This window comes from Pygocentrus nattereri, chromosome 18 (assembly GCF_015220715.1).
Source record: "Pygocentrus nattereri isolate fPygNat1 chromosome 18, fPygNat1.pri, whole genome shotgun sequence".
In the NCBI taxonomy this organism is placed as follows: Eukaryota; Metazoa; Chordata; class Actinopteri; order Characiformes; family Serrasalmidae; genus Pygocentrus; species Pygocentrus nattereri.
This window is the reverse complement of record NC_051228.1, coordinates 26251115-26395293: the sequence shown is the minus strand read 5'-3', so window position 1 is coordinate 26395293 and position 144179 is coordinate 26251115. Positions and strand designations below refer to the sequence as shown.

Sequence of the window (144179 nt, the reverse complement as noted above, 5' to 3'; positions counted from 1 at the left end):
TAAATATGTTAGAACTACAAATAAACTCTGAATAAATGAACTTCTTCTGTTGATTCTTTTTTTTGCCTTTCAAATAGGTCGACACTTCTCAAAATAACTTCATGACTAATGCTTTGTCTAGACCCACATTACATAAATCATTTTTACGTAAATTACATAAATTAATTTTGTCCTGTGTTGTTAAATATTAGCATATCAAATTTAATCAAAAGACTGTTATGTGGGGTGGAACTGCTACTCTATGCTCAACCCTCCTCCTTTATCCGGGCTTGGGACCGGCAAAGTGACCTTAAAAGAGACACTTTGACAAAGTTACTTAGTTTTTTTTTCTTTTCTTTTCTTTTCTTTTCTTTCTTTCAATTTTTAAATATTTTTCAAATTTATATTTACATCCCGCTCTGTAAATAGGGGGCTGGGTCAGCAGCGGCTTTGGGCATGCGCAGTTCATTTGCAGTGTGGCCGTGAAGCGGTGTGGCTCTGCTCTGACTGTGAGACCGAGCACTGTGAGTGCTGTGGGACGGGGCTCACGGCAGCACCCGCTGCTCGCTGAGGACAGTAACTGAAGAACATGTGTGTTCACCTCAGCCTCCAAAAGTCTCCAATAACACCATAAAACGTCACTAGATTTGTCGCTTGTCGATTTAAAAAAAATATATGGCAAAATAATAGCCAAAGAAAGCATTTCGTTTAGTTTTCTTTCTTATTTTGGAGTCACCCACCGCTATGTTACCATTATCAAGATTACATATAAAACCCCAAAAGACACGTGTAGGTCCACTGGTCATTTTGGATAGTGAATAAAATGGCTCTGCCTGTGTTGTACACATCTTGATCCCTGGTTTCCATCACCACCACCACTGTGTTGTGGAAATGAGCCACACTTAATGTCACCAAATTCTCTGCTTAAATGACTTCACTGCACATGAATTCAATGTTCATAAATTCTATTCTACAGTTTTTGCAATGCCTCATGTACCCCACATTGCTTTGCATTGTAACTACTATATACATTATAACAATCACTGCATTACATCTGCATGTTTTGTTCACAAATTATATGATGTACCGAGCTGATAAGTAGGATGTAGACTCATCTGCATACAGTATGTGATTTGAAATAATACAATTGTTACTGTTGTTTAGCTGTTATGTAAGAATGAACAATTGGTTGTGTAGGAATGATCTCCTTGTCCATTCTTGCAGAACTAGAAACAAATCTTCAGTTTACAAAAGCCATCGACTGTGCAACTGAGACTATTTACATTTTTCTGAGACACCACATCTGTGCCTGTTCAATCAGATGAGAAAGTATTACTAAACATTCCTCCTGAAGGTTGGACAATACAGGATCCAGATTTTCTTCTCCATCTACATCTCATTGTAGAAAATAGCTACAGTGACTTGACACTTTTCTAAAAGCAGGCTAAGTGTGAGTGAACACTATCTGCTCTCTATTGTGATTCTCAGGTTTGCAGTCACTGTTCCTTATAAGTACAACACCATGAAAAATTCACCATGAGGTTATTGCTGAAAAGGATATGAAATTTTAAAGATGGTTGTCAGACGAAGGTATAAAAAGCTCCCTGGGTGAAGGAAGCGCTCTATTTATATAGTCGAGCGCTCAGGAGACAATGTTAGCAGCATTACTGGAGTAACTCAGCATTGCAATGCACGTCAACAAAGATCACGCCATCACATGATTCTTATTACACTTATATATTCCATATGTTTCATATTACTTCAGTTTGAGAGTATCTGTCATAAAATTGATTTGTGGCATTTACACCCAGGTCTCTGTCTTGCAACTCAATTATATTAGTGTTATAAATACACTGTTAAAAATGAGAAGTCAGCTCTACTCAACAGTTGCTGATATAGCAACTGTTTACATGGCTTTTCTTGGATTGACTCAACTTGAGAAAACAAGAGTTCACAGTGAAACTTTTTCTTCTTTTTTCATTCTGCAGCTCAGATAAGTTTGTTTTTTTTATACTCAATTTCCCCTCTAGCCAGGACTTTTTCCATCACACAGTCTTAGTAGATATTTTTTTTTTCACTTGGTTATGTACTTATACATGGCTATGGCATTGCTGGGGCTCAAATGGCATTGCTGGGGCTCACAATCTCCTGTTGGTATGACAGCTTAGTCCACTGCACTACACAGGAACACGTAAAGTAACTCATATTTTTGGTCTATTAATGTTTAATACACTGGAGAAAATATTTATTGTTTGCAGAGTAGCATAGTCTCATCTGGTGAAACTGTCTAGTAATTCATCCCAACATCAGGAGATTACGAGTTTGAATCCCAGCAATACCATATCTGTATATATCTAGAAGGCCAAGAGAAAAAGATGCCAGACAGGACTATAAGTGTGCCAACAAGCAGGGAAATTAAGTTAGAAAACGCAAATCCACTTTTGTTAATCTAACTGAGATGCAGACCTAAAAACAGTGACTTAACTAAGACATTTGAGTTGGATGAACTCAAAGTTGAGGAAACTCAAGAAAAGCCATGTAATCAGTTCCTGTATAATTTTAAGCTGAGCAGACCTCTCAGGCCCCTTATGCCACTATAATGTCATTTCATTAAGTAGTGTATGTATCTTGTGAAAACACACATAAAATGTTCATGCATTGAAATGCTTTCAAATAAAGTATTATTAATTATTAAGTATTATTATTATATATATATATATATATATATATATATATATATATATATATATATATATATATATATATATATATATATATATATATATATATATAAATACACTATATTTAGTAAAAAAAATTACTGGTTAATTAAATTAAGTAAAAAGTCAATTTAACAGGGTGGCACGGCGGTGTCCAAAAACGTGCAGTCAGGCCATTTGGACATGTTAAATTGCCCCTAGTTGTGAATGTGTGAGTGACTGTCTGTGTCTGTCTGTCTGCCCTGCAATGGACTGGGGACCTGTCCAGGGTGTATCCTGCCTTTCGCCCAATGACAGCTGGGATAGGCTCCAGCACCCCCCGCAACCCAGAAGGAGAAGCGGCTTAGAAGATGTGTGTGCGTGTACGTTTAACAGCACATTTATATGAGAACCTTGTTGTTAGAGCATTGAATTTCCTCCTGAATGCATGTGTAGTAATCACAAGTGAAATGAGCTATTAAATTGAAATTCTCAGTGAATTTGTTGAACAAGTTTATCCATTTCTTAATTCTGACATGCTGTATCTACTACTGTAACAGGAATGAATCCATAAAGGCATATTTAAGTAACTATCGGTCTGAAATATAATAATGGCCAAAGTAGTTATAGCTAAATTATAGCCATTCCGTCTTAATGTACAGCATTCATGCTGCATCAAGTTTTCATATGAATGGTTCCTCTTGCAGTGCAGGCTGATAAGCTGATTTTATATAGCTTGTATTGAGTAAGCAGCCACAGTGCCAATCCAGTCATCAGATGTAAATATTTAACTTTATATATACTACTCACAAAAAGTTAGATATATTTGGCTTTCGGGTGAAATTTATGGAAAACGTACAAAGTTCACGCTACAGTGATATTATATCATGAAAGTAGGGCGTTTAAGTAGAAGCATGCAGTGGTGATTTCCTCCTCTCAAACAATTTATTGAAACAAAAGCCAACAACAGTGGTGGGTATACCCCAACAAAAAATCTCAATGTCTCAATAACGTCATGTGCCCCTGAGCATCAATTACAGCTCGACAGCGACGTCTCATGCTGTTCACAAGTCGACTTATTGTCTGCTGAGGCCCTCAGGTCATTGAGGTTCTAGGGTTTTCTATGGGATTCAGGTCTGGAGAAAGTGCAGGTGACTCCATTTGAGGTACCCCAGTCTCCAGCAGCCGTTCCCTAATGATGTGACCTCGATGAGCTGGAGCATTGTGGTCCATAAAGATTAAATTAGGCCTGTGTTATTCATGCAGAGGCACAAAAACTGGATTAACGGTGTTATTCAGTAGTATGGGCTCGTTGCTGTACCATTCACAAAGTGCAGGGCAGTTCTGTATTGACTAGACACACCTGCCCACACTGTAACTCCACCACCACCATCTTGCCATTAAGCTCCTTGTTAGAGAACAGCAAGTTGTGCAAAAAGTACTGAAGCATTGAACAGCTGGACATGTGCATTCAAAAGTTTAGAGAAGGTCACATTAAGTTCACCTGTAAAGGTTAGAGTGCATTTTAGGTTCATCCTGAAATTTCACCCGAAAACCAAATATCCCTGACTTTTTGTGAGCAGTCGGAAGAAAACTTTGTATCTCTATTTTTGTCATTTTTCAGTTTTTGACATAATGTGAAAATGCATTTTGGCCTTTACATTGTCTGTAAATTTCAGGATGAATGGACCAAAAGAAACACCCCAAAATGATTTGGAAAAAAAGTCTGGTACCATTAACTTGCATTGAAAATAAAGTGGGTTTTTTCCTTTTCCTGTAAAGTTACCATTTTGGAGATACAAGGTTTTCTTCCGACAACAGCGATATATAGGGTTCTGAGGGGGGCTGCAGGAAGCTGACTTGAGGGGCTGGATTTGGTAGTTTGAGACCAGTTTTTAAAGTTTCAAAAAACAACATAGTGTAAAGAAGGTATATCATTTACAGACATTTGCTAAAATGTTCATACCAACAACCATTTTTAACCTTCATTGTTTAGACTGTACCTATACGTTGATTGAAATGTAGCAGGTGGATTTACACTGTGACTTGCAATCCTCATGAAGCGTTTAACAGAAGGCAGCCAGACTAGGCCTAAAGCAAGCCACAGGCTCATGAGTATGTGTGCGTGTGAATATCTAGAGATGCCATTGCTGCTTAATATAATCTGCAACATCTCAGACGTGGCGGAAATCATAACACTGAATGTACATTAGTATTCTGTGCAGCACATGTTTGGTCTATATGTCAGGTGCTGTGTTTCTGTGCATTTGCGTCTGTCAGATGCTATTCTCTCGCCTGCCGGGGTTACTGGGGTCAGTGCACACACACATAAACACACACGATAAGCTTTGATTTGGAGATGAGGATTGTATGCAAAGGTAAAGATCAGCTTAGCAATGCTAACATTAGATGTACCACTGATTGAGATAGGAGGTTTTGTCAGAGAATTTCTTGTTGTACTGCCACTCAGCAATATCTTCCATGTGCTCGGTGATATGTGCAAAAATGTAATTTGTACAGTGAGGAGCTTTAAGGGTTTTCTAGGCATTCAGAAACTGGCTAATCATTTCAGTTTCAGAGACAGAAACATTGCTGTCATTTAAATCAAGGTAAATCAAGGTAAATCAATATCAAGGTAGATACAGCTAAACTAACTTTCCTATAGGTTAGGACTTCAGGAGCTGAACTGAAGGCCTTACACATTAGAGTATCAACTAAGATGATTAAAACTGACAGTGGACTCAAGCCTGTTTTGAATTGCATTTGGTGATTGGTCCTACATATGTCACTGAATGCGAAAACAAGCTGTAGTCTAGCCAGGTTTAGTCAGTTGTTAGAAAACGAAAACAGCAGCAGCTAAAAGAAGGTAACATTTCATGTAAAATACATGTAATATATGTTTACAGCTTCAAATCAAACATCATTGCTGACAAAAAAATGCATCTCAGTTTTTTGTTTTGAATTTTACTTTGCTATGTCATTTAAAAATGGCAGCTGTCCATACATTGTGTGAAAGTTACACAATGGATAGACCAATAATGCTGCAAAATGATTTGGAATGAAACCTCTTTATACTAACTTATTTGGAAAGCTAAGAAAAAAAATTGCATTGTTTACATTGCTTCCATGTTGTTCTTTAGATGATATGCAATGTCTTTCGCAAGCTTGACGGGTCCATGAATAACATGGAACTGCTAAATGCACTTGTTATTGCTTAATGCTCAGATACTATTTGAAGTCCCATAGGAGAGCTAGGAGAAATTAGCATTATTGCACAGTCACAGCTCACCAGTGAAGTTGTAAATGGGTAATCCTTTTTATAAAGCCTCCACTCATAGGACTTTCTTATAAAGCATTATGTACTATCCAAACCTGTTTGATGTAGGAAAATAGAAAGGTGCTGGTGAGTTTTCATTGGTTTTTAAATAATATAATGTATGTTCTTCTAGTTTCCAAAATAAACAGAAATTCTTGCATGAACTTTTTTAGCCATGTAGCGCCCCCATTCAGCAAAGACTTGCTCGTGCACATTTTCCCTCTGGCATTTTACGATCATGCTTTTGCTATAACGGGAAAAATAGGAAGTGGCCTTGCTCTTGTTACAATGGTGAGAAAATGCAGAACAGATATTACATTCTCTAACCATATTTTCTCTCACGTCACACCATATCTGAGAACTCGGTTCAAGTGCCCATAGTGTAGTATGTTCAGCATCTCTAGGTAAACCAATCATACCAGATTTTCCATTGTCTGATGCAGTCAGCCTACAAATAAATAAATGTAAGGCAGATTGTATTTTCTTTCCATTCTAAAACACAACACTGTGTTGGAGGACTTGAGTCAAGTGCTCATAACAAAATATGTTCAGTGTGTTCCTCTTTACATAGAGTAGCTGCATAAAGTGGAAGCCGGTTTTTAACATTGTAGAGGAAACAAAAGCGTGTTTATTGTAGTGAATGATTCAACATGACAGATGTTCATCGGTTAATTTTTTCCCATCTAACAAGTGCTACAGGCAGTGGCCTCTCAAGCCAAAGTACGAGTATTTCTGCTCATGACGAACGACAATTATACATAAAAACACACCACAGCACTCATGTCCATCTCGACAGTCATTTCTCTTTGGTGAAAGAAGCATGTGCCCCCTCTCCCCCCACCATCGTATGCCCTTTCTGTGGTACACTCAAACACCTCTCCAGTGTAATTGGACCACAGTTGAGTCCACTATTCCAGTGCTCGTATTTGGCTCAGGCGCTTCGGTTTGCGACCAATTTCCCCCCAGCCCAGCAGTGTGTATAATAGGTGTCAGTTAGGAATCGGGAGGAGGGGGGTTATTTGCTTGATCGTCACGTCCAGTTTGCTTGCTGTCAAAGTGCCCCCCCACCCCACCCGCCTTCAGCTGCTGGCACAATTGTATCTCCCTGGCTAGCACTGTCAGTCAAGTGCCACAGGCAGATGGTGAGGAATGGACAGAGAGAAAAAGCGAAGGCGGACAGTCCTTTTTCAGGCTGCTGTGGCCAAGCCTGTAGCTCTGCTGACCCTGACACCACACACACACTGCCTCATAGTATGGAGGGCAAACGGAGACAGACAGCGCTATGGACTCTATTCATCCACACACACAGTGATGTGGCAAAGAAATGAAGACCCCAACTGACTCCTACTGATCTCCAAATGCTGCAATTAAGCAGTTTGAAAAACAAGGGCTGGAAAACATCCAATACTTACTCTCGGTATAACTGACTTGTCTTATATTAGTTATAAGACTATGTAAAATGTGCACATTCCAGCCAAAATAAATGAATTAACCATTACCAATATTGACCAGAGTGAGTGGCCCCATTTTGTGAAGTTTAAGTGCCATATATACAACCTCATTTCAAAAAAAGTTGGGACGCTGTGCAAAATGTAAATAAAAACAAATTTCAATGATGTGCAAATCATTTAAACACGTTATTTCATTACAAAATACTACTAAGACAACATGTCAAATGTTGAAACTGAGAAATTTTAATGCCCATTTTGCATTTCATGCCAACACATTCCAAAAACAAAAGGCTGATCCAGTTTATATATATAAACACACAGGACAAGGGGGTTGTCACATGAGGAAAACAAGGTAAAAGCTAATGTTAGCAATGTAGCTACCTGGCTATCCAGATACCTTACTTTAACCTTACATCAGTTTGTCTTCTTTCGCTGAAAAGGTAAAAACATCGCCTCTGGTGTCCATTACGCTGAATAAAAATAAAATTGCTGTTTTGCTCACAGTTTTGTACAATGACTTAGGAAACAGTTTCGCTAATGGTAGCTTGCTTGTATTAATCATTCCTATAGATCAGTATCTAGGCTAGTGGGCAGGATTGACTGACACCTCAAAGATTCCCAGTGTTGAACAGGAGCAGTGAGAAAACAATATAAAACTATTTAAGTTTTAACCCTCAGTGTCAGCTTACAGTGCAGGGGTGCAACGATTATTCGACTTAGTCGACTAAAACCAACGGCCAAATTAGTTGGCAACTAATTTAGTAGTCGTTTAGCTGGTGACGTCATTAACTAGTTAACATCAGCGCGATGGCAACCTCAAGAACAAAATCCTCAAAAGTGCGGGAGCCAGACTTATAAAAGAACGTTGTCAGTTGTGCTGCTGGTAAAGCCGACCTCAGCTCGCACGGGAGCCCATCCTCCATGCTGGAGTATCTGAAGAGGAAACACGGCTCACTGGATGAAGAACATTCACCTCGGTAGCTAAGATACGCCGTGTCCCAAAACGCATAAAGGCTCACTAAATAGTGTGTAAAAATAGCGCATATGACATTAGTAGTGCACTCATTAGTTTGTGAAGTACAGACGTGTGTGGTTTGGGCCGCGGCGATAGTTGTGCTAGCGAGCTGGTTAACCACGCTAGCTAATGCTAATGTTAACCTCCGTCTACTTCATGCTGTGAGCTGAGCTGGGACATTTTCTATTTCGAAATGTTGTTCTCTGGAATCGTTAATGGAGCTGGAACAGAGAAACAGAGAACTGTTGTTCACAGCGACGCTGTTTACGTTCCAGGTAACGCTTACAGTGTAAACACTGCGTCGTCGCTTAACGCCGAGGCCGCCGGTGCGTTTGGCTCCACTCGCTAACACTTTAAAGACACGGCTCTCCGTGAACACACAGGGCAGCTGGATAAAGGGTTACCGAGGAAATGAAGCGCTTAGTTTTATTTTATTGCTGCTACTTTGCACATCCTTGGTTATAAATTGTGACAGGAAAGTATATTGGAGGTTTATTTATTTATTTATTTTCGTATGAGCAGGAAAGTTCATTAAAACAGTGAACTCTTGAATGGTATTTATCTGTATAGTCTTTATTGTTAACTTGCAAATGCATAAAACAACCCGAAGCTACACTTAAAAGCTAATAGCTACATAAAAGTTATTTGGTAATGTAGCGCTTCATAATGCGAATAATCGATTATTCGTTTCCGTAATCGATCAGTTATTCGACTGTTACAGTGTTCACTGCTCAGTTTTTATGTCAAAAGAGTCGAGATTCATTTTACATGATAAAATGAAACTGGCTCTTTTAAGTTATGGGCTGATGTAAATAAATGAGCTTCATTGGCTGCTTTTATGCTCATTTGAACAAGAAAAGAAAAACGCTACAGGCTGTAGGCTGAGGCTCCTTTTAAGATCAGTATCCAGGTAAATGCTCTGCCTGTCTCTCCTGCCAAGCTTAGCTATGTACGTACCCAGAACGCTTAGTCATTATTGATATTTATTATATTAATGTCTTTCTCTCTGGTATGCTAATGTAAAAACATGCATTAGTTGTTTACTGTAAGTGAGATCACACTTGAATTCACATGTATTCATCATTTCCACACTAAGTAAATAAATGGCATCAGTACAGTTCTGTTTTCCAGTTTGCGTACTTTTGACAAAAATTGTCAGCGTAATATATTTGAACTAATTTTTTTACATTGCCACAGTTAAGTATCGAGCTAATCACTGCTTCACTGTTTTTCTGTGCACTGCTTGCTGTTTATTCAGTTGCGAATCGGGAACCGTGAGGCTGTTTTTCTACTGCATCTTTTTAACATTCTTATAACACGGCTGAAGAATCCTTACAGAAATGAAGAGGATTCATTGCGCACACACACAGAACACATGAAACATGAAATGAGTATTTACTGCGGTCTTCATCTGTTACTGTTTGCTCACTTATTTCCTGGTGAGTCACTTGCAGCATAGTGGACTTCAGCAGAATAAGGAGGAACATTAAAGTCTTTATGAAGTAAATTCTTTATCATTTAATGAAGTTGCTGGATTACCTTAATTCTGACAGGTGCAGGCCAGACAGGCATTCTCACATTCAACTCTTAGAAAGGACTGTGGCCTGAAGCGAGACACATGCCAACACACATTTTCAGCAAAGTGTCTGATATTTTAAAGTTGTAGTTTGGCGCAAATATATATGAATTTACACACAACGTAAAGAGCATCAGGCATTTTCAAATTATGTCAAAAAACAATAAAACGACAAAAATAGAGATATGAGGATGGATGGATGGATGGATATATAATATATATAATATATATATATATATATATATATATTGTGTGTGTGTGTGTGTATATATATGTATATATATATATATATATATATATATATATATATATATATATATATATATATATATATATGGGGGCAGTTGTGGGCTGGAGGTCAGAGAACCAGCCTCGTGACCGGAAGGTAGCTGGTTCGATCCACAGAGCCGACAGCGCATGACTGAGGTGTCCTTGAGCAAGACACTTAACCCCCAACTGCTCCCCGGGCGCTGCGGATTGGGCTGCCCACCGCTCTAGGCAAGTGTGCTCACTAGTGTGTATGTGGTGTTTCACTTCACGGATGGGTTAAATGCAGAGAATTTCCCCATTTTGGGACTAATAAGGGTCACCTATATGTATATGTGTGTGTGTGTGTGTATATATATATAATGCCGCATTTTTTCATTGTTCCAGACATTTCGACACATTTTTGGTCGGTTTCAGCTTCTAATGGAGATCACATTAGTAATAAATAATTTACATGTATTCTCTCATGATTCTCTCATTCCTGCTCTTAAGTCAATGACCTTCCTCCCCAAAGTGAACAACTATCATCAGATTAAGGTGTAAATCCAAAATTATTAATTTATTTATTAGCTTTTTTTTTTTTGCCCACTCAAATATTTAACACAAAATGCCACCCAGGGATGTCAGCAGTAGTTCACACATACCACCACTTGTCCACTTGGGTGGGAATGATAGATTTTGTCACCAACTATCACCTACATGAGCCCCACATCAAAGCATCTATTCCTGACATGCACTGACACTGTCTTTTTCCAGGTGCTAACAAGAAAAGAATGACTTTGAACTCCTCCCTTTTCAGTACCCGAAATATTTTGGACATTTCAATTTTGATTCCAGTGCATTAGGAAGACACAAATGTATTGCGGAGTTGAACACCGGCGCTGACAATTTAATTCAGTCATAACGTGTAGAGAAGCCCAAGCTCGCTTAACAAAGACTTGATGAAGTCCACCAGTGAAAGTGTGGAAGATTATGAAGATATAGCCACTCCCCTCGCTTGCTTTCTCCCATTAATGCATTCAAATTGACTTCTCTCTCATATGGGCTTCTCTCCCCGGTACTAAAATAAATAAAACAATGTTATCTCCATCCAGTCCACTTCCAAGTGCATGAAATCTTCAATGGGCTGTAGTGATTTGCATTGCATTTGCATTCTGTGCTGTTAACTTTATTAAGATGTTTCTTGCAAAGATAAAAATCTACTGCGAGACCAGCTCAGCACTTATTTTCCACTCATTATCTTTTTGACAATCCCACAAATTTCCATTCCTTAGATCTATAATTATCTCCAGACTGCTAGGCCTGAGAATGTAGGCATGTACGCAATTGTGCACCGAGGCAGAATTCATTGTTAACAACTGCTAATATCATCACTGGCTATCTCTCTGAGTGTTTAGCAATAGAGAAAAACATCAAAATCTCATAGCCTCACTGTAATGAGAGGGAGGAGGTGGGAATGGGGGAGGCCTGGGAGGGTTTTATTACATTTTGTTGCCGACATCACCTGGACTGTTATGTTGTTGTTCTCATCTCTCAGTTTTGAGGATGAACATTTCATTAAAGACCAAAACGATACTAGAATGACAAGATTAGTGCCTAACAAACTTCAGTCATTCTCATAGGGAGCTTAGTTTTTTTTTACCAGTCAATCACAATGTCATCAGTGAGGAGTGATAAACACTTGCGAAACAACTAATCAGGCTAAGAGAATGCAGCATTGAACAAAAGAAAATTCATCAGGTTTAGAAATAATTTTGTGTGATTATAAGTTAAGTTTGCTCTGATATGGTATTTTATTTTGTTTCTGATTTTGATCTAGTTTTGATCAGGTTGTGGTCAAGTTTAGGTCAGGTAGAATACTGTCAGGTTACAAATCAAACAGAATTTTGTCAGGTTCTGGTAGAATTTTCAAGCCACAGTCAGATTCAGAAGGAATTTTATCATGTTTTAATCAAGTTCAGACAGGATTTAGCAAGTTCTGATCAAATTCTGATGGGTCACAGCTGGGTTCAGACAGGTGTTGACAGGTTCAGAAGGAATACTGTCAGGGAAACCCTGAGTTTGGGTTACATTTAAGTTCAGAAAGAATTTTTTCAGGCTACAGTTGAGTTCAGATGGATGTTCGTTAGGCTACATCTAAGTTCAGACAGAATTTTGAGAAGATACAGATAGTTTCAGACAGAATATTGTCTGGCAACAGTCGGATTCAGACAGAATTGTGTTAGGCTACAGTTGAGTTTTGGGGTCAGATGGACTTTGGTTGGGTTTAGACCGATTTTTTTTCAGGCTGCAGTCGGGATTCAGGCAGCATTTTGTCAGAATAAAGTCAGGTTCAAAAGGATATCTGTCAGGCTACAGTCGGGTTCAAACAGAATTCGCTCAGTCACTGGGCAGTTCAGTTGGCACAGTTATAGACAGAATTTTGTTGGGGCACCGTCTGGTTCAGACAGAATTTTTGTCAGGTTACAGTCAGGTTTGAGCTCAAGACTGGGTGCTCTGGTTCAGACTTCAGGCAGAATGTGACTATATTTGGGTTGAGGTCAAAATCTCAGGCCTAAGTAAAGCTTTTGTTTGCATATCATAAAATACCTCGCTGTCACAGCTGTCACTGTTTTGTTTACACGCCTTAACAGAGGCAATTAAGAGCTTCAGCCTGCAAATCCTATCATTCCCACAATTCCTTTTTTTCAGCGTCGATTAATAAAGCAGCCCGATTAACTTTGTGTGGGTAAACACACTTTGTAACCTACACTTACAGCTCTCTGACGGATCAATAATTCATTGGAGGCGATGATTCTTTCATGAGACTCGCTGCACATTATTCATGCTGCGCCGTGAAAAGTAGGACACATATAGAGCTCGGCGCCGGTGCCAGGCGGAGATGGCGGGAAAACTCAGGCGTTAATAGGTGAAGTGTGTGAATGGTGGGTGTGTCTGTGCCTGTATGAGTGTGTTTTGGGGAGGTGGCGTGTTGTGGTGTTGAAATCTGACAGACGTCTGAATTAGCATGTTAGTAAGTTTCTGGTCGATGGGCTGAGACTTATCTAGCGGCTCTGGAGGAGTCATGATGGGCCTGAATTTCGAGTGCAGGCACAGAGAAGAGGAAAGGAAGGTTTCTGCTGGGAAATGAAGACATCTTCCAGTGCTAAATAAGTGTTCAGCCAGCAGTTTTCCTCGCTTGGTCTTTAGCTCAAGGGCAGAGTGTGTTCTGGAAGGTAACAGCTCACACAATGTGCTGTGAGAAGCGAATCTTGGAGGAGAGTTCAGCTGCAGTGTGTATGCGTGAGTGTGTCTGTGTGTGTGTGAGCGAGGGAGAGAGGCTGGAAATGATGTCTTCAGGCTTTAACAAGTGTCAGAAACCATCTGGTTGCAGAGTTCAGGGTAAGCCCATGGAAGACTGTGAGCTGTGGAGAGGTTGTTAATTAAAAAACGTGGAACAGAGAAGACCGTGGCCAGGGCAAACTTTAATGTCCTCTCTAAGTCTACCAGATTCAGAGGTTGTAACACTGGGAGAGTCTCATGAAAAGCACTTTTCGCTTGACATTCTGCTCATTTCACAGCAGAGCATGTAAATGTAGAGGTAGACCCTCGTGGTCTGAATTACAATGACCAAACACAATAACAATGCTTGCGAATATACTGGCCAGAATGTGCATCTTGGGATCTCTGTAGGGAAAAGGGATAAAATAATGGCCTGCTCAGTTTTGACAGTGACATACTACAGTGGCCCATGTTATGTATGATCAACAGCGAGCCGTCTGACAAGGCACTGAAGCCTTGGGCAGGAATTAATGGAGAGGATGATTGCTTATGCTGCTGGGTTAGGTTAGGATACACTGGGAGATTCAGTTCTCCATGGAGCAGGCACTGAAAGCTTGCTGCACTATATGTGTGACCAAAAATTAGTATGTGATTTGGGATGAACAGACAATAAACACAAACGAATATATATACGAATAGAAGACGAGGTTCCGTGCAGGTTTCTCCGAAGGATTCTGTGCTAATGAACAACTGGCAACTTAAGAATTTTTTTAGCGTCAGAGGAAAAGCAGAAAACATATTCAACCCAAAGTGGCATGAAAACCTCAACAGCTGTGTATAATTTCACATATTCAGTATGTAGTGTGTCCATTCTTTGCCTTGTTATAGTTTCAATTCTTCCAGGAATCTGCAGAGATATTTTCTCAGAAGCAGTCTTAGAAGCTTGTTGAATTTTCCGCTTCTCACAATCCAAATAATCGCAAACACATTCAATGATGTTGAGGTCTGGACCTCTTATTTTTTGTCTTACTTTTTCTTTGTTCTCACAGTGTGACGATAGACAGAAACACCTGTGGATTTTTAAAATGTAGTTGTATTTTAGTATTTTATTTACAATTTAAAATACACACAGATATTTTGTTTATGATTTAAAATACACACAAATAAACAAAACACTTAATATACAGTACAGAGAGGCAAAGAAAAACAAAACTAATAGCCTTTTATACATGCTTCACCTAAATAATATAATAAAATATAAATATTGTACAATATTATGGAGTATACAGTGTAAAAGACAAAACACTAAGGAAAAAACATCAAATAGCCTAAATACTGGCATAACACATAAAACAAAAACATATGAATGTGTAAACTTTGTGTGTTTTGTGTATATGCACAAGGGTGTCTGTAAAGAAATATATATATATATATATATGTCAATTTAATGAAATGAAATGAATAGATGCAGTCTTTTAAAGATCTTTTGCAACATTTTAAAGAAGAACAGTTTTTGCCAAATGGGAAACCTATTCCATATTTTAGTGCCCCTAAATCTTATTCTAAATTAACCCCTACACATGAGAAATTTAGGAGGATGAAGATGTAAGGATTGATGAGTTAAATGTGGATGAACCTCTGAATTTGCTGTTAAAAGCAGTTTTTAAACTGCTCAGAAATATTCCCTTCACTTAAACATATCTTACAACAGAAACACCTATTTGAAAAGTATTAATATCATCAGTGGTACGAATCTGAAGTTTTGGAATTAAATTAAGATGACACAGTAAAGAAGTAATAAACAACTTGCAGCTTGCTGTTTTTTTTTGCATCCGAGCCACAACACAGTGCATCCTTGTGTGCATCTCATCACTCATCAGTCCTTAACCAGCATTAAATGGCAATTTTTTTTTTTATTTCTGTGAAATTAAATTGCCAAGATGTAAGTTCAGAGTGCTTTGATGATGTGTTGGAATGCGCCGATCTAGAGAAATTGACAAAGAATTGTTACAGAGGTGGTGATGTGACTCAAACATTGTGTGCCTCTAAAAGTTCCCTTACAAGCAACCATTATGAATACACTGCCTGATGCCTGAGACAGTGTTTTACACTAGACTTCACAGAACATTTTGCCCTGTAGCTTTTTTATAAGTGGCAGAGAGTTACATGTAAAGTGTTGTAAGTCAAAATTGTTCTGAAATATATATATATTTGTTCAGATTTCCTGCTATTTTCCACTCTAATCTCTAAAATAATTCAGAACTCTACACCAGCTGGACCAAAGATAAGTTTCCAGAGTAGCATATTAAGCATTGCATTGATTTTGTAGGGAACAGCAGCCTTTCATGGATACCAATGTCAAATTCATACACTAGCTATGTATACAGCATATAGTGTATGTCATCCATGTAACTGTGGAGCATTTCTGTTGCTATATTCCATTCATCAGAAACAAAATTGGAGATATGTGGCTTTTGAACAGCTGTGAAATACTTGGGTGTTATTAAGATCTTGACCATTTCTTAGTTTTACCTAATGCTGTCACTTTATTTACTGGGCTACTGTTTTGTATATCATTACATTTCAAACACAAGTCACTTCAGTCTTCCAGTGAATTAAAAAAATGTGCCGTGGCAAGATTTTCTCCTGTCATTTAAGCCTTTTTCTCTCGTACCTGATGTGCCTGAGCAGTGAGATTTGAGCCACTCGGTTACAGTTGAAATTGTACCATTGATTACTGTGGCCATTATGGCTGGAATCAAGACCTCCGCTCAATGTTTATTATAGGCTTCCTGTAAACGTTTTTATGAAGCTGCTCCATTAGCAGCACAAAAGACACAGTTAAAATAATTAAATATGCTTAAAAGGGTTCTTTGGAGTGATGGAGAAAGTGCTGTAGATGGTTCTATATGGAACCTCTTTGAAGATGTCAAGCTTGTAACAACAGAAGAACCCTTTTTGCTGCTATATAGAACCCTTTTCAGAAAGGTCCTACTATAGCACATTCATGCACAGTCTCCATCAATCTGAAGAACCTTTTCATGATGCTTGAACGGTTTGATCATGCACAGGGTTCTTTGAGTGTTCATGGTTCTATGTAGAACCATCTGCTTTACTAAAGAACCCTGAAGAACCATCTTTTTTAACAGTGTAGACAGCAGAAGCTCTTTTGGTACCTTGAGGAACTGGAAATGGAAGTCAGACGTTACTTCCCGTGTTAATTACTACTTAATTCATTACAAGTTATTCTTTTTTTTTTTTCATGGGTCTTTATTACAGCTTCCATTCTTTCAGGAATCTGCAGGGATATTGTTTCACACCTTCAGGGATATTGTTTCAGTATTACACACTTAAAAGGTTTTCAGGGCTTCTTTATTAAAGGCTGTCATGATTGGCCCCTCCCAGACATCCATGTGCTTGTGTATACTTCCCAGTTGTCCACGTGCTTCCTTGTTTTGAGTTCTTTGTCATGCCCCCTTGTTTTCTTGACTCTGATAGGTTACACCTCTTTACCTCTTGTGGCTTGTTAGCCATCATTATCCTTGTTGTATTTAAGCCCTGTATTTTCCCCTGTGTGGTTGCTGGTCTTTGTATGTATTGTTTGTGCTGATGATATTGTTTGGTAGTGTTTGTTATTGTTTGTTGTTTGTTTACCCTGTATTCAGGGTAGGATGGACAGAAACACCTATGGATTTTTCCAGATCTGAAGTAAGAGTGGAGCTTGATTTTCTCCTCTCTCTCCAAGCTTTAAGTGCTGTTTATCTGATGGAGACAGCGTTGGCGGTCTACCAGGTCTTTGCATGGTTAGAGTGTCATTTTCTCTGTATCTTTAAATAATGTTTTTGAACTCCAGTTTTGTTTATTCACTTATTTTCCTTTGACTTTTCCTTCTTCCTATGCAAGTGGATTATTTTATATCAATTCTCTTTAGAAAAAAAAAAATACATGACTGGGAATGAGATAATTAAGCCTTCACCACAGCGTAATAAGTCATGATTTCATTCCTCTGCCTTACTAAGTCATGGCCACGACTTTATTACCTCATACCTATGGTTTACTAAGTCATGGCCATGCATTAAGATCTCATTTCCACATGTTAATACAGGGTTAATACTCACTATTTTTATTTATACTGGATGACACCAGCCGGTCTCTGTGCCCAAGCCTAGATCCATTTAGAAAGCTTTGTTTGTAAGAGTGTTGATTATAGTTCAAGGTAAAAAATGCTGCCTTCAAGTGGTGGTAAAATGGATGGCTGGACAGAAGTCCATGTAGGGCTGAACAATCAAAAGGACAGAGTGACCTTCTACATCCACAGCAGCGGAACAGTGGAGCATATGTCTCTCTCTCTCTCTCTTGCTCGCTCTCTCATTCTCACACACTCTCTCTCTCTCTCTCTCTCTCTCTCTCACACACACTCACACACACACACACACACACACACACACCATGGAGGGCTTACACAGCAGCAGAAGCGCGGCTGGTCCCGAGGGGGGGCTTGAGCCCAGAGGAAGTGGCAACAGAAACGCGCTCAGCTACTGGCAGGGAAGAGGCATGTTTCACAGGTGGAAAACACAAAAGATAAATTTGTTTGCATGTTGGGAATAAACTGCCGCGGTCCACCGTGTGGTCTATTCTTAGCACCTTTGGACATCTTGCAGGATCCTGTAGGTCTTCTGGATGTGTAATAGTTCATTGTGAAGACCTAGAACGCACACAGCACACCTCATCTATACTGAACATGCTGAGACTGTAATAAACACAACGGAGTCAACGCTTACTGGTCGGCTGATCTTAAAGAGAGCAGACACAAAAAGGTGGTTCTTCAAGGGTTCTTTAGTAAAGAAAATGGTTCTACAATAGAACCATGAACACTCAAAGAACCCTTTGCGTGATTAAAATGTCCTTTGCATTGTGAAATGGTTCTTTAGACAGATGGAGAATGTGCTATAGAGGTATAGAACCCTTTTCATAAAAGTTCTATATAGTACCAAAGGGGTTCTTCTATCATTACAAGCTTGAGATTGTCATAATTGAAGAACCCTTTCTGGCGCGATATAGAATCCTTTTCAAAAAGGTTCTACATAGAAGCATCTGCAGCACATTCTCCATCAATCTGAAGAACCATTTAATCATGCAAAGAACCATTTAATCATGCAAAGGCTTCATTGAGTGTTCGTGTTTCTGTATAGAACTTTTTTTCTTTACAAAGAACACTTAAAGAACCATTTTTAAAAGTGCGCCATAGAAAAACTAACATTGCGTAAAATCAAGTGTAGTGTATTAGGTAAACATTGTTAGCATTTCATATGGTTCATAAGGTCCATTTATGGAAGCTACAAAAAGCAGCCCATGGAATTCATGGTTGTGATGTCACAAACAAGAACAGATCAGCCCCGCCTGAACCGTAAGGAAATTTTGCAAAGAGGCGAAGGAGCGAATCATGTTCAACACCACATCACATATCAATAAACAGATTTGCACTGGTTGTGCTTCATTTTGAAGAAGAAAAAGTTCACCAGGTGATTCTTCCTACTCAACCTAACATTAACTAGTGCCCTGAACACCATAACCAGCACAGAGACACAGCATCATATTTCTACATTACCGTAAACGAATCACCCAGCTACAACAGTGAGGAGTCTGTTTCTCAGGCTTTTTAAGCAAACCTCTATGATAACAATCTCCAGGGCTGTAAACATCTTGATGCATAATTACTGTTTATTTGCTGAATTAGACTCGGAAGAAATATAAAATGTCTGTGTCAAGATAATGGCACGTTTTGCTGAATAATCAGTATTTAAGCTTCAGTGAGGCAAAACTGTTTAGCGCTAAGGGATAAAAAAGATATACAGATCATACGATGCATAAATAAGTTCAGTTACTTTTTTGTACATAAATCCAATGTTGTGGTTGTGAACTCAAATAAGAGGGAAAATGTGTGAAATGGCCCATTTAGGGCTCTGTGGTGATTTTTGGAAATGCAACCTAGACTCACTGTACTACAATAGATTTCTATTCTGTGGATTTTAAGCTGGGCTGGAATGCAACACTCAGCCGGCTTTACTTAGCCACATGATCAACAATGAGACAGTAATCAAGTACATCTACAGTCATTGGGAGCTGGAAACGTATTACATGCTGATGTGACGCTCAACTTGCCATCATCTCCAACCATTAATGCAATTACAAGTGTCTTGTTTGAGAGACAAGATTTTAACATTGTTGCACTGCAACAGTTGAGTGTAGTGTAATATCATATAGAAGCACTCACTATACACAACAGAACACGCTGTGGGGAGGTGGACTGGGGGGAAAGTGTGGGGTTTATTATGATCGAGTTACCATTAGTGCTGTTCCAGGCTGATAGCAATCGTCTCTGTATTACTCTGCACTCAGACGGTCTGATGGCTCCAGAGTGTGTTGATGTGATGAAACAATAACGAACAATTTTCCTCGCATGTTCATAAACTAATTATGGGCTTCAAATGGATACACATGCATGACGATGGGACTGAAAGCCTTGTTTTCCTGTTATTTTGTGCCTGACCACTTACTTTGAGAATGCATATAGATGCAGAGTACATCATTAAAAATAAAGGTCCCTAAATGGTTCATAGTTTGGAAATGTAGCTCTGGGAAAAACTGAATTGCTATAGAACATATCATTGAAAAACATTGTTTTTTGTTTTGTTTTGTTTTTTTGGCGTAAAAGTTTCATTTTAATGTTTGCAACCATATCATTCTCTCCACTGTGTGTACAATCTATACATGGAAACAAAGCTGCAAAAACAGCCTAAGATGAATTCATTGTTTCTGTGATGAAACAATGGGGGGGGTGGGGACAGACGGAAAAAGGCGACAAAACTGGCCTTGTCCCATTCACTACACTGAGTGCACTTTCCTTTTTTTCCCTCAAAATCACACGAACAGGCCCTAAAACACATTTTAACAGATAAATAACAATGAATATGACAAATATGATTGTAAAATTAATAATACTTTGCTCTGTCTTTCAGTTTACACTGATTTTAAGTATTAAAAACATCTGATATTAAATGTGTAACTCAGTTTGTAATTAATAATAAAGCCTTATTTATCTTGCTGTGTATCACAGTTTTAGCACTCAGAATGCAAAAGGACAGAAAATCAATAAAACACATGGCCGCCCTATGCTAATTCTTTATTTTTACTCATAATAACCAGTGGAATGAATCATCATCAACATGGTTTCACTTTCAGCTCAAAGACACTCCAGACTAACAATTTCTGAAAAGGTTTCTGAGGTGCAACTTTTTTTCAAGACATCTATAAGCAAAAAAATCAGGCACTAGGTATATTTTTGATAACAAAATGACCCAAATTAATAAAGATATTACATTTCTGTTGCCATTTACATCAAACAATGACATATCTCTGTAGCCCAGGGTCTCATATGGCATGTGTGGCTGTCTCAGTATAATTGCAATAGTAATTATAATTGATCCCAAAAAAATACCCAAAATTCTGCAGTTCTAGGGGTCAATGTAAATAATGTATCAACAGAACATCTCAAGATATTTACTTCAGTGTATTCAGATACTTCACTACTGCTGCTTCACTGATATGTTGTTGATGTGATACTGATAATAGTTTATTAATCATCTACAAAGGACCACTCCAAATAAAGTGTGACTAAACGTTTTGTGCCCTCTCCTGTAAGTTTACCATGTTGGAGAGTCTTGTTTTTCTTTGAACAGCAATGCTGTTTTCTCTACATTTCCCCCCACTAGAAAGGCCTAACATACCACTTTTCACTCTGCCATACATTGAAGTAATTCTTCTTTTTTTCCCTCTCGCTATAGGACAGGTTCAAGGTTACCTCCTAACGCACCATTTATCATGACTTCCACCCCATTTGAAACTTTAGAGGTCCGGAAGCCCTTGAAAAAGAAAATATACCCTTGCTTTTTGAACTGATCTGTGATGATGTAATGGATGGTTTGAGGCAGAAAGGTAAACTCCCATTCACCCAATCCATAAGACATCACAGATCACAGTCTGCCCAGGCCAGGCGTCCTCAGGCACTTTAGAACACAAAAGCTAAAGTATGCAGAGGGGTGAGGTGAAATCAGAACAGCAATTGCAGACCACCCCCACTCGCTAATGCAGATTCCTTCAGATTCTGAGACTCTTGAGTAAAGAGAACCGTTCACGATTACTAGGAAATTACATAAACACGGTTGTTTGAGATGCAGATTCTAAAGCGGCATTTCTGCTCTAAGATCTTGAATGCAGCCTTTTGTGTTAACTGCTGTGACATTCACTGAACATTAAGGAGGAATCCACCCAAAGTGGCGCCATTACTCAGCACCTGGAGCAACTGGAGCGAGATCAGAAGATCATCATCTCAGCCACACAATGTGCTCTCTGAGAGGGTTTGAGGTTATTTGATACAGATGGATTTTGCATAGAATTTGATCTGATTCTGATCTTGACACAAGTGCATGGACTTGAGTACCATAGCATAGCACATCACTGACATTAATCATGACAGGACTTTTTAATAACCGTGGATCACATAATTAACAGTTCTATTTTGAACATTCTTGCTACTGTGTAAGGTCATTTTTTCATGAATTTCCTCATAGTGGGAGGGGGCAAAAACAGGAAAACTGAAAAACTGTATTTTTGGGTGAAAAAACAGAAGTCCAATTAGTGACATTTTACTTTTCAAACTTTTAACGTGCATTAAGCCTTTTGGTAGATTAAAGTATACCCAAATCTAGTGCATAAGAGCTTCTGCTAAACAGATAATCATAGCTTATTAAGTTTATCGAATGCTATTTTGTCTAATTCACAAAACTGTTGTGATTAGATCAGTAAGAAAACATTGAAGTGAGATGACCAAAGTGTAAACATTATTTAATAAAACACATTTTTGAGATGCAATTTGCACTGAAGAAATTCATAAACTACAATTTTTTTTTCCATCACAATACTTATTGTGGAACATTTATCAATACTGGGGCTCATATCATGGATTCTTTTACCTTCTGGTTATATAACAGATGTAATATGTTAACACTACTGAATTTTCACCATCCAATTTTCCCTTTTACTTTCCAGTCCATATAGTCTATACCCGTAAAGTATGATGCAATTTTATTGGTTTTGTGATGTCACAAACCAGTTCATTTGTTTATATCAGTCAATTAAGCCTAGAGAAATTTAGCCCTGCCTGTTCACACTGAAGTCACAAGGAGTGTTTCAACCCCTTGAAAAGGCAGGATAGTCAATCAGAAGAGAGCTCATTTACATATATTAAAAACCAGCCTGTTTAATTCTAAGAGACAAATAAAGTGTGGTCATGTAAAAATGAGTTAAGGCTCTTTGGTACATAAGCCCTCAAAAATGTAATAACTGGAGGAAAAAGTACAAGTTCAATTCAAGTTTATTTGTATAGCACTTTTTACAACAATGTTGTCACAAAACAGCTATACAGAAGTTTGAAAACATACAGTTATAACTTTTCCCCCAGTGAGCAAGCCAGAGGCGATGGTGGCAAGTAAAAACTCCCTCAGTCTGGAGAAAGAAACCTTGGGAGGAACCAAGACTCACAAGGGGAGACCCATCCTCCTCTGGTCAAACAGTGTTTACAATTTAATAAGCTAAATACCAAATAAAAGCCAAGAGGATCTCTGTTTGAAGACTGGATGGTAAAGCTTTAGAAACTGTACTGGTAGAGGCAGTCTCTGACTGAGGCAGTCTCTGACTGAGGCAGTTTCTAACTGAGGCAGTCTCTGACTGAGGCAGTTTCTGACTGAGTCTTTATGAAAAGTGAGTGAGCTGAAACAGTCCCATCCTATCTCAATGCTGGTACATCTAGATGGCACAGTCATGTAACTGAGAGTGTTGCAGTTGGCACAAATGAACAGGAGTGTGGGTTGGTGATGGTGAGGAGGAGGCCCTGATGGTCAGTCTTCAGCAGGATGAGAGGGCAGTCATTATCTCAGGAAGAGTAAAGAGACCAGATTTGTTCTGCTCAGGAGTGTGACTGTAATAAATATGATTTCCCCCCAGATCTAACTATAACAGCATAAACTAAAAGGAGAGAACCAGAAGGTAACATAGATATGAGAGTACCCTGAGACACTGGGATCCCCCCACTCCAATGTCAATAAACCTGTGTGATCGTGTGAAGTGGTGGGTCAACAGCACCAACATCTCAGTTTACCATAAGCCTCTATGCCCATGAACCCCTGGATCTTCTGCCTTTATCTAAAGGGAAGGCTAATTATCAAAAGCTAAACTAAACAAACATGTTTTCAGTCTAGACTTAAAGGTTGAGACTGTATCAGATCACGAACATTAACTGGGAGATTATTCCAGAATTTGGGGGCTTTGTAAGAAAAAGATCTTACCCCCATTGAAGTCTTCTGAATTTTAGGAACCAGCAGAAATCCAGCATCCTGGGATCTGAGTAAACGAGGCGGTTCATAATGGGAAATAAGATCTTGCAGGTACTCCAGTGAGAGACCATGCAGGGCTTTATACGTCAATAAGAGAATTTTATAGTTAATGCGGAATTTGATAGGAAGCCACTGTAATGCTGATAAAACTGGGCTGATGTGATCAAATTTCCTGGTTTTAGTGAGAAGTCTAGCTGCAGCATTCTGAACTAACTGAAGTTTATTGAGGTTCCTGTTGGAGCATCCTGACAACAATGCATTACAGTAGTCTAGCCTTGAAGTTATAAAGGCATGTACCAATTTTTCAGCGTCATGTAGGGATAACACATTTCTTAACTTTGAAATGTTTCGGAGGTGAAGAAACGCTGTCCTTGTAATATTACCTATGTGTTGATTAAGCGTTAGATCTGATTTAATCTTCACACCAAGATTTTTAGCTACTGAACCAGGTATTACAGAGAAGTCAGCAAGATTTAACATTAAATCTGAGCATTTATTCCGAGCAGCCTTTGGACCAAGAAGGAGAACTTCTGTTTTATCTGGGTTTAAAAGAAGGAAATTCTGCAGCATCCAGTTTCTTATATCTTTTACACAATCTTCTATTTTATTCAATCTGGATAGAATAGAATGTACAAGAATCAGTTCATGGCTCAAGTAGTGTGATGCTATTGTATTATGGGGCCTTTAATGATTGATGAGACTCATAAGAAACGTCACACTAAAAGTGCTCAAACAGACTACTTTGCAACACAAGCTATGGAGCTAAATTTGGCTTCACTCTCTCTAGGGCTAAATTTACCCTCATATTTGTGTATGCAACAGATTTGTGAGTGCAGCCGGATTTTGAAAGAGCCATAACCCGCCTGCACTGCTCTAATCAGCTCTGTGTGAATCTGGGTGGTCACATGGGGGCGACCGCCTTTGATCTTGCGCATGTGCTGGAGGGGTCAACAGCTATTGCTGTCGTCCAGTTTTGCCCTGGTCCAAATGGCAAATCTGGCCAGCAATTGAGGCTTTCACATTTAATAAAGCTGTCAAAGATGACACAACCAACTAACTGTGTGCATGTATGTAACCCCCACCTCCCCCTCTCTCTGTCTCTCTCTCTCTCTCTAGGATGAGAGGGATTATGGAGATGAGGATGGCCATTGTTAGGGACTGGGCGACATTGTCTTTTTCCAACGCTGAGCAGTCTGCGCTTTCCTCCAGCTTGCTATATCTCTCAATGATGAGCTGTCTCACTGGGAGAAATACCTAACAAAGCTGTTCTATAGCCCCAGTCTAAAACAGATGTGGCAGGCTTGTCAGATGGAAAAGCATGATTTTTTTTTTTTTTTTGGACCTCACATTTTTTTTTGTCTCTGCCCTTTGAAGTTTTAATTGCCATCCCCCCGCTGCCAAGTGCAGCAAGTTCCTCTACTGGTGTCGTAAAATTGCCAATTAGGTCGAGGCGAAGTTAATATGTCGTACATTCTGTTTATAATAAATCACGTCTGGAGTTACAATGGAGTTACGATTACGAAGAGCAAATTGTATTTTATATTTGCGTCAAACTGCCTACAGTTTTTAATAATTCTACAGAAGAAAGAAGGATGCTGATGAATCCTCAGGAAAAGCACTGTTTTATCATTAATCAGGAGGATATTCACTACATCAATACTATTCCATTAGTAACTGAGTATTTACCAAGTATTTTGATTATTAATCAGGTGCTCAGATTTCATTCATTTAAATATTTTTTGTCAATATTTTCAAAGCAGTGTAGCATTGAGGATAAAGTTATAAATAATTTAATATCTACAATGCCTCATGTCACAAAGACTATTACAGTATGCAATCACACTCTAACACGTTAAAACATCCACTCTACAGTGTTTTTCTGTTAGTTTTACCATCCAGTTTCTACTTATTTCTACTTTATTTTTTATCCACTTTTTTATTTATTGGCTGAATTCTGCATATTGGAAAACATTTTATCTAAAATGTGCATGTGTTCATTTTTTTCACAAAGAAAATCAACAAAACGTATTTTGGCTTTTGACGTATTGATGAAATTTTGCACACAAATGTAGTTTAGGTTTACAAGTGTTTTCAAACTTTTAAAAAGTTTTTAAAAAACACTACTGTATATATACTGTATATATAAACAATATATATATTGTTTTTAATAATTGAGTATTCAAGTAGTCATGACAGCCCTATACAACAGAATTATTGTCCTATTGTTGAAATTATAATCCATAATTGAACTGGTTTTTGTATGTGGGCTTTTTGTTAAGGATTGTAAATATATATATATATATATATATATATATATATATATTTTTTTTTTTTTTTTTTTTTCAAATTTCCAAATGATGCCATTGCCTTGTTTCCTATGACTCTCTTTTTAACTATGCAGTCCATGTTCCGACACAGATGCCAGACTTTATGGCTGAAGGTTATGTTTGTCTTTCGCGCATCACCCAGCTGCTGGGTTTGACTGTAGCCATCAAGAGAATACACTCAGAGCAACCGTAAATTAACACCTGCTGAAATCTGCCGCGCCGTGCCACTACTCACCTAGAATGAAATGATGCTTACTGTATATTGCATCAGATTCGGAGATGCAGTGCCATTCTGAAATTTTTCACATGGAGAGAAGTTTCTCTGTGTTAATTGTGTGTGTATATAAATGTGATCTCGATGGAAATCTATTTAGGAAAGTGGTGTTGGATTATGTGTTGTTTTGAGATTGATGTGTTAATTACAAAGCTTGCTGTAATTAAGGCCTCACATTGTCTTGGTGCAGCTATTTTCACAGTAGGATCCAAGATGCGTTCTTAGATCTACATCCACTCAGGCACTATTGAATATCCAGATTGCTCAGATACAGCCGGTATCTTTGGAATTTCAAGCAAGTCTACATTCTTGGAGCAAATCCATAATAGACAAATGGACATGTGCATGGTAGCTCTGCAGAGGAAGCAGTGGAGTGGTGCTGGTGGAATTTATGTCACAAATGTGGAACGAAGCAGTGTTAATCCTAGATGGAACATCGTATTAGAAACTGTGTGAAGAACACTTTTAACACCTTAAATGACCAAGACTCACTATTATATTCAATGTCATTACTGTGTGAGAAGCCTTAGCCTGTGTTAAGACTGGAAATTCAGAAATTTAAAGCAAAAAAAAAAAAAAGATGTACATGTGTACATGTAAACCCAGCCTAGTTAGCATGAACAATCATTTATTCATACCTTCACTTTCCCTTAGAGGTTGAGTTATTACTATTATTTTGTTATACTATTACATAATTACACATTTAATGACATAATACTTGACAATGATTTGCATTTATGTTCTGTATAAACAGATTTGAATCTATAATTCCAACTTTTTTCTGTTTGTCAAGAAAAGGCAAAAACATGGCAAAAAGGATAGTAATTATTTCTGTAAAATAATACTGTGATGATAATCACATAACACGGAATAAATTCAGATCATAATAAAATATCTCACAATCACAAATGTGGGGTAGATTGTAAATTTGTAAAATGGATAGTTCCAGTTCCAGTCAAAGCTGTTGTAAAAACCATGATATGCACAAACCTATAGCCACCTCACAACAACTGAACTGTGCATTACTACTACATGTATCATGGCAAGGAAAAAACCCTTGTGCAGTTGTTGTAATACTCTTTCACTCTCATGTTCCTCACATGGACCACCAAGTATATTGATAACGTTTTTTGTTTAATGTGAGGGGCTTGCAACTTATGTTCTTTTTTTTTTTTTTTTGAAAATAACATCTCTGTATTACTGGTCGGTGGTCACATATTACTTTGCAACTTATGTTCTTAACTAGAACTTGGCTGGTCAGCTAGCGAACAGGCTAAATGATAGCAACAATGATATCATTTATATCACAAGCTTGAATTACAGCATTACTTATGATGTAAACTGTAAATTGGTAATATAAAAGCCTAAAAATGTCACTTGACTGTGTTAAAATATGTGTTTCAGTCAGAAGTGTCAAAACCCAGGCTGAATCCCAAACGACTCCCTACTCCCTAAGTAGTGTGCTAGCTATGAATGTTTAAAAATTCTAGCCTCTACAGCCAAATAGTGCCTCATTTATTGAGTATGAATGTGATGGAATGTCCCAAATGACTATTTCTTATCTATATTCTGCACTGTTGGGCTGCAGAATCCAGTATTTAAATCCCAATGTAGTGCACTAAGTAGGGACCAGGGAGCCATTTGAGAATCAGCGCCAGCCTGAGAAGAGGGTGCCCCTGGATTGGTACTAAATAGAGTTTTTGTATCAAACTGTGCTTTTTGATCATATGTTCATTTTTGTATGACAGAAAGTTTTAAAAATTTCATGAAATGACCGCAATATACAGTGATGGGCGACCAAATGTTCTCCTCATTTAACAGTCCATGGTTGCTTAGCAACAATACTATACTCTAAAGGAACTACATTTCCTGGTGGAATACTTGTTTTGGTCATTTATTATTAATAATAACAAATTACTTTCTGAGAAATTATGTACTTTATCATATTTTCTGTTGGATAGGAAGAAAGCAATAAGCCACAGGGACAAGAGTTTTAGGCACTCTGCATCTCTGCAAGTCATATCTTCATTGCAACAATGCCATAAAGGAACTATATGTCTTCGAAGAATATTTGTAAATGGCAATTATTATTAATAATGTTTACCATTTTTTTAATGTAGGTAGCCGTTTTATAAATGCTCTGCTTCTCATAACACCCCTCCTGTGATAAAATCGCAGTAATGCATACCCTCAAGTGGCTTATTGCTTTATTAGATGCTACACTTGAAACAGAACGTTTGCATTTCCGCTTTTGATTTTGCAGGCGGTAAGTTCTAAGGGTTACGTTCACCAAAAGATAATACTAAAGCATATTAAATCAACAAATTAATGAGGTGATTCATGACATCTTTGCCCAAAACAGATGCAAAGTAACATGTGCAAATGTAACAATGCTAAAAGAGAAATATGCTACCCAGTATGACTGGGAGGATTGCAGACAGATTACAACATGAGCACAAGCCAATGCTTCTTTAACACAGTCGGAAGTGGACGGGGAGAGCAGTGTCCGTGTCATGTTTAGCTTCGCAGTGGCAGTTCATCTGCTCCTTGCATGAAGACGAGTGGCCAGATTGGGGTGGCAGACAGGTCGGTGATGAGGAAGCTCCGGCAGCCTGGGGAACATGCAGAGCACGGCAAAGGTCTGCCTGACGACCTGAATGATCAAAAAGAAGAGGAAGAAGCAGAGGGTGGGGGAATGAGAGTGAAGAGAGGGAACCTTTCTGCCAGACCACCACCATCTACACATGCTTCTCTATCCTCATGCTGTCTGCAGCATGAATAAAGTGAATGACAGTCAATGGAAACCACATATAATAATACTCCTCAGATGGTCTGATAGAATTTCTGTGTATATTTTGATGAATCAAAACAATAAATGTAAACAGTTTTGCAATTAGCCTATCTGTGCACAGTTTTGTAGCTGCTGTAAGGCTGGATAAGCTTTGTTTTCTATTTAATTACTGAATAATTTGACAGCTTTACCGATCACTTGCAAAAGTGCAATTTCACCAAGTCCTAATGCTAAGTGGTTGCTAAGGTGTTGCTGTTGTATCCCAGGTGGTGTCTAAGGTGTTGCTAGGTCATTGCAATGGAATTCCAGGTAGTTTCTAAGGTGTTGCTAAGCCACTGCTATGCCATCCTATCCTTTGCTATCATATCCTAGATGGTTGAAAAGATGTTGAAAGGCTATTGGTATCTTGGGTAGTTGCTAAGGTGTAGCTAGGTTATTGCTATGGTGTCCCAGTTGGTTGCTAAGGTGTTGCTAGGCCATTGCCACAAATTGACCACTTTGCTATGGATACCTAGATGGTTGAAAAGATGTTGATAGGCTATTGCTATGCTATCCTGGGTAGTTGCTAAAGTGTTGCTACATATATATATATATATATATATATATAGCCTAACATTTTAGCATATATACGGTTTATATATCGTGCACACATTACTTTCTTTGAAAGTCAAAGCCAATGGACTTTTTTCCAAGTCATTTTTGGCCATTTATTTTGGACCATCCTTCATGAAATTTCCACACAATGTAAAGGCCAACATGAATTTTCAAATTATGTCTAAAACTGAAAATCAACAAAAATGTTGTTTTCCGACAATATATATTCCGACGATATATAAAACCATCCGTTTGATTTGGGCCCGAAGTACAAGTGCAATATTCCCACATAGGCTCAACGATCCTGCACATTTTGGTGGTTATAGCTTGTGATCTGTAACTTTGATCTGTAATAGTGGTATAAAAAGAATAATAAAATGAAGCCAACTTAAATGGAACTCACCCTTGACTACACTCTGAACAAAATCCAGTCCAGTTTCTCATTAGATTGGAGTTTTTCTGTAAAATGGGTCAAACTTTGCAACAGTGGCTATGAAAGACTGCATTTGTGTGCAGAGCATGGATGCATCAATTGCTAACCATGTTACTTCAAGGGTTCAGCGAGGAACGAAGTTGGAAAAACTTAAATAAATGAACTGTAATATGAAATTTTGTCCATATCATACAGACCTAACTCCAACTAGATTCAAAATGGAGTGAGGCAGTGATTTCCCTCAGCAGGCCAAACATAAAGATTAGGTTGCCCCCCTGTGTGACAGAGGATTAAACTCTAATACTGAGCATTACTGTAGAAGAGTCTCTGTAGCACCAGTGCAGGGCCAGTAGTACATGAAACCCAACCACACGTAAGCATGAACATGAAGTAACAGACGGCCACCCTGTTTTAACAACCCCCTCCTCCCCTTTGATTAAGAAGATTTGTGGTTCAGACAGCTGGGCTAGGCAGAGCATGGCCGAAACCAACCTTCCTTAGCATACACCACAGACCACAGTCAGGTAGGGCACTCTTGTCTGCCAATGAACAGGAAATACCTGGACACTACCATCTGAAGACGTCCATAACTAATGACTTTATCAAGTGGCACTTTAATGGAGCACTTAATTAAGAGAGAGGGAAAGCATGCCGAGTATGCAGTTGTGAAACTTACAATGTAATGGCTTATTACCAATGCAAATTAGCCGAACAGCTTTTACTACTCTAAAAAATGTGCAGGTTAGCACTAGAATACACTACTACACACTTTAAAAAGATTGTTCATCAAGGGTTCTTTAGTAAAGCCAACGATTCTATTTAAAACCATGAGTTCCTTATAGAACCATTTCATGCTTAAATGGTTCTTTGCCTGGTGAAATATGTTATGTACATATGTTATGTATGGTTCAAATCTTTTTGAAAGTGGTTCTGTATAGCACCAAAAAGGGTTCTTCTTTTGTTGCGATGAAAAACAACACGTGAACCATTTTTGGTTTGAACCCTCTTTGTTTGATTTGCAAATATATATTTTTAATACCTTCCTTTTCTCAGTAAGGTCTTCTTGAGAGCTACACATCCGTTCAGACTCACAGCGCTGAGTTTGTCTCATAGTGGAAGGATGGACAGCAACATAAACACAAACGTATGTATATATTTTAAAGCAATAAGCCATGAGAGGCCACTGTGGTTGTATCACAGGGAAGGGTGTTCTTAGGCATGATACGAAGCAGAACATTTATAAAACGGCGACCAACATCAAAAAAATAGTAAAAGTAATTAATAATAGACATAAAAAAATATTCCACCAAGAAATGTAGTTACCTTAGAGTATGGCATTGCTGCAATGAATATATGACAACTGTATAATGTGAAACTCCTTACATAGTGCACTACATTGGAATTTAAATACTAGATCATGCAGCTCAAATGGTGTAAAATATAGTTAAAAAATAGTCATCCATACTCAATAAATGCACAATTTTGCTGTAGAGGCTGAACTTAGCACACTATTTAGGTACAGAGCCATTTGGGATTCAGTCTGGGTTTTTATATACACACATATCTCTCTCTCTCTCTCTCTCTCTCTCTCTCTCTATATATATATATATATATATATATATATATATATATATATATATATAAACCCAGACTGAATAAGGGACGGATTCTTGTGTATCTTTATCTAATGTATCTACATACATAATCATCTAAGTTATAGTTTAGCATTAGCACTTGTACATAATCAGCCAGAAACATGAGCTGATGGACAATGAATGATGTCCAGCTTCGTTATCTCTGTCCTGCCCTGCACATGTTGTTTTAAAGACTGGATGTATTAATTAGGGACAAGGCCGGTCTCAGTAACTCCCTTTCAGATTAATGGACGTCTGAGTGATCCTTGGCACAAACCCTTCGTTTTAATGGATCAAGGGACTTAAGTGGGGTCATACACACTTCCTCTAAAGCCTCATTTGACTGGGCGTAGAAAGTTCAGAAATGGTTCTCGATATTTGCTGTGGAAGTAGAACAACGCACCAGTGAGGTCCAAGATGCATGAAGCACTTCTGTTTTGGTGGATTCATCGCTGCGTAAGTTTGCAGACACTCCTTAACCCTGTCAGATCCTGGGTGGTTAAGCCTTCACAACAATCCAATCAGCAAAAGGGATTTTGGCAAATTGGGTTTGATTTCAGTGATTGCTTTGCTAGCACTGTAGAACATACACAATTCATTAAACTGAGAAGTAAAAATGGATAAAAATTACTTCATGAGACTGATTTCCAGTTTAGTGGGCCACAGATGGAGCTGGTTTTTTCACAGCAGCGGGGTGTGGACGACGCCTGAGCTGCAAGGACAGAGCCATTCTTGTGGCAGATCCAATGCAGGTCACATAATCACCATATGTTAGCATTTCATGGTGTTACCTCAGCTACCGCTAACTGAAAGAAGGGCATTAAAAAGAGGCAACTGATCATTTTCATTAACTCAATCTTGCAAATAATGATGCCAAAATAAGCTGTTTGATGTGATGCCACAGGAGATTCACTGTTGATACGCTAAAGAATCTTTCAATATCATGACAGAATCCCTTTTTGTAAATAAGATGTACAAAATGTAAAGAACCTTTTTGAAGTTAAAATAAACAAAATAATTTTTGCTTTCTTTAAAAAATTTCCACAAAGTGTTCTTAGAGCGATGCCAGAGAAGAACCACTTTTTACCAGATAATTATGTTTGAAAAGGACATTTGTGAGTATGAAGAACCTCTTAAGGGTTTAAAGAGCCTTACATATTGATTCTTTATAGTTCATAAAGAACCTTTATATTTACAGATCATTTAAAAGAATGGTTCTCTAAAGAACCCTCCACTATAGGATTCCAAAACCAAACGTGTTTTCTATGGCATTTGACACCTTTATTTTTAGGAATGCACTTCTTGTTCCCTGAAGAACTTTTCAATGTATGGTTCTTTTGGGAACCATTGTTCTAAATGAGATGTGTAACCCATAAATTGACACAGAACCTTTACATTATGTAAAGAGGTTCTTCACATTCACAGATCTTTCAAAGAGCGTTCTGTGCTTATTTATGGGTTCTCCATAGAAGCTTTACATTTACAGAACATTTTGAAGAACAGTTCTCTAAAGAACCATTCACTATAGGATGCCTTAAGGAACCAAAAGTATTTCTTTTATGGCATTTGATGCCTTTATTTTTAAGAATGCACTTTTGGTTCCCTGAAAAACTTTTCAATGGATGGTTCTTTTGAGACCCATTTTTCTGAATGAGATGTGTGAGCATGAAGAAGCTTTTTAAAGTTTAAAAGCATCCACAAAATGTAAAAATTCTATAAAGAACCCATAAATTACCACAGAACCTTTACATTATGCAAAGATGTTCTTCACACTTACAAATCTCATGATTCCATTCTTTATGGAACCAAAGCTGTTTCTTCTCCTCCATCACTTAAAGAACCCTTTGTTACATTTCAAAAAGTGCAAGAACCATTTTTCACTTTTGTGTAGTTGTAAACTGTGATAAACTTGCATATTCCTCCTCTGAAATGTGTAACTGCACAGCGTCTCTCAGAAATCATGAGATAAATATAGTCTCAGATAGAGTTCATGGTAGAGTTTCAAAAGACCCTCAGACTGGGCTTGTTTTTCACGGCTGGTGAAAAGAAGGGCAACAATGAGGACATCAATCAGCATTATTCACCACTGCCACACTGTCAGGCTCTTTATAAAGAAAGAACAGAATCTGGCAATGGCCAGTGACCGGTTGGCTCAAGCTGGTTAATGTTTATGAGTGAGAGAGAGAGAAAATCGCTTTATGGCAGTAAAATGCTTGACAGAATTATTGAAACTGCGTAACCCGCTACCCGAGGGAGTTTACTGTGCCCAAACAGACCTACATACCAGGCCTTTCAGTGGCTGCCTTGTTCTAATGTCTCATTCTAATATGGCAGCGCTAAAATGTAACCTGTTTCTACTGATTCCTTACTTGGGCTTTAAGAGTGTTTAGGTAACTTGAGGGTTTTGGAAAGAGATTAATAGTGAAATAAGAACCAAAGAGGTCAAAGAATGCCACTGAATTCATTTCTGAAGGAAAATATGTATTTATTAAACTTCTTTGGTCTATCACTAATCATCACAATTTATCCATTTCCATAGCAGCTACAACCATGGTCCTCTACTTCTATTGCATAACCTCTCTGGAGGGTGGCATACCAGCGCTAAGCAGACAATTGTGTAAAATAATAGCAGAAAAAATCCTTTCATTTTTTTTTTCTCCTCTTGCACTTTTGACCGAGACCGTTAGGCCATGCTCAGCAGCTTATCAGTAGCGACAGCACAGTTGTAGCTGCCTGCACCAACGCTTCTGTCTGCCCAAGGTGACATGGACCCTGCTGATTTGGGATGTGCTGCGGTTCGTCTTGGGCCGCGGGCCGTGACAAATCCGGTCCATCTTTCCATTATGCTGGGGTCCAGGTCTGTGGACTTTTTTGATATGCCTAAATGCTCCAAGCTTTGAAGCTCAATGGAGGTGGCCTAGACTGACCTGCAAGTGGACTGCTGTACCTTACAGAGTCTTTGAAAAGGAGTGAAGATTCGGTTAGAGTGAAAAAGGGTCCTATATAGAACCAACAAAAGTGTTTCTGACTTGTAACAATAGTACTATATTGATCTATTCTTCATTCTTCTTTAAAGAGACATAGATAATGTTTTCCATCATAGAGAATAAACATTTAACCATGCAAAGAAGCATTGATGCAGGTACCCATTTATGTGTTTAACTGTTAGTTACAACAGTCATTATGTGAAAGTTCTTCATCTTTCAGGAAATATTTCTGAGATGTGCAGATGAAACATATTCTGCATAAGGAGGGGGGCAGTCAAGGAAAAATAAGTGAAAAAAAAAACAGGAGCTTCCAAAACTGGAGTTCAAAAAATTGTTAAAAACATATACAGAGAAAATGCCTATCGCCCATGCAAGACCTGGTAGACCACCAACTGTCACCATCATATAATAAAGCAATAAGCCACAAGAGGCCACGGATTGCGGCGATTTTATTTTCCTGTAAAAAAAATCGCAGTAACACACAACTTCAAGAGGTTTACTGCTTTTATAAAATGATGGCCAACATCCATTTTCTAAGCCGCTTCTCCCTCAGGGTCGCTGGAGCCTATCCCAGTGGTCATCGGGCGGAAGGCAGGATACATCCTGGATAGGTCGCCAGTCCATCACAGGACAGACAGTCACTCACACACTTACACCCAGGGGCAATTTAACATGTCCACTTGGCCTGACTGCATATCTTTGGACTGTGGGAGGAAACCAGATAACCCGGAGGAAAGACACAGGGAAAACATGCAAACTCCACACAGAGAGGACCCGGTCACCTGGACCTGGTCACCCGGCCGGGTAATCGAACCCAGGCCCTCCTCACTGTATAACAATAATTTAAGTTATTAAGTTATTATTAGTTCCTTTTGAATATGGTATTGTAGGAATTAAATCCTGGATCCTGCACCCCAACAGTGGAAAATACAGGAATACTCATATGGGACATTTCACCACATCCATACTCAATAAATGATGCACTGCGCTGTAGAGGCTAGAATTTCTAAACTTTCATAGCTAGCACACTATTTAGGGAATATGGGACTCAGCCTGAGTCTGAAGGAACTTCATTTGAAATGTGTAAGACATTCAAGTGTCAATTTTAGACTTTAATACTGCCGTTTCACAGTAACTCTTACTGTAAGTACTTTCATTCAAGCCTGTGATATTAATGATGAAGCCGTGTGAGTGTATCATGGATTTTACAACGGCTTCGAATGCGGCTCAGCTAATCAGATCTTAGGAACGGAACTATCTGTTTTATAAACAGCACTTAAAACTCGAATGGACTGCCCACCCCTGAGTCCAGACCTCAATATAACTGTATGTGTATGGGATTATGGGGATCCCAGGAAGCGGGAAATGCAACCAACTTCTAAGAGTGAACTTTGGAGGGGTGGAAAAACATCTGCAGGTTTCTTTTGAAAAACAGAAAGCAAGTCTCCAGAAAAGAATGGAAGTTGTAGCAAAGGCAGAGTGGACACATGAAATACTGGAAGATTTGATATTATATTTAGCTGTTTGAGGCTTCTGTGTCATTGTCAGTTAAATATGTTTTTTTCTGTTTTTTTACAGATACTGACAAATTGTGTGCATGTACATTTCTGAAAACAGATATAGAACCTTTGCATAATCTCAAAAAACGTTCTTCACACATCTCATCCACAAACATAGCTCTTTAAAGAATCGTCAGTTGGAAGGTCCACAGTGGTTCCTCTATGGCATTGCTCCAAAGAACCCTTTTGGCAAGGATGTATAGCTGATTTGTGCACATCATCTGCTTTAAATTGAGCAACCTGATTTCAGAGAATCATGCAAAGGAAGCTCCACAGTTCACACGCTAACAGAGAGATGCTCGCACAATGCTTAATTTTTTAGAGCCTGCTCCCTCCCTCCTGTCTCTGCTGATGTCTGAGGACAAAGCCACTGCTGTGATCCTTTAGCTTGTCAGCTTCAAACTCAGGAGTGCAAATGGGAAGAGGCGATTCCTGCTGGCTGGTGTGTTCCTCCTTCAGCGTCTGGTGAATGAGTGCAAGCTTTGAAGAGCGTGGGAGGTGTCGAGAGGGCAAGGCGCGGGAATATGTAGCATCATCACTCAGATGAAAGAGACGGAGCAGCACTGCTCAACTGGAGGCAGAGGCAGAACGTATTTTGCTAAGCACCTTAAGAGCGGCAGCACTGTTTCTAGATTGGTTGTGATTTTTCATGCGTAAGTGTTGTCAGATCAGTGTGGTCAAAGGAAAACATGCACTTCACAATGTTTCCTTGTCAATAAAATGCTTTTCCAACCTTTTATCATTTTTTCTAGGCTCTTATTTCAAAGCCCACACCCCACTTTGACCACTGTATTTCCACAATATGAGCATAAAATTGACTGTGTCATGGACAGATGATATAAATAAACAGATCATTACTTGTAATGATGAACAAACTGTGTCAGTGAGCTATCTCACACCATCTTCTAATAGACCACCACGCAAAATGCCAATGAAGAGGTGACCCACCATGCTGATGATGTAAAAAGATTAAAATAAAAGATTTTTTTAAACGGATGTATGTAAATGGTAAACTCTGTAGGCTGAGTAGATGTTGTGTATCTATGCATATATGATTGTTTTTGTGACATCACAAAAATAATTAATTCAAAATTTATTCAGTTTCCATATATGGCCTTCTATACATGGCCACATATGACTTGGACTAAGGAGTGAACTATATTATAATACAATCAAGCACCCCCCCAATAAAAAAGCTCATTTTGGCTTTCCACGATATGAGCCCTATAAAATCTCCAGCGACCAGTGTGCTAACGGGTATTTGGGGACGAAAAGCCTATAGGCAGCCTAATTAAAGCAACTGGATTAAGATGGTACAGTTGTTAATTCAGTGATATTTCACTACTTCAAACGATTCGCTTTTCTCTAAGGAATATATTGAGGTCTAAAAGCCGCACAACCGCTTCCCCAAAGTCAAAGCAGCAACTTAAACCTGACATGCTTTTCTCCGCCTCCGTCTGACAGCTCGGCACGTTATTTCATATTTTTCCTACCCGTTTCTGAGAAACCCCGCCTCCGGACTCTAGGATTGGTTGGTAGTTCATACTCTCAAGCGTTCCACCAATTGGCGTAAGAGTGAGGACTCTATTAGCCAATCCCACCCTAGGAGGCGGGCTTTCAGGAATACGGGTGGGAAAACAACAACGCGAGCTCTCGAGCTTCCAACCGTCCTGCTAGCCTCTCTACTCAGTCAGCGTCTCCCGCACCGTTCAAATGCGCTATCATTTCCACACAGTTATCGTCAGAAACGCTCATGTCTTCGAAAACACCTCACACGGAAAGGATTCAGTACTGAACCTACATTTCAGTACGCTGGTTTCGACACGAATTTGATACATTTTTCCTCAGCCCTCTTTACGAGTATGGTTTCGCGGAGGAGTTACATCAAAACGGTCTCCATAAAAGTATGGATTTGGGTCTTCAGCTGCGCAGTGTTGGAGACGCTCTGCATTCCCAGCAACGAAGGTGAGAAACACGTTTTGTTTTAAGATAAACGGTGTAAATTTGCTCATATCCGTGGCGAAAGTCTCTCGGAGCGTGTTGCTTGTGGGAGAAACATTTAGTTGGGGAGAAAAGCTGTCTGTCACTTCTGTCTTGTGTAGCGTTACCCGAGCGTTTCTCATTAACATGCTATCGGTGGCACGTTACAGCTAAAATGCTAATACAGTTTTATCTAACGTGTTTTTCATTCACGGCTCTGCTGTTGTGTCTTGTCTCAGCAGGAGTCAGTCAGTCAGTAACAGCGAGTTAGAACAGATACAAATACGCCGTCCTCCTCACCAACTAGCCGAAGAATCACCACAGTGTCAAAAGGGAAAACTTAATCCATCTTATTACCTGTGTCCACTTATGTCACTACGCTTGAACTCCATGTGGCTCTAAATGAGCGCTGACAGGCATTAGTGTCTGGCTTTCTCGCTTATGAGATAACAGGTACCCAGGTAAGTGCTTATCAGGTCTGAGAAACTGTTCAAGTGAGGTAGAAACGGCTGCTTTCTGATAGTACATATTACCTAATGTCACTATCCAGCATGCAGTGGAATCTGTACCAAGCAGTACCAAGAACTGAACTAACACCAATCACTCCCCACAGATGAGCATCGGAAGGGTTCATTCAGCACAGTAGGTGTTCATTCAGCACTGAGGGCTTTGCTTTGCTCACTCTCGCTCTCTGAACATGTGGAGTTTGTGGTGAAATCAGAAGTAGTTACATCATACACTGGTTTGAATGGCTGTACCCCCTTGAAAGGTGGTTCTTTAAGAGTTCTTTAACAAAGGCAGTGGTTATGTAGAGAATGGTGATAATGTAAAGAACGTCCTGTACTTCTTTTAACCATACAAAGTACGTGGTGTATGGTTAAATGATGGAAAACCTGTTATATATGCTGCTTTAAGGGCTCCTTAAAGGGCTCCACTTTCACAGTCACAGAACATTTTTTGCTACTATATAGAGCCTTTTTTGCTGTCAGGACTGTCAGGTGGCTCAGACTTTTAGGTGATGTTTTGCTCCTTCAATCTCAAAAGATTATCAAGATTATAAACCTGTTTGAAAGTCACAACTATAACTATCAAGTTATATTCCAACCTTTTGTACACTTCGAGCATTTGAACCAACAGAGCAAAGCCAATATACTGCCAGACTGGCCTGTGTGTCAGTGCACGTATATTTCTGCATTATACAGTCACCGTCTTCCTTCAAAAATAGCTGACTTTGTGTTAAATATGAAAATGTATGTGTGAAATATGGCCGTCAGCAGTAAACAGGAGTGAAGAATGAGACAAAGGCGAATGCGTTCAGTTCCCAAAGACCTGTTTCTGTCAGCTTGTGCCACACACTGACATCTATGCATCATTTTCGGCATTACACAACTATACAGTAGACTCGTATACGCTCGCTTCTTCAGCTGGGGGCAGTTATGTAGGGCTGCATTTTAAAATCACAAAAGAGCGTCTCAGTTGTTTCACACGAATACGCTCCACGGGACATGTCACCAAGCTTGTGCTCTCATATTATATCATGTTTATTTCTTTTTTGCATAATTTCAAACAACCTGCCCATTTTGCGCAGCTTTCATGATGACCGGATCAATAGAAACAGTCAAAATGATTTAAAATCTGAACACACTAACTTACAGAAGATAAAAGTTGAGAACATCTTTGTCCTTCTCCTGCAAAGTTACCATTTCAGAGATGCAGGTTTTTTTTCTCCCAACAGCTCCTGAAATTCTCCGTAACAATAATTGATGTGGTCCTATTTGTCATTTTGTCAAAGAACGCTTATTCTTATGGAATATGTAAATATTCAAATGAGCGGTTGGAGTCAGCATATGGACGGTGTGTGACAGGTATGTGGAGAGCATGATTGATTGCAGGCTTGACGATGGCACAATGAATGGTGGGCCACGGGGCAGCTGTGTGCCTCCATCGGCGTCCACAAAGGCGCGGCAGATGAGGCGGGATAACGCTTCCCCTGAAAGTCACGCCAGCTTCACCCCTGCAGAATTTTAACAAACTCCCTGAATTCGTGGAGCCGTGACCTCTACTCCGATCTGCCTTGCTAATCTGAATGAGAGCGGACGAGGACGCAACCACAGTTTGCATTTGGACGTTTTAGTCAGACACATTCTTTTGCCATCTTTTCCAAGCAATCCGAACACTTTTTTCTTCTCAAAATACCAGTATGTCAGCTACTTCGCCTTTTGTTTGAATCTTTTTGCCACCGACAAATAGGAATGTGGTGTTTAGGCATGGTTGCATACCCTTCTCTTTGTCTCTTGCAGATTAGCCAGTCACAATAGTGCCTTATTATAATTCACCTCAAGCTAAAAGCACTGACTCCATCCATTTACTTCTTCATATTTGCCGTAGGACGGACATAACCTCCCCAGCGTGATCTAGTTCAGTACTTTAAACTTCTGCTTTTGTCCTAATTAGATCAATGTGATACTCCCCAGGACATATTTCATCTTAAGTAGAACAATGTACACCAATAATGTTACTGTCATTCAAGTGCATCACATCCAAAACCCGGGGCACTTTAAATAGATCACAAAGAGACAGATTTCACACTGCTTTCAAAAGTGCTCCATTAGCCAACGAAGGACTGTTCACCAACTGCCTGTTTTTTGGTCAGAGAAATCAAGCATGCACATGTAATTGTGCAGAAAAGAGGGTCCTCAGCTTTATAGTCACTGTATGTTTGTGTTTGTGAAAAGTATTCTTTAAAAGTTTGATCTGTGGAGTTTTTTCTCGCTTATTCCTGATGACCATCTACTTTTTTTTCACCGTCACTGTAATTTAATAATATTTGCTAAAGGTGGGCATTGTTATTGAGCTGCCTGTGGGTGCTCTGTATTAGTTTCACAGTCACTAAACGGTGCAGCCATGTAACCCCTGATTAAAGTCCAATTCAGTGACGATCAGACAGCGATTCCAAAGGTCATCTAATTAGCGGTGGCCTCAGTCATTTGCAGAATACTCCAGCTGTAGCAAGACCACGGTGGGTAATTTGAATATGTGCACAGGTGAACTGATAATGAAACAGCGCCATTTATCTATGCTTTGGCATTTACTGCATACATACTGCACATTTCCACAGTTCCCTTTTAGAACATTGTAGACAGGAACGTTTCTTCTGTTGTATATTTGCTTGCAAAAAGACAGATCCTGTTCCAGAAAGACTGCATTTCTCTATTCATTTTTATTCTTTTTTAGACAGTGTAATCTTAGACTGCAGCTTAGATTTTTACCCCCTAAACGGCAGATGTATTATTCAGTAGTTCTATTATAAACATTCTGTGAATTAGGGGTGGGATGTGACTATATTCATGATGAATTACAAAACATTGCATCACAGCATGCTTTTCTGAGCATATCGTGGATGCTTAAAGAGCACTGACTGACTGCATGTGTCATTACAAAGAGAGCAAACTGTTTAACTGGATTTCATAGTTATTGTCTTATTTCATTGTTAACTATGGATGTAGATATGAATATAGGTAGTCATGGCTTTGAAGGAATAATGATTAAATAAATAAATAAATGTGGTACTAATGAGTTCCAATGTATCAAACCTCAGAAAAACGAAAAAAATTTGATTTTGTATCATGAAAATATTTTGAAATATCACGTCATTTTATCACCTGTTTGCAGTTATTTCACCAGACCTCAATTATTTTAGCAGGCTGTTATTCTTTTCCTTCTATTCTATTCTATTCTATTCTATTCTATTCTATTCTGTTTGCATTTATATGTTTATATCACAACAAACAGAATGTGAACTGAGTGTTTTTTCATTAGTTGGATTGAGGAAAATACTTGTGTATGAAGAAGGAGAAGACACGTTATGGGTCTTTCAAAAACAACAAAAGTTCTTCTGACTTAGTGTCATAACGCCCTTTGAGGGCAGTGGTGGATAATGTTTGACTAAGATTGGGTTTATATAAGATTTAGTTTTGTCTGAAGTTGAGAACTACTAAGTATCAATGCTAGGGAGTTAGCTAATCAGCTTATTTGGCCACTTTAGGCTTGCACTTTAATAGTGTATAGTGAACAGAAAAGTCAGTTAAATTTTAATGACAGTTATTCATCAACTAAAATTACAGGATTGTGACAGTCCTCACCATGATGCTAAATTCTTGCCATATTGCCGATCTGTATTTAACAACTACTGTGAAACTGATATGAGTGTGAGCCCATGTTTAAGCTTTGTACTGTATGATTTTGACAGGTGTTCATTCATATACACAACGAAGTTTGCACCAGTTTATCATGAATAAGAAATCATGATTTGCAGGATGTGAATCTGTTGTAAATATAAACTGTGTTATATACTCTAAAGCTCTGCAGCAGATTTATGATTGGTCCCTATGTCCTGCTCTCTTGCAGTGAACTTGCTGGACTCGCGGTCTGTAATGGGTGACCTAGGATGGATAGCCTACCCGAAGAACGGGGTGAGTTACACACACTCTCTCGCTGAACACTGCATTAAGACTGGGCTGAGGATAACATCTCAAGGTCTCCCAATTCCCTCGAGTGACCAAAGACAGATTCAAAGTGAAAAATAATAGAACACGCACACATCAGAGAGGGAGAGAGAGAGAAGAGAGCTGTATTGTTCTTAAAGGGACATGACCGAAGAAACTCAGCTCTTTGTTCTAATTTCATAGAGTCACCGTGAATGTAATCATTGCTGAATAATGAGGCACTGCTATACAGAGGATTTAATGCAGTGATAAAACAGTCAGTGTTGTAAAGTGAATGAAATATGAAGCACACTTTAGCAGTATGGATGAGCAATACTGTTGGGATGCTGATTGTATGGGTTTCAGTCACTAAGATCAAAGAAAAGCTACAAATACAAAAATGTGGCCCACTTTTGGCTCCATCAGTGTCTTTTTGGTTAGCAAATAATAGACAAGCTGTAATTGACAGTAAAACAAGTGGTTGTATAGTGTAGTGGTTAACACCTCTGCCTTCTACGCTGTAGACTGGGGTTCAATCCCCCACCAGGCAAGCACCCTACACTATACCAATAAGGGTCCTTGGGCAAGACTCCTAACACCACCTTCGCCTACCTGTGTAAAAATAATCAAACGGTAAGTCGCTCTGGATAAGAGCGTCTGCCAAATGCCGTAAATGTAAATGTAAAACAAAGGACGTCATCATTGCAACACCTGATCATGATGACATCAGTCTGTCCAAGTGTGCCGATACAGTTCATTAACAAAGCATTGCATACAATTATGTATAGGGCCATCTGTCAAAGACCTGTGAGTGTGCCTCTGTGCGTGTTTGTTTTCGTACATGTTCAGGACTGAAACAGTGAAAAAAGGGATAATCAGGGCTACAAGTCCTGTTTTTGTGAAGTGATTTTTACAAAACCTCATTGTTTCAGTCTTTAACACCATTTCTTTTTTGCTTACTGAGATTAAGGTTAGGGTTAGATTTAGGAACAGGCTCAGAAAGTACATACAGTTACTTACATATTGCCACTGTCAGGAGAAAAAAAAACTTATATCCCAAAAAAGTAACTATACAGGAGAAAGGAAACTCTAATGTAAGTTAACGTAACAAGATTTTTGCATCATAAAATTTTGACACAGTTTTAAAAAACTGAAAAACTGAAAGCAAGATGTCCACAAAACAATGGAAGCTGTAATAAAGGCAATCTGGTTGCTGTTGGACCAAAACCTCATATCCCCATTTTCAGTTTTTCACATAATATGAAAATGCTTGCTGCCACCTACATTTGGTGTTAAATTTCATGATGAATAGACCAAAAGAAATGGCCTGAAATTATCTGGAAAAAAGTCTGATTCCACTGACTTACATCAAAAGTAAAGTATTTTTTTTTCCTTCTCCTATAAATTGCCATATTGGAGATACAAGGTTTTGTTCTGGCAGCAGTGATATAATATGTTCCATATTAGTTGTAAGTATAATTAGTTAACTTTTTTTTTCATTGTCTATAATGTCCATCCATCCATCCATCCATCCATCCATCCATCCATTTTCTAAACCGCTTCTCCGTCAGGGTCGATGTCTATAATGTTTAATGTAATAATGTTTTATCGTCGTGATGTCATAAACTATGTCACAGTATGTCACAAGATGCTTTTCTGAGTATATGGTCAATATCATGTGTGCTTAACGAGCATTGAAGAAGTGCATGTCTTATTAAAAAGAGAAAAAAATTAGTCCTGCTTCATTGGATTTAGGGCAGCACAGTCTGTGAAACATTAAGTCATTCATAGTTTTGATAGTATTCTATTTATTCTATTTGATCAAATCTCAGAAATATTATGATACATATTGTTAATTATGAATGTCTTTACGTATCGTGATGTTGTAGGTTTGCTATAGTGCCCAGTCCTAGTTGCATATTTAATACATATGGGGTGTATTATTATTGTTATTATAGCATAAAGGTGCTAACAATTTGTATGGACTATTATTGGCTTACATATATAATACATATGGGACCTACATGTGACCCCACATCCTGATATTGCATTAAAACAAACGTGTGGGTGTGTGTGTTTAATATATCCACTTAAACTCAAAAGAAGTGGCTTTGTGGGATCATGTTCCCTTCAAATTTAGTCACTTCATGCCATGAAAAGCCATTTGCCTTATGTTTAGATCAGCGCCTGTGTTTTCACTCCAAATGGATTTATCACTTCCACGAGCATTGTTTATTGGCTGTGTTGTGTGCCAGTATTGTGTGAACGTTCGCTCCTCATGGCACCTCTCTCTCTGTGTGTAGCGGTACGGTCCCTGCGGGTGCAGAGCAGCCTTTGTTGTGTGTGTGCGCAGCCTGTAGTCGCTGTTGACAGCGTGCTGTCACGGCTCAATTCGGCTTCCTGTTGTGAAGTGCAGGGAGAGGCCCAGCATTGTGTTTACCTGCACCTGCCCTCCACTGCAACAATGCAGCCCCAACAATGTGCTCTCACAGCTCCTAGCACACCTGTTACGCGCACCAATATTCCTCCATTCACATGGGAATACAAACGTTCTTGCGTGATACTCAGCGTGTGATGCATCTGGGGAGACATAAATCTGTGCCAAATAAAGCCAAGGCAGCTTCTTTTCAAGTCACTCTCAGTGGCAACTGAGATGAAGTTGTGCAGTCGTAGTGTTTCCTCGCTCATTGACACGAAAGTCGCTCAGCAGCAAGCGCTCAGTGGGGCTAGGCTGAGAGTTTTAGCCAGAATGAAGAATACGCTGTAGAAGATATTCATCTTAATGGATGAAGGAAAAAGTGCATGAAAGTCTTTGAATGAAGTTTGACCTGCTTGTCGTGAGAGATGAATAGTCTGAGAATCTGGCTTGAACGAAAGAGACAATGTACAATAATCATTTAACTAATATGCTTTAATATATTTAAACATAGGCAATCAGTGCTACACTAGAATAACTACACTATTAATATAAATGCAATATGAAGATTCTGACTAATTTGTCTCTAAATCTACAGTAAAAAAAAACTGATCACAAACACAGAATGTAGCTGATTCAAATGTGTACATCATTTCCACATATTATAGTGTTGATGTAATATATTTTATTCATGTGCAAATGATATTTGAATATTTGAATCAAGTAAATTAGATGTGTCACTTTTTTCAGTGTACCACAAGATGCTAACATATGGCCCGCCTTCTATAGTGAGAGAGCTAACACCAGAGTGTTCAAGCATCTGATGTCGGCACTTAAATATTTTAGTGTCAATTTGTGAATGGATGCTCATCTTCCGCTGTGAGCCTGCCTTTTCTGTGGTATCTGTAATAAAACAAACATTTGATTTTGAATTAAAGACAGCAGTGGCAACAAATTCTAAAGCAGGATGTAAATTGACTTAATTTCTGTATGCACTGACACATTGCTCTAGTGTATAAGTCTCTTCGGTTGACTGCATGATTACAGTGTCTCCGGTATAATTGGGTCAAATGACTGTGTAGCCCAGCAGCTGTTCAGAGAGACAGTCTGGCTCTGTTCTAAGTCTGCATCAGGGGTAGGCAATATGATGATATGTTACTGTTATCATTATGTGATAAATTTAATCAAAATACACTTTTCTTACTACTGACAACTGCATGTGTCATAAAAAGACCGATTATGTACAGCTAGTAAACAGTAATGGTGTATAGTAACTAGGGATGCAGCATGATATCAGAATCATGTTGGAAGATTTCAAACCCATATTTAATGATGTATTTATTGTACTCTGGAAGAAAATAATTCTTAGGAGATATTGAACATTGTTATGTTCTCTGTAGTGCTAATCCAGATGGATCTCATTCCAGTTTCTGCATTTTATAAATATGAATGTATAGGCATTAGTGAAAAAATACCGGAGCTCCCATATTGGTGCATACCTGATAGCAACAGCATAAACTATGTAACAAGCAGCTGATTGAATATTAGTCTATTATGCCATTATCTTATTTCATTCATTTATTTTGATTGTATGCAAAAAAATTATATTTGTGTTTTTTTTATATACCCTGTGTTATTGTGTTAAATCACCCTGCTTAAACTTGACTCTTAACAATGATGGTGCTTCAAGGGATCTTTAGTAAAGACAGTGGTTTTATACAGAACAATGACCACTCAAAGAACCATTGACATGCTTAAATAGTTCTTTACATGGTTAAATAGTCCTTCAGACTGATGGAGAATGTGTTGTATATGGTTCTATATAGAACCTTTTTGTAAATAGTTCTATAAAACACCAAAAAAAACAAGTTTTGCTGTTGTTATAATGTAAAGCGTAACATTAGATGGACTCTTTTTGGTACTATATAGAACCATTTTCAAAAAGGTTCTATATAGAAACAGAATCAGAATCAAGCTTCATTGATTGGCAAGGTATGCTATGCATACAAGGAATTTGGTTTTGGTTGCAGAAGCTCACAGTGCACAGTATCAGACAGATATTCACATATAGGGAATAAGATCAAATAAATCTAAAATATAAAAAGATAAAATAAAATAAAACATGCATTCCTACCATCACTCATTCACACACACACACACACACACACACACACAAACACACAGTCATACCTGTAAACCTTACAATGTGCAATATAGAACCATATACAACACTTTCTTTATCAATCTGAAGAACGATTTCACCATGCAGAGAACATGCATGCAAATGGATCCTTAGGTGTTCTTGCTTCTATATAGAATAAATTCCTTTAATGAGCCAACTTTTGCAGAGTGTTATAAAGACAGTGTCAGGCTGCTTAAGACAATGTTGTAGCTCTTGCGATTTGACTTTCAAATTGTTTTTGATATAAAATATAATAGCCCTTCTTTAGATATTGCACTGTTATATTTTTACTACATCACCCACCATTAGTCTTCATGTTTCTTGGGTCCTTTGCTGACTATTGAGAGATAAACCTTTTGAACATTTCTGTTGGAATAGTTTGTTTTCAGCACTTGCTCTATGCCCCTTTAACCACTGTCAGAGCGTCAGACTGAGCCCAGCTTTGCCAAATCGACCAAGCGATTTACAGCAGCTCAGCTAAATCCGGGCTTTGTGCTGGCCTAGGGCACCTCCGGCTCCAACCACTGTTCTTTTTTTCTTAGTCTAACCAAAGGGGAAAAGACATTTATGTGACCCTCAATAGATGATCCTCTCCATGCCCTGGCTTTAACTGTCTTGGAAAAAGAGACACACACACACGCACACACACACACACACACAGACTCGCTTCTTACAGTTTTGAACCACAGGGAGTCTGTTTCAGCCTTGTTCATCAGTTTTGTGTAGCTCCTCCTGTTTTGAACAGTAGGCCTCAATGACAGAGGTAAGCCAGGTGTCTGAGTAATGGTCATTGGGAAATAGAAGGTAATGACTGGTTATTGGTTCAAAGTCAGTGGGTCGTGTATCCAGGCTTGAGTGCGCTCTCTCTCTCTCAGTCCCCAGCTCTCTCAGTCTCTTTATCTCTCTGCATGGTGCACTGTCTACAGCAATGGAGAAAGGGGGGCAATGCCAACAGAGATTCAAGTGCATGGGTAAATTTGTGCTTCAGGCACACAAGAGCTCACACTGAGAGAACTGAAGTTTTGCTGGGTAAAAAAGCGATTGCAAATAAGCGGGGTGGGCCAGTGGAGGTGAGGGATTTAGAAGGAGCCATAGAGAGTGGCTCAGCGGGAGGCTCTCTAGAAAGGAGGTCTGAGGATTGGGAAGATTCGGGAGAAGAGGATGGTGATGGTTCAAAGACGTTTTTTAAATTGTGCCTGAAGTGCTGGAGTGCCTCTGTGCTTGGCAACTTCACTGAAGACAGATTGGCTGTAAGTGATAGCCATTCCCATGTGAAAGTGTTATAAAGGCTTTTTATGGTTGGACACTACTCATTTCTTCCTGTTAAAAAATTTAAAAATGATGTTGAACAGCTCACTTTGAATGCAATATTTTTGTGATGTTCCAAAAAACAATGCATTTACATACAGTCCTATGCAAAAAATTGGACACATCTGGTCAAATTTTGTTCCTTGACAGAGACACACTTCTACACACATTTTAATGGCAATAAATTTACTTTTTATCTATGTTTATTTGTTAAACTAAACATATTTTGGAACATAAAACAGGGCTTGTGGAAAATATCTGGCACATTTTCTACTGTATTTTTATTTTTTATTTTTCCAATATTTTAAAGTCAGCAAATTAATGGAAATTGTGCATTAAAATATGGTCATATTTAAGTTTTTTTTTTTTTTGCTGTACAGGATATGTTAACTTACTTTCATTTAGAAAATCAAGAAAATATGTCTTCCTACCGGGAGGGGGGGGGGTACTGAAGTGTTTGCGTATGAATGTATAAACGCCTATTTAGAGTACAGTAACCCAACCATTCACTTTGGACTGATAAGTAATGTTTCAGCCCACATTGCTTTTTGAATATGGCAAAATACAGGGCAGCCAATGAGAACAGTGGTCATGTGCATTTTGTGTTTTCCCCGCTTTAACGCTGCATTTGACTCAACTCGGAAGTGGGAAGTTAGAGCTTGGAGCTTGGAATGACCTCATTTGAGCTATAAAGGGAAAAACCTCTGCAGGCCAATGAAAGCGAATATTGTTAGCAAAAAGCTGGCCAACTACCATTAGTGATCATGGTCAACATATAAATTTATCTGCTATGTCTATACGTTGACTGGTCTAAAGCAAATGTCAAAAACACTCAGCTACTAGAGCTGCTCTATATTCCAGCTGTGAGTTTTAAAATGACCTACATTGCCATTCTTTACCAGCATGACAGTACAGTATCATAAAATGACAGTAGCTTAAAATGTATATGAGCTCAGTAATAGCATATCATACTGGTGAGGAATTACATTTCCTCTTTCATGCACCTCAGCACGCCGCTGACTGTATTTAAGCTGTCTTAAGGCCATGCCCAACCTGTTACTTCCTCTACCGCTATATTAACTATAATAGGATTTGTCCCTTCGCTCGCAGCGCTGGGCCAAGGTCACTGGTTCATCCACAGCAGACTAGACTCCTAATTCACTCACCACTTGCTTTCATTTTACACATGAGTCATCTGAGAAAACTGAGAGAACAGCTTTCTTTTGTTTATGCTGGAGTCTCCAGAAGTGAGCTCAGTACACTGTAGTGGTACTGTTTTCTTATGCTTACATACTTCAATGTAAACAAGTTGAGCTTTGTAAAACACTTGGGATGGGAGAACAGCAGTGAATAAAACTATTTAAAAATAATTTAGGATGAAAAATTAAATAGGACAACAACTAAACTGGGTTTAACAACACCAGTCAGTTGCAGTGATGGGTGTTTATTAATGGCTGTGCTTCCAGCATAGAACTAACTGAAACAAAATTTTTGTTATGGTAATAAATAAGTATTATGCACATTTTCTGTACACCCAGCTGACTTTTGCACTATGCATGCATCCATGGGCTGTTTTATTTTTTTCACAAGTTTGTTTCTTTAATTTTCTTTTTGCTAATTTATTCCTTTTTTGTATTGTATGTTATTTATTTTATTTCACAATTTAATGGCTGTACTTACATATATGTTAAATAAAACCAAGAATTGCTTGATATTATTAATGTTTGTTTAGCTGATCACTTTTGAAATTCTGTTCTGGGAAACAAAATTATGTTCTGTAACATTTGTAAAAAGGTTAAAGAATTGAAATTGTAAACTTATGTAAGTGACAGTAAGCATGTAACTCATAGTTTTGTCACTTTACTTAACCAAAAACTTGGCTGACAGCACTAGGTTGTTCTAGAGGGCCACCGATCACATATTTTTATGTCCCATTCTGATTTCTTTACAGCCAAATTGGTTGATTTTTAAATTCAGTGTTCACCCCAGGGCAGCCTGAAATAATACATGGAATGCGCTAGTACATTTCCAGTACTTTCTGTCAATATTAACAACATTATTTGATCTTTAACAGGCCAGACTAGCATTTATAACCATGAAAGAAAAATCAGTTTATGCCCATAAAAAGAAGCAAATAAAGTACTACATTGGCAAAAAGAAGCAACTGGTTATTTGGCATAGGGAGTCATGCATAATTACATTATAAAATTTTGGTCTAGATGCTGTATCAGCAGGTAAATAAAGTATGAATCTACTTACCTGCCTCACATTATTTATATCATAAAACTCAACTCAAATTGACCAAAATCAAAATAATAAATCGGCCGATTCCAATCATGTGGGCCATAACTTTTGCTTCTGAAAAGGTTATGACACATTTTATATTTAAGGTTTTTTTTACCAATATTTTAAACTCAGCAAGTAAAGAGAAATTGTGCATTAAAATGTGTGTTCTCTGTAGAAGATGTATTAACTTTTATTTTTCAGTTAGAAAATCATCAAAATATGGAAATTGATTTTGGGTGTTCAAACCTTTTGCGTATTACTGTATTCCTGAAATGCTCAAACATTCCTTCATACGTTGACGTTTAAATCTAACACAGCTACAAACTGGCATGATAATGTAAAAGCTTTAAAAACAATAACAGAATAACAGAATATAATGTATGTTGTTACATTTTGTTAATCTGGAAAAATTGAGGTGGGAGGGGGAGGTAACAGGTTGCTAGTGACCTGAGGTAAGCTTTTTAAGGGTTAATGGGTGGGCCTGTATCACCCCATGGGTCTCTCACTCCACTCACTCGTCTGCCGACTCACCCGCGCTGTTTACCAGATCATGATCAGGCAGACAGGAGCACATTATGGAAGGATCCCATTCGCTGTGGTTCACTGAGATTTTTATAAGCGTGTTCCACACCCTCACCCCCTCCCAGCCCCTTGTGCTGGATGCATTAACGCAGCCCAGTTGGGCCATCTGAGAGGACTCCTCTGTTTATTAGAGGAATATAATCATTTATGGCTGAATGAGCTTCAAACCCCATAATGTGGACATTTGGTCGGCTGGAATGAAATGGAAATTTGCCGTGAACAGTGGCTGATTATGAAGAGAGGGAGAAAAATGAGAGAGGTGTTACTAATGTGTTTTCTGAACTACACTCAGGGTCCACCATGACAGGAGGAAATGTGGTCAAACTATAACCAGGATAATAGATCATACAGCTCACGCTAGAGCATCCATGAAAAATAGGGAGTGTAGTGTGTAAATATGGCCATTATGGTTTTACCTTAGAGGACGCTTTTGGAAGCTGTAATGGTTTTTCTTATAATTTGAAGACATGTTTTCTTCTTGCAGGTCAAAACAGTGCAGCATATTCGAGTGAACTTAAAACCACAATTGGCTGTCATTAATAAATCTTTTGATTTTTGATTATAGCTGTTTTTTCCTTTAATGTGATTACAAGTGTATTGTATTTGAACTCCTTTTTTATATTGATTTATATTTTCAGCATCATGGTCTTATCATCGCTGTCATATCAAAACAGTCTTTTTTTAATTTAATGTCTAGCTTCCTTTTACATTATACCATTTTATGATGAATGGATTAATAGAAATGGTTCAAAGTTATATGGGGTACAATTAGAGCACATTAACTTTTATATAAGCAGAATTCCATAGTTGTTTCTAAAATTATGCATAATTCAGACTGGTATGGATGTCAAATGCTCCATTCTAGAGAAATTTCCTGCTCCAGGATTGTTCTCTGTGGTGATAAGTACCAGACATCTAAAGTGTTTAATGCCTCCAAAAGCCATATCACAAAAAAAGATATTACATTAAATTGATGCTAATATGCTGCATGATCACTAAGACATTGTTTTATGATAGTTTTGTCCTAAAACATAATTTTTAAAATCCATGTGTGGCAGAGGGCTACATGCAAGACAAAACAGTACCAAAATAAAACTTTTTCTTTCTCTAAGTTTGTAACAGGTTTGAGAACACTGGTCTGCAGTAAACCATTTCACACCAAATCTTTAAAGATTTAAAGAAAGTTTTTTCTTTCTGAAAAGTTATCTTATGACTGCTAATGAAAATCGGCTTAAAAATAATTCGTGTTTCAATTTATTATAGCTATGCTAATATCTTACATTAGTGTTCTCCTCCTGTAAAGTCACCACTTTAGAAATACAAAGTTGTGCGGTAATAGTTATACGCACTGTACAGCAGGTTTGTTTTTATCTCTCTGATGACTAGGCCAATTATGATCATGTTTTTAATTTTTTTCTGATGATATCTATGTTTAGTACCTCCAAACTGATTGCAGAACAGCTCAAGCTCAAATAAATCAACATTACTCATTGCTGCCCTCTAACGGTGTTATAGCATGGCATGTCAAGTAAGAACTTTTAGCGTTTTCATCCATGGCAGGTCTCAATATAGTGTTTCCTGCTTTCTTCTATTTAAATTAATGTAATTAAAATGCGACCAGTTAAAAACTTTTTTCAGGTGATCATGGAATAATTGTGATAGGCCTACTGACAACCATTACTACTTTGTATTGAAAGCAGGACACCTATAGTACCATGTTTAAACCAGGCTGTTTATGATTTTGATCTTTGTGTGAATCATTCTGTTGAGGTACTTTCCACAGTGTACACATTTTTTTTGTTTTTTTTTTTCATTGGCAATGACAGCGCTAGGGATTTTCTCATGCTATCAGTATGAAAAGTTCAGAGCCTTCAGTTCTTTTCATGCAGCTCCTGTAACACACCACCTACAGCAATTAGCTCAGTTAAGACTCAAGGTAAGGCCACAGCTGAGTGAATGTGGTCAGAGAGGTACACAGTGTTATGCCCTGAGGAGAGCGAGTCTGGCAGGAACTGAGCTGGAGAAGCAGAGTCCTTGGGTGGTTGGAACGACTCCCTGTTTGACATATAATGCACTATTTAGCTTGCAAGTAATTCCGTGCATGCTCATGTTTGTAGCCTCGGCTTTGCGAGAGACAAAAATAGTTGTGTACGAATGAATGGATGCTCAGTGCTACAGTTCCACTGCTGTACAGTTCCTTCTGTCATCCAAACTGTACCCTTAGCAAGGCTTTATATGGCACTAAAACAAGTTTCAACAATAGCATAACCCTTTTTGATGCTATAGGACTATTAACAAGGACGCACAGTGTCATTAACCACATTTTCACACAGATGTAGAGTTAAATTCAAGCAAATAACTAAAAAGTCACAAGCAGATTATGCAGATTAGGCTGCGATTCCATCAGCTTTGTGCAAGATAATAAAACTCTTGATGTTACATCTGTAAAAACACCTCTGAGAGGGAGTGAGATAATTAGGATCATAATATATTGCATTTTTTACCAGCAAAATATTTATCCATCTCCAGCAAGCATACAAACTTTTTGAGAAATCTGGCAATTAAATTTGATACTTGCAGATTCCATTTAATCTTTTTCATGAAGTATGCCAAAATATGCTTAAAATACTTTGATGAAAACCTGTGCTTATGAAAGCATTAAAAGCTACTCAAGTGCTAGTAGCACCTCCTTGTGGAGAATTCTTAGCCTGCTTACCGTGAATGAGTAAGTGAGTTATATAAGTCAGGTCCATGAGGTGTAGTCTGTACAACTGATCCTCCATCATGAAGATTATATAGTGTGTATTGCTCTGTACAAACAGACTAAAGACAGAAGTTGAGTGAGTGTCAAATCGGTCTCACCCCTGCAGTAATGTGATACCTGAGTATCACCTAGTATACCTGAACACTGAGGCCCTCTCAGGCCGTTTGGGTGCATTTTGAAGTTCTGCTTTTGTAAAAGCTTTCTTACGACCATCTATACTGTGCAGGTTATAGATAGTTTGTTTTTTCATATCTCTCTGCTGCCTGGTATATTGTTATGAATATTTACAGGTAGAGAGTAGAAAATAAAACAAACAGAGCTAAAAAAAATAATAATGTCAACGACATTATCACGATAGACCAGTAAAGTACATGCATTCTCTCGTATTTATTTACAGGTTGGTTTTATTGTATAACACTTACATAAACCACTGTAGCCTTTTATGATGTACACAAATGCCTATATTCTTTGGGCTATTTAGTTTTAATTAAGTTATTACAAATGAGACTTTCTACAACTTGTAAAGAAAATACAACTTTGCATTATTGATTGACATTTTAACCATTATTCTGATATTTATATAGCTGCATAATTGGTCATTCAGAATGGTTTGATGTGAAGTTCATATGTTTCTCTAGAATGGAGGGCTCAGAATTATTCACAGTGGTGGTGAAGAGTTTAGTGGCTCAAAAGATACCTCAGAAAATTATTACATGAAGCAATTATGAATATGTTGCTTGATGTCTGGTATACTGTTTTACTATAATTTTGAGATTGAGGTTTTGGTTTAAACCAAAACCAAATATTTTCTTAAATATTTTTATGGTGGAAAGGTACATGTCAAATTGTACCCAAAGAAAACATATTTTCTTCAGATTTGTCACTATTTTATCGACATTACGAAGCTCAGAAGACACATGTAAGTTCACTCCCAAGTGCTTTACACAATGATAGCTCTCACAGCTTACACTGCTTAACATGAGACACTATATCAGTTCCTTGTATTCTGACATTGTTTGTGGTTCTGTGCTGCATGCACAATCAAAAACCTATTTTTTTATCCAGATTTTAGATACTGTATTCAAATGCCAGTTTGATGTATTAATAATAATTACTAATGATATCAATATGTGTGAATTACTATGGTAATTCGTTTATTTTTGCATATCTTTTGAACTAATTTCTCTGTTTTTGCTCGTCAGTGGGAAGAGATTGGAGAAGTGGATGAAAACTACGCCCCCATTCACACCTATCAAGTGTGCAAGGTCATGGAGCACAACCAGAACAACTGGCTACAGACGAACTGGATTCTAAATGAAGGTGCCCATAGAGTGTTTGTGGAGCTCAAGTTCACCCTGAGGGACTGTAATAGCCTGCCTGGCGGTCTGGGCACCTGCAAAGAGACTTTTAACGTCTACTACTATGAGTCAAATGACGAGGATGGCAGGAACGTACATGAGAGCCAGTACACCAAAATTGACACCATTGCGGCCGACGAGAGCTTTACAGAGCTGGACCTGGGGGACAGGGTGATGAAGCTGAACACTGAAGTAAGGAATGTGGGGCCTCTCACTAAGAAAGGCTTCTACTTGGCCTTCCAAGACCTGGGCGCCTGCATTGCCCTCGTGTCCGTTCGGGTCTTCTACAAAAAGTGTCCCTTCATTGTGAGGAACCTGGCGCTCTTCCCGGATACTATAACTGGGTCGGATTCCTCACAGCTCCTGGAAGTGTCGGGGACCTGCGTCAACAATTCGGTGGCTGAGGAGCCTCCCAGAATGCATTGCAGTGCAGAGGGGGAATGGCTGGTGCCCATCGGGAGGTGCATGTGCCAGGCAGGCCATGAGGAAGTTAATGGCTCCTGTCAAGGTTGGTGAACATCTTCATTATTATGCAAATGCAGGCGCTGGCAAACGGGGGCCGTGTGTTTGACACGTCTCCTTGAACCGAGCCTATGAAAGTCATGGACACTGATGAGTATGTGAGCCCTTCTGCGTTGGCCTAGGAGTGTGGTGACATTAAACCAACATTCAGAGAATACTGACATACTGGCTTAGTCTTAACCTTGTGTTAAACAATTTACATAGATTATTAAAACCAAAATATTTATATAGGTCATCGGAAAAGGCTAAACAGAGCCAAAACTGGAACAAGGAATGCTAAAAAAAAAAAAAAAAAAAGTGTTTTAACAGAATGTAATCAAAAATAAAAACTAAATGGTGTGAATAGTTTAGGTATTGTAAATTGTTTTTACTAATTAATGATGTTATATTATTTTGGATAGTTTTAGTAGAATATGGGGTTAGAAACAAAACTGTTTATCCTGTTTTACATTTCTGCATCCATCTCTTCAGTTGATAACAAAAACATTATTTTTGATAGGGATAGTTTAGTAATTTAGATGGTGGTTTAATGTGAAATGGTGCATTGTAGAGAATCTTGCTGCTTCTGATTCCTTTACAGTGGTAGCAATAGGATTCAGGGGTAGCGATGTCTGCACAAATTTAGCCATTTACTTATTATTCAAAATGACCAGTGAAACTACATGTGTCCTCTGAGTTTTATATGTTATTATAAATAAAAATAATAATAACAGCAAACTGGAAAAAATGCTACAGTCCTACAAGAGTTTTAACAAATAGGCCAAACTTTTGTCTCAAAATTATCCTAAAAACAATATTTCAGGCATAACCATTTTGGTAAAAACTTTACGTGAGGAAGCTTTTAGAGCTTCAGACATCTGGTTCCTATTACCACCACTGTGAACAATTCTAATTCTAATAGTTCTTCTAATACAGCACATCTGCATACATACAGGGATAGTAGAATAACAAAACCCCCAAACCAGCCACAACCGTATATAAAACTGTACATGACATTTTATATCAAAGTTTAAGGTGAACAAAATAATAACATTAATGGGTTAACCATATTTTATGATAAAGACTTTACTACAGAATGCAAATGGGATCTTGTTCCTATTTTGATGAGAACATTTTTGTTTTGGTTTGTTAACTATTTCTAGTCCCTGTGAATATTGCAAGCTTTCAAGTACAAATTAGAAACTCTGCATGGGTCAGTGGTTTGGAGGCAGTGCTGATGGTCTTGGGGGGAAGTGATGAGACGGCTATCTAACAGCTGGCGGAGGGCGTGATGATTCCCGTGATGAATCATCGACTCTGGACAGCACAATAGTCCAGACCTCACCACAGCCTACTTTGTTTTATGCTGCACTCAGAACTGTGGTGAACAAAAGGCATCACCATTGTTTGTAGTTTTAGCTATAAGGTGACTCCAAATGTTTATCCAGTAGGGATGTAAACGTCTTGAAGAAAACATTTTCCAAGTTCGATGGGAAAGTTTTGACTCGGTTTGAGTCATTATTTTTAGAAAAGCTTGCTGTGTTCCTGGCTTGCCCCTAGACAATTGAGCAAAGATGTCTGCATCCTTCTGTTTTAGAAACATCATCACCGACTTTTGGAGTTTTGCCATTCTATTTTCAGAAGCAGCTGCAATATGCAAAAGATGATGCTTGGTAGCTTTCAGTTTAACTGCAACATATGCAAACATCCTCATTGACCTCTCTGTTGACAGAACAAGCTGAGCGCTACCTTTCCTGTACCGGGGACTTGTCATCGCTGATTGAGACGTAGTCCCTCTGATGTTTGCATCAACTCTTCGTAAACTCTTTTAACCACTGTGTTCTTTATTTGTGGAGTGATTCCCTCGCGAGTTGCCATCACTCCTTGTGTTTTTACAGACGCTTCACATGACAGAAACTTAACTTTGTTTTCCCATGTTTGTGTCTGGTGCGGGTAAATACAGTACATCCTCATTTCGGTTTCTATGGCAACGGGGAGACTTCTCCTCCTCAGTCTTTGACATTCAGAGATAAAAAAATTTTTTACATTTTCCCCCTATGCGAGCTAGTCACAGTGCAAGAGGATGAAAGCGGGGTTTAGAGGTTTTTTTTTTTTTTCAGTTTTTCACAGATGATGAGCGTACTCCTCTTCTCATCTTCCCTTAGATGTGAATGAGACTGCGGAACGTTTTCTTAGGTCAGGAACCGAGGCGTCAAAGGGATAGTCATTTGAGGAGGAAATCCAGTAGCAGCAGCCAAATATCCAGTAGTTCACACTGTGGGATTCTGTCATTTCCCCTCTCTCTTTCTCTTCCGCCTGCGGTTTGATTGGCCGCAGTATTTCATCAGCACCCTTAATTCAGGCTTTTCCTCGAGCCACTCATAGATTATCAGAGCAGCGACTGCTCACTGCACCGTTAGATGACAAAACCAAAGCAATTGACTTCAGTCTGCTACACATCCATTCAGCTATCTCTCTCTCTCTCTCTCTTTCTTCTCATTCTGTGTCTCTCATTCAGTTAGTCTGTCTCTCTCCTTTTCTGTCTCTCTTTCTTTTTTCTCTCAATCTGTCTCTCATTCTGCCAGTCCCTCGCTCTCTCTCTCATTCTGTAAGTCTAACTCTCTATCTTTTTCTCCCTCTCTCTCGCTCTCAGTCCTATTCTGCCAGCACTTAATCATTTATCCTCCAGTGCTAGATCAGGTATGTCTCTTTCTCCTGCGAGCCATGCTAGTGATCAGGCACTCCCCCACTGGAAGCTTTAGGCTATAATGATGGCTGGGACTGAGGGATAGAATGGATGGCAGAGCAGAAGAGAGGAGAGAGGTATGCATGCTCCAGCGGTGGAGGAGGGCAGCGTGTCCCATGAACATTACAGGCCTTTCCTCTCCTCCTCCTTTTCCTCCTCTTCTCCTTTCCGCAGATTGCTCCTTTTGTCTGGCTGAGTCGGCGCTTTGCGATAAGACTTTTTTTTTTTACTTGAGCACAGTGTGATATTTCAGTGTGAATTAATTTCCATTGAGCTGTCCTAGGGGAACGCACTGTTGGCCCTGCACTGGAAGCCTTTTTTTGTTTTTTGTTTTTTTGTGCGGTTGCCCAGGTCGCCCGCAGACAAGGCAGCAATGCGTTGAGAATGCATTTAGTGCTATTGTCTGGGGGACAAGGCCTCCATTCAGCGGGAGAGTGCTACAATCCTGAACTTAATGAGACAAACAAGCAGAAGGTGTATGCACGCTGCCACTCCTTATTCAGGAGGATTGTTGCACGCAATTATAAAATGACTGTAAACATGATGGCAGAATTCACCTGAGATGTTGGGTGAGGAAGCCACAAGCTCTTCTGGGAGATATCCTGAATATATATACTGGCTTGTCACTCGAACAAGGACAATTTAATTAAATGAGGAGAGGAAATCACAGTGATGGGAGTGATGATGAAGAAGGTGACAGTTTAAATTGTGTAGATTCACAGAGGAAAATGGTGACAGTTCTGGGGTGAAGTAAAAGGTGTAAATTCAAAATTCTGCTCCTCCTCTGTCTTGTCTGATTAATAAAACCTGTGTTGTGTTCATGTAAGCTAAATTAGTGTCTGACAACTATGATAGAATGCATTCTGCCTGAAAAAGCATGCACACTATGTACGAAGGTGCCATACAAGCCAGGCATGTAGTTTATGCAGCATATACATGAAGAAATGCAAATTGCATTTCTCTCCCGCATTTATATGCATTTGTTGGAGGACTTTACAAAACATGAGAGGAAGAGTACAGATGTTAATAAGGCGACTACATATAGACCTCTGAAGTGGCATGCTCTCAAAAGGAGATTCGGGTCTGAGCATTTTTCTCTCTGGGGAAAATCAATAGCATTTTTTGAAGATTACTGCTATTGGGCTGTTTGGTAAAGAAAAATGTTTCAAAGTCTTTTCTCATAAAAAAGTCACTGAAGTCTGAGAATTACGAGGTTGTTAAGTAGTTGAAATACAGCTACTGCTATATCCATGTAGCTATATAGATACAAGCAAGCTGACATGCCTGTGCTTTGCACTGACATTGCATGACAGTAAATTTACTATTAAACTTCAACACTTTGAAGTTATAAATTATTTAACAAATTATAAAACGGCACCAGCACTACAGCCAAACAGCTACCATAATTGGCAAAGCTTGATGGCCTGCGCAGGGCTTTTTAGTGAGGTTGCTAGTCCTAATGTTAATTATATGTTAATAATGTTAATTCTGTACTCAGCTGTTTGAATCTTTAATGACTTCAGAATTCAGAGGATCTGTGACATTTAAAGGTAAAATGCATGTATAGTCTTAAAAAAGATGAATCTGTTATTACAAGCTTGACATCGTAACAACGATTTGTGGTGCCATGAAGAACCCTTTTCAGAAAGGTTCTATATAGAACCAAATACAACACATTCTCCATCAAACTGAAGAACACTTACATGATGCCAAGAACCCTTTAATCATGTAAAAGGTTATTTGAGTGTTTATGCTCCTCTACAGAACCATTTTCTGTTCTAAAGTACCCTTAAAGAACCTTCTTTTTTAAGGGTGTAGTACAAAACATGTCAGATTTGGAACATTTGTTTGCAAATGTTGGCAGTTTTTGAGAAACCTGTTCATATTTCCCACTGGGAAAAATTGCTTATACAATGATTTCCTTTTAAGGTTATGGCTACAAAATGATGACTTGGCTTCGGAGGTTTGTTCTGTACAATTTACTATAAATTCATAGCTAGTTTTGCATCAGTTTTCTCTGCCTCTTAAAATGAGGCGTGAATTAAGGTTAATATCTCAAAGACATGCTGCCTTTAACAGTGCAGGACTTGATGATATGCTGAAAGAATATTTACCAAGACAATAACACTTTCAGCAGAATAACACTCTCAGATCTCCTTCAGAGTCTGTCATTGACTTTCTGTGTTGTTTGTTTTCTGAATTAAGTTTTTTTTAGAGCTGGAGTGGAGTTACACCCTGTGGAAAGTTTTGTGGGAACACATTATTATTATACAAATTATTAACACCACTTTCTCACTGAACTTCTTTTTCGATGGCATTTTCACTGTTATCCCAAGCTCGTTGACAGCTCCCCTATTTCACTTCCCCTTTTAAACCCTGCACCTAAAAAGCATGGCATTATTCTTACTCAGTCTTATGCTCAGTTTGGATGGTTAGCTACAGCGAATGTCAGTTTCAGATGTGTTGTGAGCCTACAATACAGCTGCATTAAGGAATGCTTTACGTTGCTCCTTCTCACATACATCTGTCCCTCAGTATACAGTAGCATTATGCCTAAAAAATTAACCTTGTTCACATGGATAGTTGCTATGCTTCTTCTTCTGTGCGCCTGCCTGTTGTGGATGATGTTTTTGCTAGTGTCTGTTGATGAGGATGTGAATTGGCTCTGGCCGAGCGTGCTTTCATCTGGCCTTTCAGGAATATAGGTCACATCTCTTCTGAGTGGTCGACTCTCTGTCCCAGGGGGATATGTTCAACCTTTCTGTTTATGGAGAAACAAACTCTAAGTTTGTCCACAGATGCCATAAATCAGAACATACGTGAAGGTATCTGATCAGAACTGAGTTTTGGGCTGTTTTCAAAGACCCAGTTTGTGTGTTTCTACATTCAGATGAATTTGTTTAATTGATCTGGTTTGGTAGGATGAAATAAATCCCTCAAATGTTTGTAAAAATTAAAAGATAATAATATGATGAAAAGGAAAGAATGTCTCTAATGTTGTCTTACAATTAATGAACAATACAGATATTTTAATATCAGACGTATTACACTGATACATTCTTAAATTTATAGCAATGCAAGTATTTATATTGGTCTATTTACAAACAGAGAAGCTGGCAAATGTAGCACATAGGAAAAATATAGTAATAGCCAGTTTTTATAATAGCAGTTTTACTGAAGTGTCTTTTGACGTAGTTTTCTAGTTGGCAGTAATACAAGACCAAAGTTATTCTGGCATCATAAGAAAAAATCAATATTACAGTAAATGAACATGCAATGGACTACAGTGAACTACAGTGGATATGATGACGAAGCACAAGGCTTGCTATTTAAAAGCCTAGACCTAGAAATGTGTAAAATGCTATGTGCAAATTTAGCCATTAGCCTTTAGCGGACTACATGACTAAAGGGATGAATGTCATTTGCAGGGAATGAAAATGCCAGCCAATGCAGACGGGCAGTGATGGGCTGACCTAAGTGCCAGACTGCACTCTGGCAGGGGTGCATGACAGAGAGAGAGAGACTGAAAGAAAGGGTGAAATGGGTGGAATGGTGCTTGGACTTAAGAGTGGGCAGAATGATGATATTAGTGTAGTGATAGATCAATGCACAGTGCCCTTGTCTGAGTACACCAAGGGATCTTCAATATTTTAAAACAATGAATAAATACATACAGTACAAAAAGGCAAATTTGGACAAATTGTAGAGTATATCAACTGCAAAAAAACAACTGTTTGATTTGTTCACCTGTTCCTTGCAATATTGCCCACCATTGCTTGGAAGCTTGGTGGGGTTCATTGGGGGACATTGGAAAAACACATCGCAAAGAGTTGGATCTGCCGTGATCGCCGCTATTTTCATTCCTGTCAGTTGTTACTGGAGGAAATGTCAAACTCAATCTAGTCCCTCGCCACGCACTTGCACTTGCCAAGGGAAGATGCCACCGAGATGTCAGAAAGCACTCCTACCCTGAGGCATGAGGGAGTGCAGCCTTTTGCTTTATTGTCAGGCGGACAGTCCCGGCACCTTATAAGATAAATCCACTAGTTTCTTAGACTAAAGCTAAACAAAAATCGTAGCACACATCAAAACAGAACTTACCCTGAAACAAGAGCTGTGCAACATTGTTAATATTATTGTACTTTACAATACTAATATTGCAGAAGGCTGCAATATGCAAATGAGATTCTAACCAGTCACTAAATATAAGGTTAAATGGTAAACATGTAGTATCCAAAACCACTGTCTCAATTAAAAGCTGCTTACTATGGATATTAAGGCTAAATAATATCTTATTTGTTAATTGTACTTGCTAAATTAGCTTTCACAATACTGATATCGCAGAATATGCTAATGAGTCTACAACCAGTCACTCATAGTTTTAATGTGTACTGTGAGATTTGTGACCAATATTTTGATGTAAGATGAATCAAGGTATTCATATGATTTAAACTAGAGTTGAGTCCTGTTGATCACTGGTAGTTAATTCAACTGTTGTAATGTAATGTAACTGATTGGCCACTTAGTGTCATTCATACCTACCAGTGGTTACAAAATTCACAGATTCAAGGTCCGATTTCAAAGACCTCTGATCTAAACAAGAACAAACAGGTTTGAGGTTTGAATCAAGCGTTCACAGTTTTTTAGCAAATCAAATCGCAGTGTGTAACGGTTTAATCCCAATTTGTATTTGGTTTGTATCGTGCAGCTCTACCTAACACTGAATGCAGGAAGGATAATCAAGAAATTCAGTGCAGTGACAGGACAGGTAAAGTGTGTCAACACCTAATTTTTCTGTGTGGTGCAGAGAGGATGTGCTTCCTGCTGTAGTCACTGTTTGGTGATTTCACAGAGGCCTGATCTAATCAGGGCCCTGCTGTTGAGTGTTACGAGGTCATTTGTAAGCAGTTGTCGTAGCCTAGCCGTGCGAGGTGTTCACAGCAGTACCAGAGACTGCAGTGCGGAGCTGCAGGTTTTAAAGGGGATCTGCAGGCGCATCACAAACTGAGAGCTTGATCCAGTCATTCTTCTCCACTAGCTTGTCAGCTAGCAGATTAGTCAGCAGAAACAGACGCCTTTTAGCATGACTATGTACAGAATCGTGTCTCTACAGAATTTCAAAACATAGTAAAACTTTGTAGCTCTGAAAGCCTAACCCTATAACCTATACAAATTTTAGCAGGTAGCAAACATCTAAATGAATGAATGCTCACTGCAGTCTGCCTACTTCCATTAACTATTAGCCTTATCATCATGTTTGGTAAACATGTTATTTTAATGTAGCAAGATTTTATTGCTAGTAATTTAGGACCATTTTAATTGGCGTAAGCATCATCAAATGTTTACTTCATGTTAAAACTGACATTTTCAATTTATGTGAAAAGTAAATGAACTGATTACATAATGAAAACTTTTCTGTCTGACTGAACATATTGCCTTCAAAAATCATGCTTTGTTTTTCACCCTCAGGGGTCTAAGGGCAATTTCTTGATTTTTGCATATATGCTTAAATTCATCTTTAAAGGCTCTTGCATAGGACGTGATACCTATATATTATATATCTAAATGTTCTACTTGTCAATCTCAGTTCTACTTGTTTTGGTGCTTGGAATGGGTTTACCAAAGTCTAAGGTTCACAAAAGTAGTAGAATGTATGAATAAAATAGTAGATAAACGTTCTCAATGATAAACAAAATGTTTTCGACATGATGGGTCAGGAAGTGTCCATTGGTCAGTTTCGTGCCAAACATAGATAGACACACAAATTCACCAATTACAGACAAAAAGCAAATAATAGACACAGGAATCTACCTGTTACACACAGTAAGAGGCAGATGGCATGTGTGTCATTTGTTTTATTTGTGAGTCACGTACAGTCTCACAATGTGAAGAAATCAAAAGGTCAGGCTTTATAGATTCAGGATCTTTTTAAACCACATTTCTGCACAGTGTTATCGATACTAATAGAAAGAGATATTAATAGAAACACCAAGAAACATCGAACAGTTAATGTACTATTTATTTTTTCACTCATAAAATGTCATGGGGTGTGATGGGCTAACAATTAATGCAACCTAAAATTGTCATTTTAAAGTCAAAGGCATAAATTTGGATGTGAATTATTCAGGCCATGTCATATGTCCTCATGTAAAAACAGGCTCAACAAAAGGTCCAGCTCAAATAGGTCTTAACTGCCAAATCATCATTATACTGATGATCATGTACATCCTCAGAAGACACAACCTTCACCAAATTTTGACCGAGTTCTCTTTAAATACTCTTTCAATGTGCTCACAAGCCTCAGATTCATCTGCTTGTTGAGGTCTGAAGTACAACTGGTGTTACAAAACATTCTTCTGCACGTTGTGTAAAATTCTACCTTTCTACCAGTGGAGTCTCCAAATCCCCAAATCTTACATACTGTATGTACTCATCCCCAGATCCCCAAATCTTACATACTTTGCTGAGCATTTTATCCTAACGCACTTACAAAAAATTGTCCAAAGTTTTAATTTAATGAAATATCATCTGGCACAATCACTACGAAACCACCATTTTGAGGTTTTATGTTGAAAACAGTTCATTAATGGGACATCATATAGTAGTATTGTAATTTGGGAAAAAAATACCTATTTAAGTACTTCTGTAGCACTGCCAAATATGGATGTCATGTAGTATGACCGCAACAAAAAAATAAAAATTTAATTGCATCTGTCCAATCTATATTAATTACCAATCTATTTTGATTATAAGTGCTATTGATTCTAAATCTTATTGGGATGAACTACTGTTTTGTTTAGCTAGTCAGTTCAGTACATGTTAAATTAGTTTGAATTTGAAAACCTCACATGGTGTGACAAAACTGTGTGATGCATCCAGTGTCTGTGATGGATGTCTTTCATGGTCTATTTTGTGCTTTTAGAATAAAGCTGTGATTCATAAATATATTTATTTTTATTTATGATGGATTAGTTTGGCACAGTTTTTTCCTGCAGTTTGAATTGATATTTTAGGACAGGATTTAGGTTATATTTAGATTTCAGGAGAAAAGGAGAAACTGTACTTGCAATTTCTTAATTTATGTAACAAGTTTTTCTTCTGTAAAGGTACTTGTTCACTTGTATGATGTCAGCGTTTGAATTTAAATGGTGTATCCACTCTTCATGTTATGTAAGGTTTACTCCAGCTGCATGCTGATTAAGGCTGCACCTTGATCTCTTTGCTTGCCTGTTCTGAGCACAATCGACCGCTTCTTGATTAAGTGCCCTCAGAGAAATGGAATAAGTACTTCTGCATTTGATAGCATTGACAACATAAGCTAAGTGTTGTTAGAATAGCTCTCCTGCTTGTGGGGAATTCTCTTATTTTGAGATCTCATACAGCGATATTAACAAGAGGCTCCTAATCAAAGTGTATTGAAGCCAGAAATGCTGAGGCTCAGTGTTTGACGTGAGTTTGAAATGTTAAGCACTGCTGTGCTAGATTTCTTTCTCACTTTTGAGGGTTTTGCTTTGACAATAGCCTAGTGTGTCTCTTGAAGCCTAGGTTTATTAACCACACTGAAAATGTAAAAAATGGCTTTAAAATCACATGATGAGGTACTGTGTATAAATACTTATTTAACTTAATGTAAGTTCATGGAACATATGTAATTTGTGTAGGAATGATGACCACTGTTTTCAGTACAGATGTCAACCTGATTGTTATTTTTTAGTAACCACTTTGGAACAAAAATGTAAGTTGTGTAGTTATGAGAGTGAAAAATTGGAGCATGGACCCACATATAAGTCTCCTTGGATTCAAGAGGCTAATATTTACTTATTGCTTACTTATTTACTAATTGTATGCCAGGCTATTTCAAGTAATTCCTTATATGTCTCATATAATTAACACATAACACTGAATCACAGTTGATCTACTTGTTTTTTGTGGATCATCTGATTTTAACGGCTCTGAGCCATACTATTAAAATTTTGCATTACAGTGTTTTCTAAATATATCATTATATCAGATATTTAAGTTTGCATTAATAAGGTTAATGACCTCGTATCATTAATGTCAAAATGTATACCATTATATAATAAAAAATTAAATAAATAAAACCATTTTAGATTAAACATTAATATTATTATATATTACATATTAATACATATTTTATTTAGGTTACCAGTGGCATATTTTTCAGGCATGTCCCTTCACTTTTCAATAAGAAATATTTTCAACAACCAAACCCAGTAGGTCATTATTTTTATACAAAAATAGTAAAAACAATTATGAACAATATACAGATTAATCTGTGCCAATATTGCTTTCAGTGCTAAATCCACATCTGAATTCCTACAATTGGCCACTTATTTGGCAGCTCTTTGTTGCTCTGATGGCTCTGTTCCATGCTATGGCTAATCTTTAAAGATTGACCAGTCCTTTTCATCTGCTGCTTCGAAGAGAAAGTGGACTAATTCAGATGCATGGTTTGTACATTGTGTTATCTGCACTTATTAATGGCATATTAGTATAACAGTTATGACAGATGTTACCTGAGGAAGAATTTTATCCAGGATACCAGATGAAACTGCACTAATATTATACAGTGTTATAAACATCAAGCGGGCATAAATAAACAATATTTATTTAGCTTTTATGCATTTAGTATGTGTATAATTATCTCCACTCATAGTTTTAGCACTCAGTGCTGAGATGATTCAATGGCAAGGAGAAACTGATGTCTGTCTACTATCATTTAGAGTTGGAAAAATAATTTATACTGAAAGAAAATACAAATAATGTGTAAATAGTGCACAGTGTGTAATGTGCTTCTATGCTTTAATCATTTCCCTATTTTTGCCTGTTTATAACCAGATAAAAAAGTTATGTAGTAAAAAGAAAATGGAAATACTGAGGAGCGTCTGGGCACTGCCCATATTTGACATGGAGACTGTGCTAGAACCCATGTGCTGAGGGTATCAACAGATTTCCAAATAGATGTCATTGATTTAATGGAATTCAGGAAGCAGATTTACCAGGCCAAATATCAGGCTCAGTCCATCCTGCTATTCAAACAATGCGTTGAGGGAAAATAAATAATTCCAGCTCCAACAATGGCAAAGCACAAAAACCAACATTGGGGGCTGCCAATCACACGTTTGCATATTGTCATTTGTATGCATTCATTTTTGGACGAGTTTACACAAGGGAAGTTAAACATAGGAAGAGGACGTTTATCGTTTTGTTGGCCAGATCATTGTACTACTGTTACAAGCATTTGTTTTTGTGCATGCATTCTTGTATTACTGAGGTATTCTTGGAAAAATAGTGGACTAAGCTTATCGCGCTTTCAATTTATTTGGTTAATAATCTGAATTTCTCATAACATGCTCTGTGGCCCATTGACTACAGCTTTCTGTATGCATTTATTGAAAAGCGTCTGTGACGAGACAATTTGCTCATTTTTTCCCCCACTAATTTAGTGTGTTATACAACTAGCTTCCTCTTCTAATTAATAACCAATTGATTTGTCAGAGCATTTACATTGCTCTTTCTTTGGGATCCTCATTCTGAGTGATTGGTTTTTCCATCCTGCTGTGCTTCAGTTCCTATCTGAACTTCATCGTTTCAATTATTGGACATCTCTGCAATCAAAGCATGGTTGAGGGCCTTTTTTAGTAAACACAAAGCCTTATTAATCAATATGTTTCATGCTGAACTGTCCTCTATTAAGGGAGTGCATATTAAGCTTCTTGCTGGCTCGTTAATTGCCAGACTCACCACTGTTTGCTGCATATTAATTAGCTATTAGCCTTTGTGCAGCACATAGAGTTTCTTCTCCGCTATGACATTGGGGAGACATTGTGCCACTGCTAACTGGAGAAGGGGTCAGCCTAGCATCCTAAACCGCCTATCTTGGTCAAGCATAACAAAATCTAATCATATTTCGGGGGCCAGAGCTGAGCACGAAACGATGTGCTAGTGGTTCATGGCACTGGAGGTGCAGGAACGCTGCCTGTGACCTGCTGAATGGGATTATAGCAGCTGATCTCAGGCCAGGGTACAGGCTCTGAATGAGGAGGACTGATAACATTTTGATTCTGTTTAATAGTGAAATAGAAACGAGTATAAATGTAATAGAAATGGGATTGCAGTGTAATGCAAAGTGTGGACTATCAAAGCAGTGAACTGTTCCAAATAATATTATTAAGAACAGTTACTTCTATCCACACAAACAGATTGGTTGAAAAATGTTCCACCCATGTTGTTATAGAAGGAAGAATGTCAAGAATGGCAAGTAGGAAAAATGTTCGCTTCACTTTTACATGAAGTAAAAGGCATGAAAGCAAAAAAGTTACCCAACTGTTTGTTACATGCTTTTGTAGTGTAGTACCAAAAAAAAAAAATACAGCCAAAAAATGTTAATCTTGAAAAAAAATCTTGAAATCTCCCATTAGTAGAAATTAACATTATTGCCAAACAGAAGCTACTAATAAAGTAAAGTTTTAAACATTAAGCACTGTTATATAATGACAGGTACAGCATGTTCATGGTGATTATAATGATATGATGATAATGATAGTGCAGTATGTGCCATTTTCATGGTGGTTTATTACAAGTACTGGTATTTTGCTCAATGTTGTGTTTATATTGGAGCGGCTTCACTGCTCTTGGTAAAGGTCTCAGTGCTCTATGAGTTCTCAGACATCTCAACTCCAGTCATAACAGCTAACAGTCCTCCATGATGATGATTTTTATTTTGACTTTTAATGATTCTTTAATTGCAGATACTCAACATGTTTGCTGCTTTGTTTAATGACATTCAGAACACATTTATTTATTTATTTAGTTTATTTGCAACATTGCAATAATATCATAAACCATGATAACAGATTAGGCAATTGAATGATGTAGAAAGCTAAAAATTAGAAGCTGTACAGAAATGCATATTTACAGTTTCTACATACATTATTTCATTATTATTTTATTGTTGGAATGCAAGTGCTTTTTTCCAAAATAAATTACCCATACTTTTCCAAAACTGATGTATCAAAGCAATATAATGCAAGAAGGAGTCTTTATCGTGAATATCAACTCGGCTGTGATTTGGTCTCTGGCATACTTTCAAACCTCAAATTTGTGCACGTGTAACAAAAGGACAGAAAGAGAAAACAAGCTCAAGCTGCTGGGTTGTGATTTCATGTGTGAGCATCACATAAATAACAGCCTTCCATGGAATAAAAATCATGGTGGTGGAAGAAAAAAAAAAGTGCTATCAGTGATGTTACAACTCCAACCTGCCAGTGAAATTGAAAACAGCCAAACAATATGAGAAAGAGGAGAATGAACACAAATGTACTGTGACATCCTCCACTGGCTGCTTTCGGAGAGGCTCGGGATATTGAGTTACCACCCAGTATGTGTGTGTGACAGATTGAGGAGAACAGTGGACGACAGCCTCACAAAAGGTTGGAGAAGAGAGAAGCTGAGCGGTTGAGGAATGCTTGTGCTGTGTGTGTAAATGTTTGTTTTTGTACATTTTAAGGACAGAAATGGCCCGACTTTATAGTAAAACCAAAGGTCTAACTTACAGCACCAGCGAAATAGTCTTTTTTTAACAAAAGCTGCTTTTTTAACAAAAATGCTTCAGTTGTCTAAAGTCAAGGATGCGACCATTTAAAATATGAATTTAAAACAGAAATGTCCGTGTCTGAAAGTTGATTGGCTGAGCTACATTCAAAGCCATTGTAAAATACTTGATATGAGCAGTCATGAGCATAGACATGAACTGAATTCTGTATTAGTCCCCAGAGATATTAAAAACTGTTTGTATGGATCAGTGTGCTGTACTAATAGGTGAGGTCAAGCATTTGTGTGCTTACAAAGTAATTTTGTTTAAACTGATGGGGACACAAACTATAATATGTTCATGATTGTATGACCAAAAATCAAAGTCGATGAAATGAGTAAAATAAAGAAAGTAATAATAAACAGATTAAAGTAACAATAAACAAAGTAAAAATAAACAGATGGGCTGCTGAAAGTTCTAAATAAAGTTATAAAGTTATATTAACCACTCATTACCAGTGTAATTCTAGATAATTTCTGTTTGTCAGGTTGTCTTGAAATGGAGACACATTTATTTATTTATTTTTTTTATTTGATAGCTATGATATATGCAATATATATAGGGACATGCTTACAAGCCCTCATCATGTAACTGTACACTCAGAAAAAAGGTATGAAACACTCACTGGGGCAGGGCCCCTTTTGTCACTGGGGTGGTACCCTCAAATGAACATTTCAGTACATTTAGTCAGGGAACATAATGGTACCATAATACACTGAAATTATATTTTCTAAGTTGTATTGACTCCATACACCCCGACTCATCTCCAGGCTTTTTATTTTATTGTTCTATTTAAAACATTAGGTTATGAAAAGGTACTTTTCACCTGGGGAAAACTTATTTAAAGTTCACAATTAAACCCTAAAATCACTGCTGTACCTTTGAGGGAACATTTACATTGTTTGTACCTTGATGAATGAAAAATGTACCTGCACAGCACCTTTAGCTCTAACAGTGTATACACATTGTTGTAAATGATTATGTAATGCGGAGCGATGAGGAGATGGATGCATATGCGGAGAAAAACAAGATTTATTACGGGCAAATCCAAAATCAGGGTCTAGGTGGTCCATGGTCAGAGAGCCAACAAAAAGATAACGTGAGACGGGCATAATGAAAATAAACAGATTAAACAAACAACAGGGCAGAAAGATCAAACAACATACAACACATCAAACATCAAACAGTAAACAACATCAAACATACAAACGCAGACCAGGGCAAACACAGGGCTTATATAACAGAGGTAAGATGAGGGACAGGTGGGAAATGGGTGGTAACAATCAGGGGTGGAGTCAGACAACAAGGGGGCTGGACTGAACCAAAACAAACACACATGGAAGTTCGAAAGTAAACGAAAAAGCACATGGAGGAGTGGGAGGAGCCAATCGTGACAGATTATGTAAGTGACATATCGGTAGGATTTTAGTAAAATAAACATTTAAGTTATAGTTTTTCTTTTTATTTCTTATATCTTTTTTAGATAAGTGGTAACAATCTCAGACAGGTTTGTTGGTTAGTTTGCCGGGGGATCTTGATTAAAGGGAAATATACTTATAGAGATAGTTCCACATTATTAAGCAAGTAACAGTTCTCATGCAATATGCAGAGGAAGAAAGATCTTTTGAAGATGAAAAGTGTGAAATGTATTGCAAAAGGCATTAAAACAATTGATATTTTATGAAAACTGAAGATAGATCATTGAACTGTGAAAGAACTGTGAGCAATTCAGAGCACAGAAGAATGCGGTCAGATAAAGGATTATTAAGGAAGGTTTCTGTCAGAAAAATTAATGATATGAAAGGGCATCTATAAAAGTACCTCTGCCGAGCAGGAAACAGGTATTTGAAGCTGCTGGTGTTTCTGGAGTCTCAAGAACCTCTTGATGTAGGATCCTCCACAGGCTAGCAGTTGTGCACAAAGCTCTATTTTGGCCACACCTAAGCAAAGTTCACCAAGAGAAACGTTTGCAATGGGATCAGAAATACATGGACTAATTTTCAGATGGTTTTATTCACCAATGAATGCCATGCTACACTAGGTGATGCAGATCGATGGAGTGCTGAATGGGTGATGAATGGCTGCCCTGCTCCAACAAAACTGTGACATCAGCAAAGAGGTGGCAGAGTGATGATTTGGGCTGGAATATTTGAAAGTGAGATAGTAGGTCCCTTTTGGATCCACGGGGGTGTTAAAATGACCTCTGCAATATTGTCTAACTGACCTTTTTCTGCCATGGTATAAAAATAAGAATAGAACCTTTCAGAATATTTTTTTTCATGCGGGACATGCACCGTCCCCTGCTGTAAAAAAAACACCATTGACTCCTTGGTTGCTATGACCATAAAAGAAGGAAAAGTCATGGTGTGGCACCATCATCCCCTGAACCCAATACTATTGAAAACCTGCAGAGCCATCCTGTGCGTGTCAGTATATCTCAAAACAGCAGGTCTGGGAGGCAATACTGGTGTCCTCAGTTGAAATACAGTCTATACATGGGACAAGGTCAGTGGTTGAGATGTTAAAGATGAACTCCTATAACATGATTTAACTTGTGTTTATTTTTGAAAAAGGATCTGTCCATTCAGGAAATATAACTGGTTTCTGTTTTGGCCCATTATGAATCTTATTATTTCCCATTGAATTGAAGAGAAAGACTGTTTTTTGCAGTATTTTGTGTTCTTTCCAAAGTATCAGTAAAGCCATTGCCACCATCAGTATATCCACTCGTAATAACTTCCACATTGACACATAATTATTGAAGATTGTTCAAGAAAAATAACCAAAAATGGCACGTGCATAATAATATGGAACAAGTTAAAAAGAAATGTATGTTGAGCACACCCTGTATGAGTGTCTGCTTCTCTTCACAACACTTGTTGGGTGATGTACAGCATATTTTCTTATCTGATTCTCTCAGTGGGTTTTGTGTATGATTATTCATTACTGTGATAGCCTGTGTAAGCTTGAGCTGCACATTCAGTGTGTAGGTTTGCAGTCTGGTTTAGTCTGAAGCAGCATGTAGTGGAGCTGAATGACTCACTGTGCAGTAGAGCCGGTTATTGTCAGCAACTTCAATACGAAACTCATCACAACACAGTCGACATGACGCGGTACAACACGACAGCATACCTAAAACATTTTTGGTCATTGTTTACCTTGGTTTTAACGTTTTTATTTTTTTAAGCTTGTCAAGTACAATGATGAATAAATAATGCAGAAGAGCTTCTAAAGACTATATTGTAGGTGTGGTGTACTCTGAGGTGCTGGTCAGAACACAGTGAGACAGAGGACTGTCTTTTCTGTTTCTTGAATCACAAATACAGCAGCCCATGAGGCAGTTGTCAGTTTTTAAGCAAATGTGTATGTGGAAGAGAGTCTGTGGGTGAAAAATAATCACTGAACAGGAAAAATGTTCACCGATGCCTGTCAGAGATCCAACACAGTGCAGTAACATCATCTGTTTAGCACTTCAAACACATAACCAACCACAATGTTAACCGCGAAGCGCTAACTGCAGCAGGCTACAAACTAATATTTTACTACATCTGCGAATTAAATCACATCAGTGAAAGTAAAAAACTAAAACCCTGTTTGGACAGGATTAAATTCATGGCGTCTTGGGATCATTTCCATTTTTACAGGTGCTCCTTCCTAACTGTTTTGTGATGTTGATGTTTTTCTCCCTCCTCCCCTGAGAAAAATTACAGGCTGAATTACCTGCTGTGTTTTAACCCAAACTCGGTTGTCTTCTGGTAAATTTAGTCCTATCCAGATACACTTGTCCATGTCTTTGGTGGATTTTCCACACAGATGTCACATTGCGTTAGAAAAAATGCTGCTGTATTTACTCTTCTGTCACACCTATTCATATTAACCCTTTACAGTCTTAGGTTTATTACATATTAGGCTTATTTGTCACTAACTACAAGAACTTCAATGCAAACTAGCTGAGCTGTTTGTAGGTTAAATATGTGTGTAATAAAATTTGCTTTCTGGATCACCAGTTGGCCCTGGCTATTTAAGTGGTTAAACATTTTCCAAACTTTGTATTCATATACAGCCATACAGTATCATCAGACCGTTACGTTATGCACAAGTTTTCACATAAATACAGTGCGATGCAAACATCCAGGTTCATAGAATCCCAAAACTCACACCTCCTGTAGGAATTTTATTGCTGTCCAGCAGAAGTGTAGGAGAAGTAGAAGTGTACATTTTCTTTTAACAGTAGATGATGGGGCTCCCAAGTGGTGCAACTGTCTAAGCGTTGGCCCTATCATCAGGAGATTGTGAGTGTGATCCCTGGTGATGCTGCAGCTGGGAGTCCAAGCTGGGAGTCCAAGACAGCACAATTGGCCTCGCTCTCTGGGTGGGTAGGATGGCCACTCCACCTCCCCCCACCACTCAACGCGATGCTATTCAGCGCTGCCTTCTGTTAGCTGATGTAACAGATCTGGCGGTTGACGTTTTCCTCCGCGTGTGTTTGGCTGTCCAATGACGTTGTGTGAGCGGCAGTTCGAAAAGAAGTGGTGGCTGGTTTCATAGGTCTCAGAGGAAGCCTTCATCCTACTAGCATTGATAGCATCGTGTGATTGGGGGAGTCCTAACTAGGGGTGGAACTGGAAACGACTAAATTGGGAAGAAAATTTTGTATAAAAAAAAAAAATGAAAAAGCAGTAGATGATAAACTAATGAATAAACATTGCTGTGTTTTTAGTTCCTCCAGAACACACAACTAGAGTGAAACGCCTTTTTCTCCACTGCAACCTTTTATACAAATAATAATAAATAAACAGCAAAACTCTAACTATTAAAGCACAAGTTTGCCATGCATTGAATGCAGGCCCAACATTATTTGGTCATGTATCTTCATGCCCCATTAAATCCACTACAACACCCACTACTAAAGGTTGTGTACACTGCTTTAGGTTTTGTATTGACATTTTATGATTTGATCAAAATTTTGTTTACTCTTATTGATTCTCTCTTGCATGTAACCATGATTGGTTAGTGAGCTCATTTGCATACTGAAACATTCTCTCATATCGTAATGCAAATACTAAATCATAATAATTATTAACAAATGATATATTCGTAGTCCTAATCTCTGTACTAAGCAGCCTTGAACTGAAATGCTTTTGGTGATTTTTTTTGGTGTGTTTACCTGAGGCTGCATCCTCTATTTTTGTTATGTAGTCACGGCTTCATGCTATATTATGCATGCACAAAGCAAATCAGTGCACTCGGGTCATAAAAGCACAGCGATGATATTTGCTGCTTAAAAATCAATCCAAAGACAGATTAGCTATTTAAATGCTAAAACTGTACACAAGGAAGCAGAACAAAACAGGCTGAACAGATAGCAACCTGGCTGCAAGCTTGGCGAGACAAGAGCTCAGCATATATTTCCCAAGTCTAATGTTGCATGACAAGGGACCAAGGTTCTGTCAAGGTGAATCAGTTAGTGGCTCTTTTTAAAGACCTTGCGAATGCCGCCTCCCGTCTCTGTGCTGAAAGATTTGCAAAGGGGGTGAGTGGGCATGTTGAAAAAGAAAATATATATTATCAAATCCTTTCTCACTCCTTTTTCATGCTTTGAATCATCGCCGGATGGACCTTTGAAAATGAAACGTAATACTTCATATTTTAATCTTCAGGGAGGCATCCTCCCATTTGTAAGCCATTTCATGAAATATGCATGTACAGGTTTTAGATTTTCTTTTTTACAAGCAATTTTCAAATGGTGGGACTTAAGATTCTTTTTAATGGGCCTACAGGTACTAATCTCTTAACTTCATTAGGTAGATAGACTGTTGAATAATAATCCTCTGAGTTCTGTACGTTTAATGAAGAATATATGAAGAGCAAGTCCTCATTTTGCACCAATCCCTGGTGTAATCCAATCACAGGACCATTACTGTGGCCCATTCACAGCCATTTATTTAATCAACCCTCATCTTGTTTCTATTAAGATTTGCTTTACAGTATATCTTCATGCTGCCTTTCTCTGGGATTATCCCGGCGCGGCCCAACTGAAGTGTGGAGAAATGTATTTGGCCGTGTCAGGATTTATATCTGTCATCCTCAGCATCCTCAGCAAATGTATCATGGTCAAATGACAAATTGCTTAAATGAAGTGCTTCGTGAGAGCAAGCTGAACTCCCAGACAAGGAATAGACTAGGAGAGGAACACAGAGCCAACCCTGAAGAGAGTGATATAAAATACATAATTACAATGTAGAAACTCTGCCTCTTGTTCTGTGCAGGCATCTGCAGGGATGCACAGTACGCCGTTTGTATTATCGTAATATCAGCCTTCACTGTTTTGATACTGCAGAATTCTACAGTATACAAATCAGCCTCTAAGCCTTCACTTAACATTTTGTTGTGTGTTGCGGGCATCCTGGCAGTCACAGATGGTTGGCACTGTTCTGTGTGTGTTTAGATTAATGAAGGCATTTACATGATCTAACGTATCATCACTTATGGAACAAAACCTTGTCTACCACCAAAATGGTAACTATACAGGAAAAGGAAAAAATCGTTCTGAAGTTTAGAATTTGAACAGAAGTTAATGGAAAAAGACTTTTTTTCAGGTAATGTTGGAGCACTTCTATTACTCCATTCATCATGATATTTTACCACAGTTTAAACCTCATCTGCTTTTTTCAAATTCTGTTTTAAAAAATGGAGATATGGTTTTGTTCTAATAGCGATAACGTAAATCTTTTTGCTCAAAATAATGCAGGCCAGTATGAAGCCACTTCCTTTCCAGAACTGGTAGATGCATAGAATATTTGATACGTCCCAGGCCGGTTTCCGTTTCTAGGTTTGGTAATTATTGGTAGTTAAATGAACCGTCAGTGAACACTTCCTGTATAGAGGATAACGCCATCCTAAGCGTTGACCCCATCATCAGGAGATTGTGAGCTATATCCCTGGTGATGCTACAGCCATCCATGGCCAGGTGTCCAAAAGAGCACAATTGGCCTCGCTCTCTGGGTGGGTAGTATGGCATCATTCAGAACGATGCTAGTCTGTTAGCTGACATAACAGATCTGAGGGTTGGTGGTTTCCTCCAAGCGCATTTGGCTGTCCAGTGACTTGTGAGCGGCGGGTCGAAAAGATGCAGTGGCGCTTCACAGGTCTTGGAGGAAGCCTGTGCTAGTCTTTGACTTCCTAGCCCTGGTGGTATCGTGTAATTGGGGGAGTCCTAAGTAGTGGGTGGGATTGGATATGAATAAATTGGGGAGAAATTTGATTTTTTTTGAGTCATGTTGCTCTGCCCAGGTCACTTGTAGGATTAGTCACACTGCAAAAATGATAGATGACTAGATAAATCTCATTTTGAGATTGCATTGTTGATTGTTTCGTAGACAGAAGAGTTGGCAAAAGATGGAAATGTGCTTTCACTGTTTTAAGACTTAGATTTTTAATTAGGCGTTGGTACATGTAATGCCTGTTATATAATGTCCCTAAATTATTTGTAGTCTATGACCATCCTTTCATCAAAGCTGCTCAAAGCTACCCACACATGCACACTTACTCATGGAGAATCCTCAGTAACTGTTCATGGTATTTAAGAGCTATCCAGATAAACTGCAGCTCCATTATCATGTTCCAGGCCTGACATTTAAATCAGCCTTTGTCATTTTCACAGTGGGAGGTAGCTTAATGACAATTGCAAGGTCACTGCAAATACTCTGTAATTTGAAGTAGATTCTTATTATCAAGCACAGCTCTGAAACCACATTAGTAGAGGGGGGTTTGGGGCGATAATGTTTTTTGGGGTTCATGTTTAAAACATTTTCAGCTGTTTTGCTCCTGAAATGCACAAGCACCCATTGAGCTGAAGTAGAAAAAAAATGTTCTTCTTAACATTTCAAGCCAGATAATACTCGGTTGTGTATTTCGCTTGCCAAGAGAGCCTGCAGATGCTATGCAAGTTCGAAAAGCATTTACTGCAATGAAGTGCCATTGAAACCTTTTTATGCAAGGATTAGCTTGTTATACAAGTGCCACAGCTGGTTTCTTTGGAGTATTTTTGGCTAACTGAGCTTTTGGATGGCTGCATGTACACTGAAGATTGTGGCAATAAAACCTAGCTTTGTACAAAATCCAGTGCTTGACATGTTTTGTAAATTCAGAACGAAAGGTCTTACTGAGTTCATAGTGGCAAATGTAAAGCAGTAAGACGAAAAGCATATTTTTTGTGATTTTGAAATGCTTTGCTGTTGTTGCTATGCTCCATTAAATTAAGTAAGCCGTTTAGGCTCTATGGATAGCCTAACTTAAATGCTGCCAATAGGCCCTCAAGGCCAAATGCGATCTATTTACAGCTTCAGTCAGGAGGCTTCAGTGGTGCAAATCTGGTCTAGAGGCCATTACTCTGGCACCCAGCAGTGCCCTGCGAATGACAGATATCTAAGTCATGCAGGAGAGACAGTGATGAGGCCATTTTATGGCAAGCAGCTTTTTTGGCAGCAGATGGAAAGATGATGGTCATTGATAAAAATAAATAAATAAACAGCTGTCATTGAGCTCACCAGGCCAGCATTAGAGACTCACCATTAAGGCTGTCATGATTACTCAATTAAATGTAACACATATAGAGGCAAATAATAATTGTAATTAAGTAATAGTTATAATTTAGTTTCTCAAAGAGTCTCATTGTAATTCATTGTAAGTTTTTGGAATCTTTTTCAGACTGTGCATAGTTTTTATTGTTCACTTAAGGCCATTTTTATTGTTCATTATCTTAAGTAGATAGGTAGGTTATTACTAATGTAACATTGACAGTGACAGTCATATGTCGTTTAAAAGTACAGTAACTGTTAATGATTTGAGAGTAATTGAACTTTACAAATACGCATAAATAAAGGTTGGTAGCCTAAAGGTTATCAGACTTTTACAGGGTGTCTGCAGGGGTCCTAAGATAAATGATAGACCTATAGACCTCTGGAGTCATGTTGTCATTCATTAGTCATCGGGCAGAATGCCCATATTTGGAACTCCAGGTCTGAGCTGTATTTCTCTGAGAAAAATGAATGAAGTTTTCATAAATCACCCCGTCATGTCCTTGTTTCGTAGCCGATACATTTTACCTCCGAAGATTTTTTAACAATTACAAGATCATTAAAGAATCCAAATATGAATAATTCTACATGAACTGGCAACCTCACCAAAATACCCCACAGAAATCAGCAAGGTTTTTCTGCTATAGTAATTAAGAGGCTCTGACAGTTTTAGACTTGTGTATAACAGTGTTAAAGCTTAACAATAGACTTATTTTCATGTGACGTCATTTGAGTGTGCAAGAGTAGGAGCTTGCATGTAGCATTATTTGGCTTTTAACTGCTAAATGACCTCATAATTCAGAGGATTTAGTGACATTCAGTGTCAAAATGTATGCAGGACAAAACATATTAGGTTTAGGACCTTTTTTCTTTACCACAGGCTACAGAATTGCATAACTTCAGATGGCCATGTTGCTGTGTCAGGGTGGAGTTTGGCCTTACGGATTTGTGTAAATGGGAAAGCCTGAAATTAGATATAAGCTATAGAGTTTGAATAAAATGTGATATTACAGCAACAATCTGAGCTATCACTCCCACTTATCATGTGTTACAATCATGAATATTTTGACTAATGTGTTAGCGAACCTTTTCATTGAATTAATTCACAAAATTTGAGTTTTCTTTACTAGCCTTGAAGAACCATCTTTTTTAAGTGTATAGACCATGTAAGAACACGTTCGTGCTCAAAGATCAGATTATTGGAAAAAGCCAGAGAATTTCTTACTAGATATTTATACGGTGTAAAAAACCTGAAGTTACCTTCTTATTTGCCTTCTTCTTATTTAAATTTTTAAAAGTTTAAACAGTACAGTCGTCATAATGTTACTGCAGTAACGTAAGGGGAAAACTAAGGCTATTTAAATTCAGATTTAAGATATTTTTTATCTTTTATCTTTAAGGCCTTTTCCCAGAAATTAAGACTTTTTAAGGACCTACAGACACCCTGTTTTTATTACAGCTTGATGTTCTTGTGCTGGTTAGATTGAATTCACAGAGCACCTCTGCTGTCTGCCTTTTAATACACACCAGGGAAGCTTTAATTAATGTCTTTGTCTGCACTTTGGACTGCAGAGGCCATTGATAATATGTCTGTCTTCTTCCCAAGCAATACATTACCTGAATGTATTCTGCAGTGTCAGGCTGTGTGCTGTGCATAAGTATCTGTGTTAAATTGAAAGTCATTTAAACAGTCATAAACACAGGATGCACAGGTTCCATTTGTCTCTGCCGTCCCAGGGAACTTTTAAATCCCATTATTTCCTATAACCGCATTCTGGGGATGTTGCTGAGTTAGGGCTAGATGAGTTAACCCTAAAGCCTTCTGATAGTCAATTCAGTTTGTGTCATTCGCTCTTTTGCTCTTCACTGTTTTTAATTGAATTTCTATAGAAAGCTGAATCAAGTAAATGTATTCCCAAATATATTAATTACTCATGCATCAAATACATGTTAGAAAGGGAGTGAAATGCAATTATAAATGCATCAAAGGTTTAATTTGTGCTAAAACTCTTGATGATGGAACACATCATAGCGTATTAATGAGCGCCGCGCATTTTAACCATCAAAGCACCATTGATATCAGCACCTGCTCTTTTTAATGAAGCTGATGAATGTTTGACTTTAGCAGCCAATGTTTCTCATCAAATCCAAATAGGCAGTACAAAGGCACTGATCAGTTGCATTCATAATGTAATCATTTCTGTCTTGTATTTTTTATCTGCAGTGTGCAAGCCTGGATTCTACAGATCGGCTCTGCAGACTAAAACATGCAGCAAGTGTCCTCCTCACAGCTTCACCAAAACTGAGGCTTCCACTTCCTGCCAGTGTGAACAGGGCTACTACAGGACGGACATGGACCCCACCAACATGGCCTGCACAAGTAAATATACTTCTTTTTAGAGGCTCATAGCACCTGAATTCACAGTTTGAAATAAAAAAAAATATTATACCATTTTGCTATTTTACGTAATATATCGCTGCTGTCAGAAGAAAACTTCATATCTCCAAAAGGAAAAAACCTACATTACTTTTAATGTAAGTCAGTGGAACCAGGCGTCTTTCCAAGTCATTCTGGGCAGTTTCTTTTGGTCCATTTATCATGTAATTTACACACTATGTACAGAGTAACAGGCATTTTCACATCATGCCAAAAACTGAAAAATGTCAAAAACAGAGATACGAGGTGTCATTCCGACAACAGCGATATGAAGTTATGTAATTACTAGGGATTCACTGTGATATTACATTTGGTATTGGCAGACATTTACTTAAAAAAAATAAAATAAATAAGTAACCCTGCAGAAATAAATGTTAAACCATTTCTTACTCATCTAAGTAGATTTAATCTTATTTTCTATGTTTTATCAGTGCTTATATATCAGCATCGGCAGATAGGTACATGAAAGAAATCGGCAACCTTATTAATTACATAGTTACATGATGAATTACATGTATATTTGATTTACATATATATAGGTGTTGAGATTTAAGTAACACTTCAAACCGATATTTAATGATGTGTTTATTGTTCTCCAAAAAAGCAGAATGTTTAGGCGATGCTGGTCTGCTGCTCTAAAATGTCTTCATTACATTGATTTTAGTTCATTAGTTACCCTGCAGAAATAAATGTTCAACTTTTTCTTGCTCATCTCATTATTCATCATCAGCAGATAGGTACATGAAAGAAATCTGCAACCTTATTAATTACATAGTTAGTTACATAATGAATTATATGTGTGTTTGATTTACATTCTGCATCTTACAGGCATCAGTTTGTACTTCTGACTTTTTTATTTCAATGACAAATGTTTACATTATGACAGAAATGTAAAGATTGTTTTTGTTTCTACAAACAAGTCTGTAAAAACAATAACTTTTTATCAAATTCAAATTATAATAAAATATCTCCTCAAATTGACAATGTTTTGTCAATTTAAAGTTTTGAATCTGCACTTTTAACAGATTGTTTTAGTTTATTTGTTTTTAGTTATTTAAAATGATGGCATACTTTTTTTTTTTGATTGATGTGATTTTTTTTTTTTGATTGATGATTGATGTGCATTGAGTTACTAAGGGATGTGGATGTCCACAAACTGAAACCTCCCTTATTTATTCATATATATTTGAAGGGTCTTCATCAGGCAAAATTTTGAAAACTCATTATATCTGAATAAATAAGGGAGCTCTTAGACATGCAGTATGCAGGCGTCCACTTTTATTGGTTGTTTGATCTTTAGCTGTGTCCTGCACCTGCACCCATGTTGGGTGGAATGTGCACACCCTTACTTTGTATGTTCCACTATTAGGGACTTTAACATTGAACAGCTGTAGAGATAGCTAAGCCCTTATGGAATAAATCTGTGAGAAAGCCATAACCATTGAAACCAATGTCACTATTTGAAAATGTACTACATTAACCAGTGTATGAATTGACTCATGGAATAATGTTGTTATCCAGTGTAAATAAAGTCTAATTGAACATACAAGAAACGTGAAATTAACTCATTTAAATTTCATGTTTTAGTGACTACAGCAAACTGATGCTTCTGTCATTGTAGTCAAATCAGTGAGTTGAATTTTCTCAGACACAGAACAACACAAGAATTCTTCTGCCCACTCTGACCGTGCCTGCCTCCGTCATGTCTTAAAACGCATAATCAGAGTTTTATAGTTGTTAATGTCAAAGTGTTTTTGCAGAACTAGGATGTTATACATCATGAACCTTTGTGTTATACTTGGATATTTTCCACAGAGCCTCCTTCGGCTCCGCGAAACGCCATCTCCAATGTGAACGAGACAAGTGTGTTCCTGGAGTGGAGCGCTCCGGAGGAGACAGGCGGCAGAAAGGATGTGACGTACAGCATCTTATGCAGAAAGATCAGCGTTGACCTGGGCCATTACGAGCCGTGTGGCAGTCATGTCCGCTACCTGCCTCAGCGCACAGGCCTCAGGAACACTTCCGTCATGGTGGTGGACCTTCTGGCCCACACCAACTACACCTTTGAGGTGGAGGCAGTGAATGGCGTGTCTGAACTAACTAAACCTCTGCGCCAGTACGTTTCCCTCAACGTCACAACCAACCAAGCAGGTAAGTGCAGCAAGCCCAGGTGCTCTGTTGATGTTTCTCATTCAGCTCCTCCATTGGACCTGTTTACAAGCCCATATGCTAGACTACCATCACAATACAGCATTGAACTGACATATATCTGCTTTTTTGACTAAATCTGACACGCAAAAGAATGCAGAAGAATGCAGCCCTTACAATGCCAGCTGTTCTCCTAAGAAAGCCTTAAGTAGGCTTTTGGGTTATTTGTCACATTTTTAATATGCTCAGTGCTTGAAGGAAGCAAAAACAAGCAACATTAGCAAAGTGAGAATTTATGTGAAATTATGGCATACTTTTAATAATTGCCAGCAATAACTGCGATTTTATGGGTCAATTAGAAATTTTTCTGATGATGATTAATGTAGATTGAGATGTTTAAGTTAGTGGATGTCCACACCCCTAAGTAACGAAAAAAACAAAAACAAGCAAACATTCAAAAAACATTAGTAAACAAGTGATGGCAGAGTAGAAATGTGCATAACAATATATGAAATGGCCAAAATGTGGCTAATAGTGCCACTTGGTCTCCTATTTTCATATGTAAAGGATGATCTAACAAAGCCAAAAGATTGTAAGTTTTTATTTTGTTTGTCTCACAAACGTTTTGACAATTTCAATTAAAAAAAGACATATCACTGCTATGAAAGGATCATTTTTACACAGAAGACTGCTGAAGAAAAAATAATTTATCCTAAGTTTTACCTTTTCTCCTTACGTCAGAGTCCTTACATCCTTAAGTCAAAACACATCGCATTTAAGCCATTTTCACATCTCTCTAGATCAGATTCATATCTATTTGAACATTACTCCTCACTGTACTTACGCATATCTTCATGGTTATTATCTGGTGTGGATAGTGGGTCAGCAGCTGCTTAAATTTTCTGATACAATTTGTTCATGCAGGTTCTTTTGAGACAGAGGTTACTAAACATGGATATTATATAAATGTGAACCATCAAGACAGAAAGAGCAAACAGTAAGGCTTGTGAAGATAGAGGAATAGAGAACACTGCACATACAGTGTCCACTATATCAGTGAGGTGGCATATCTCCAAAACGTTGGTCTGTCTGAGCATCTTTCAGCAGGCTTGCTCTCTTAGCTTGAGCTTTTTGTGATAGGACCTCCCATACTGTAAAAATAAACAGCCCTCATACTGCGTCTAGGACAGCAATTAAAATGTGAATGTTTTTCAAATACTCAGTGTACTTGTTTATTATAGAAACACTCTGCCAGTAATGTTCAGATTAAATGTTGTAGTCATAGATGGCACTTGGTTCACTGGTTGCTAGTGGAAAACATACTAGTTTGCAAGGCAAAGCATGTAATTTACAGACATAAAATAGTCACTGTGGCTGCTCATAACTGTCATCACCACAGTGTTTATTACCACAGTGCCGTTTCAGTGACCATAAGAGCGAAGATAATAATTAAGCAAGCTTTGCTGTGTTTTTGTGGCTGGTTTTACCAGGAATGAAGCCCTACATGTTTACTGTGGTCAGAAATTGTATGCTCTGAGCTAATTAATGATGAATTGTAGGAGAACCAACAGGAGACCTATTTTGAAGTCTTATGTTTATATCAGAGGGTCTTTGACCCCCCCCACCCTAAACACACACACATTTGTTCTATCTCCTGTGAGAGTGGCTGCCATTGACTTTTCATTAAGGTAATGATGACTCTAATGGAGACTGATGCATAATCTGCTTTATCTGAGCCAGGGCCTGTAATTACTTGGGATTGTCCAGAGACGGCTGAGAAGAAACCTGTTGAGCGCTCACAGCATGCATGAAGCATGCCACGTGTGCGAAGCGGTTCCACTGCGATAAGGCAGCCTTGAAATGAGGGATTTCACATCGGCCAGCTAGGAGACTGATGTGGAATACTGAACACTCACTTTCCCCTCATGTCATTGCAGTCAGGATAATCTGCTTGGGTCGATGCATCGAGTGGTAGTCATGTTTCATGTGAACTAGGTGGCTGTAGGCTAAGCGCAGTGTTTGGTAGGTGTTGTAAGACCCAGTCAGCGTGCCAAAGTGCAGGACTTTTGCATGAAAGGTAGTGAAATATCAAAATTCACTGTACGGTGCCTTTTCCTGTGAGTGCTGTAACACAACAATAGCAAACGCTTTTCCATTACCTTCCATTTCTTACAGTGTGTCTACATGAAACAGGTTTTTCATATGTTTTTTGTTTTGGCTGATGTTTATCTAATCTTACTGCAGCTTAAATCAAAGGAAAGCTGCCAAATTAAGTCTTGCTTGATCTGGTTTTTGTGCCCCTAATTCAGATCTGAGTTAATAGCTGATAACAAATCCAATATTTGTAGATAATACTGATGTACTGGGCGCACTTTAGGTACATTAAAGGTTGCAAAACGAATACAATTTAGGTCAGATAGAAATGTCAGCTAGCCTGACAAGTACTTTGAAATCACTTCATTTTTAGAATTGTAAATACCTATAGTAAATACCTAGCTTTTGAGCTTCAAGCCATTTTATAACATCTTCAAATATACTGTGTTTAGATGTCAAGGTGAGCACAGTACTCGTTTTACTCAGCTTTAACACTCTGTAACTGCTAGGTATGCAGTATCTGAACTTGGCTTTTGAGATGGTGTGTGGTATAGTAACGTCAGATCGTGGCCCATTGCCTTCGCTGAAGGACAGATTTATTATGGGTGCCGGGCAAGTGAGAGCCATTTTCCCCCAAAAAAAAGAGGAGCTTCTTTGAGAAAAAAGAATATTAAACAGATGAGAGGCTGTGTAACAGTAACCTGTATCAGTACAGTGGGTATTGTGGAAACACTACACAAAAAGCCTGCTAAAACCAGAGAAAATAAACACACTCAGGTGTAAGATCAGAAATGTACAGGCTAACTTTGATCTTGGAATGGTTTGGTGTTTTTACTGTAGACTTAGTACATTTCCAGCTTCTAAATTGCTTCTTGTTACAACAATACAAGTTTATTGTGTAATGTTGGCTACTGTTACTCTCAGTTATTACTGTTGTTACGCCTTTTATATAGCCACAGCTAAAATATTGAAGATTGTGTTTTGCAAGAAAAGACATTCTGTGCATGGAAATCTGCACCATAGCTTTATCTATTTAACAGTCACAACCATAAAAAATGTTTAAAAAAAGAAATAATGCCATCTTGAGCCGGTACAGAATTTTCTGCAGGCAGACATCGTATTTAGACTTAGACACACATGAAAACACATCATGCTGAAAGTAAATAAAGATTATGAGACAGAAACATTTACTCTTTGTGCATCTTAAAACTGCAGAAGGTACATTTCTGACATTTAAAACTTGATTAGCACACGCTATAGATGCAATCGATCAGTGATTCACAATACTGTCATCAATCGGCTCAAGTCTAATCTAACATTTTACGTGCTATTTTAACTGCAGTCAAAAACACAGTGTTCAATTACCACTTTTTCATAGGCTCTCGCTGCAGACATTTAAACCAAAAAAGTGAAACATGCCCCAGTTCTGTTGTGGATGATGTTTCTTTATGTCATCTCTAAAATAGCGGTGTGAGTTTTTTGAGTGAAATAGCCTTAACAAAGGGTCAGTTTGATTGTAGCTGATAAGAGTTGATGGATGGAAGAGTTGATTCAGATATCCTTTAATTGGCTCTCAAATTGGCTCTTTACATCCTTATGCTATGGTAAGAATGTCTCATGTTATTCCATTGAACTTTCTTTTCATTGCTGTTAGACTAAGCTTATTGAAATGTTCTACTGTGGGGAATGTGGAGCAGCCCCCTAAGCCCTGTCCCTTCACCAGAGATTTTCTCCACCCTGGCCCCCCTATTCCACACCTCCAGCGCAGGTGGCACAGGTGCTGCCGAAGCCAAACTATTTATTTCCCTATTTCCCCTCTGCATAATCCATTATACTAAACTCCCAGGCCTTTTACACAACCTCTGTGAGCAACTGCTGCAGTCTAATTTAGGGTGAAATATTTAACATAATATTTGCACTTATTTCCTTGCCAATGAGTCTCTGTCACAAAAAGCGCCACCGATGCACTTAAGTAGCACACAAAAAAACAATCTCGAGGTGCTAATTCATTTCGCTGGGACAGTGGAGGTATGGCTTTTCTCCCCTGAAGAGTCAGCTTCAACATCTGCCTGGCTCATTAAGGTGCTCTCAGATCAACAGAAGGATTAGGCTCCTTAAAACACTATTAATGGTGACAAGCAAAATGATGATTTTGGAGCCCAAGATGCCTGCCACACAGCTTCAGCTCGGCTGACGCAGCTTGCATGCAGAATTAGCGTCACACGGGCATGCTAACCAGAGCCTCCGAGGCTGTTCCATAAAAAGGAAGAAGCTATAAAGTTGTTTTTTTCCCCGTTTTTGGCTTTCATAACTAGGACAGTTTGTGTGGATTGATCAAATGCTTGCTGATTTCCAACACTTGAAATGAACTAGATTTCAAAACAAACTGAATTGCATGCAGGTGCAAGTGATTAGCGCTTGCTCTTTCGCATGCCTCTGAAGTGCGCTCGTAGTTCCCTGATGAATGTCGACAGGCACGTAAGTGGTGGCATTTGCAGAACTATTCTGTGAGCTTTTAATATTTGCCCATTCACAGCAAGTAATTGACATATCAGTCTGCAAAGACTTGCCACACTCAATATTCTTAATTACTCTTAGTGAGTTGCTTTTGGCAAGCGGTTGAGAGTATTCGCATTTTGCCCCATTCGTTTGCCAGTGCAGGCCTATCTGTTATCAACTCCTCCGTCAGCAGTTGGAGGCGCTTTGCAGATGGTGACCCAATCAGTCACTTGAATAAGTCACTTATTAGCATTTGTTCCGCCACTCCAGTCTTAATGGTTTTATAGCATCCCATGATGACAGCCACAAGATGTGGTGCTGTAGGCTCAGTGATAAAGTCTTGTACCTTGTTACAGATCTTAGATCATCAGTTAGACAGTTAAATAGCTATTCATTAATAGACCTCATTGTTTTTTTTATTTGTTTTGTTTTTGTTTTCTTTTTTGATTGTTTCTTTTTATTTATTCATTCTTTTCAACATATATTGGTGTGTATGATATGGTACATGATACAGTGTTTCTAAGCTTTAAATTTACTCCAGCAGTCTTATCAACTGCAAGAGCCAGTATGTGGTAGTATGTGGGCAGGGGTTGGTCAGTTCTGGTTTTCACATAATCAGTTTTATAGTAACTAGGTATGATTTTGAGTCGACTGTACAGAGAGTTGAGTCTTAAGGCTTGTAGATAATTTTTGTTAATTTTGATTATTGGCTGCATGCATCACATTCTGAAAAGTTAAACCTCCACTTAAAACCTTCTACTGAAAAACTTAATAGCTTTAAATAATGAACTGTTTGTCACAGAAAACCTTCCATCTGAAGAACAAAAGTGAACTGCTCCACACAGTAAATTAAGTGCTTAAAGAGGCAAAACAACGTGAAAAGGTATGGTAGCTAGCTGGCATAAGGCTTAAACCAATTATAGTTTTAGTATGATTTAAAGCTATATGATCTGTAACTTACTAAAAGTTTAGCTAGATAAGCCGACAACTTCAGCTTAATTAGCCATTGTGCTAGCTAGCATAACTATTGCTATCCAAACTACATGGTTGCAGTTTCATACTGTTTATCTCTTTTGTTTAAACACGTTTACTGCCTGTAGCATTTCATTTTGTCATTGAGATTGAAGTGAACTGTGGGCATTGCAGTGATGACTGAACATGACTAGCAAAACTATAATAATCAAAGTCTGCTTTTTTTTATATGTCAGGCCTAAATTTCATGAGTTTTGAGTCTCATGTCTGATTAAGTCATGAGTCAGCTAGGGCAATGTTCGTGTCGAGGCTCAAGCCAGTCAACATCTGACTTAAGTGTGGTTTGAATCTGAGTAGCTGAATTTAGTACCCAACTCTGCATATTAATGTGTCATTAGCCTTAATATTAATGAATAATGAGCTTCCCAGTAGTGCTTAAGAGTCCAACTGTAATGTGTCCTATTGCTGTGTTCATACATGTGTATAGGGATGTATTTGAATTTGTAAAGAAGGAGAACAGACAGTTAGATGGCAGAGACCTTTATTTTGAATGCATTGCTGCAGGACTGTTGAAGGCCGGTGTTCTCCGTGCAGGGCGCATGTTGGCATGGGAGCTTTTTGGCAGGAGCCATATCTCAGCGCTGCTTTTGGCCGGTGGGCTGCTCGACTCTGCCAGAGGTTTTTCATCTTGCCTCTCGGCAGGACTCCCCCAGCAGCACTTGTTTACAAACACATGGCCCGCTGAGAGCTTCACCCTGGCACTCGGACGGGGTTGTCTTGGAAGCCGTGACCTTTCTTTCCCTTACCCAAACTGTGGGCCCAGAGCACTAACTTCAGTTAAATTGCATACATGTATATGCCTGGAAAAAACTCTGAAAACCAGTATTGCCCAGAGTTGTTGTTGTACCACTAAGGAAAAGTAAAGTCTTTGCCATTTTTGGTATTCCTTACATTCAGCTTCAGGCACGTGATTAATTGAAGAGTGTAAAGCTCAGATTCGCTAGCGCATGATCTATTTTGCCGAAAAAAGGAATGTTAGCACGTCTGGGTGTGGATGCATTGACGTTCCTTGCGGTTTAGCGTTAGCGGCACCCTTGCTGGCAAAGGTGCAGTGTTAGCGGCTTCACACGCTAGAGGATGGTAACACTTCCCAATTGAAGCCATTAATCAGAGCACCATCATCACACTTCATCTGCTACACTTCCTCTACAAGAGGTGTTCCATCTGTTAATGAATTCAGAGAGGCTGCCACAGCGATTGTAGAGGAACTTTGGTTATGCTTTATTTAGCTGTCCTTTGTCCACTGGAATTTGCTCTGTGTTGCCTCTTAATTCGTAATGATGAGAATTCTTTGATAATGAATGTAGGCATTGAAAGGTTCCGTATCAAAAACACTTAAGATTCAAATAATCAGTATCACATGCAACAGATTCTGCAGACTGCAAATTATTACTGAATTATCACTCAATACCAGCATTTGTGCAGTATTTTAAATGAGTATTTGCTATGAATGGGAATCACTGCGGGCCCCACAATACAACCTTCTCCACTTCAGCCATGATGCCATTTCATTTTGATTTGTAAGGCTTTGTAAGCTTTTCTTCTATTAAAACAAAATAGAACTGTGAAGTAGACACAACAACATAAGCCAAAACTATGGACATCAATACTTGGGCCTATCCAAGATGTTTTGTGGCTGAAATGATTTATAGATTTTACGTGGGCTAAAAATTCTCATTGCCAATAATATTGGCTGATATGAACTTAAAATAAGTTGTCTTAGCATTCACGTACAGATTCCATGCTGTTGTTGTCCTAGAAGGTTGGAATGACACTGTTGTGTTCTACTTGGAACTGAAGCACAAAATTAGTGGAAGAGTCCTCTAAAATGGACAGGAACTACCTCAAATTTTAAGAGTCTTGGTTTAACAGTGCTAACAAAGATGATTGTTCTTGACCATCAGACTTTTTAAACTCAAATAAACAACAGTCTTAACACTCTACCAACAACTACCAGATGTTCTTTGCAGTTTTGGGTTCTATTTATTAGCTCCTATTTTCAATTTTCTTAATCCCAGCGATGCTGTTACTGAAAAAAGTTGTTAGTTATCTGTGATATTTTTGTCGATACCGATAAAGATGCAGGTGGTCAATATCGGCCAAGTGATATATCGGTCAGGCCCTAATTAATACATTTAAGTTTGCGGCATTTAGCAGACACACTTATCCAGAAGGACATACAACAGTGCTTTGTTGTCTGCTCAGAGAAAGTGCCCTAGCTAGTACAAACAGTTTTAGTCCAAACTACCCTTGAGTTAAGACACTGCCTGTAACAAAAGACAGTGCTAATACTTAGAAAGACAGATGCAGAATGCATTTCAATAGATAAGTATTCACTTAAGTGCTTCACAAACAGATGGGTCTTCACTTTGCGTTTGAAGATGCAGTTGTTCTACATCTGGACATGGACAGGTCTTGGTGCTTGTCTTCCTTGATGCTATTTTTTGACCCAAAATATTGGACGACACATTTTTTCTCCCACCTCTGTGTTTTTTCACTGCTGCTGATTTTTATATGCATGAATGTTGAGAACATTCTCTTATCTGAAACATGCTGTGGCACTCACTCTTACCCAGCTCTCTTGTTTGATCTGACCCCCCACTCATGTTTTTGTTTCCTGTCATCACAAATATAGATCAAAATTCCCCTCGCCCGCCTTAAGGCTTATTGAGAATCAATAACTCAAAGGGACTGCGTCTCCTGCTTGACTGAAAGTCAAACATTTAACAGGCTGCCAGACCGTTTAAGTGGTCCGGGCCACCCTCCATAAAGCAGCTTTTTTCCTGCCCGCTCGCAGATCGGGTTGCCAAGTATTTAGTTTCAGGCTTTTAAGATAGGAATGATTATAGTTTTGTCTAGGCAAAAGGAGGGATATGGTTACTCTTTGTTTTGAAGGGGAGAGAAGACTTTTCTTTGCTCCCCTAAACGGCATGCTGTTGCAGCAGGGCTACTGTATCGGCACCTCGGGGATCATTTGGACATGCTTAAATACTCTTTATCTCACGGTTACAGTCTGACACTTCGGTTCCTGAATACACAACAGGCTCAGATTTCTGCATTTCACATGCAGACGGACGGCACTTTTTGTGTGTGGAGACACAGGATAGGACTCTGTTAAGGCAGATAGAACAGTATTCAAAGGTTGCTGAGAATGCCTTGGGTTTAACCCTTAGAAGTCGATGTTTTTGTTTTGTTGTGCTATGGAAATTACAGATTTTATTGGGTAGCATATTAGCCAACAAATTACACTTATATTCGGTTTTCATTCTGTGTCTACACCTTTAAATCATCTTTATTCTGACTCAACAAAAACTTGGTAAAAACTCTAATTTAAAAAAGTTTTTTTCTTTTCTCTGTGCAATAATAAAATATCTAATCTTTTACATATGCATGCAAGATTTTATCTATTCATAATGTGGTATGAATAAAAAATTTAGATTTTACAATCTAAATAAAATTTCTCTGCTTGATTCAATGAGCTACAAGTAAGAATTACTACAAATTACACCATGTCTTCTTATCAGGGTTAATACCAAACAGCTTCAGTTGTAGATTTGTAATGGGGTTTTCAGACGATGCCCTTTTGAATGAGAATCCGTACTCAAACACAAGCAGGATATACTTCTTAGGGGACAGGTTAAAACAACTGACAAGTAGTAAACATGACAGCAGTTGAGAGAAAGTGAAAGACTGAGGCAAACGATAAAAAAAAAAAAAAAATGTATTAAATAATGAAATAATAATAAAAAATAAAAATGCTTTTTCGTATTCACTTCTTTTACATTCAGATTATAGTAATATTTGTGTGGAGTTCAAAAACAGAAGTAGCTTTTCCTCCTTTGATGACTAGAAAGAACGCATCCTCAAATATTGATTGTTCAGCTGAGAATGACATGATACATTTTTCTGGTGCTCAGCAGGAAAGTTAATCGTTTCTCAATGTTTGTTTTACTAAATGTAAAGCACGATGCACAGGAGAGAGATCTTTGTATTGCACCATTGACAACAATAAAACGAAGCACATTTGATTTTTGACTGATACTTTTTCAATCCCTTCTTTTAAATCACAAGCCAAGTTGCAGCAAGTGGAAGTGTTTGCTGACAGCAATGATTTGCAGACTAATCAGGAAGCGTTGACCTTAATATCCAGTTTAGACAGCCAATCACCAGTCTAGATTTTAAAAACAGGCATGTCTATTGATTGGCTAATGGCTGGAAATTTGAGAAATTACATAGAATTTTTGGTACTCTGTAACCATAAAAGTACTGTATTTCAGTACTTGCACTAACTGTCATGCATAATGTCACATTATTTTGAAAAGCACATAAAAACAGCCATTTCATGTCACCAGAGAACTGCATTTGAATTGTAATGGTGTTTAGTAACACAGTGAACAGACTAGGTGTGACCAGACAGAGGGCAGTTTAATTATTTTATGGTCAGGTTGTGCACATAAAACAATTTCATGCTTGTTAAGGCTGACGCAATGGTTAGACTATAATAAGATGTTTATGAATTAAGAGATATTATTACCAGATGCTGTGTCCTTTTATATGTGGTAAACAGAGTGCGTAAACAGTAAAATGTGTCATCCCCCAAAGCCGCTTTCAAAGTTGGTTTCATCTCTCATCAAACAGCTGAGATAAAAGTATGTGTCAAGGCTTCCCATCAGATTGTGTTTCCTGCCTGAGACCAGAATATTTTATATTCTATGGTTTGCTTTTCTTGAGAAAACATGAATCAAACGCACTTTTTAACCATTAGCAATCAGCCATATTTGACAGTATTAGACATGAATCTCTGTTTAATTAAGAAGAGCTAATTGGGTCAAATTTAAAAATTAAAGGCAAATATGACACTGCCTGCAGTTACGCTATATTGCATCATACCTTTCATTACATCCCGAGTATTTTTCACTTGATTTGGAATGAAGAATGAACAAAAGCTTTTTTTGTATCTTTTCAGCTCCATCTCCTATCACTGTGGTAAAGAAAGGAAAGACAGCAAAGAACAGCATCGCTGTGTCCTGGCAGGAACCTGACCGGCCCAACGGCATCATCCTGGAGTACGAGATCAAGTACTTTGAAAAGGTGAGCACAGAAACACACAGCTGAAACTGGGCAGTATAGGAAAGAGTGCTGAACAACATGTTATAAAACAAATTCTAAATTTGGACTGAGCTACCAGACAGATCAATTAAATAATCCACGCACTTATGAAAAGCCATTGTGCTTTACTTGTTGCTAAGCAAACCACAGCGTACCGTTAATGAAATACACAGTTGAGTGGAAGAATTGTTTATTGAGCTTATTACTTGCAGTAAATTAAAGTATTTGTTGGACATTGCTGTAACTGATCACAGAGCATAGTGTAATCATGGTAAAATGGCTGCAGTGCATTAAGTGACCATAAGTGCCTTGTTGATTTAGTAAATATTGCCTTTATATGAACGTATTGATCTTAGACCAGTTTTTACATTTTGAATATTTAGTGATAGTGGTGAGAAATATGATGGACCGGATGTACTAAGCCTTTTAAAGCAGTCGCAGGTACAAATCAGACAACTGATGTGCAAACCTAATGGATCCTGATCACGGAAAATGGGTGGAGATATTAGATGTTCCGTTAATTATGGTTTCCACTTGACTTAAGTTTGAGCAAGTAACGATGGCAGGTTTTAGGTATAATTTGGTATAATTTAGGTATAAAACGAGGCATAAATTAGCGGCAGTGTGTCAAAGGCCTGTTGTTAAGAGACTTCCATTTACAATGCCAGCAGTCACAGTGGCTACACTCAAACACTTGTTGAAAGAACATTTACCAAACAGAATAACATTATTGCAGCGCGCAAACGTCTATGTGGTGCAAATCATACTGTGATGCAGCCTCAATCTGCGCTCTCTGTTTATGTTGTTGTTTCACTAAATATTGCACAGAGTGAAATTACATCCTCACAATGTTTTGGTGGAAAAGAATCACATTTTTGTCAACATCTCTGTCTCTTAATCACTGAACAGTCTGGGCAGAAGTGAAGCATGCAAGGATTGCAGTTCCCTTAGTTAATTAAACAACTGTTTAATAGTATAACATAGTAATGCTATAGTAGTCATAAAAGCAAGAGGAGCACATACAAAATACTGACAGCCATGCTTAGATTGCATTTGTATTTTAGTGTACAGCAAAAGAACAACTGTTTTTGGCAGCATAGAAGAATGTTTTCCATTTTTTGTAGTATGATTTTTCTCAGATATTGTATAAGGGGCATAAGGCAAGGGAAGGAACTGAGCTCACTGTGTTAATGGAAGTGTTTAGTGCAGTATGACTCTGGCGACTGGTGGAGACATGTCTCCCCTTTAGCCACAAAAGCTCACAAAAAGGTTGAAACTGAAGCTGCTGATGGCCGTCTCGGATTGCTCCTCATGCCAGGGCTTTGGCCCACTGCACTGTTCAAACTATTTAAAGGCAGAATCACGCAGAAAGTGATTGAGCTCCTGCATGACCTCAGCACAGTGGCCTGGTCTGGGAAACACTGATATGAGACACTTTAACAAGAAAAGTGCCCCCTCCTCTAATGGACCACACAGCCCTCCACTATAGCATGAAAGTGATCCTGATCTGCAACCACCCCCCATACTGCTCTTTCGCACTTTCTTTCTTACTTACTTTTTCTCTCTCTCTCTCTCTCTCTCTCTCTCTCTCTCTCTCTCTCTCTCTCTCTCTCTCTTGCTCGCTCTTAACACGTTCAGTCATTCTGGTTTTTTTGTTGTGCTGCAGGATCAGGAGACAAGTTATACTATCATAAAGGCAAAGGAGACAGAGGTTGTGGCGGATGGGCTGAAACCGGCCTCAGCCTACATCTTCCAGATCAGAGCACGCACCTCTGCAGGCTATGGTGGCTTTAGCCGGCGCTTTGAGTTTGAGACCAGCCCCTACTGTAAGTCAAAGAGCCAAGTCATATATAATACACGACATTTGGTCAACAATCTTACGAATGCTTAATCAGTTTGTAGTCTGGAAAGCAGTTATGTTTCAGAATCTGGATAAATGCTTTTTGATTGATTGAGTAATACTTTTCCACAAAAAACATATTGACTAAATATATCAGGTTACCTCACGCCTGATGCAAATAAACAGGAGGGAACGTAGTGTTAGAAGCAAACCAAGTGCTTCTGTGCTCTGGGCTTGGACTGCATTAAGAGCAACCATTTGGCTGAAAACCTTACTTTTAAAAGGACAACTCTTATTCTTATTCCCATTGTTGTCTGTAATGGCCACCCTAAGAAGCAATCTAAGAAAATACATATACATAGAAAAAAGTGTACTTGCAATACATCCCATCAGTGGCTCATAATTTATTAACTCTCAGAACATATTTGTGATATCTAATGGCTTTATTAAAAACTGCATTTTATGTTTATATCATGCAGCACTACTGACAGTTAATGCTATGTGCATAATGTGATATTCTGGACTGATATTTTTTGTTTTTGGCCTGCATTTTAATTCTAACCATTTCATAATGTGTTTAATATTGACTTATGATCCATTTGCCTGACCTTTCTGATCAACTTTTACAGTAAAAACAGTTGCAATTTGTACAATATGAAATGGTGGGGATTAAAATACCAGTACATTTTAGTGTACATTTTTGTCATTTTTTGACAAATTATAATTTTAAAGTCAAAAGTCCATGTTTATAGTTATACAGTCTCTCTCTAAGACACTGGTCTGCATACAATGAAAAACAGTAAACAAACAAAAAAAACAATTTGTTCTCAAGGTTTATATGTGTATTTATTTGTTTAAGTAAATCAGGCTATGATGGAGCTTTCATCTTTGAAGTCATAAATCCATGTAGAATGTCTGGGTTCTCTGTATCATTTTAGCTTCCACTGTTTGCACATTTCGTAAATAACTCCGAATAAGAGCATCTGCTAAGCGAATAAATGCTAATGTAGTGAGATTGTCTGAAATGAGCTAAGCTGTACTGAGCAGTGTGTGGCTGTGTATATCTGCTACTCCTGATGTCTCTCCTGTCTCTGCAGTGTCTGCCTCCAGAGATCAGGGCCAGGTGCCTGTCATTGCTGTGGCGGTTACCGTGGGGATCATCCTGCTGGCACTGGTCACCGGCTTCCTGCTCAGCGGCAGGTGAGAACACAGCTGTTTTTCTCCTTCAGCGCTGAGGCCTACGGCAAGACATGCATATTGTGGATTGTTGCTGCGAAATCCACTAAATGTGTGTCTCTGCCAGCTCAGTTTGTTTGCACTCTTAGCAGAAGCACATACAACAGTAGCCCCTAGAAGGCACAGTTATCATCAGCTCTATTGGAAATATGTTGTCATTTTGCTCATTGAAACAGAAATTTTGCGATAGGTACAGATTCACATTTGAACGACACTTGTGTATTGTAAACTAAAGAGAAAATATTTTATCAACGTATAATGATTCCAAAAATTATTTATTGTTAATTAACAATATAATTTATAACAATTATAAATTGTTATTGTGTTTGATACAATACAGTGGCGTATTAATTTGATGAACATTTTGATACAGCAAAAATAAGGAGTGAATAAAAATTTTATTTTTTTACAGTAATATTTTTATGTTTCATGTTTATAAATTGTTAGGGCATTCATCATTATAGAAATGCAGTATTTAAAACAAAAGCTGTGCGTTATAATGTCCTAATCTAACAACAAACCAATAAATTAGCCCCAAGCTAAGACACTAGCTAAGCTTTGGTCAAGATACGGTAATACAGCACTGTAATGCACTATATACAGTACTTTGCAAAGTCTTGTACATCTTAACACATTATTTAAAGCCATTTATCTGGGAAATAAGTGTATTTTAGTGCTAATAAAATCACTGTATAGCTTTAGAATGAATCTAAATAAATGCAGTAAAAAGTAATAGAATGTTTTTTTTTCCAAAAGTTTTGATGTAGACTCTTCCTGGACACTCCCAGACATTACATGGATTTCATTAACAACATCTTATTTAATATAATGAAATATTAATTAGTCAAATTAACTAGGTGTTGGATGATTATTGTGAACCACAAATAATACTATGCGCCCCAAGGAGAGATTTGGAAATGGTAGAACAAACACATTGATATACATAAAATTTCTACTTCTTGTATTAGAATCAGTATTTTTCTGAGCAAATAATGATTGCTGTTCTGATATACATCCATCTTCTCAGCCACTTATCCTTCTGAGCTGCGGATGTTCTGATAAACAGCTTTTTAAAAATAAGTTGGTGCTTAAAACTTTTTGCACAGTACTGTATTTGTAATGTAGTATATCAAAATACATTTGGAAAGTTGTATTGTTACTTCCCTAATATTGATTGAATTATTATTGTGGTCTCATTTTGCAGAACATTTTTGTAATTTGTCGACAAATAAACACTGTAACGAAATCTGGCGATACAAAATATAAATAGTATATGAAAGTATTCATAACATAATGAAGAATGTAATTCATTACATAAGAACATAATTACATTTAATAGTATAAAAAAATTACGTAAACCATCTAGACTTCTAAGGGTCAAACAATGCATCATGTTGTGAATTACTAATGCTGTGAGGATCTTAAATGAAGGTTAAAAGATCATTTTATCTGTTACTCACAATAGAAGTGTATCAGTGTCCATGAGCAGACAATCATTGTAATATTACACCAGTGTAAGTAATGAGGTAATGTTATTATGTGGATGATACATTTCAGTGGTTTTCATTTTCAATGCCTAGATGGGCTTTGATTAGCTTAGCTCTTGTAATTAGCGTATGCTGCACTACTTATTTAAGGTCGCCACATATATTTAAATCAACTAATATAATCTGTGGCAATGGATTTCTACACAAAAATCAATTTGGCTCCTGCATATTAGCTGGCAGAGGGGTCTAACAGAGGGAGTTATTGGCATGTCCACATCTCCACGTCTATTCATTAGATCCAGCTCAGTGGTGGGAAATGTGTGTCCCCGCTCCTTATTGCGCTCTCTCTGGCACAAGAATTGTCCCTGACATCACTGTGTAACAAAGACAGAGCAGGAAGAGGAGCCTGTGACAATATCCTGTTCCACACATCCTGTCCCACTTTGCATCCCAGGCACAATATGTTCAAAGGAGATGCTCGCCTGCATCCCAGGAAACAAACAGAGGAACGCTTGGTCTTAAGATGATGAGGATTGATATGCTGATCAGAAATGGGTATTTGAAAGGCGCCCTGTGATTTTGTAGCCTCCTTTGTAGAAGAGATGCATGTCCTTAAGTAGCCAGTCTAAGAGATATAAAGAGAATTCGCTCAGTCAGATTATACATAAGATATTTATTTCCCTGTTGATTACCAGTGTATGCATAAATCAGGAGGTGGCAATCCAGCTGCATCAATTACATCACTTGTAACAGGGTGCAAATAAAAGATAAAAAGCTCAAAATATTCAGAATGGATAAACTGTGCTCACCAGACATACAGTTACAGGTCTGTGCCCGGTGACGATTACACAGATTACCATGGTAACAAACATCAGTTATGGTAAAAAAACTCATACAAGCTGTCTAAAAACCTGTAGTTTACTTATAGTTTTATTTCACTAGTATTCCTACATGTGAACATAACTTTTAAACATGTTAGGTGATGAAATATTCTACATTATTAGATTAGATTGATGCTGGAATGCAGCTGCTGAGCTGTGCTTCCTGAACATGCTTGGGGGGTGCGGGCAGGGCTGTGGGACAGTGGGGTAGGTAAGTTGCATATGGCCTAATTGCTGTTAACTTGAACCACATTGCATTAAGTTGTGGGAATGTACTATATAATTGAGCTATATTCATCTTCGTTAGCCCTTGGTTTCCTGTACTTGTTCCGGCAACCTGTGGGGGTCTTTCCCTTATGACTTGTACACCTGCCTCCCTTTACCAAGGTGTTTGGACAGAAGACCAGAAAAATGACACCAGCATGGAGTTCATTTTAAAATCTAGCATCACTGCAGCCCTCTGACACCATTTTGGACAGTCTGTCAAATACCAGAATCATCTGTGACTTAAACACTGAATACTTAAAACACAAAATAAGAGGATTGGGTTAGCGGCCCATGCTTATATGGACATGACTTAAACCAAAAGTGAATATCAGTTGTAAAAAGTGTGTATGCATTTTGTTTGACAAAGGTCAACTTAATCCTTTTGATAAAAACAATTCAGGATTTCGGAATACATGATAAATCTTATTTTTAGCGATATTGTAATAAGAGCTTCCATGATAAACACATTATTGAGGGCCATGATGACAGAACACAACATGTGCATGTGCATCACTATAGAAAGCTTTCTAAGGAATGAAGTATATATTTCACTTTGGTTGGCCTGTATAGTAAATGCAGTTTTGCATGTGTTAAAATAATTTTTTGACATCTGAATGAAGTCATGTTCAGTATGTGTGAAGGTCTTTAAAATCAGTTGTAATTAGAAAAGTATTCAAAATATGATGCAGTCTAATGTATATTTATATTGAATTATGAATTAAGCAATGAGTCATATTTTCTACTGTAACTGAATGATTGTGAGGTTAAAGATTTACACATGTACTCTTGATGAGTGGTCTGCAGGGGGAGATTTAAAGTTAACAAATATTCTGTCAGTGACAAGAGCACTTTTAGCATTCCATTTTCCACCTGAAGGACTCATCTGACGCTGTCCATTCTCAACGGCCTGGAAATTGAGAGCGGTGCGAAATGTTGCTCATCTCTCTTCGGCCATGTGTGGCAGCTTGGTCTTTATTTTCTCGCCCTCCGCCCTTGAACTGCACTGCAGCCCTTAATTTGACGCTGTCAAGTCTTGGGCTAGATTTACACACCCAACTCTGGAGAAGCACCCACAGAAACACTGGACAGGAATTTCTAACGTGCCTTTCCACTGCTGCCAGAGATTCAGGTCCAATTGTTTAAGCAGGTGCAGTTGTAGCACCTCAAGGACGGGGCTCTTTGAAGCAATTACTCCTAAAGCCGTATCATTGTATCATTTTGGCCCCAGCCTTGACACTCCTGCGACCTTTAATGTCCCGGGGATGGCTAGGAAACCTATGCTGGTGCAGGAAAGCTATCAGAGTTGTTAATAGCCTTTTTGCCCTCATGAATGAACTACAAGGCTGCAATTGTGCGGCTGCTGTGGCAGCCTGTCTCGAGCACCAGCTCCAGACAAGGCAGTGGCTGTTAAAGAACCTGTCAAAGATGACCAGCACTGCTGCTGACAGACCAGACATGTTCAGCCTAGCTGCACCTGGAATACTGATAGCACACCAATTTATTTATTTATTTTAATCAGCTATTACTTCATTAGGAAAACCTAAGTGAGACTGAACATCTCTGTTACAGAGTTGCAATGGAGAACTTAGTAAGGCTATTATAGAATGGTTAGTTATTTGAAGCCATATAAATAAAAATAAGTATTTGTAGAAATTTGTGTAGTTGCTACTTACTTTTAACTTTCCAGTTTAAAATACCATGCTACTAAACTGGGCTATATTATTGGAGGTAATGAACGAAGGCAACAGCAACGAATTTACCACTATGTTAATGTTAGCTTGGTTATGCAAAATTACATTACACACACACACACAAATCCTCATGCTTTTAGCTAGTTTTTCCTTTTTCTTGGCATTTATTTTTCATGCTTTTCCTTTCAAGAATTTGGAAAATGTAATTGAATTCAATTCAACTGAATCAAATTGAAATGAATTGAAAAATGTCTAAAACTCTCTCTCAGTTTCTATCTCTCTCCTCCACTGTCTGTCTCTCTAAGGGCCTCTCAGTGACTCTGTTTACATTAGCACTGTTTTTCCACGGCTATCAAATCGCTCAACACTGGAGCATGAAGCATTGTTCGGCGAAGCGGAATCTCCAGATGTATTAGCGCAGATCAAACTGTGACATTCTGTCACAGCCCATACGCTGTGCCAATATTAGTGGGGTGGGGTGTCCTACGAAATTCCGTTAACGGTATGGCCAGAGCCATACGTCACAGGTTCAGTGATGGGGTAGGGGTCCAATTAGGAAGTGGAAGCAGAATGCAGGCAAGCCGAATGCACCTCTAAGCTAGTCTCTGACTCACCAGTCTCAGTCAACTCAATGCAGCGTGTCGTCCTCCCCAAGGCCAGAGCCGAGTAGCTAAATCCTGCAGGATTACCCACACACATATACACACACACAAACAGTCTCTTCAATGCCTGCTCAAAATACCCACCAGAGAACAATCAAACAGCACTGTTCTGTTCTCTCCAGCCTAAACAGAGGTGGGAAAGGCCCCTGTTACAGTGAAATGGGAAATAGCTTGTATGAAAGAAATATCTGTGCTGGAAACTGATATGCTGTACACTTGGGATGCTGGACTACTAATGCCTCAGCATTACACTACGAAGGTCATGCTGGGTGGTGTTGATAACATTTAATATCACAGCATTTTATGGATTATGATATTACAGTGTCAGATGATATTTAAGTTTGCATTAATAAACTTAATGAGCCCATGCTGTTTCCAGGGATCCTGTGTCCAGGATAACTTGGAACTTTCTAACATGTCCTCTTTCCAACATGAAAAATGGTAAAATGTGAAAAAATATAAAGAAATTAATATTTTATCAGATATTTAGCTACTAATGTCCAGTGTGAGTGTCTATTACATTCCTATGTCAACTTTTTGCAACATGTAATATTTACTTCTAACATTTTTGTATAAATGGAAAATGCTTATGATTGCTTGAGGAATGATTTTTATGAGTGTGTCTCAATGAGTTAAGTAGTTGTAGTTGCAAGGAGGTGTATGTCATTTTAAGGTGACCTTTCTGGAGCAACAGCTGTTGTATATATAATTTATATATAAGATGTATATATAAGTCATAGAAACTATCCTGGAGTTTGTCCTGGAAAAGTCCAGAAAATGTTTATCCGAAAAGAGAAGGAATCTTGGTTTTGTTCTCTGCTGCTTTTTCTAAAATGACAACAAAGAGAACCGTATACAGTATTTTAAATGGTAACCAGCCAAAAACAGCTTTCCAGAAATTAAACATACTATTTATTTTGAACTGTTGTCTTTTAAAACAATCCAAAGCACCATGCAAATACTATACATTGCTGTTTATGTTTTGTTGCACCAAGTAAATGTAAGTTATTTTTTTTGGTAGGGTTTTTTTTAGCAGTTTGCCCCATACAAAATTCCACATTTATTGTATATTAAAATATCTGCTTTTTAGAGTGCATATATTAGTGCAATACATTGACATCATATTGCAGTATGTTCATTTTTCATATGGGTGGCATGCTGACTGTGGGTCAGTTTTTAAGTTTTGCAGTTAAAGTCATACAATCCTGAGCCATCACTGTGTTTTCATAACATTGACTCAAGTGCTATCTGTCCCGGACATATCCAAGCACTGTGGGGAGATGTTTCCTTCCTGAAAACTCAGACAAACATACAGGACCTTGCTGGCCAAAAAAAAAAGACGTTTCCTTCCCTTCTGAAACAGAAGAAATTGTCAATATGTCAGTCTTCTAATTTGTCTGTTCAGCACACCTCCTCTTACCTTTTATAGCATATTCAATTAGCAGCTCTGCATTAAAACAAGCAGTAAAAATGGAAGAAAGAAAGGAGAGAGGAAGGGAAAGAGGGAGAAATACATAGGCTGATCAGAAATTTAGGAGTAAGGAGTAGGAGTAGGAGTATTGGAGAAGTATCTGTGGAGAAGTCAGCATTATATGATTGGAGTCTCACTTGATAACAATAACAACACACCACAAACAGATTTTGTTGTTCTGTTATTATAAACTGAACTGGAATTGGAACTGCTGTTCTTGAGGGAGCACTGACTACAGCCAATTACAGAAGACCATTCACTCCACAGTTTAAAAAACAGACACTGTCAGATAAAAGAGTACTTTGCATATATATTTTGTCCAAAATACAAACAGTGTAATTGTACTTTCAAGGGTACAACAGTGTCCTTAAGGTGTAATTGTGTACCTTAAAGCTGCACTAAATTTAGTTTCCCTAAATATACATATTTATACATATTTAGAACATATTTATACCTTTTCATATTGCATTTTTTAAATAGAAAAATAAAATAAAAGCCTGGAGTCACATAGGGCGTATGGAGTCAACGCAACCTAAAAAGATTTTTGCAAATGAATATGGTGCAATTATGTTTCCTAAACAAAGATACTGCCTAAAGGTACCACCCCAGTGGCAAGCGTTTGTACCTTGAAAGGTACCTTTTGTTAGAGTGCACTGCAGATTCATAATGCATTCAGATCGCAAAGCTTACAAAACACTTTAATTGTCGTACCTACCCAGGTACATCTAATCCAGCTCAAATATGGCTTAAGAGGGGCTAGTAAGCAGAAACCATGTTGACATATCCACAAAAAAAATGAATGTTGTTTTCTTTCCCAGGCGCTGCGGCTACAGTAAAGCTAAACAAGATCCTGAGGAGGAGAAGATGCACTTCCACAATGGCCACAGTAAGTCACCTCACACAGAGAAAGAGAGGGAGAGAAAGAGAGAGAGAGAGAAAGAGAGAGGGAGAGAAAGAGAGAGGGAGTGAGAGAAGGAACAGCACATTTGAGTTCATGCAGAGTTCATCAGGATTCTGTAGTCCTCTGGTTTGGTCGCAGCAGTCAGTAGGCCGAAGTGACGTAATGACAGCTCTCCTTGAACAGTTTTTTGTTTTGACAGGAAATCTCTCTCACTCAAACTGTGTTTCGGCAGTGGGTGATTCCAATTTAAAATCACTGATGATCATCCAAACTGATGATGGTTCAGTTATTTTCCTGGAGTGGCCTGTACAAGATAGGCTGCAGCACATCTAATATTTATACAGTATATACAACACAGAGCACAAGACGTATCAACAGTAAGATAATAAAATGGTAAAATATTGTTTAGTGTAGTATAATAGTGTAATTTGGTTCTTTGTTTCTAAGCCTGAACCAACTTCATCTGCAAAATTGGCAAAACTACTATAAACGATGCACCACAACTGCAATGCTGTTTAGAAAGTTAAGCTTTGTGTGGGTTAGGGTAACACATATGGATCTACTGACAAAATCCAAGCAAAAACCTAAATATTATAATTAAGTGGACGTTGTGATGAGATTGTTCAGTAGCTTCTATGAATAACAGCAATACAGCACAGAAAACACTATCTGATAGAGACAGATGGAAAAATGGAGAGTTGTAAACCCAGAGAAAATGCCTTCAGATTTCTTTGTATGTGCTCACATTTATCTCTCAGACAGTTCTTCTTCTCTGCACCAGGCTCAGGCTGCTTTCAGTGTTAACTTGAGAAGAATGTTTAAACAGAGCTACTCATTGATCAAAAGTGAGCAAATGTTAGAAGTATCCATCAACATGAAACAGTGCTATCAGCAAGTTGCAGAAAATCGAGCCTTAGAATATGTCTTAGTGCATTTGCTGTAGAAGGAAAATGTTCTTAACCCCTTAAAATCTCAGGGTTATTATATCCTATGGCTTATTATACAGTAACTACATGGATTACAATGCAAACGGACTAAGTTATTCTTAATTTATAGGTCTGCATTGGCAAGATGACAATATTTATGTTTATCATGATGAATTACATGATATTATTTCACAATGCACTTTTCTGAGTATGTTGTGGATAGTACTTAAAGAACAATAGCCAACTGCATGTTTCATTGCAAAGAGAGAGAATTAGTCCTGTTTAATTAATTTTGTAAGCTTTGAATACAAGTCAATATATTCATAGTTCTTGGTAGTAGTTTTAATGTGGCACAGTTGGTGCTTTATCTTCTGTTCTAACTTATGAAACTGGAAATACTGAATATTGTGGTGCGTATTGTGTATCTTGAAGCCTCAAGATGTCTTATTTTTGTCATATTTCTCTAGTTAAAGGAGTTAAATATTCGTGTATATAACCAAATTCAACTCCAAGTAAATTTGGACTATTTTTATTGACCATTCGTCATAAAATGTTCACACATTGTAAATGGCAGATTTGAATGGTGCAAAAAAAAAAAAACCGAAAAAGAAATTACAAGATTTTTATATTATAGCAACAATTTACTGATAAAAACTGTTAACAGGTGTCCATTATTGGTGAGGATACAGCAAACTTCAGAATTTACAGACTAGCTTATGGCCTACAGCTGTGGTCTTTTTAAGTGGGTAGCGTATATGTTATGCAAACGTCAGACAAAATTATTTGACTGTTTTGAAATTTTGAATTTTTTATGCTAACTTGCATCAAAGCATGTCATGCAGTGCTAAAATCAGGTAAGAGACGACAATGTAAACATATAACGTCAAACCACTGATGCACATCTTCGCAGAGCTCTCTCATCCTGGCTGAACTTTATGCAAATGAACTCACTGTTGACCAGTCAGATTGTTGAAATGTGACGTGGTAATCGATTGTGTCAACCACAGTTGCTCGATGAGATTTAACACAAGAACGCACACTAAGCAGGAGATACAATGGTTGATAAAAACTTCATTACTTTTTATTTATTTATTTTTATTTTTAAAAATGGTGTTAGGCTGTGTTAGAAGTGGCCTATAACTCTCCATAGACTTTCACTCTTTGAACTACAACCAGTGTGTTTTTTTTTACAATGCATCCCCCAAAGCACCTGTTGTCTACTCACTATAATGAAAATACAGCATTCTCTTAAACAGTGCGTGACTACTCTAAATCAAATTATTATTATTTGTATCTGTTGCAATCCTGGAATCTGGGGGTGCTGTAGCATCCTCGGCACTTCCACTTCCTGCATGGTCTCCATCTCACTTAAAAACGTGCAAGGTAGCCTGAATCTCTCTGTCAGTATTCAGTGCTGTACTCAGTATTTTCTGCATGTTAGTTATAAGGGGAGAACACCTTTCCCCAGAGAGCCACATTAAGCAGCAGCTCACCACTCTCTCATCCTGCACCTGTAATGTTGTCTTACATAACTCTTCCTCTCCAGAAAGCTGCACAGTGGAATGAATGAAATGTTATTCCTTTCTTTTCGCACTCTGTCTTTCCTCACAGTTAAATTCCCAGGAGTGCGTACCTACATTGATCCTCACACCTACGAAGATCCCAACCAGGCTGTCCACGAGTTTGCTAAAGAGATTGATGTCTCCTGCATCACAATAGAGCGTGTGATAGGAGCTGGTGAGTAAGCTCTGCACAAAAAAATGAATAAAAGAAAATATAGAAAAGAAAAAAAAACACCTGAAGAAGAATTTTAATTATGTTTTCAATGCAATGTTGTTCAGCTACCTGGAACACATAAGGTTGTTTTGTGATTTCCCTTCATTTTTTCAAAGAGGTTTTGTTCTCTGCCTTGTCAAAGATATGCATAAAGTTTACCATTAAGACATGAGAGTTTCACCCACTTCAGGTCATTAGTGACCTGGTATTTCTAAAATAATGTAAAACTGTCATAACCTTTAACCAACAGGAACAAATTACAATAAAACAGGTTTTGTTTAAATATTTTACTTGAAATCATTTGAAAAATATGGAGCAGGAAAATTAGGTCAAGGGTCACTAGTGTTCTGAGGTATGACCTTAGCTTAAGGTAAAACTCACAGTAGGAAAAAAATGTTATGAGTGACATATATATTTATATCACTGCTGTCGGACCAAAATCTTGTATCTCCAAAATGACAGGAGAAAGAAAAAACATACTTTATTTTTAATGTAAGTCAATGGAACCAGACATTTTTCAAAAAAATCCTGGGCCATTTTTTGGTCCATTCATCATGAAATTTACACACAACATAGAGGACAGTAGGTATTTTAAATCATGTCAAAAACAGCAAAAATGGAGAAGGTTTGGTCCAACAGTAGTGAGATTTCCGTTTATTACAGCTTCCATTGTTTTTAGACATCTTGCTTTCAGTTTTTCAAAGACATTAATACAAATATTTTCCACATCAAGTTCAGCATTCAGTATATATTAAAAAAAAGTTCTGTCTTAGGAGTTGGTTGCATTTTCTACTTGTCACTTTCAAAGTAATCCCAGTTACAAAATTAGACTCATCAATCCCAAATCCTTACTCCACATCTCAGATGTCCTGCTTTGGAGTTCTAGCACAGTTGTGTTTTGTCTGTTTTGTTTCCTCAGTAACAGCTTTTTTTGACAGAATACAGCGCAAGTGCACTTACCTGTCTCATGATATTTACGTCAGAAAATGTAACCAAACTAAAAACTATATATATATATATATATATATATATATATATATATATATATATATATACTATAAACTATACTATAAACTATTGTACTATACTCTATATATATATGACAAGGCAGCTAGAGAATTGTCAATTCCACTGTACTTGTTAACTTTACATAAATAAAATTCTTAATATCTCTTGAGTTCTGTATTAACATGTTATATATCCACTTTATCTCTCTGTCTCTATTTTCATATCCACTCTGTATTCAATGATTGGCCTGTCTGTCTCGTGTTTGTCAGGTGAGTTTGGGGAGGTGTGTAGTGGCCCACTGAGGCTGCCGGGGAAGAGAGAGATCACCGTGGCCATCAAGACCCTGAAAGCAGGCTACACAGAGAAACAGAGGCGAGACTTCCTTGCTGAGGCCAGCATAATGGGCCAGTTCGATCATCCCAACATCATCCACCTGGAAGGCGTGGTCACTAAGAGTGAGTGCCCTGCATGCACAGACTCATCGATGCAAAACAAGTGCAAGGGCAGTGAAACCACCATGCAGTATGTAAATACATCAGAGCTGTTAAGATTATTAATGGGCTCTCTGGATCAGAAAGAGCTTAATGAAAGTATAATATTAGTTTATGACTCAGTGAAGTGCCCCAGATTTATGCTAGCAGTGCACTTTTTTACAGCAGCTTTGATTAACTGAGCCTCTTAGCCTTTATGCTTTATGAACTGTCTCATAAAGGCGAACACTCAATAATACTTTTGTTTTACTGTCCTTTCAACTCTTAAGGCAAGCCAGTGATGATCATAACAGAGTACATGGAGAACGGGTCTCTCGACACCTTTTTAAAGGTATGTCCTCTCTTTCATTGCACCATAAATGACATCTAAAACAATGCTGTATATCTCTAATTTTGTTGTCTGTATATATATATGCATCATAATGATATGATTCTGCTGTCATTGTGCCTTCCTAATAAAGTTAAATAGAAGAATAATAGCCTTGTAAACACCTGAATCCGATTACACTCCAATTACACGCCTACTATCTTCTATTTAACAGATTATTTAGAGGTTTATCCACCTCATTCGATCGGATAGACATTGGATTCCGAATGGCCTCAATCGGACTAGACTAGTCTGATTGAGGTGTTTACGTGGACGTATTCTGTTCTGATTCAGCTATTAGTCGGATTATTAACGGATTATTAGGCTGTAGTGAGTAGCCACGTTTACATGCTGTTTACTGTGCTGTAGCTCTGTGGTATAACACTACATGTCTTTAAGGATGTCCAACTTTGTGTAATTTATTTTTGTTTGCGCAGTACTGTGAAGTCCTGTAGGCTGTGACTGAATACAACTTCAGCACAATTGAAGTTCTATTTAGTTTTTATTTTCTTTTGTTACACAGATCTGAGCTGAGACACAGTAGTGTGTGACTACATGTCTTATATTTGAGACTACAGCTCATTAATCTATTACAAATCCAATTTTGTGTTTTGTAGGTTCAGTATTACTGCCTAGTATGTGAGTGAATAAAACTCCCTTACAGTTTTCTCTTGTCCCAGCAGCTTTTAACATAAGTACATTTACTGTGTGCTGTGTACTCATGGTTTAATTACCAATTTAGAATTATGAAGCATTGTGAAAATGTATCTTATTATAACTTTAATTTCTATGTTATACAGCTTTCTCAGTCATTTTACAGTATTCTAAAGCTCTGTTCATTATTCTGGACATATCTGAAATTGCTTATATCCTACTACAAATGATTTGAAACTGCATTAGAAACAGAAGTTGTGAAGTGCTAGCATCATAATAAAAGTCAGTTTATAAATATATCTGCAGTAAAAATGGTTTTGTGTCATTGTGACTCCAAATTTCTGAAGTGTAGTTTACGTCACCCAAACTGAATAATCAATATATTGAGCTTATGTATGTTATGTATCTAACTTCTCTTCTTGGCTGGTTCCTCAGAAGAATGATGGGCAGTTCACGGTGATCCAGCTGGTTGGTATGCTGCGTGGCATAGCCTCAGGCATGCGCTATCTCTCTGACATGGGCTACGTGCACCGAGACCTGGCTGCCCGCAACATCCTGGTCAACAGCAACCTGGTGTGTAAGGTGTCTGACTTCGGCCTGTCTCGAGTGCTGGAGGATGACCCGGAGGCGGCCTATACTACTCGTGTACGTGCAGAGTTATGCCATCCTGCTCACACACTGACCCCTGTGCCATTAGCCAGCACTCCAGATCCATCTGTGTCAGAGTCCAATTTGAACCCTTTCAGCTCTCTACAAAGCTAACTGCCTCTAGCACCCTACTGTTCAATACTGCCTTCTCTCTCTCTGTATTACTGTCTCTCTTCCTTTCATTGATGAGTAGCATGTATTGAACTGGAAATCACAATCTCTTTGAGTCCATTACAACAAATGACAGGTAGTCATAATACTATTAGGTGAATATTTTCCTTTACTGGGCCCTTTATTGAGTGGGGCTCATGTCTACAGTGGGGCGTTAGGCTCCAGGCTGAATTGGCTATTAATAAACATGGAGCTGAGTGATGCTGGCTTTGAAAGAGGGATAATTAGTAGCTCAGCATCAGCTGCTGTAATTGGTGCCGGCGTGATTATTTTTTCCCTTTTCATCGTTTCCACCTTGGCATGTCACAATTCTGTGTGTGCGTCTATGTTTGTGTGTTTGTGTGAGCTGTCTAAGGAGTAGTAAATTGAGATGTGCTTCACTAATAGCATACGAGAGGCACTGCCAGAATTGCAGAATGGCGGCTCCAGGACAGCCAATTAGCAGAAAGAATGCAGACATCCATGTCCCGCATTCTTCCTGTCGCCATATTTACCCACTCTGTTCCTTATTTCCCCAGCTGTGAATAGGGAGTGATAAGTGTTGGTAAGGATGCTTTGACAGGAATACTTTCTGATCTAATTTGGTGCTGTTTGTCACTCAGGGAGGGAAGATTCCCATCAGGTGGACGGCTCCAGAAGCCATCGCCTACAGGAAGTTCACCTCAGCCAGCGACGTGTGGAGCTATGGCATTGTCATGTGGGAAGTGATGTCATATGGAGAAAGGCCATACTGGGAGATGAGCAATCAAGATGTAAGTTTAACACTAAAGTTTAGTTGTCTTGATTCCATAAAGCTGTCATAGACTCATAAGTTCATAAGCTTGTCCAAAGTTGGCAGAATGTGATCTGACATTGGTTCTCATAAATATACAGTTCTTTGCAAAAGACCACACTTCCTCTATTTAATCTCCAGCCAAAACAGCCAGTTAGTACAAGTTTCTCAAAATTAGGAAAAAAAGATGTAAATAAACTGAAAATTGCTGTGTCCAACCTTTGCCTTTATTACAGCTTTTTTCAGGAGTCTGTTTTGGTGTCAGGCTTCAAAACTTGGTGCTGTAAGTCGGGTCTGATTTGATTCAAGATGTATTTTGAGATAGGATGGGAAATAAAACACTTTGCCATTGTGCAAAAATAAACCATGAAACATCATAAGCAGGAGGTAATTATTGCAGTTCTATAGCTGCATTATTAAAAAATTTTCCTCATCTACCCGAAACTCATACATTTACTCAATTTCTTCTGGAGCTGAAGATATTAAACAGCATCGAGGATGCTATTTAATGAGTCTTCTCACACAATATTGTTCTACTTATCTCGCTGCATTGCTTTAAATATTCATATGCCCAGGATGTAAATCGTTATTGATTTGCTTTAAAATTCATTACAGAACTTATTAGAATTCTTCATTGTGCTGCAGTACATTTGAACATACCTCTGCTAAACTGCTACAGCAGAGCCCAGTTCCACAACAAGTTTTGCATTAAAGCATCAGTTTTCATTCACTAAACAGTTAACAATGTTCTGTTCAAACTGAATGTTACTAGAATTTAACTTTGCAACACTCTTGAGAATGATGGTTCTTCAAGAGTTCTTTAGTAAAGAAAATGGATCTGTATAGAACCATGAACACTCGGAGAACCCTTTGCAAGGTTACAGGTTTTTTTTTGCATTGTTAAATGGTTCTTCAGGTTGTTGGAGAATATACTGAAGATTTTGAGAAGGGTTCCATATAGCACCAAAAAGGGTTCTTCTATTATTGCTATTGCTATGTCAAGCCTGTAACAAAAAAAAAATAAAAAATGCTTTATGGAATCCTTATGGTTCTATATAGAACCATATAAAACACACTCCATTCGTCAGAAGAACCCTTTAACAATATAATAGCAATATCTTTACTAAAGAACTCTTGAAGAACCATCTTTTTAAATGTGTAGTGATATTTGAATATGATCTATTTTTCAGTTATATAACACATAGGTTAGATACTGCATATCAGCTATAACAATCAGAGCCATATTTTTCACATTTATTTGGCTTGTGATCTTATATTTATGAATGAATTCTGAGGCAAGTGAGGGCTTTGGGTGAGTCCCAGTTGATCTTTCCAAGTCATCTAGCGCAGGAGTGCTGTAATTGCTCCCTCTGGCCATTTTAAAGCTGTATGTGAGTAGTATGTGCAATGTGATTTGCACTGGAAGGCTGAGAGATGGGGTACTGTATGTGTAGCTGTCCATAAACTGATTGGGAATGGGGGCAAGTCCTGGGCATAACTGACATTTTTGAACATGGTCAGTGGGGATGGGGTCACAATTTAGAGCAGTAGAGGATATTGCTGTAGTGGAGCACCCAATAGTAAGAATGGGCGATATGGCAAAAATGTAATATTGTGATGCAGCAGTGCCATATGGGCTTTCATCCAGTCATCCAATCCAATTTAATGTTGCCAATGTATCAAAGCCATTGCATTGTGTCATGGACCAAAATAAATGGTGCAAAATATATATACTAAACATATACTCACTGGCCATTTTATTAGGTACAGGTTCAGTTGCTTGTTAACACAAATAGCTAATCAGCCAACTCAGTGCATTTAAGCATGTAGAGGTGGTCAAGACAACTTGCTGAAGTGCAAACCGAGCATCAGAATGGGGAAGAAAGGTGATTTAAGAGACTTTGAACATGGCGTGGTTGTTGGTGCCAGACGGGCTGGTCTGAGTATTTCAGAAACTGCTGATCTACTGGGATTTTCACACACAACCATCTCTAGGGTTTACAGAGAATGGTCCAATAAAGAGAAAATATCCAGTGAGCGGCAGTTGTGTGGATGAAAATGCCTTGTTGATGTGAGAGGTCAGAGGAGAAACTGGTTCGAGATGAAAGAAAGGTAACATTAACTCAAATAGCCAACCAAAATCTCTGAGGAATGTTTCCAACACCTTGGTGAAAGTATGCCACGAAGAATTAAGGCAGTTCTGAAGGCAAAAGGGGGTCCAACCTTTTACTAGCAAGGTGTACCAAATAAAGTGGCCAGTGAGTGTATATTAAAAATTGAAGCAACCAGTGTTTTACTATATTACACTTTCCTTTAGTAATTATGTCGGTTTTTGCCACTTTTTTGCCACGTCCTCAGGATGTAGGATACTTTGTGAAGTAAATAACACTGCATTGAGGTAAAGGTCTTAGCAAATAACATTTTTTCTGTTTATTGTGTTTTTATGAAGAGCTTATGAGGCAAAACCCCATATTCTCAAACAGTATATCATGTTCTTAACTACATTCTTGTTGTTTAAGCTCCATTATTTGGGAGTAAAGTTTTGTGTTATAACGGTTAACAAATCTGTCACTTTAGTTTAAGGGCCCTTGTGTCAACAAAATGTCATTTACATAACTAAACATCTTGTGTCGTCTTGCTGTGTTATTATATTGTAATGTTATTCTGTGTTTATGAGTGTGTTAGGAAGTCCTAAGTAGGTAGTCCAAATAATGTGGTCTCAAAAATGTATCATGATAATGATAACATATCGTCTCCTAGGCAGCAGGCAAGTCAAAAGTTGCTTGTCTATGAAGAGAGAAATCAGTGAGGCAGGGGAGAAGCTGGAAAAGTAAAGCCAGACTGAAGCAAAAGCAGAGTTTTGACTGCAGTGAACTTGGTGAACTTTGCTGGAAGAGATGCAGCGTGAGTCTTATAAATGTGTAGAAAGTAGAATTTCATTTGGCAGCAACGCTTCTGCTGTGTGTTGCAGCATTAAACAGCGTGCAGCTACAAAGCTGTTTATAGGACAGAGCTTTCAATTAGTCTTGAAACGCCAGACTTTCATCTTCAGTATTGCTTTTTACATATTACACAGTGTCATTAAGAGTCAATTGGATGTTGCGCTATTCTGTATTGCCTCCAGTTTTGTTTTATCTTTTATGTGGATGCTCGTGTCACATGTCAGTGCAAGCAGTAGCATGTGTGCGCGTGTGAGAAAACTGAAAAGGAGGACACGATGCCGAAGTTTTCTCAGTATGCCCCTGAAGGAGGTGCAATTTCCAGTCATGTTTTTATCAAGCAGCGCTGACCTTTTTCCCCCCTGCTAGCCTGCCAGTGACGGCTTCATTCCAGCCTCAGATCCCCCTCTCCTCTCCATCATTAATCTGTTTCACACTCACTTGGGAAAGAGAAAGTTATTTGATGTTTTATTTAATGCCTTCATGAGGGCTGCCTCAGATCTCTCCCTGCTCTGCTAGAGCAGACTCTCTCTCTCTCTTGCTCAGTCCCACTCTCTCTCTCTCTCTCTCTCTCTCTCTCTCTCTCTCTCTCTCACTCTCTCTCTCTCTTTCTCTCTTTCTGTCTGCCTCTGTATGCCTTGCTCTCTCGCTCGCTCTTGTTCTCCCCTTTTTTCTCTCTCTGTGAGATTTTGCCGTCGGGGATTGGTTTCTGAGCCGCTCTTGTGTTGGCTTTCTCTTTTTTCAGTGAGTGTGGGAGTGGGGGGGTTGTTAGAGGCAGAAAGATATAGAGAGAGACGATAGGTCGGCATCTTGCCCGATGCAGTAGTCAATTCTCGCCTCCTGGCAGTCTTCTGAAACCTTAAATTAACACAGAACATGCCAAAAAGAGCTCACAATTTAGCCTGGTGTAACCAACACACAGTCTGATAAGTTGTTTTCTTTTATTAGGTGAAAGTCTTTGCAGTTTGGTATGAATAGCATCATAAATTATATTCAGAATGTCTCATAATTCAGAAGTGGTGACCTTGAGGCAGAACATGTCACAAGAAATGACTATAAATATATAACTATAGTAAATTATTTATCCTTTAATTACATCTGCTCATTCCCTAATACTTAAATACTTATACCATACTTAAAATATTGAATAAAACATCTAAAAATACTTAATTTATAATTCAGTATAATGTCTAGTTTAAGTTATTGCTATATAAAATCAGAAAGACATTGTTGCTGTGATGAGTGAAATTTACTGCTAGGTTACATGAGAATAAGATAAAGTGCCATGGAAGAATGCATCTCAGCCAATTAGATCACAAGGTAACGTTGGTATAATGTTGAGCTTTACATTAATGAAGTCCTCAACAAAAACCAAACAAAAAAACTACAATTTGCAGCAAACAAAAATGTCTAAAGAAATGTAATGAAGACTAAAACTTGACACAATTTTTTTTATCACATTTTTTTATCTGTGTAAATGTTATAGAAAATAAGGATTTTTAAGGGAAATGTTACAATTAAAATTATGAACACATTTTATGATAAATGTACTTATGTTAAAAACTGCTGGGACAAGAGAAAACTGTAAGGGAGTTTTATTCACTCGCATACTAGGCAGTAATACTGAACCTCCAAAACATTTGTAATAGATGAAGGAGCTGTAGTCTCAAATATAAGACATGTAGTCACACACTACTGTGTCTCAGTTCAGATCTGTGTAACAAAATAAACTAAAAACTAAATAAAACTTCAATTGTGCTGAAGTTGTATTCAGTCACAGCGTATGCGCATGCGTGGCGCGTCATAGTGAAAGGTTTATACCGTTCAACATGGCGGAGCAGAACCTGGTCTGCAGAGGAGACAAGGTTTATACGCTGAGCTTTAAAAGACGGCGGTGGGACGGACGTCCAGCTTATGTGTCTCAGAACACAACGTCTTCCTCTCGCTTCCTTTATAAGTACAGGTGAAGGGCGTTTTCCTGAGTCTGACATCAGTTTAAATCAATTTAAACACAAGCGCGCCAACTGGAAACTCATCTCACGCTGATTGGACCTCACGTGATGTTCGCTGTCATGGTAACATTTCCTCTAAGCGCTACTCCACGCATGTGCGTCATTTTGCATTGGATTACTTGTAGTGGGCATGTAAACGAAGATTTTCATCAGACTGTTGAATAGAGTGAGCATAAACACCTTGGTCTGAATCTGTAATTCTGTAAAGATTGGCAAACACTTACTCTGCTACTCTTAATGAGAGATTCCACGCAGGTCAAGTCTCAACAAGAACTACGGATTACTCGTAGGGCCAAATAGAATTTGCGATAATGGCACTATTTTTTTTTAACCACGTTATTATCGCGTTAACTTCGACAGCCCTACTTAAAACCTTAAAAGAGCAGAAAATCTAGCTCTACTCTTATTTCAGATAAAAAAATTCACAGGTGTTTCTCTCCATCCTTCCACTGTGAGAAGACAACTCAACACTATGGCTCTGAAAGGATGTGTGTAGCTGTCAAGAAGCCCTCACTGAAAAGAGAAAAAAAATTTGCAAATCAAACAAAGAAGCTGCTGGTGTTCTAAGAATGATGGACTGTCCACCCCAGAGTCTAGACTTCACCATCTTTGAATGTGTTTGGGATTATTTTGCTGTGAGAAGGCAAAGGGTGGACTCACTAGATACTGTAATTTTCTGTTAAATATGTTTTCTTACATTGAAAAGTGAATAACTTCTACTGATGGCTGATGGAAGTTGAATGAAGAGAGGTCTCTAGCTTCTACACAGTACTGTATACAGTTAACTCTTAGCTTGGCATAAACAAGCTTACATTTTGCAGACATTGTATACACTACTGTACACCTGCACCTGCAATGCGGGTAATGTATTAGGTATGTGTGTGTGTTGTGTATGTCAGGTGATAAAGGCAGTAGAGGAGAGTTACCGGCTGCCAGGCCCCATGGACTGCCCTACAGCTCTCTACCACCTCATGATGGACTGCTGGCAGAAGGACAGAAACAGCCGGCCCAAGTTTGAGGAGATAGTGAGCTTACTGGACAAACTCATTCGCAACCCAAGCAGCTTAAAAAGCCTCATCAACCCCTCCAACAGGCAAGAGTGCATCAGTATTTACTGTAATGGTTATTTGTGTAATTATTATAATGTTATTATTTATGGTGCTATTGCATTCCCTTTCCTCTGACCTCTCTAAAGATGTGTTCTCGTTTTGTTTTCAGTTCACCTGTTTGTTCTCTCTTGTGTCTCTGTATCTCCTCCATCCCTGTTTTATTTATTAAAGTAGCTTCCTTTAAAGTAAATACAAATATTGTTGTTATTTATGCCACTTTATCATCCCAGGCTGCAAGCATAAAAACTGTGTCATGTCTGCGAAACGCTGATAACTCGGTGTTAACAGCCCTTGCTGCATGGCTGTCACGCGAAATCAAGATTTAATGACACTTGAAACAAATAAGCTCTGGTATTTCATGATTTAATGTTGAGTTAAGCAGAAGTGACAGTGTACAAATGACTTCCAATTACAGTGATTACATGGTATCAAATATATTTTCTGCGTTGTGAATCGCTCTATATTTTGTACATGCTGGAATCATCCATTATTTGCAATTGTGTTATGGAATTATGGTTACATTTAATAAGAAATTGATTTACAGTGAGGGAATTTGTTTTGTGGGTCTTGCATATTAACGCGGCAATTCTGCACTGTTGCCTATTGCAGCAATAACTGGGTCTTTGGTTAAATTGTCACTGATTGTTATATTAATTTTACATCCAGCTTGTAAATGAGCTCTAATTTCATAATCATAATGAGTCTGTCATAAATCGAAGAATAATAAATATCACTAAAAGAGGACTGGTGAGCTGACCTGCTGATTTGTCTTAGTTCTATTACATTGCAGTTTAACAGTTTAAGCTTTAAAATAATGTGAAAGAATGTTTATCTTAAGCATCTGGATTAGAAATGGGGCTAGTGTGATTTGTTATTGTTTATTAGGTCTTCATACTTGGGCAAAAAGATCAACTTGGTCCTGTCTTCAATTTTACTGTATGGTCTTTATGTAGCACTGAAATGTTAGATTTATGCATCCATTTGTTCAATGGTCCATTTGTCTTTTCCACAGGGTGTCCAATTTATTAGTGGAGCATGGCAGCGCAGAGCTCTGTGTGTTCAGCTCTGTGGGGGAATGGTTAGATGCCATAAAAATGGGTCGATACACAGAGCTTTTCATGGAAAGTGGATACACTTCACTGGAAGTAGTCACTCAGATGACCTTGGAGTAAGTCCCCCCGCTGTCGTTTCCCTGCCGAGGGGGTCGTGGGTATTGTTTGCCATACATTAACAGCCAGTCAAACCACATTAAAAATGCAACCCCATTTAATTGTGCCAGGACTTTGTTTTGATTAGTCTGACAACAAGTTTTGGGATTTTAAGCGCACTAGGGAGTTGAAGCCACTTTTGCATCTACAGGCAGAGGTGATTGTTGGATTGTGTCCACAGAAGTCAGGTTACATGCAAAAGTATCATACATATCAGATTAGCTATCTAGAAATGGTTCTATATAATCACCCAGCTTTAGGGTGCCATATGTTTTTGGTCATGTCAGTATTATGTTCAGTAAGTACAGAAACAATGTAAAAGCCAGCGTTATATATCCTTGAGTTTACTCATATCCATTAAAGAAATATTCCAGATTTTTTTCAACCAAATCTGCATCTGCCACATCTGTAAATCTAATTACCTTGAGCAATAATGATGCATGTCCCTCTATATCATTGAAGTGAAATGTATTGATAGTAAAAGACATTTTGAAATTGCTGAATTCTATGCATAAACATTTGAAATAAATGGTAATGTAATGCAAAAATTAAAACAGAGCTGTTACACTGTAACATTACAGGCCTAAGGCTAGTAAGTTCCACACTAGATTTTTGGGGGGAATTTAGCTCTAAGGTCCAGGCTGCCTTAAAATGTTGAGCTATTTGAATTTTATATGAAAACATTTTTTTTTTTACACATTTATCTTGTGCCACTCACACACTATTCAAAATTCAGTGAACTCAGAATTTAAAGGTAGCGTGAACACTACATTTTTAAACTTTATGTTTTACAGTGCAGGGGCTGGTTGGTGGAATCCAGCATCTGTCTATTGGCTTCTTTTAAGAGTTTTTGAATCAAGAGGTTTTCTGATCTTAGACGAATGAGAGTGAATATTTGTACTTGGTAATCAATTGTATGACATAGATGTTACAGATGGAGATTGCATTGAAAAATTCTGTAGTAATTTTTTTTAAATCATGGTAAAAATTGTGGACACTGCCCCAGTGTTTTTTTCACTGCTCGTTTTCTAATTAAGTGAGTCAGTATTTATCACAATTAACCAAGAAATACTGTTATCTAAATTTCTAAAAAAAGTCTACCCTAAAGTTTAAATAAACCCTTGAAATCTTTATCAGATTATATTCCTAAATCTTAAACTAATGCACGTCTTTAGCCTTTGAAGCATTATTACTGTAAATAGAGGTTTTGACAATGATCTGAAAGATATTCATCTTTTTGACTTGCCTCTTTTGCAGTGATCTGAGGAGGGTTGGCGTCACGCTGGCTGGGCACCAGAAAAAGATCCTCAACAGCATCCAGGAGATGCGAGTTCAGATGATGAATGCCACCATACCTGTCTGAGGCTGCCCTTAGACCTGCTGAACCTACAGTAGTAGCCTAGCACTTTTTACCATGGACACTTATTTATTGAATGGAACTATTGAACTCTCGAAAGGAAATGACTTGATGTTCCTGAGCAACAGTGGGGGGAATGGCTCTAAGGCTGGACGAAAAAAGCGCTCTGTGTTTATGCACAGCTCCTCAGCAGACTGACAGCTTTGACCGTTTACAGCAGGACCCAATTGGACGTGTCGGAAGCAACAAAATTTGGAAAAGTGTGGCACATCTCCAGGTAGGACCACTGACCAGGACCACAGTCAGGAGTCTCTGGGCCGAATGTATAGCACTTTTTCGAAACCTCATGCAACAATTCTTATTACCTCCAGAAATACAACAGAACCTACAGTCTACTTAAGCTGGATTCCTTATTCCTCACGACATCATTCAGAGCGAAGGTCATGCAGTAAGATTGAAAACCATATTATTTGGTCGAAGGAAGACGTGGTTGTGTATTACAAAGCAATATTAGATTTCAAGCTTCATACTGTTTTCATTTTTTTCCTTCTTCCTTTGTTTTTTAAGTGAAAAAAGCAATGGATACGTATGTACAGATTTTTATTTTGCACAGCATATGTGTCTTAAGCTGGGGGGTACATATGAAGTATGATGCTTCAAAAACAGAATTGTATTTTGTTCATTGTTAAAACTGTATGTGTAAATAGTGTATAGTTAGATAAAGCAAAGAAAAAATCCATCCATGTTCATGTGGGGTTCATATACTTTTAGCTGGAAGACATTAGTATACAGTGTACAGTACGTTCATCATGGTGAAGAAATGCTTATAGTGCTTTTCTGTAACTCATCAGTTACAGCTGGTCCTTTTACAGCACTTGATGTGTGAATTCTGCAGGTGACTGTGCTACATTGATATTCGTTTCTATTTATTCAATTCTGCTCTTTTTGTCTAGCGTATCATTTTTAACTCAATGACTTAAATGGACGCAAGTTAGTGTAGTCACAGTATGAACGGCATTAGCTTTCAGTGTCTTTTTGAGCAAAGTGAGTTCTCCCTGAATGTCAATTAAAGACCTATTATTTCTGTTGTTTAAAGGGGAATTCCACCAATTTTTGGAAATATCTGCATAATTCAGTTGTTGAGATGTAAACAAAGTCATTTAGAGTGGTCATTTACAGTGGTCATTTGGGGCAGTCGTGGGCTGGAGGTTAGGGATCTGGCCCTGTGACCTGAAGGTTGCCGGTTCGATCCCCAGGGCCGACAGTCCATGACTGAGGTGTCCTTGAGCAAGATGCCTAACCCCCAACTGCTCCCCGGGTGCCGGCTGCCCACCGCTCCAGGCAAGTGTGCTCACTGCCCCCTAGTGTGTGTGTTCACTAGTGTGTATGTGGTGTTTCACTTCACGGATGGGTTAAATGCGGAGGTGGAATTTCCCCAGTTGGGGGATCAAAAAAAGTATCACTTATCTGATGTGAAACAGACTCAAATTGTTTTACAATTGTGGTGATAGAAAATAGGTGTCACCATATCTGTCAATGAAAATACACTATCTAGAGTTTTTATATGTGATGTTGTTAGTGGTAAATTAACAGTAATTAATGGTAAATCTGTTGGTTCCGGTCACCAACACTGTGAAAAATTATGATTCTGTAAGTTTCTCTAGAACAGACCATTTCACACCAAACCACTCAGAATTACTTTGTTTACATCTTAAAGATTAAATTACATAGACATTTTGCAATAGAGTCTATCTGTAGATGCACTCTCAACCACATGCACTCTCAACTACAGTGATATCACATACACATGCACTCTCTGCCATAATAGCATAGGCAGCCCAATGGCACATTAACCTTTGACTGCTTCTGCTTAGCAAGTTGAGATGAATCTCATTTTCTTAGTTTTCTTTTTCTGTCTCAGTAACCCTATCATCACTTAATCCATTTTCTGTATATAATACGGCCATAGAATTCAATTTAATGTGTTTTTCAAGAGTTTCAGCAGTAGCCTGCTTGGTTTTTTTTTTTTGTTGCTAATAAACCCGACATAATGTCCTAAAGTCGTGGTAGTTTTATTTTGTAAATGATCGTATTATTTACTTCCATTATTATCAGTATGACTAAGTTAAATCGGTGTAACTCGTAGCCAAATGGTATCACTTTTTTTGACCATCAAACCGACAAAACTTTGTGGTGGTGCATGTCAGGCTGAGAGTGCATGTCTGCAGAGGCTCAGTGTCAGGAAAAAGAACAGTTTGTTGAGGTATTGCAAAATCAGAATGAATCCAATAATCAAATAAGAACCAAAACGGTTACTGAAAGTCTGAGCCAGCACTGCCTTGATATTGGATTCAACAAGAAACAAAGGTTATGTTTAGGTCATATTTGTGGTTACAAATGGTGCGAGTACGCTGGTCAGTTTAGGAAAGTTGATCATTTGCTTTGCAAGAGGTTTAGCTTGCATAAACAGGCCAGACTTCTAAAGCACAAGCAGCAGTAGTTGTTGCATAGCATCTCAGTGCTTCCATTTATTTAGGCCCTTTAGTAGACTAATTAACTGACATACTAAGTTAAGACAAAGAGTGGAAGACTACTATAATCAGGCCTTAGTTTATGTTTAGACTGCACATCTTCCCAAAACTTTACAAAACAATCTAATTTGCACCTTATGAACAGTAGCTTGTGATGCAGTATTTATTTTCTGGAATTAGGATCATGTATAAGGTGATGCCTAAATTCTGTCGTTGCATATGCTCTTATATGCAATGTTACTTGTAATTACTCATGGAGCTTAACTGCCAACTGTTGATTGCTCACTTACATAGTGTAAGTAACAACGTTCTTCATTGTTCAGATGGAAGTGAAGAACAAACTGAAAAAAAATCATATCAGACTATTGCGTGAAGTTCAGTTCAGTGCTGTCTTTCTTGTTTCCTGTAATCAGCACCTTAATCAAGTTCTGTCACGACGCTTCATTTGTGCCGAGCGTCCTGTTGTTTTCTGCCGAATGTGTTTTGAGATTTAAAGGGTATTTTTGCAACTTTGTTTTTTATCTCCACCTGTTGTTTTCTGTTGTTTTCTCATCAAGGGGTCCAAGAACATGCATATTTTATTTTTGGACAGGTGTATTGTAATCCCAGTACATTTGGGCTGATTTTGTTGCTAAATCTAAAATTAACATTCTTATTAGAAATGATAGCACAATAAAAAAAGCGAACAGAAACGAGCACTTCTGACCCTATTTGAGTTTCTGTAAGAAAACTCTGCATTTGTTTTCTTTAGTAGTGTTATAGAATGAGTTGGTTTTGTGACATTTTAACACCCTGTTCATGTACAGTACTGTGTAAAGACAGAGATCTTTCCATTATAATTTCCAGTCAAAGCAGCCATTAGGTTTCTTTTTTAGCATGAAGGAAAAAAACCCAGAAAAAATTACCCAGAAGACCAAATAATTCAATATAATACATTTTTTTCAGTATTTATTGTGTCCACCCCCCTGCCTTTATTACAGCTTCCGTCCTTTTCAGGAGACTTGCGTCTTGCAGAGCAACTCCAGCTGGTTACATCTTATGCTTCTCCAATCCAAGTAATCTCAATTATGAATTTAGAATAATCAGTCCATATAACCCTACTCCACATCTCAGAAGTCCTTCAGTGCAAATTTTCTTCTTCCTTTTCTCAGTAAGAGCTTATTGACAGCTACACATCCTTACCACTCATAGTGTTGAGTCACAGTGGAAGGATGGACAGAAACTCCTGTGGATTTTTCAGATCTGAAGTTAGAGTGGAGCTTGATGTTCTCCTCTCAAAGATTAAAAGCTTTAAGTGCTGTTTGGGGACAGTCTTGGTTGTTGAAATGAAGGGTGATCTCTGAATCTATCACAGTACTGTACACACACTCTCACACACACCTAAAACAAGCTCTTAAGAGAGCAGACTGATCTTTATGAGCTCCACATTTGTGAATTTATTCGGACTCACAGTGGTGTATAAAAGGTTGCGAACCCATTACAGTGTGCTTTAAGTGCTTGATTCCTGTAGGCATCAGCATCACTGCGGTAGATGAAGAATTCTCTGTAATTCTAAACATTGTCAGAAATTAATGGCACATGCCAGCATTCTTCATCCTAACCTCTCTCTGATGAATGTGTGTCATACGGTTGACTACCGCAGGCTATAATTTTAATTTTAAATAGAAAAGAACAGAAAACACACTGACATGCTTATAATGAAAGCCAGTGGGCACTTGCTTCAGCACTTGCCCATTGGCTTTTACAGGAAGTGTTTTTAAGTAAATGGTATTTCAGTTTTTTTTTTGTTTTGTTTTTTTTTACCACGTACAGGGAAATACACTGAAATGAGTAGCAGTCCTTTAAGCAACATGTATGTTTTAGAAAATGCTAAACAAAATAGATCAAATTACATCATATTTGCTGATAATTGACCACTACATACATGTAGGATTAATACATCACAGCACAAATATAAATTACAGTGTAACATGAACAAAACATACTCTTTTTTTGGGCAGTATAAGAGCAGGAGAGCCAAACATATCCGTTCAGCTGATCAGATGAGTCAGGTGTAGGCCTGAAACCAATAAGAACAAGCCTAAAAATAAGGAATGGGGCCTCTTGGGACTTCACTGGGAAACATTGGCATGGAAGAGACAAACAGATTTGCAGATGACATGGAACAGAAACCACAGACGTATTAATGCAGATGTATGCATGGTCTTGAGGTGTAGTGTGGTAACAAGGCGTTTTCTCAGCATTATGTTTTTGAATCTCATAAGCCACAACTGTTGAGAGTGTGATCATAACTGTTCCAATAACAAAAAAGGTAAAAGCACAGAAAAATAGGTGTTGTGATGATTGTCAGTTCGCTTTTACTGTGTGTGTTATGTTTGTGTAAATGTCTTTTGTAGTGTAATATATTAAATTTTATATTTTTTTCTAATAAATTGGAAAGAAAACCAACACGGTGCTGATTTTATTTTTAAACAGAATGAGATGTTGACCATAACACCCCTTTTCAGGGACACGGGAATGGGTTGCACCTCCAGATTTCATTTAATTCCAACAACTAAAATAATAAAACAAAAATGCCACTAAAGTAATCTCTCTCTCTCTCTCTCTCTCTCTCTCTCTCTCTCCCTATATATATATATATAATGTACACACCACATTGCCAAAAGTATTCACTCACCCATCCAACTTATTGAATTCAGGTGTTCCGATCGCTTCCATGGTTACAGGTATGTAAAGCCAATCACCTAGACATGTAGACTGAAAGATTGGGTCGCTCTCAGGAGCTCAGTGAATTCCAGCGTCGTACCGTGATGGGATGCCACCTGTGCAACAAGTCCAATCGTGAAATTTTCCTCACTACTAAATGTTCCACAGTCTATTGTAAGTGGTATTTTAAGTGGAAGCAATTGGGAACAACAGCAACTCAGCCACAAAGTGATCGGCCACGTAAAATGACAGCGCGGGGTCAGCGAATGCTGAGGTGCATAGTGCGGAGAGGTCGCCAACTTTCTGCAGAGTCAATCACTACAGACCTCCAAACTTCATGTGGCCTTCAGATTAGCACAAGAACAGCGTAGAGAGCTTTATTTATTTACACAGTGTATATATATATATATACACTCACCGGCCACTTTATGAGGTACACCTTGCTAGTTGGTTGGACCCCCTTTTGCCTTCAGAACTGCCTTAATTCTTTGTGGCATACTTTCAACAAGGTGTTGGTTCATCTCGCAAACCAGTCTGCCCATTCTCCTCTGACCTCTCACATCAACAAGATGTTTTATCCACACAACTGCTGCTCACTGGATATTTTCTCTTTTTCGGACCATTCTCTGTAAACCCTAGAGATGGTTGTGTGTGAAAATCCCAGTAGATCAGCAGTTTCTGAAATACTCAGACCAGCCCGTCTGTATATTTATATATAAAACGATTACTGATGCATTGATAGTCGTTTTATAATCGCACGGCAGCCCTCCTTTTTTCTATGCAGGAAACTTTCTATGCACTTTGTGACGGCTTGGGAGTTTGAAAGCAAAGCATTTGTAACGATCTATAATGAATTTACTTCCAATATCTTTCATTAATAAATCAAATGGAAGTGATGTGGTAAGTGAACTGGAAGACTCTCATTCACTGCACATGTTTAGAGCACATGAGACGCTGCTGCCACTCATCTGCGATAAAATGCGTGGATACAGTGAAATAAGATCCTGTGATAACGGATGTGCACGCAGCACGTTACAGCCGTCCTGCCCGCTTTCTTTCCGGATTTGGTCGTGTTGTAGAGAGTCAGGGGTCACTGTGTCAGTAAAATATCTGTGAGACAGGACGTGCGCAACACAGTGCGAATGCCCTGTTTTTCAACGAGACTGCAGGTCACTTAGCAACACAGTCTCTCCTGACTAGTAGCTTTGAAAAGGCAGAGAGAGATTTAGCTCAGATGAACATTTGGAGACTTGTTCACATTTATAAGCAGCACAGTTGGTTTCAGGGAACGTTAAATCTGCAACTGTCAAACACTACAGTTGTGAATATGAAGTCGCTTCTCTTTCGAAGTTTCCCTTTCCACCTTAAATGGTGCCGCATTTACATTTGGCATGTCAGTTAGAATTTAAGGTGGAACGGGAAAATTCAAACAAGAAGCTGGAGAATAAGAAGCGACTTCAGCCTCGTAAAACAGCCGAACGATGAGAGACATTTTACAATAAGCAGCTCTACTTCTGAGGAAAGTTTTCCCGATGGTAAGGGGAGGAAAGCGGCCACAGCGGAGCTAAAGCTTAAAGCAAATTAAGTCTTTGTTTTTACCTTCATATTTTTGGCTTAAACTAGGACATTTGCACACACTGAGACATACTGGGCATGAAATATTGTGGCTCCCAAGGTGGTTTGATTTTTGTTGAAAGGACAAAATGTCTCTTCTTAACATTTGGGTTGTGACTCCTGATCTAACCTGGCTTTAATGCAGAGCCGGTCGGATTTCTCACTCATCCAGCCGTGTTTTTATTATGTGCCGTCACATGACTGTCCGGTCGCTGCACTTACCCACTTCCACGTTCCGCCCTTTGCTTTCCATCAACATTACATTATAAATTCAAATTCGATTTTTGACATTTATGAATTGATTCAGAATCGTTCACATCTGCATTGCGATGCATCTAAGAATCAAGTTTTTCCCACACCCCTAATATATATATATATATATATACACTACTCAGAAAAAGTCAGGGATATTTGGCTTTCGGGTGAAATTTCAGGATGATCCTAAAATGCATCGTTTACAGGTGAACTTAATGTGACCTTCTCTAAACTTTTGAATGCACATGTCCAGCTGTTCAATGTTTCAGTACGTTTTGCACAACTTGCTGTTCTCTAACAAGGAGCTTAATGGCAAGGTGGTGGTGGTGGAGTTACAGTGTGGGCAGGTGTGTCTAGTCAATACAGAGACAAGCCCATACCACTGAATAACACCATTAATCCAGTCATTGTGCCTCTGCATGAATAACACAAGCCTATATATATATATGTAGACTGATCAGGCATAACATTATGACCACCTCCTTGTTTCTTTGCTCATTGTCCAGTTTATCAGATCTACTTACTATATAGGAGCACTTTGTAGTTCTACAATTACAGACTGTAGTCCATCTGTTTCTCTGATACTTTCTCCACATACTTTGTTAGCAACCTTTTTGCCTGTTCTTCAGAGGTCAGGACCCCCCATGGACCCGCACTGCAGTAACACTGATGTGGTGGTGCTGTGTTAGTGTGTGTTGTGCTGTTCTGAGTGGATCAGACACATCAGTGCTGCTGGAGTTTTTAAACACCTCAGTGTCACTGCTGGACTGAGAATAGTCCACCAACCAATAACATCCAGCCAACAGCGTCCTGTGGGCAGAGTCCTGTGACTACAGATGAAGGACTAGAGGATGACCAACACAAACTGTGTTGTAGTAGATGAGCTATCGTCACACCTAGAAGGTGGACTGACAGGATAGGAGCTTCTAATAAAGTGAACAGTGAGTGGACACAGTGTTTAAAAACTCCAACAGCACTGCTGTGTTTGAGGCCAGTCAAGTTCTTCTATACCAAAACTATATCCACACTATACTATATTCTATACCCACAAAGTTGGAAGCATACAATTGTCCAAAATGTCTTGGTCTTGTGAAGCATTAAGATTTCCCTTCACCGGAATTAAAGGTCCAAGGACAACCTCTGAAAAACAGTGCAGTAGCATTATGCCTCCGCCACCATCATTTCCAGTTTTTTTGCTGCTGTTGCTTCCAGAGGCAATTTTCAGCTCTTTAGAGGTGACACTGTGTGCTTCAGCTCTCGGTGACCCCACTTTGTGAGTTTGCATGGTTTACTGCTTCATAACTAAGCTGTTGTTGCTCGTAGAAGCTTCCATTTCACAACAACAGCACTTACAGTTGACAGGGGTGGATCTAGCAGGGCAGAAATTCCACAAACTGACTTGGAGAAGTTTGAATTTGAAAACTCCAGTTGCCGTTTACATTGCCTGGAAATTCTATGATGAATGGACTAGTAGAAGTGCTGCAAAATTAAATTAAAACATCTTTTATATTAACTGCCACATAATGTTTTTCCCTTTTTTCCTTACAAAGTTTTGCAGTGACACTATGCTGCAAATGCAGAGATTGGCTTAGAAATGCTGTGGTATTCGTTTAAAATGAAGCATATTTTATTGAAGAAAAGCTACATGCATGCACACATAAAGCATCTGTTCAGCAACACACGGTAACCTGCGTGTTTGACTGATCTGCTCAGGCTTTTCTCAGGGTCACCTTGAGTTAGGGTTTTGTTCTGGGTGAAGGACAATGTTATTTCTCCTTTGTTTCAGGAGCGAATCAAAGTCACTTGAACACCGGTGGGTGAATGATGCTAATAATGCTGTTCTGATCTCATCAAAGCAAAGGAGATTTGATGATGAGGATAATTTTGTCCAATTGAATTTTGTCGCCGTAACGTAATTACCCCTGTGGAAAATGAATCAAACTGAGATATCCCTTTATGAGTTTACGTTCAGGACTGAAACATTATTGGTGCATTTGCTTAAAAATACCTGCATCAACATGTTTGTGCATGTTTATGCATCTTCACAATATTTGTTATTGGTGAAATGTGACTGAGTCCCCTCAGCACCTGGAAGGAGCAATCTCAAGTGAAATAGAATAGCGACGATTTGGACACTTAAAATTTCTCCAGCAGCTTCATCTTAATCGACCTGCGTTCCTCTCTCACCACACATCTACTATATATGTTAATGTCACATCTCCTATATTTCACACCACTACGGTTGTTTGTTATGGCACAAAATTTCATTTAACCCCTTGCGCTCTCTCGGGAAATCGCGCCTCTAAACATGGCTCTGGGTGTTAATTATCAATCCATGTTGTTCCAACCTCTGGGGCGAAATATATCGAAATGGCCAAAAATTCCATATCAGCAATATAAAACCTCCTTCTGTACAATTTATCAGCTGCTGCTGTTCCTCGTGCCGCCGTGATTGTTCTTTTGAAGGCCTGTAGCTGCAGGCAGGGAAGGGCTATGGAGACGCCGGCGGTGGTGGGAGTCCCCCGACGGTGCCGTTTGACTGGTAATGCAATTTCCTGTGTGAAGGTGCCACTGGACTCCAGGTCCCGCGAGTCATTTACAAATCATTTCGATTTTAATCATTACGAATGACCTTCATCAGAGTCTCCTACTCCAGCCAGAGTGGGGGGTGGATCGCACATACTTCTCTAATATAAAGGACCCCCAGTATATTGCATATGTTTTAGCTCATTTTCAAGGTCTTTTCTTAGAAGCCCTTCATTTCGTCTAATTAGTTTCATAGTTTATAGTTCTTTGATAGTTACAAAAAGAACTTTCACAGAACTATAAACTATCAAACTAATTTCCCAGTTTGATTCTTTTGTCTGATTTCTGCTTAAAGGACAGTGTTGAAATGATGAGTTTAAGACATAAATGTCATAATAAGCTCATATCAGTCTGTTCTCTATATTTATCAGGTGTCACACACATAAAAAGAGATTTTATATTCATGCATCTGTCTGCCTGTCTGTCTGTCTGTCTGTCTATCTGTCTATCTATTTTTTTGTATGGGGACATTTGTGTCATTTTTATTTATTTTTTGAAAAGTTTTGGAAAGTTTATTGTTTTTAAATGTTTCTATTTATTTATTCAGTTAGTTATTTAGTTAGTCACTTAGTTAGTGAGGTATACAGTTATTTATTTAGCTAGCTAGTTGCTTATAAAATTGTGAAAATGTTGATTCTTTTTAAAGATATGTTGGGATATTTAATGTATTGGAAAGCTTTTGTGTGTTTGTTTATTTATTTAAATTTGTTATGTGAAATTTCAATTTTTTCATATGGGGAAATTTATTTTGTGAAATGTATTTATTTATTAATGTTGTAAGAAGGTTGGGATATCTGTTGTATGTAAATATTTCCATTTATTTATTTATTTGTATTGTATTGTGGAAATATTTTTAATATTATTTTTTTTAATTGTTTTTAAGGAGGTGTTGGGATATTTCATGCATTTGAAAGTTGTTATTTATTTATTTATTTTTCATCTAAGTCCTCTGTTTATTGCCTGGCTGCGACACTATTGGAAGCTTTCATGATAAACATCAATAATTACTGTCCACCTTCACTCGTGACTCGTCCTTCAGCAGAAAGGCTTTACACTGTAACCTCATCGCTGTAACCTGAAGTCATTTCCATGTCACTGCTGTCCATTGTTCCAATGTGGCCCTTTCATGATACATCTTCATTCCCTCCAGCCAATTATCATGTAGCCCCTTTGTCTGCTGCTTGCTAATGTGTATGAATAGATAACACCACTCCAGAGCCACGCGGGCAGCGCAATTATCTGCTCCTTTGCTCCAGGGCGCCTACTTTATTCCGCCATCGTTCACCCTGACCATGTCCCTGTATTGATCTCAGCTGCAGCGTGTGATCCCAATAATGCCGCCCTGACCTGCCCGCTGCCGTCATCTGAGGGCCTGCAGGTAACCTCGACCACAATATGGTAGGTGTTTTCCTACACAAAAATGTCCCGACTAGAGAAAAACAGGGCTAAACTACAGCACCAACAAATGTTTGGAAAGTGCTTTTTGCAAAGTTTCTTTAAATCTAAGACGTTTCTTTTTGGCTACTGTGGTCAGGATTAGGTTTAGAGTTGATTAATAGAGTTAATAAACAAAATTCTTATTTAGATACTTATAATTTAGATACTTACATACAGCACTGTGAAAACATCTGATTGGGAAGATATTGATTCTACAGGAAAATGATCCCAGCGGCAAGTGCACACTGTGGTCTGGATTATTTGGACTGTGAGAAGACTGAACTTTGGAGGTGTGGAAAAATATCCCTGCGGATTTATTGGAAAAAATGAAAACAAGTCTCTAAAAAGGAATTTAGGCTTTAATAAAGACAAACAGTAAATACTGACTAACTGAGTAAATACTCACTTCTGCTTAATCCCCAGGTGTGTGTGTGTGTGTGTGTGTGTGTGTGTGTGTGTGTGTGTGTGTGTTGAGGCCGAGGGTCATTGTGCTTGTCACTTGAGGAGAACTCCTCCAAGGTCTCCGGTGTTTTTAAAGCCACACTACGGCCACTGTAGGTGTGGGTGCAGTAAATTGCTGTTGTCAGCAGGGAAGCTGACAGCGTTATTAGGTGTGTTTTCCTGGAGGTCGTCCAAGGTGAAATGAAATAGTAGTTAACCTGTGACATCCCCAAGCAAAGGCATATTAATAATGGCCAGTGCACGTAAGGCTGGCCATTATTTCTTTCTAATGAGCACTGTCAGCGCCGGTGTACGGGCAAAGCCAGCATTTGCTGGACTCTCCTCAGAATGTGTTCTATTCGTCATGCTGCTTTTCTGCTCGTCTGCTGTGCAGCATTAGAGCGGCTTGAACTGAAGTGTGTGTATGTGCGCGATGCATTAGACGACCTGATCTAGCTTAAAGAAATGACACGCCACTCTGTCCCCTCAAACTGACCCCCTGTTCAAGGTCACAGGCCTTCAGCACAGGAAACAGTTATTGTTCAGTGACATAGTGGCCTGACCTCAGAGCGTCTCTTCACTTTCTGTGTTAAATATGCTCAGTGTAAAACAAACTCCAACCACCAAGCATCTCCTGGCTGATCTGCTACAGTTTAGATCTCAGTTTTTTGCACTAAGTATTACTTTAATCAACAGCATGTTAGTGATTAGGTGTTGGGTAATCAGGGATGATGCTGAAGTGTCGGTGCACAGGGACTGCAGTGGCAGCAGCGAGCCGCAGTGTGTGTTCACAAATGATCACCCTCATTATGCTGATGAGCAGGGGGACTGTTCAAAGCCCGCCTGCCCGCAGCCACTCTGTCATCTGTCCGCTCTGTCCAGATGGGAGCGCGTTCCTCAGCAGTCGTGGACATGTGAGAAGTGATGTTCACCCACAATGAATCACAGTTAGATTTAATGTGGGATTAAAAAGACCGTAGTAGCAGAGGGGGGTTATGATGACAGCTCGATTGGCTTTCAATTGCTTATCATTAACTGAAGGTGTGTCAGAATCTACTGAAAGTCTACTGAAACCTAAATCAATCTTGGATAGAGGATGTAGGACCCCTAATTAACCTCTTAAACCCCCCGAATGACTCAAAATCAAAATTCTGGGGAGGCCCCTGAAAATCGACTTATTATGATGTTATGCTGACTGTTAGACACTCTAATAGAAATTCAGGAAAAGGTGAACTTTGTATTTGATCTGCTTAACTAACAGGAGATGCAGCTCTGTTCTGCTTCAGGGTGGCACTATAGCATATTGCCACAGCATATTTGTGAATTTGAAAACATGCCCGATTTTCCAGGAGTTTGATGGGAAGAGTGAACTGTTACTTATTTTCCAAACCAAAGATAAAAGATGTTTAAGATCCCAGTTCATGTGTGGAAGAGCTCATTATCATTAAAGCTAGCATCAGCACCACTATAGCAAGAGAGCTACTAGCTATCCAATGCTGGAGTAACTAGGACAGTGTTTGAAAGTAGTTCTTTGTTGGTGTGATTATGTCTTATATGTTATTTGTGTAGGGGTGTGGGTGTAGTTAGTACGGGTTAGTCACTGTGAGGGTGTAGCCTGTGGCTGCTGGTGACCTCCCCTGGCAGCTAAATGCTTTGTATGTACATTTCCACCCTGGTGTGTAATGAAGAGCACTTCTTGTGGTGGAATCATGGCCTCTCCTGTGTCTTACTCTATGCCAACGCCACAGTAGATTTAGTTTAATGCAACATTTCAGTGCCCAGCTTTATCGTAAGTATGTAGCTCTGTTCACATGGTGAGGATCCAGTGACACTTGAATGAATGTTCTTGACGTCTTAGATATGGCCTTCACCATCCCTGTCACCACATCTCCCTGCACAAACACATTAAAGCCCTTTTTAGGAGAATGCACACCTACAGTGAGCCTCTGTGCATGGCTGCTCACACGGCCTCACCTCCCAAGCCTCTCTGAGCCTCTCAGAGCCAGTTCCAGCCAGTAGTGGGTTGCTGCAGTATTATTAAACTATTATTAAACTTCAACCCTGTTATATGTCAACACCAACTGCTCATCATCATCATCAACAAACTACTGCCAAATCAACTTCACTACCACACTGGACAAAAGTCCTAACCAATGGAAGAGCTCACATTGCCTCTTTTTCTTTTCATATTGTGCTCTTTCTATCAACCCTCTACAAGCTGTTTTATGTACTTCCACCATCTGCATGATATCACTTGGCTTACCGATTAAAAAAAACATACCATACAGTTGATCCTGATACACCTCATGTTTTGTTTCTGCCTCTGATTAATTGATTCTAATTCATCAGCGTTATGATGATCTGCTTTACTGGCATTGGTTTCTTTAGTCCACATGTTGTTGAGTCCTTTTTAGCATACGTGCTAGTCCTTTTTTTTAGCTCTTTTATACATAGATCAATGATGCAGTGACATACAGCTGGCCAAAAAAGGACAGAACAGCCAAATGTCTAATTAATTATGTTCCCTAAAAATGGGCCATCCCTGCACTGTATTTCCAGATTGCACCTCATATGACTAATTGATATGACAGATAGGCAGACAATCACACAGACAAGCAGGGTGAACAGCCTCAGACAGATTACAGTATTAGCTGAATGAATGAATTATGAATGAGATGAGCACATAAACAATAATGAAGGTGAAAACCAGAGCACAGAGTTCAGAAAGAAAAATAAAAGGACGTTTGCAGACAAACTTTACATGGACTTGAATGAACCCTGTAGAAATCTTAAAACTGTTTTACTGAGTTACGAAAGTAGACAAATGATATCAGTTTATATCTGAATTTGCCAAAGTATGTCATCCAGAACATTTAACACTCAAATGTTGAACATATAAAAGTAAAATTGTGACAAATCTGGTAGCTGCAGCTTAAAGCAGAGGTTCTTGTGTTTACTGTGGAAGGTGAATAATAATAATAAATGAAAAGAAGACAAAAAAGAAGACAAGAATGAGATGAGGAAGAGGAATTAAACAAGAAGAAGAAGAAGAGGCGGATGATGAAGAAGAGGAAGACAAAAGAAGACTGAGAAGAAGAAGAGGAGGAGGAAGATGAAGAAGAGGAAGACAACAGAAGACTGAAAAGAAGAAGACGAAGAAGAGGAAGACAAAAGACTGAGAAGAAGAAGAGGAGAAGGAAGATGAAGAAAAGGAAGACAAAAGAAGACTGAGAAGAAGAAGAAGAAGGCTGTGAAGAAGAAGAAGAAGAAGAAGAAGAGGAGGAAGATAAAGAAGAGGAAGACAAAATAAGACAGAAGAAGAGGAGGAGGAAGATGAAGAAGAGGAAGACAAAAGAGGACTGAGAAGAAGAAGAGGAGGAGGAAGATGAAGAAGAGGAAGACAACAGAAGACTGAAAAGAAGAAGATGAAGAAGAGGAAGACAACAGAAGACGGAAAAGAAGAAGATGAAGAAGAAGACAAAAGACTGAGAAGAAGAGGAGAAGGAAGATGAAGAAAAGGAAGACAAAAGAAGACTGAGAAGAAAAAGAAGAAGAAGGCCGTGAAGTAGAAGATGAAGAAGAAGAAGAAGAGGAGGAGGAAGATAAAGAAGAGGAAGACAAAAGAAGATAGAAGAAGAAGAGGAGGAGGAAGATGAAGAAAAGGAAGACAAAAGAAGACTGAGAAGAAGAAGAAGGCTGTGAAGAAGAAGAAGAAGAAGAAGAGGAGGAAGACAAAGAAGAGGAAGACAAAAGAAGAAAGAAGAGGAGAAGGAAGATGAAGAAGAGGAAGAAAAAAAGAAGACTGAGAAGAAGAAGAAGAAGAAGAAGAAGAAGAAGAAGGCTGTGAAGAAGAAGAAGAAGAAGAAGAAGAAGAAGAGGAAGACAAAAGAAGACAGAAGAGGAGGAGGAAGATGAAGAAGAGGAAGACAAAAGAAAATTGAGAAGAAGAAGAAGACTTTGAAGAAGAAGAAAAAGAGGAGAAGGAAGAGGAAGAAGAGGAAGACAAAAGAAGACAGAAGAAGAAGACTGAGAAGAACACTGAAGAAGAAGAAGAAGAAGAAGAGGAGCAGGAAGATGAAGAAGAGGAAGACAAAAGAAGACTGAGAAGAAGAAGAAGAAGAGGAGGAGGAGGAAGATGAAGAAGAGGAAGACAAAAGAAGACTGAGAAGAAGAAGAAGAAGAAGAAGAGGAGGAGGAGGAGGAAGATGAAGAAGAGGAAGACAAAAGAAGACTGAGAAGAAGAAGAAGAAGAAGAGGAGGAGGAGGAGGAAGATGAAGAAGAGGAAGACAAAAGAAGACTGAGAAGAAGAAGAAGAAGAAGAGGAGGAGGAGGAAGATGAAGAAGAGGAAGACAAAAGAAGACCGAGAAGAAGAAGAAGAAGAAGAAGAGGAGGAGGAGGAAGATGAAGAAGAGGAAGACAAAAGAAGACTGAGAAGAAGAAGAAGAAGAAGAAGAAGAAGAGGAGGAGGAGGAAGATGAAGAAGAGGAAGACAAAAGAAGACTGAGAAGAAGAAGAAATGCATTAAATTGATTGATTGACGTGAATGTAAATTAGGAGGTGTGTCTGTAATTTGCTCGTTGATCAGGTGAACTGCAGACAACAAAAATGAAGAGACACAACAGTTTATTTCCTCAATTACGTGGCTGCTGTCTATGAACAAGTATGTTGTAAAAAATGCCAGCAAGTAAAGTGTGAAGAACTTCATGGAAACGATTACTGATGCTTTGGTTGGTGCTGGATTACATCAGGAAATACTCTAAAAATCTAACAGACAGTCCTTGCTTTATCTGTGTATATACACTGTAAAAAAACACTATTTTTACAGGTTTTTCCCAATAAATTTTACAATTTTTTCCTGTGTTTTAAAATGACAGGGAAAGTTTATTACAATTACCAAAATAAACTGTTTATTGAAAAGTGTCATGTGATTTAACAAAAAAATAAATAAATGAACTACATTAATAATCTGTTTTTAACAGCTTTTTGAGGACAATTTTAAATAAACAAACTGTAAAAATAGAGTAATATTTATTGGAAAATATAGCAGAATCTTCTGCAATTTCACTAAAAAAACTTTTACAGTGATATATCACTGTCAAATACATACAAGTACTGTTAATAATGCACTGAAAAATGTATAATTGCAAGAAAATATGAATGCAACAAAAATAAACATATTGCCTACCCTACAAGACAATATTAATGCATGTTATTAAATACTGGAATGTTAAATATATGAATTTCATGTTATAAAAACTAAAAACACTGATTAAAATTTTAAATGTTAATGACTGTGATTTGTTGTTACATTTATAAAATTTTAATTAAGCATAAATAACCGAACCTCCAATACACAGAAACACTTATTACTGTGCAACATGTTGGGTGCACAATTCGACAAACTAACTGCTAATCAGTCATCAACCTATAAAATATAATAAATTGTACGCCAAAATAAGGAATTCCAAATCCATCACTTTTTCCGCCCAATGTGAAAATAAACTGGGTCAAAAATAACTGAACTGTGATTTTAAGCTGAATTTTATGAAAGCTAGCTGATGTTACTTTAGACAATAAACATATAAAATATAACTAATTAAAACAAAAAATTGTTCACTGGTAAAACCTGCAGAGCAACAGGCCTGGAACTGGGTGTGCCGGAGCCCATCCCAGCAGTCTTTGGGCGGAAGGCAGGATACACCCTGGACAGGTCGCCAGTCCATCGCAGGGGGGATATTCCTGATCAAAATTTCAAATTCATGTTAATGTGCACCAAGTTTTTTTTTTAATAAGAACTTTCTGTTAAACTTAATATATTAAATATTTTGATATAAATAAAACATTTCTTATATCATATTTTTTTTGTGTTTTTAGCAGGCCTATAGTGATATAGGCCTATCAGTTACATTTAAAAAACGTTTTACACTCCTTTGTCTACTATTTTTACTTTTTTTCTATGAATGTTTATGGTTTGGTGTTAACGTGTCTTAAACTAACTACAATTTGACTGGAAATAAAGAACTAATAAATAAATAAATAAATAAATAGAATTATCTTCTGGGCAACTGATTTTCAGCCAATCAGCGGCGAAAGCACGTTGTATCGCGCGGGAGGCGAACCAGAAGCGGTAGAGCAGCTGCGCTGTTCAGACGCGTTCAGGAGAAAAGAAGCAGCGCGTTTGAGAGGTAAAGTAAAAACCTTCAGCACTCCATTAAAACATTGAAAACGTCAGTATCCTCCCTAGAAGTGAACATTTTGATCGACGGAAACAAAGCAAGTAATATTGTTTACGCTACTTTAGCTAACTAGAGAAGCTAGCACCTAGCTAGATGACGTAGCATCTAGATAGAGGATTTAGCAGCTATCTAGCTGGCTAAGTTTTACCTATTTGAAACGTTAGATATGCCGTTTGGGACGCCGCATTGCTAAGGTTATCTTTGTGGTAGTGTGTTAGCTTGTATTGGTTTGTGGCTGCATCTGTTGTCCTTGGCCAGGTAAAGTTAGACCAATCATAGATGAAACGATGTCCTGTTAGTCGCTGTTAACCGTTATAATGATTGAGACTCCAGCATTTGTAAACCCGTGTGTCTGCAGTACCCGAAATGGGGACGGTTGATAGCAACCTGCAACTGGAATTAACAACTACCAGAAGTCTCCAAGATCTAGCATTACACCCAAGTAAGCATAGACTGCAATATGACAAGTGTTGTTGAAGCTTTCACATGTCCTATATGTGGCATTGCTATGAAAACAGTGAAGGGGTATGTAAATCATCAAGAATGACACAAAAATGAAGCACATGGTACACATGCCTGCTGTATAGCTGGTTGTAATTTAAGGTTTACCAAATATAAGTCCTTAAAAGTCACATTTATCGCCACCATAAACAGTCACAGTATGAACCATTACAGGGCCCACTAAAATGTGAAAAACAGTGCGTTGATCTGAAAGATCTTTTAGACCATTTGAAGTCTCATGTTTCAAAGAAAGAAGTGGTGCAGTGCCCATTCAAAGGTTGTGATTTTCATCAAGGTCCTCTTTTAGTGCACACATTTCTAGAAAACTTAAAAATGCTAGTGTCAGCTGTGCATTTTGTTCATTCTGTGGATAGCCAGTCATCTCATGGTTCTCAATGTCAGTCAGATGAAGGTATTGTACATGAGCCTGAGGATACCCTGGACCCAGCTGATTTGAAAGGGTTATATATGAGAAATTTGTGTATGTTTTACATGAAGTTGCAGGCCAAGTACCTTGTACCTTCCTCCACTATACATATGATTGTGGAAGAGGTAAACAGTCTCAATGATGTGTGTCACCAGTACACACAGTAAATCAAATTTAAGGTGCCCTGCAAGCTAATGCAGTCTCTACTGAGTATTTGAGAAGGCAATATTTTCAGGCAAACTTTTCTTATATGCATCCTCAAGCTATTAGTTTAGGGACTGATGAAAACCGGAAGGAACAATTATAAACTATAGTTTACATTCAGAGTACTCAGGACTGGGAACTAGGAACTTGGTTAACAAGTTAAGCAACAAAAATTGATCTGAGGTTCAATTAACTTAAACTTTTCTGTGAGGCGCGCCATTTGTTTTAAATTTAACACCCATGTTTCACAGTGTAGTAAACATTTTGGACATGTGGACTTGCTATCAGTGGTGGACCTTCATGGTGTGGCTTATCAGCTTTATACCTCTGTAGTTACTGCAGCTCTGCACATCACCCTTGTTCTTAAAAATGGGGACCAGTACACTGCTTCTCCACTCATCAGGCATCCACTCACTCTCCAGGATTTTGTTAAACAACCTGGTTAAAAAGTCCATTGCCTTCTCTCCTAAACATCTCCATACCTCCACAGGTATGTCATCTGGACCAACTGGCTTTCCATTCTTCATCCTTTTTAAAGCTGCCCTCACTTCCACCTTACTAATTCTCTGCACTTCCTGATCCACTATCTCTCCCCCCATTGTCCTCCTCTCTCTCGTTTTCCTCATTCATTAGTTCTTCAAAGTACTCCTTCCATCTACTCAACACTCTCTGTTCACTCACTAGTACATTTCCCTCTCTATCCTTTATCAGCCTAACCTGCTGTACATCCTTTCCAGCTCTATCTCTCTGTTTAGCCAAATGATACAAGTCCTTTACTCCTTTACTGTCCAGCCTCTCATACAGCTCATCATAGGCCTGAGCCTTTGCCACCATTCTTTTCGCTATGCGACTAGCCTCACAGTACTCCTGCCTACTTCCTTCATCTCTCTGGTTATCCCACTTTTTCTTAGCTGTCTTCTTCTTCTGAATACTCTCCTGGACTTCCTCATTCCACCACCAACTGCTTCTGTCTACACAGGTGTCTTTTCAGAATAAATCCAGACAAGGGGACCAAAGTGGAGAAGAAAGAATCTAAAAAGCAGCAGTCCATCAGTCCCAAGGTTCTTTCATTGATCACCAACATTGCAGATTTTGAATGGAGAGAGTAGAAAGCAACACGTATCTCTCTTTCAATTTCATGAAATTGTAGGAATATTTCCTGTAAAATTTCAGTAATAGATGTTAATTGTTGTAAATACAATTACCGTTTTTTACAGTTTATGTATGTTTTTACGTTTACAGAAAACAGAAGTTTTTTAACAGTCATTTTCTGGCACCCCTGCTGCCAGAAAATTACCGTTTTTTACACTTTTTTTTTTTACAGTGTATGGACATGTCTCAGAAGACAGATTACTGATGCAGAATCTTTGAAATGTTTTATTCATAAAAAGATGCGAAAACTCATGTTCTATAATGGATTCCCTGCTCACAGCTGATTTGATGTACCTTTCAACTGTATATCAACTAACATGAAGAAGAACATTGTGTAGTTTCCAGTTTCAAAGAACAGTTTGTCTTCATGGAAAGCTCTTAACGAAACGTCTTCTTCTCCTCAAAGCTCAACAGTGACACACTTGAAACCACTAGTGAGCTGTTGAAATGTCAGCATGAACCTGAAAGAATGCAGTGACATTTAATAAATAGTTTCTCCATGATTGTTCGTCAGCATTTTATCTATAAACTTCTGCCTAATTCACCTTGAACTGGGTGACAGTGAGGAATGCACTCTGAGAGTGTTACTGCCCTGAACAGAAAGGTTAACCTTTCATCACTCTTTGTGTTTGCTCTGTTCTACAGCGCAGCCTCTAATGACCATAATCGATCATCAGAAAACAGTGGCACAGGCGGAAAAACCTGGGGTGACTTTTTTTGTTAGGATTTTTCAACACTAAAAACAATAATAAAAAAAATACGTGAAACAAAATAAAATTCCTATAATATTTTGTATTTATTTTAAGCTTTCCAAGATTTTTTTTAATTTATACATTTAAATAATTGTAACATGCCAGGATGATTCAAATGCTCGCAAATGAAAAAAGGAGGAAAAAAAAGGCTTTACTAGTTAAATCATGATCCAAAATTGCAGTCAAGTCAAATCCAAAAGAGACAGAGAGTAAACAAGCATAACAATCGGCAAACACATTCCAAAGGGCGAAGGCAAAAGGGGCAAAGTCTAAAAATAGAGAAAAGGAGACAAATCCATTCCAAAATTCCAAAGAAAATGCTCAGTAGCTCTCAAAAGATGCAATACCTTGCAAATATCTAGACTAAAAGGGCTAAGTCCTTGGCTGCATGGACCCCTGCATCAGAAACTAAATAACCAGAGCATCTGTGGGAGGTTGTGAGGTGCCCACTAGATATAGTTGTGTTCACCTCCATTCACAGTGTCAGCTCAATAACCAAATATCTTGATAGGGGTTGGTCTCCTACTCAGGGACACTGGAAAGATACCTTAGACAGGCAGATCAGGGTGATGGTCCCTATTTCTAATAACGGAAGGAGAGCATGTGGCAATTACTGGGATAGCACACTGCTCAGCATCCCAGGGAAAGTTACACCAAGGTGCTGGATGAGAGACGCAGACTGATAGTTGAACCTTGAATTGAGGAGGAACAGTGCTGTTTCCATCCTGTACATTGAACAATGAACCAGCTTTTCACCCTCATGCAGATTGTTGAGGGGGTATTGTAATTTGTCAACCCAGTCTGCATGTGTTTTGTGGACTTGGAGAAGGCTTATGCCCTTGTTCTCCAACATACTCTGTTCAAGGTCCTCTGGGAGTATGGGGTGCTGGGGCCACTACTCTGGCCATTCGGTCTCTGTACTCCCAGAGTGAGCAGAGGTCTGGAGGGCATTCTTTATGGAGGCCAGAGGGTAGTGTCTTTGCTTTCTGCAGACGATAATGTCCTTCTGGCTCTATTGCATGGATGCCTCCAGCACTCATTGGAACGGTTTGCAGCTGAGTGTGAAGCAGCTGGTATGTGTATCAGCATCTCCAACTCTCTATGGTCCTAGCTTGGGAAAAGGATGGCACTCTACTTGATAGAGTGAGGAGCTCAATCATTTGTGAGATGCTCCAAGTAGAGCTGCTCCTCCTCCACATTGAGAGGAGCCAGTCGAGGTGGTTCGGGAATCTGATTAGGATGCCCCCTGGCTGCCTCCAGCTGGATGTTTATCAGGCATGGCCTATTGGGGCGAGATCCTGAGGTCATCCTAGGACCCGCTGGAGGTATTATATCTCCACGTTGGCCTGGAAGCGGCTTGGGTCCCGCCAGAATGAGCTGGAGGAAGTTACAGGGGGATGGGATCATCTGGGATTCTTTGATTCCCTTACAGCTACTGTGACCCTAGCTGGGTCAATGATGATGAATGAATGAGTAGTTGCTTAGATTAATCATTGTTAGTTAAGCATTTAAAGATAATTGTTGTTGCCATTCACTTGTTATGTTTTGTTTATCTAAAGCTTTGTAAGCAAGCAATTTGATGTAACTAGACTTTGGCAAGTTTTACTTGAATATCCTTGTTCAAATAAGGCTTATAGGTTTTTCTGACATAAAAATATATGTCTGAAATTTATTTGTTTAATTTTATTTAACAGAGTCAGCATGAATTTTATTTAAACTCTGTGAGTACTGCAATGATATTACTTTTATTTCAGTCATACATTTTGCTTGAAAAGGGTCAAGATCTTTATACATCTAATAGAAAATGATCCAACCAGGAGTTTTATTCCAGTAGCTAGATAGATACAGTCAAGATCTTCTATTGGTTGGGGCTTCAGGAGCTGAACTGATGGCCTTACATTTTAGAATATGAATATTACTATGAGTAACTGTTAGCTTTGCGCTAGCATACTATTAAAATCCTATGGATTATACTAGGGGTGTTTTTCACCACTGACAGTTTTGCCCTGAACTAAACGTCTAAGATAATATAGCATAAGATCATTCAGAACCACTGGCCAACTGTGCTTGCACACACAGGAGTTAGACCTCTGCATTTAACCCATCTGTGCAGTCAAACACCCACATACATGCGCACTAGTGAACACATACCAGGGGCAGTGAGCACACTTGCCTAAAGCGGTGGGCAGCCCTATCCACAGTGCCCAGGGAGCATTTGGGGGTTGGGTGTCTTGCTCAAGGGCACTTCAATCATGTCCTGTTGGCTCAGGGGTGCTATCTTGCAACCTTCCAGGGCTAGACTGCCCCACTAAGATGAGACGGTCCCACTGAGATTTGAACTCGGACCACAGGACTCCGAGTCAAGAGCGCTAACCATTACTCTTTGGAACCACTAGCTCTAGTTGTAATATTCATGGTTTGCTATTAATGGATAGGGTCTTATTACTAGTATTTGCTATGTCTCAAATTCAGTCAACTTTTTTAGACTATGTCCAATATCATTATCTTCACAATAAAGTTATTGCTCTACCCCAGTGTTTCTCAGCCCAGTCCTCAAGACCTGCCTACATTTTTTTTATCTTTATCTGTTATCACTTGAATTGGAGCAAAATTGTGGTCCATCTGGATGGGTCTTGAGAAACAACTTGAGAACCATTAGCCTAGCCTTTTAGAACTAATAATAGTGGCTAATTTTCCTTAGCATTTCAAAGAACACTTTACTGAAAGT

General features: G+C 38.4%; 1 protein-coding gene across 1 annotated transcript; it reads left to right on the top strand.

Annotated features, from left to right (window-relative positions):
• Positions 1 to 38283: 38283 nt before the first annotated feature.
• LOC108428864 (ephrin type-A receptor 5) lies at positions 38284 to 121816 on the top strand. Its single transcript, XM_017700209.2, has 17 exons — positions 38284 to 38579; positions 43002 to 43066; positions 55819 to 56482; positions 81639 to 81794; positions 83667 to 84002; positions 94591 to 94715; positions 96400 to 96559; positions 97671 to 97773; positions 105087 to 105154; positions 107707 to 107832; positions 109149 to 109334; positions 109640 to 109701; positions 110827 to 111036; positions 111813 to 111962; positions 117833 to 118026; positions 119055 to 119210; positions 120508 to 121816. The coding sequence occupies exons 1-17, from the start codon at positions 38477 to 38479 to the stop codon at positions 120611 to 120613; spliced, it is 2970 nt and encodes a 989-aa protein (XP_017555698.2). The 5' UTR covers positions 38284 to 38476; the 3' UTR covers positions 120614 to 121816.
• Positions 121817 to 144179: the final 22363 nt, after the last annotated feature.

Coding starts and splice junctions, on each gene's coding strand:
- LOC108428864 (XM_017700209.2), top strand. CDS start 38,477: ATGGTTTCGCGGAGGAGTTACATCAAAACGGTCTCCATAAAAGTATGG. Junction 38,580..43,001: donor CTGCATTCCCAGCAACGAAG/GTGAGAAACACG, acceptor GCTCTCTTGCAG/TGAACTTGCTGGACTCGCGG. Junction 81,795..83,666: donor CACCAACATGGCCTGCACAA/GTAAATATACTT, acceptor TATTTTCCACAG/AGCCTCCTTCGGCTCCGCGA.